At 36.2% G+C, this 121,896-nt stretch overlaps 1 protein-coding gene, 1 long non-coding RNA gene and 1 pseudogene across 5 annotated transcripts; 1 reads left to right on the top strand and 2 right to left on the bottom strand.

Annotated features, from left to right (window-relative positions):
* Positions 1-787: 787 nt before the first annotated feature.
* LOC120885708 (uncharacterized) lies at positions 788-1,302 on the bottom strand. Its single transcript, XR_013423728.1, has 2 exons — positions 1,162-1,302; positions 788-926 (listed from the first exon to the last, which is right to left on the bottom strand). It is a non-coding gene; the product is annotated as an uncharacterized LOC120885708 (long non-coding RNA).
* Nnt (nicotinamide nucleotide transhydrogenase) lies at positions 1,108-94,312 on the top strand. 4 transcript variants are annotated; one of them, XM_013356094.4, is made up of 22 exons: positions 1,108-1,245; positions 5,942-6,134; positions 10,658-10,887; positions 13,951-14,168; positions 16,927-17,014; positions 21,250-21,338; positions 26,545-26,732; positions 40,306-40,439; positions 40,826-41,017; positions 41,934-42,087; positions 44,821-44,982; positions 46,163-46,273; positions 49,181-49,326; positions 50,632-50,827; positions 53,279-53,512; positions 54,558-54,718; positions 56,656-56,835; positions 64,042-64,201; positions 66,292-66,373; positions 88,914-89,032; positions 90,421-90,536; positions 93,368-94,312. In XM_013356094.4, the coding sequence occupies exons 2-22, from the start codon at positions 5,984-5,986 to the stop codon at positions 93,515-93,517; spliced, it is 3,261 nt and encodes a 1,086-aa protein (XP_013211548.2). In that variant the 5' UTR covers positions 1,108-1,245; positions 5,942-5,983; the 3' UTR covers positions 93,518-94,312. The 4 variants fall into 4 exon arrangements, with proteins under 4 accessions (XP_013211548.2, XP_005319713.2, XP_013211547.2 ...); XM_005319656.5 differs by lacking the exon at positions 1,108-1,245 and adding an exon at positions 1,510-1,649; XM_013356093.4 differs by lacking the exon at positions 1,108-1,245 and adding an exon at positions 1,822-1,957.
* Positions 85,541-86,264, bottom strand: LOC144366053 (small ribosomal subunit protein uS3 pseudogene; annotated as a pseudogene).
* Positions 94,313-121,896: the final 27,584 nt, after the last annotated feature.

Genomic DNA, 121,896 nt, shown 5'->3' with positions numbered 1-121,896 from the left:
AATTAAATTAAATAAGATATTGAACATTAGGGGCTGATAATTCTTTTTTGTGAGGGCCTGCCCTGTGAAATATGAAATGGTTAGCAGCATCCTTCACTTCCAACCATTAGAAGCCTCCCCTCTGTATCTGCAGCAACCAAATTGTCTCCAAAAGTTGCCAAATTTTCCTTTGAACAAGATTGTCCGAACCCGTTAACTGCTACAAACTGTGTTTTATATTAAGAGGATTGATTGATTGATTGATTGTGCTGGATCAATCCCAGACCTTGTTTACGCACTCTTATTTTGACTAACATCCCCAAGGCAAGAGCTGTTTTAAATCCTTATCCACTGCACCTGTTTTATTGTAGCTGCAATATCTTGAACCTGTTCTGTGGCTGCACTTCTCATGGCTTATTATTATTTTAAAGCATAGGGCTGTGTTCTTTCCTGGCTTTGAAATCTTCCAGGACCAGGACAGTGTTTTACTTTGGATCTCAGCGGGAGTCCATTAACTGATTGACCTTTTGTGCCGGTTAAACACAAGGCACTTTCTCAAAGTAAGTGATTCTTTGTGGTTCATTTCTTTTTGAAGATATGGAATACCTGTTTTGTCTTATGACTTTTAAACACTTCAAAACAAAACAAAACAAAATAAAAACAAAAAGAAGTGACCTTTACGGTGAGACTTTATGATTCAACTTTGTGTAAGTGATCATTTTACACTCCATGTTTTGTTCTCCCACTTTTAGCCTGAATACATCTGCAGAATAAGTAACAGAATTACTCGAAAAGAATGATCAAGTCATTAGTTTTGAAGTTCTTTTATAATGTTGCCGAAGGCAGCTTAGGCCTGGTTAGTAAAGTTAATAAAAGTCCACTGAGGTTGCGTTCCGTTCCAGACGTTGGATATCTAACAGTATTGCAAGACGACTTCTAGGCTGGCTCTGATGTTGGAAGACAAACACGCAGATGTGTGTTAATTTTCGGGCCTTGACATCGTTTCTTAAGAATTTAACTCCACCTTCCCCGCCAGAATGGAAAAACAACGCCCCTATTCCCGCCTTCCACCTCCCCCCCTTTTCCCTAAGGTCTTCTCCTGTTACTGAAGTTCTGATTTTTTTTTCCTAGAGAGCTAAAAGAAAGACAAGCACCAAGAGTGGAGTTATATTATTCACTTACTTGTTCTTAGACTTTGTAACTGATTCTCTAGGGGAAGAGGACAAATGAATTCCTGAAAACTCCGGTGGCAGAGTTTGGCACCAGGTTTGATTGACAAGGACGGGCCTAGGGAAGGCGCGGAGGCGGGGCTGGGGTCTCCTGGGTCCAGCCGAGACAAAGAGGTTTGGGCTGCCTCTTGGAGTGGAGAGACCCTTTGGGGGTAACCGGCTTTTGCGCTCAAAGGGGGCATTTTCTTGAGGTTTCTTTCGCATTCCGAAAGAGGGGACCTGGCAGGAAGAAGACCAGCGCCCAGAAAGGGAGTGGGGAGGGGGCGCCGGGCCCGAGAGTGGGTAGCGCTGCAGTCACGTGGCGGTCGCCGCGGCGGCGGGGTTGGGGCTGTTCTTCCGGGTTGGAGGCACAGCTCCCGGGCCGAAGCCCGGGTCTGCCAGCGCGGCGTTCCCTCACACCCGGTGGCGTGCAGCCGGCGGCCGCCCAGGCTCCGGGCCCAGGTGAGCGTGGCAGCGCTGGCAAAAGAGAGCTGCCTGGGCGCGCGCTCAAGGCTCAGCTGGGGCGGGGGCGCGGCTGCCCAGACCACCCAGGCCCGGGCGAGGAAGGAGACCTGTCAAGGAGCAGAAGGGGGCGGGGTCGGCAGTGCCCCAGAAACAGGGTGCGCCCGCAGGCCTGGGACTTGGTGGCGGAGGAGAACCGTGCCTTGAGGGCCTCCTTTCTCGAGTCTTCCTGGAGCAACTGGAAAGGAGTGGGCGGTCGGATTCGGGTTCGGGTCCTCGAAAGGCAGGGAGCCTCGGCAGCTGTGCAGGTGCAGATCTTGGAGCTTTGGAGAACTGCGATAGTCTGAGAGGGTCATTTCGGTCCCAAGCGGCAAGGGGGATGGGTTGGGGGGTGGGGGGGTAGGTGAGAGAGAGGTCACCGAGGACTTTTGATGGGGTTGCACCCAGGCAGCTGGGAGCCCCATGATTGTGCTTGAATCTTGAGGGAGTTCAGGGAGGGTACCGGACTGGGGACATAGGAGTTACCAGCAGAAGTTGTGACAATGTCAGGGCGGATTGGTGGTGGTGGGTGCAAGCTTCTGTGAGGCCAAGAGGGACTTGGAGTGGCGAGGGGGTAGAGATGGCTGAGGGGGCAACTTGGATAAAGCTGGTTCAAACTTGAGAGCAGAATGATTGTTCTGCAGCTTGGGCCAGTGGGCTATGGGGGAGGTTATAAATAACGGTCCAGTGCAGTTGCTGGAGGGTGGCAGTTTATTGCGGAGGGAGGGGTGCACTGATGTCAGTGGCTGAGGCACTGGTGACTTTGGGCGAGGTCACGCTGCCCGTCGGGCTAAGCTTGCCTGGGTATTGTGCCCTTGCTGGTATGTCTCACTTTTAAAAGCATGACTTGTTTACAGTTGCAGGTGTCCTTTATTCGCCCTGTGGTGCCTGCAGTCTTTAAGAGGACTCTTGTCTGGAGTGTTGTAGCCTAGACTATTAAGAGAGGGGGGGATGGGGCTCATGTGCCTACTTTCTCTTATTTAAAATGTCCCCCTCTTTGCAAAGCTTGTTTTTTTTTTTTAATTTTGAAAGGATAGTTTGAGATAAAAAGTTATTGGAAGGCTGAGGGTGGCTTAAACTTTGCTGATAATATTTATTTTCTACAAAGCTACACAGACATTTAATTTTCAAAGGAAATTACTGAAACTGCTTGGAGAATGTGTTTATAGGTACCAGGCTTCATTATAACTAGCCCTAGTTATTCCATCAAAAAATAACTATCAAAAGATTAGGAATGTAGCTCAGTGGTACAGCACTTTCCCAGCATGTTCAGGAGGCCCTGGGTTCCATTCCCAATACTGCAAAAAACAAAACAACAAAAACTTATTGACTTTCACTGGGCCACAAGTAATAGCAAAGTGAATATAAGAGCTAATCAGGATATTGTGTTCCTTTAATCCTCTCCACAATCCTGTGAGGTAGGTGTTATGATTCTTCCCATTTTAAAGATGAGGAACTCGGGTACATTCAGTAAAGTGACTTGCCAATCTCATACAGTTCACCCTTAACTATGTTACCTCTGCTGGGTTGGCTGTGTACTCTCAATGATTAAAATCTTTCAGGGGAGATAGTTACCCAAATAATTTACATGAAATGACCACATGAATGCCATACAGAAAAAAAAGTTCTGTTTTTTTTTTCTTTTCAGTTTTGATTTGTGAAAGTGTAAAATTGTCTTTTTATTGCCTCAAAGCCAGAAAAACAGAGAACTTTAGAGTGCAGATGGGGGAAATGTGATCATTAAAATGGAGTGCAATGTTTGGAATAAACAGGTCCCAGCCAGTGTTGAGGCGGTTCAGATATTCTCTGAATATCTTTAAGATTTATCTGTATTTAATTTAAGTTTACTGATATGGACTGCTCTCAATAATAAAGTACTTCCTGATCTCTGCTCTGTATAGTTTTAACTTGAATTATGTGAATTTTTTTTTTTTTTTTTTTTTTTTTTTGGAGAAGTTGGCCTTCCAAGGTCTTGATTTTACTGATGTCTCATGCCGCTGCCAAAGAACTGCTCAACATCACATTGTTATTTTTCAAATAGGCAAGACAAAATTTCCAGACTCCAGGCCATGAAGTAGGATTTCCATTTTAAAATACTGAGAAATCTTATCTAATCATAAGACTTCTAGAACCTAAAAAGGCCCTAAAAACTTGAGCCTTTTATGCTTTTTTTTTCTTTTTTTTTTCTTTGTAACTAGGTAAGCAGAGGGAGGCTAAGAGAAGTTTAGATCAAATAACCAGGGAGTGGCAAACTTGGACCTTATGGGGCTCTGTTAGAGGAAGCTTCATTCATTTGTTGATGAAGTCTGGGTGAACTTTGTCAATTTGTGAGAATGGTGGTTGTTGGGGAGCTGGACTGATCCAAGAGGAGAAACTCTAAGTGGGGAGATTGGGATAGGTTGAGGTCGGTCATGCAGTAAGGATAGGAAAAAAATCTACCTCAAAACAAGAATTATCTTTCATGTCTTTGTATCTCCATCAATTCTTGGCATAGCTTTTTTGAATTTTTTTGAATGGGTGGCTGAATTTTGAATTCATTTGCTTGCATTCTCAGCCACAAATAACCCAATGTATGACCCATGAATGAATGGGGAGAATATTTATGGGAGTTGGGAATTCTTTGAGATTGAAATGAAATGACCTATGTGGGAAAACCCTGTAAATGTAAAACTATCTGTTCTCATGCAAAAGATTATTCATATACATTTTTAATTGTGTGCCTAAACATACTTTATGCTCCCTCTTTATTTGCTTTTTTCCTCTAGCTCTTTCCCTTTCTTTTCTGAGTCGTCTAAGAGGACATGATCACCTTCTTTGATCCATCAAAGAACTTTGAACATGTATTACTACTTTGCCTTGTAGTGTTATTACTTGTTGACTTTTCTTATCTCAAGTGGCTGACCCATTCCATTTTGATTCTATAAGTACTCCTAAGGGCAAAACCTCTGGAGTAACAGGTGAGGAACTAGGACTTCAACTTTAAAACATTGCAAAATCTTATCTAATCATAAAATATTTAAAGCATAAAAGGGCCCTACAAACTGCTCTCCTAAGGTTTTTTTTAATAGATAAGCAGACTGAGGCACATGTTTGTTGAATTAAAGGGCATCTTATGTATAAGCACTGGATGCACTGAGAATTTCCACTATCAATGTTTCTTTCTGGTATTTTAAAAAATACCAGGGAATTATGGCAGCAGTTTTGTAATTAAAAAAAATGAATTAAATATCTCTTCCTCTGGTCAGGAAGAGTATTCATGGAGTCTGTTGAGATCTGGTGCTTGGCCCTGTGACTGCCCATCAAATAGATCAGAACCTACAGACAGAATGAATGGATTTAGGCAAGTTTGACTGATAGAGTCCTAGGTTCTTTGCTTCTTTCCTTTCTTGAAGGAAAGAAGAGAAAGGTGGAGGAACATTAGGAGTGTCAGGATGGTATGAGTGTCCTCCATGCATCCCTGGGAATCTGTCAAGGAGGGCAACAGAGGTAGCCAAAGGAGCTTTAGTAACAGCAAAGGCCAGTGATGTTTTACTCAGCCTGGTTAGAACTGGCAAAAAGTGGCCACTTTTGACAACCACTAACAAAAATACTTTATTCCCATATCTGCAAGCATAAGTCTATGTGGTAAAGATGGCATGGAATTTTCTTTCTTTTTCCTGGAGCCATATCCCATACATGTTTAATTTTACTGAGAAGTGTGCTTGGCAAATAAGAGTTTCTTGTTGACTGTCAGTCTTAGTTCAGGGAATCTCATTGACTGTGCATCTAGCTACACTGGATGGCAGTATTTTTTTTTTTTTTTTAACAACCTGGTAGCTGAGTGTAAGTAACAACTGTACAGTATTTTAGGTAATTTGAGGGAAATTCATAGGTAACTTTGATTATATGCAATTTTTGCTGCACATTGTTGACTTAGAAGGTAACTTGCACAGAAGATATGACTTGATACAGTGTCTTTAAATTCTCTGGCTACATTAAAGATCAGATACACTTGTGTGATTGGTTTGGGATTGAATAGTGAGTTTGTAATTCCAGTTTAGTGGGAAAATGGATTTCAAATTTTAAATATCTGAATTGGAAAGACATTTTGAAACATCTTCTTGAAGTAAAAGAATTAGGCAAATAAATTCTTTAAAGATGTCTTCATATAACCATTATATTCCAAGCTCATTATATTAGTAACTTATGTTTCTTTATGTTAAAAAAAAAAGTATTGTTTTCCTTGGTACATAATCCTTTTCTTTTCCTCTTAGTGTTTGCCTTGAGGATTCAGAAAGTTGGAAGCTCCTGTCATCATGGCGAACCTTCTAAAAACAGTGGTGACTGGCTGTTCATGTCCTTTACTTAGCAATTTGGGGTCCTATAAGGTTCTACCTGGGAAGAAGGATGTTTTACGAACATTTCATACTCATCAGGCACTGTGGTGTAAATCCCCGGAGAAACCAGGTAAAATCTTACTTCAGTGTTTGCTTTAAGTCATAGATATTAATAGCTCTCCTGGTGGTAGATAAAAGGGAAAACCATACAGTTTTATAACTTGGTGCTTACAAGTGATCATTTTAAATAAAAAAAAGAGTGCTGTCTTATATTTTCCATGTATAGAAATTCCTGATTGTCACTATTAAGAGAAGAAAGGAAAGTAGAAAGCGATAAAAGATAAATCAGTTGTACCTAGGGGGCTGTTGCTGTCTTCCAGTATTGGGGGTTTATACCATGTATAGCTCATCTATGCTCAGGAATTAAGAGTTAAATGTATTAATTGACCTATGTTAGTGTTTTCCGATTTAATAAAGAGCACCTTCATCTCAGTTGCTCAGGTCAGAAACCTTGGAGTCATTCTGTACCCTCTGAATCGGTAAAGGTCAGTTCTACCTTGCGTCTACACTGACCTCTTCTCAATGGACCAGTCTTCTAAATAGTCTCTGAGCTTTGTACCTTGGCCCTCCTGCAGTTTGTTCTGCACTTGGTGGAAGAATCTTTAAAAGATATAAGATCAGGTCTCTTCTCTCAAGGTTTACCAGACTTTCCAGCGCATGCAGAGTAGGAGTGCAAGTTTTCCAGGGGCCTGAAGGAGGAGAGACTGAGAGGGGGCTGTTCTAAGTCGAGTCAGCTTCCTCTTAGCAATCTTTTCAAAGACTATCCCAGGGCCTCTGTTTAGCCCTCACTGGCCACACTTTAGGCACATGGCCATTTATAAAGGAGACTTGGACTTTTTTTTTTTTTTTTTCAGATGGCAACATACCCAGCTAAAAATGGCCTTTTGGTACTAAGATGGAGGGACAGGATGGATGTTAGGAGTCAACTTTTGATACAAAGGATAATCCTTGCTTCTTTTTAAGTTTGTAGGACTGTTTGTTCATTAAAGTACCCTACATTGCTGGGCATTTTGAATTTTTGTGTTTGCCTTGAATAGACTTCAGAACCTCTTTTCTTGTTCTCAGATAACAAGTCACTGTTGCCAGGGTACCTTTCCCTAAGAGCTCCCAAATTTACCTTCAGATGCTTTCTTTTAAACTGCTGTGGAAAGCCAGATTGCCCACTGTGATAAAATTGTGCAAAAAAAAAAGTAAATGACTGTTCTGAGGACATGAGACTTGTCCTTATGACTAATAAATTTCCACATCTCTATATTAACTACATGAAAGATTTTTGTTTAGCTTCTGGTTATTTTGGAGGGTGGTATGTACCGTGGATTGAACTCAGGGGCTCCCGACCACTGAGCCACATCCCCAGACCTATTTTGTATTTTATTTAGAGACAGGGTCACACTGAGTTGCTTAGTGGCTTGCTTTTTGCTGAGGTTGGCTTTGAACTCGTGATCCTCCTGCCTCAGCCTCCCAAGCTGCTGGGATTACAGGCGTGTGTCACCTGCCTGGCTAATTTCTGGTTCTCAATTATTTTCTGGATACTTCTTTTTTATCTCTAAAAGATAAGGATTCTATTTTTTCCTTAATATAGCTAGAATTTCATTACCACATTGAGAAGCATAGAAAACAATTCCACTCAGGTTTTCTCAATTGTTTCTTTTTTCTCTCTCTCCCTTTGTTCCTTTCCTTTTTTTCTTTTTCCTCCTCTGCCGCCTCCTCTTCATCTTCTTCTTTCATTCCCCTCCTCTCCTCCTCTTCTGCTCCTCTTCCTTCTTTTGGCTTGTTCAAAGAATGATCTTTCTTTCCATATTCTATCATTGTATCTAATATTGTATTATTCTGTCTTCATGTATTAGCTAGAATTTTTCTATCAAAAAACATTTGAAAGAAGGGAATAAATGTTTAATTCTTTCCCATTATTTATTATTTTTGCTAATAATGAGTTGTTTTCCTTATGTATTCGTTTCCTTTCCAAGCTTAGTGGCTTCATACATGACAGAGTTATTATCTTTTTTTTTTTTTTTTTAAGAGAGAGTGAGAGAGAGAGAGAGAATTTTTAATGTTTTATTGTTTAGTTCTCGGCGGACACAACATCTTTGTTGGTATGTGGTGCTGAGGATCGAACCCGGGCCGCACGCATGTCAGGCGAGCGCGCTACCGCTTGAGCCACATCCCCAGCCCGAGTTATTATCTTAAGGAAATCAAAATCAACTAGATCTCTCTGGGCCTAAGGTGTTGGCAGGTCTGCATCCCTCTCTGGAGCTCCGGGGGAGGATGTTTCTCTGCCTTTTCCAGTTTTTGGAGAGCCCCGCCTTTGTTGACTTGTGGTCCTTTGTTCCACCTGCTTTCTTCCACATTTAAGGAACCTTGTGATTACAGTAGGGCAATTAAGATAATCCAGGATATTCTTATCTGAAAGTCAGTCGATTAGCAACCTTAATCCCATCTGCTTCCTTAATTCCCCTTTGCCATGTGTTGTGATATACTCACAAGTGTTGGGTATTAGGACACTGAATATATTTGGGAGAACATTATTCTGCCTTCCACATGCTATTATTCTCATGTTGACCAATAAAGCTTTAAAACATTTTATTTGTTGAGTATCAACACGAACATATGGATTATAACATCTTTGGATGTATTTTACTCCATTGCTATTAATTATTATTTTTGATGCTTCAAATTATAGTTGGCTCATAGAAACCATTTTAAGTTAGCTTCTAAATTTTTTTGACATGACTTGAGTTATCTTTGGTAGCTTCCTTGATTTTTGACATGTAGGGCCTAGATTTGATGACAGATGATTGAACTTTAGGTCAGAGTATATGATTTAATTTTGCTCATCAATCCAAATGTTTGTGAGCTATCTCTTTTCCTCCCTCTCTTCCAAGTAAGAGTAAGCATTTATTTGCCTTTGGTTTACTGTAAATTTTTAATGCACAAGTAGTTTGGAAGTCTAAGACAATGTTCAAATTCAGATAGTTTTAGGTTGACTTAACTTCTCCAAGATATTACTTAACAACTTATTCTGAATCAATAATTTGATTCATTCTTAAAATTATGAGTTTAGATTTTAAAGAGTAGATTTCCTAAGCTTTAGTAAAACTTATAAAGAAATAGATACTCTATTTTAAAAATTGTGTTTATATCTACATATTGAATGAAACAGCAGAAGTAAGTAATATCCTTAAGCTAACACTGGCCTGAACCATATGTAAGTAATATACGTATATATCATGCAGTCTCTTTTGGTTTGCAAAGAACAGAATCTTAATGGGTTATATTTTTCGAAGAGGGTATATTGTATGATTCTTGGGAAGAATGGGAGCCCAGGAGACCCCTCATCTACTTTTGGAGAAGTGGAATGTTATTCTGGATTTTATAGCCATGACTTATCTTCCTTCTTTTAATATCCACTACTGCTGTGTCTGCCACTCCTGCTGCTGACCTTCCTATGATTGCCCATGGCTATGCTTACATATACCTTTTACACCGTTCTTTTCTCCTTGTCTTTTTTCATGAGTCTCCCATTCAGACTCCCTGGGAGAACATTATTGGGTTGGGTAGATGCTGGCCAACATGAGTGTCCCAGAGCAGAATTCCTGTATAAGTGATCTTCTGGACCATAGCTGCTGGTTTTCTGAATGTCTCCCCTAAAGATGATTATTATCTAGGACTCAATTGGTGATCTCTTATCAGTTGTTGCTAAGCTTGTAGGGTCTCAAGATTTGAAAATCTCTGAGAAATTGCCTGTGGCCAAATTGGCAGGAAGGGGACTTTCAGTGTGGCAGGACACCAAAGTATGTAACATAGGATTGTTCTTCAAAACAGTGATTTACACTAGGCATGGTGGTCCATACCTGTAATCTTAGTGACTCAGGAGGCTGAGAGAGGAGCATTTTAAGTTTGAGGCCACTCTCCGCAACTTATCGAGACCCTGAATAGCTTAGCAAGACTCTGTCTCAAAAAATAAAAAGGGCTGGGGATGTGGTTCAGCGGTTAAATGCCCCTTGGTTCAATCTCCAGTGCCAAAAATATGAAAACAAACAAACTAAAAAAACACAGCAATTTACTTTTGTCTTTGATAAAGGTTAGGACAGGGAGACCAGAATCCCCAAGTTTTAGAGTTAGCATGCTATGTAATCTCTCAACCCATTTTTTCCCTGTAAGAATGCCTTAAAGAAAGCAATTTGATTAAATAAAATACTCAAAACATTCAGGAGAGTGGGCATAAAAATTTCCTATCATCTTTCAATGAAAGTAAAAGAATTATGATTGTGAATCAAAAACATCATTTTAAATAGCAACATGTGCATGCAGTATATTTTTTCTTTTTGAGAGAGAGAGAGAGAGAGAGAGAGAGAGAGAGAGAGAGAGAGAGAATTTTTAATATTTAGTTTTGGCAGACACAACATCTTTGTTTGTATGTGGTGCTGAGGATCGAACCCGCATGCCAGGCGAGTGCGCTACCACTTGAGCCACATCCCCAGCCCCAGCATGCAGTATATTTTGAAGAACAGACTGCCCATTTCCATTTCCTGAAGTCTCTTGTTAAACATTTTTTTTTTTTTTTTTTTGCTTATTACCTTTATCTGTTTGTAGGAATTCCATATAAGCAACTGACTGTTGGAGTCCCCAAGGAGGTTTTCCAAAATGAGAAGCGAGTGGCATTGTCTCCTGCTGGTGTCCAGGCCTTGGTCAAGCAGGGTTTTAATGTTGTCGTGGAATCAGGCGCTGGCGAGGCTTCCAAGTTTTCAGATGATCACTACAGAGCAGCAGGTGCCCAAATCCAAGGGGCGAAGGAAGTTCTGGCTTCTGATTTGGTGGTCAAAGTAATTATTCCTTTTCCCTTTCCCATTGATAGCATGCTGACTTTTGGAAATTGTTTCACAGAAAAATTAAATTACTTTCTTTGGTTTCTTAGTTTTTCCAATGTTCTTTCTTTTTAATTGATACATAATAATTATACATATGGGTACATATCTGTGTACATATTTGTGGGAAATGATCAAATGAGCATAATGAAAATTTGCAGTCAGCGGTCCAGGATACCCAAAGGCAAGTATTTAATTACTGCTAGAATTGGAAAGAAGATATGAATCTCAGCCTGGGATTGAATGTACATTGTCTGCTACCTAAGGGCATGATGATTTGCACTGATATAAGTGTTATTTCTAGAGAGGGCATGACTTTTCAGAGAAAGCAACATATGGTAAGTGGCAAGTGGCCTTGCTGACTTTAAAAGAAAGTCTTAAGGAAATGTATAGTAGAAATTATATGCTAATGAACTTTAGAATTAAAATTTGAAGTAAAAAAAAGTCATATAAAAAGGGAAAGCTGGAGGGGCTGGGGTTGTGGCTCAGCAGTAGAGCACTCGCCTCCCACGTGGAGACCCTGGGTTCGATTCTTAGCACCGCATAAAAAAAAAAATAAGTGCAATAAAGGTGTTGTGTTCAACTACAACTAAAAAGTAAATATCAAAAAAAAAAAAAAGGAAAGTCTGTATCAAGAGTCTAGTGCAGATGATAAATAGAATTGGGCACTAAATTAAATCTTGCACTTTCTACAACTAATGTAAGCAAAGTATGGATTATGGATGTATGATTACCTGATTAAAATAAACTCACTTTTCAGAAAGATATGCTTTTTAACAAATATTTTTTAGTTGTCAATGGATCTTTATTTTATTTATTTATGTGTGGTGCTGAGAATTGAACCCAGCACCTCACAGAGCTACAACCCTAGCCCAGAGATATGCTTTTACATATTGATTTCTAAGAAGACTCAATCACATAGGGGTGTGTGTGTGTGTGTTTTGAACATAAAGTCCACTGAATAACTTGACAGCATCTTTTTTTTTTGGTACTGGGGATTGAACCCAGGGGTGTATAACCACTGAGCAACATCCCCAGGTCCACCCTTTTTTAAAACAAAAATTTTTTAGTTGTAGATGGACATAATATCTTTATTTTTATTTGTTTATTTTTTTGTGGTGCTGAGGATCGAATCCAGGGCCTCACATGTGTGAGGCAGTGCTCTACCACTGAGCTACAACACCAGCCCCCCCTGGCTTTTTAAAAAATTTTATTTAGAGAAAGGGTCGCGGTAAGTTTCTAAGTGCCTTGCTAAGTTGCTGAAGCTGGCTTTGAACTTGAGATCCTCTTGCCTCAGTCTCCCAAGCTATAGGGATTACAGGTGTGCACCATCATTTGCCCGGTCTTGGTAGGATCTTAAATGGTGATTTTGGCAGCAGATATATAAGACCAATTTTTATTGAAACGATTAGTGAAATGTATGTCACTAATGTATGTCTGGAGATAAGTTGTAATTCAGTTAAAGCTTTTAAAACTTTTAGGTTTATAGATATTTGGTGATATAATTTGGTATAGAGTAAAAGAATTTAGGGAAAATAGAAAAATAAGTACAATCCATTGCATCATGTTTTAGGGGACAAAACCTTTTGAAATGTCTTTCAATAAATATAAGACTATATGTAAATTTTGGAGTGGTTTGTTTTTCATTTAGGGATTCATAATGTGTACAACCATGTTAAAGGTGTGATGAGAAATTTGTAACATAGAGACTGATAGCTTTATACCAGCACTAATAAACTATTTAATCTGGGAGCTCTCTCTTGAGTCAAGCCTATTAATATCTTTTGGAACACATTGAGAGGAACATTCAGTTGGCTTGACATACTCAGATGCCAGCAGTCTCAGCTGAGAATTTCATAAAGGCCAGTAGAATCAATTTGGAGTTGTCCTTTAATTTTTACTAAAATCTGTGATATGGATTTTCATGGAGAAAAAAGCATATAGTGTCCAAGAAGTGTTTCTTTCTTTTCTGGTGTTTGGAATTGAGCCCAGGGTCTTACACATGCTATAGGCAAGTGTTCTACCGCTGAGATACACTCCTATCCCAAACTGGATTTTTTTTTTTCTGCTTAGCATGAAATCCAGGGCTTTATGCATGCTAAGCAGGTTCTCCCACTGAGCTACATGCCTGGTCCAAAGTCTTGAATCATAAGCATTACCAGGTCAATACCTGAAATAGGCAAAGGTGTCTAGAAGCTAAAGGGAGATGATATGATATGATAGAAATCACTCATCTAGCATTTGTATTTAAAACATAAGTCCCAGATGCTGAGTTTTCTGTTTTTACTTGCCTAAAAGCATTACTACAAACTGGGAGCTAATGAAATGTCTTAAACTTCTTAACAGAATATATTGTAGCTTTTTGTTTAAGTCCAATTCAGCAAAGCTACTAGTTTGATTTATGTTCATTTATAGTCATCTGGCATTTTAAGGTGACATAAATCTATACTTACTACCATGGAGTCTTTAATTTACAATGTTCCTAATGTCTGACTACTCCAGATGTTTATGCTTGTCAAAATTAACAGGTATTGAATCTTTGAATATGCAAAAAAAAATTCCCATCTATTTAATCTGTCTTTTAATTTTACCAGAGTAGTTGGTTTTGGGAGGACAGGTTTGTTGTAAAACTTCCGTATTATTTCACTGCTCTTTAGTTAATTGTCAACCCTGATCCAAACTGTGTTTTTCCTAGGTGTGTGTGCTCTTTATTCATAACAGTCCATAGGTCATTAATCAAAAAATAGCATATTTCTTTGTGTGCCTTACTTTGCTTATGAATTTGGGCAGATACTTCTTAATGAAAGAATAACTTCTAGATTATTATTTCAGTCATTTTGCATATTTTTTGAATTGTCTTGTTTGTTTAAAAGTATGATCAAGATTTTTATGTCTGTATTTTCTTTGCCATGCTGGGATTATATCCAGAGCTCTGCACATGCTAGGCCCATACTCTTACCACTGAGCTACATCGCCAGTCCAATATTCATATTTTAATCTGTGATTTGACTTTCTTTTCAGGTACGAGCCCCCATGGTTAATCCAACATTAGGTGTTCATGAAGCTGACCTTTTAAAGACATCGGGAACACTGATTAGTTTTATTTACCCAGCCCAAAATCCAGACTTGCTAAATAAACTTTCCAAAAGAAAAACTACAGTTTTGGCAATGGACCAAGTTCCAAGAGTCACAATTGCTCAGGGATATGATGCACTAAGCTCTATGGCCAACATTGCAGGGTAGGTTTATTCTTTTCCATTTCAATTAAATAAAAGCACAATGGTGATACACAGACATCCACCCTGTAGCTCTTCAATCTTCTAGTGATGTCCTTTGCAGTAATCGTTGGAAATTGCAGTCTTCTGAGACTACACTTAAATTATTTTTATGACTTATTGTTTCATTGTGATCAGATTAGAAGTGAACACTAACGCACACTCCTTTTTAGTCTTCCTGGGTGGAAGAGAAGTAGTATTTTTATCTACCAAAGGAAATAACTGTCAGATTATTTGTATGAGGATTACAAATTTTTTGTGTATATACATGTATATACTAGTTTCAAATTGCTGTTTTTGTAATTTGTCAAAAGTGGTCAAAAGTGGTTACATATTGGCAGTTTGATATGGAAAAATGAAGGTAGTTTATAAAATATTTTAAATAATTTTTTTTGCATGTAACAAAGTTTATACATTACAACTGAAGAGTCTGGGAAGGTCTTTTTTTTCTCTGGGGAAGCTGAATGAGCTATGTGTCGTGAACATGAATTTTGATTTCTCCTGTCACATGATGTCAGGTTTGAAATTTTCCACTTGTGGTGTCTGGATTTTGGAACACTTTGGTTTTCAGAGATTAGGAATGCTCTATTTGTATATACATATTAACAGATATACCATCGTAATGAGGTTTTGCTTAGGTGAATTCATAAAATATTTAATGAGTACGGAAAATGTCTGTATTAAATGAAGTTTGATCTGGAGTCAAAACCCATACTGATGACTGAGAACCATGTCATCTTATTTTCAAGGCCACCATAGTAATATGCTTCAGTTGCCTGCCAGCAGTATTTCATTCCTTGTTTTTTGCCTGATTGCTATGTAGAGAAGAATTCTAAGATCTATTTTGCTTGGAAGAATATGATTATACTGGAGTAATCCTGCCTGCTGTGGGTGAGGTAGAGTATAGTCAGAATCTTTTAAGCAAAAGAAATATTATGAGGCAATATAGGATGGGAAAAGTACTCAGAACCATGCCTATCTCCATCTCACCCACTGTGGTCCCAGTTTGTCTGAAGTTTGAACCTTTGTGGATCCATGGGACACAGCTTTGAAGACTCACTTATGTGATGTCCTGAGCTGACATATGCAAAGGTCATGCTGTGAAATGAATTACCTGGTATATATAACCACATGGTGTGGAATAAACCATTATCTAACATACACACCAGCCACATCATGGTGAAGATGAGTTGCTTCTAGTTCAACTAATATTTCTGAGCTTTTGTAAAAATACCCATTTTTTTCTATTATTAACACTTTCTTGTGTATTTTTTTTGTATAATCTCTCATTTGTGTAATTTTCAGCATAGCAACTGCATATTTTAAAACATAATTCCCAAAGTAGTTTCTTACAATGATCTTTGTATATTTATCATATTTGCTCTTTGAAAAGTTTTGAAAAGTTCTATCATTTGAATTCAGAAGACTAACAGATAATCTCTAAAATACTGTTTCCTGTTCCAGTATGATTAACCAACATTAGTAGTGACATTTTTGCATTGTTACATCAAGTACAAAATATGATCAGGGAGAGGTTTTGTTGCCAGTTAGAAGTTGGGTCTTAACGTTAAGTGGTTGTATTATTAATGAGACAGAGAATATTACTGAGCAAGAATGTATAAGTGCCTTTTTTAAAAAAATGTTGTATACTTTAAAAAAATTTTTATTTTAGTTGTCATTGGGTCTTTTCCTTATTTATATGTGATGCTGAGGATTGAGCCCAGGGCCTCACCTATGCCAGGCAAGTGCTCTATCACTGAGCCACAACTCCAGCCCTATAAGTGCCCTTTGAGTATAAAAATATATAAAATGGAGATCAGTGTAGTCTGTCCAAGTTCTCCTAGTAGAGTAAGGATGGTGCACACTGTTAGTTTTTATTTCACAGCTCGTTTCTTTAGCTGAAACACTTAAATGTTTATTGCGTGTTTACTATGTGACAGGCAGTATGCTAAGCACTTTGCCTGCATTATCTCATCTAGTCTTAACAACAGCTCTCAGAGATAGATGCTTTTTTTGTCTCCATTTTATTGATGAGGAATCCAAGAATTACATTTTCTCAAGATTATAAAGCTAATCAGTGGTAGGTCTAGGACATAAACTGAGGTTAGTTTATCTGAGAGTTTCATGCTTTCAATCGTTAGAGATCAAGAGTTGGAATCTTATTATGTACAGCATATGGTTAATCTAATTCTTTTATTTGACAGTTTCCCCCCTGTATTGTTTAAGTACTACATAATCATCGAAGAAAATTTAGACAGCATAATAAAGTATAAAGGATGTGGAGTCTCAGCATCCAAAGAAACGCATTGCTATCATTTTCTTGACTTTCCTTGTTACTTTTTCCTTCTCAACTAATCTTCTTTGGTATTCCTTATGAAGGGGCCAGGTAGCCTTAAGGATAAGAAAGTGGCTTAGAGCCAGGCTACCTGGATTAGGTCACTGGTTCTGACATTTACTGGCTGGGTGACCCTGGACAAGTCTTTTCATCTCTGTGTATCTCAGTTTCCTCTCGTAAGTAAAGGTGATGCTCCTACCTATCCAGAAGCTTGTTGTGAATATTAAAGGAGTGAGAGTATATGTGCAACACTTAGAGCTGTTCTTGACACTTAGTAAATACTAAGTATTAGCCATATTCTTGACAAGGCAAATTGATAACCTGCGATAATGTATGGGCCGAAGACCTTTTATTTCATGGGATTATCTATGTATTTACTTTTTAAAGGTATAAGGCTGTTGTCCTAGCTGCAAATCATTTTGGACGATTTTTCACTGGTCAGATCACAGCTGCTGGGAAAGTTCCTCCAGCTAAGGTAGGTACAACTTTGAATGATTCTTCATAGTACAAATTGGAAGCAAGGATATGTATAGTCTTAAAGTTAATTATTTTAAAAATTTTATGTGTATTAGTGTCACTGATAACTTCTGTGTGCTCACAAATTTAGGATGGCATCTCAAAGCTGAACGTTTAAGATTGCTTAAGAAAATGAAATTTGACTACTTTTGACTTACTAACTTGAACTCTTTTTTTAAATGTATTTTTTAAAGTTCTGGTTGGACACAATACCTGTATTTTATTTATTTATTTTTATGTGGTGCTGAGGATCAACCCAGTGCCTCACACGTGCCAGGCGAGTGCTCTCCTGCTGAGCCACAACCCCAGCCCTTAACTTGAACTCCTAAAGGGATTTTGGATAACTTGGGCTGTGGGCCTGTTTGCACGACTTTTTTTTTTAAAAAAAACTTCAATGTACTATTCAGCAAATTCTGGGTTTCCCAACATTGCAACATCTTGCAAAGATAATATTACTTTGGTTTCCTCACTCCTCAATTTTTGGGTAATGGGGACAGAGGATGGGAGGTGATGTAATCAGGGCTTTTGGCAGAGGGGAAGGGTGCTGCAGCTTTGAATCCAATTGGAAGCAGAGAGGAGCAGTTAGTGATGTGAAGCAGGGAAGGCTATATGAAAGGACAGGAGTTTTTTTTTCTTTTCTCTATTCTAATTTGTTATATATGACAGCAGAATGCATTACCATTCAGGAGGTTTTGTTTTGATCCTTCAATTCTAAGTTCTCTGAGTGTCAATATAGATCCTGAGGTAAGGTATAGGAAACAGGACTTTAAATATCTGTCTGTAAAGTACAGGTTTACCTTGTGCTTCCTCCTTTTAAATACTTCATTGTATAAACCCAGAGTGTTAAATAAAAAAATTTTCTAGGGAAGAAAGCCCCAAAGCAATAAGCATCCAATAACTGTTTTGTGAAATCTTGCTATTTATTGCTTTGAAGAATAGGCTACATGAAAAAACAGCAAGTGCTTCAGTGGAGGCCATAGTACCTAGTGAGAAACTATGAGCAAATAGCACAGATGTGATATGTAAAATGAGGACATTTTGACCTGTTCCTTAGGATTGTAAGAAAAATGTCTTGCATTCAAGGTGGCCAGAAGTTCATGCCGTTCTGAAACTGGCTGAATACTTTGATGCACAAAATCCACAATTCAGTTTTGATTAGAATCTTTCTAGAAATATATGGAAGTTGATAGGAAAGCTGTGAATATAAGGGGTTAAAAAGTGAAACAGAAGGCAAGAGGCTTAAAAGCAGGAGAGTCATTCAGTCTTTAAAAAGTGGAAAAGAGATTGTCTTTATTAAAGAGTTTAAATTGCAGCTTAAAGGATTTGGTTACATGGCAAAAATAGTTTTCTGAAACTTAGGAATTAGTCACTAGCTGGGCTCATGGAGGTAGACTACATGAAATTTTATTTGTGTTTCTTGTAAATATAGAGGTTTTTTTTGTTTTTGTTTTTGTTTTTTGGGTTCTGGGGATTGAATTCAGGAGCACTGACTCCCCAGCCCTATTTTGTATTTTATTTAGAGACAGGGTATCACTGAGTTCCTTAGCACCTCACTTTTGCTGAGGCTGGCTTTGAACTTGCAATCCTCCTGCCCTCAGACTCGTGAGCTGTGGGGCGGACTGAAATCAATCAGTTGTTGAGTCTTAATGAAATGACAGGCATTGTTGTAGGAGCTGGGGGATGGACTGAATAAGAAAAGCATCCTGGCCACGTAAAACTTACATTCTAGTGGGCTCATAGTGAGGAAACAACCCCCCAAGATATACAAGATAGTTTTAGATATAAAGGAAATGAACCAGATGAGGTGATAGTAACAAAAACATATGAGCCACTTGAGCTGGGAGATGGGGAGGCTCCTCTGACATTTGAGCTGATACCTCAAGAACGGAAAGAAAGAAACCAGGATTTCTAAGAAACTTAGGATTCTAGGCAAAGGGCCAACACGTATAGAGGACCTATTATGAGAAAGACTTAGTGTGTTCTAGGGAATAAAGAAGGCCATTGGCCTTGGAGGACGGTGAACAAGGTGGGGCCATCTGCAGTGATGTGGGAAAGGAAAGTTAGGTTGGATCACGTAGGGCCTCTCTGATAGGTCATGTTACAGAATTTGGGTTCTCTTGAAGGTGAGAGAAATGTCTCTTAGGATTTAAAAGAGTTATCTGTTGTGGGTGGGAGCTGGTACAGAAGGAACAGTAAAGATAAGATCTCTTAGGAACTGGTTGTACCTGGGAAGGTGGTAGTAACAGAAATGTAGAGAAGGGGGTGGACTGGGAGATCTTTGGGAGTCAAACCCGGTAGTACTTGTTGGTGGGTTGGAGAGAGGAATATGTGCAAAGGGAGGACTCAAGGTGACCTCCCCGGTTTGTTTCAAGGAGTTGTGCTTAGTTAGTACCCTTTACTGAGATGGGGAAGCCGAGAGGAGGAACAGGTTATCTATGACTGAACATCAGGAACAGTGCTATAATGTTCTCTTGCCCTTGCCCTTTCCTGACTGTATGTCCACACTGTGCTGGTTAGCAGTGACTGCTTTCGTTAAATTCCATCACTTAACACAACAACAAAATTTTCACTGCTGTAATGTGGATGCCAAGCAGCTTGCCCAAGGTCCTCTACAACTAGGTAGTAAGAGAGTCAGAATTTCAACCTAAGCTTTCAGTCTCTTTCCCTCCATCCCATGCTAAAGAGCAAGAGTAATTTACTATTGTAGTATCTATATTGATTTATTCATGTGCAGTTTTGTCTTTAAATTATACAGTCTTTGGCTATTTCGTTTTTTGTTAATTTTTTTAATATAGAGAATAAATGGGTGACTTTATCATATACATGTTTCAAAGTATATACACATTGTGGAATAGTTGAATCTAGCCAATTAACACACACATTACTTCAGGTAGTTGTCGTATTTGTGGCGAGAGCACTTGACATTCTGTATTTTTCAAGAGCACAGTGTATTGTCAGTAACTGAAGCAATCTAGCTGTACCATAAATCTCTGGAAATTCATTCTTCCTAACTGTAATCATGTATCCTTATTATTTCTTGTTTCAGAATAACAGGCCTAGCCCTGTGACTTTTACTTATTTCATTTATTTGTGTACGTTTGTTTGTTTATTAATTTAAAAGTGGTGGAACTTTAGTGTAGAACAGGGTTGGTGTCTCAGAGCCCTGCTTGTTCCCTCTGGTCCCCCTCCACCCCCTTTCCTATAGATTCCTCCCACTTCCTATGAGAAACTATCATCAAGATCAATTGACATGGTCTCTGGAGACACTGCCCAGGGGTCACTGGAGAAGTTTGACTGCCTAGAATTCTTAAAATTGCAAAAGCAGTTGTGGGCATGATGGGTGGGTAGGAATTTATAAGCTTGACTGTTTCTGTGGGTGGCTTGTTTTTTTTTTTTTTTTTTTTTCCCTTCAGCAGGAACAGGGAATTGCCTTCAATGGACTATTTGTAGGATGTATAGCAGAACTTTTTTTTTTGGACCTCCCCTTCTAGACTAGAGACAACATTGTTCTTGCTTTGTTTTGTGAAGGCGGGGAGACTTGCTTCTGAGGAATTCTTTAGTTCTCTTGGCTCTGATCCTTCCGTGGTTCTCTTGGCTCTGATCCTTCTGTGGTGTGGGAGATTAGTGATACTGCTTTAGATTTCAAGTATAGTTCATTCAGAATGATTCAGGATTATGTGGTTGGTCACTAGCTATTCTATTCAGAAGCTTTTGAGCTCAGTATAGATGGGGTAGATATTCACTAAAGTTGCGCCCATCTTTGGAACGTGTTTTTCATATTTTGTAACACTAGGAAAAAAACCCTTAGGATGTGAGAGGGCAGAGTAGTTTGAATGTCATCTGGGAATTTTAAAAGAAGTAGTTTTTATACAGCAACAAAGAACCTGTTCATCTTTAGCCAGGTAATGCTGATTGTGCTTACATAATTTTTACACTGAGATGCTGATAGGCTATTTTTAGTCAAGGTTATTGGTCAATTCTAGCAGTTGTTCTTTTGTTAAAATTTTAAAAACAGTGCTGATTCAGCTAAAGGATAGACTGTCTACCCAACCCAAGTATGGAGGGCTGGTCATTACCATGATCACTTATTGAAAGCTGTGTACCAGGCATAGAGAGTTGTTAGCTAGTAATTTTTCTTAATCAATTGATAATGGACTTTAATGAAAACATAAGCGTCTCTCTCTTCTTTTTCAGATTCTGATAGTTGGTGGTGGTGTTGCTGGGCTTGCGTCTGCAGGTGCAGCAAAGTCGATGGGTGCAATTGTTCGAGGATTTGATACGAGGTAAGTGCCTTACTTATGATGGAGGTTAAGCTGAAAGCATTTTGTTTCAAATAGGGCCTATTACATTTTCCTTAGAATTTGTAAATTGCAATTGTGAAACAGCTCAGTAAACTCTCTCCATTTGAAAATGGTCTATTCTATTTTTGCATGTGATAACTGAGGAAAATGCTCCACTTTTTAAAAGTTAACTTAGAGTGAAAATGTATTAGTGGAAAAAACGACAGACAGGTCCAATCTTAGTAAAGCAGAAGTAATAAACAAAAGAATTTCAAACTAACAACTCTATTCTTTCTCTGCATGGATTAACAAAGGGACTAGAGTTATCTCTGTTCTGCTTTTCAACATATTGCTTTAGTATGTCTTGCTTCTCTTCACAATGCTTTTAGACTCAGAGCATAAGCAGAGCTGCTTGTGAGCATGAAGAGGGTGGCATAGTAGACATCTTAGTGAACAGAGTAAGGAGAGTACCCTACATTAAATGGATGGAAGCAAGTAGAACCGACTGGGCAACACTCTCCAAGTGCTTTAATCTAAAGAGTAACACTACTTGAATTATTATTATTGCAGTATTTATGCTAAGGTAACTACTTTGAGCATAAAGAGAAAGTTGATTTCTCTAAAGCTGGCATAGAAGTATTTTCCTGGATTGTGTTTAAAGAGAAGTTTGATTAAATTGTTCATCACTGAAGACACTAGATACAGGATTTTTTTGGGAGGTGGTACTGGGGATTGAACTCAGGACTTTATTAAATTCTTATTGAGTATCATTATCATTTAGGTATTTTGGTGCTTTTTTGAGGTTGAAATGTGGTTATTATCAACTGAGGGCAGTAGAGGCATAATAGCACTGCCAGTCTTACTTATTTTTTCGTGCTGGGCATTGAGCCCAGGACCTTGTGCATGCCAAACACGTGCTTTACCCTTGAGCTATACTCCTCAACTGCCAATCTTGAATATACAATGATAAAAAAAAAATTCAGTTGGAAAGAATGTGACTTTTCCAAGTAAAGATTGTTCCATAGAATATTGTCAATGGTTCTGACCTGAGTTTAGAGAAGCGATGTACTGATAGAAATCAGTTGAAATGAGATAAGAAGACATTTCCAAAGTAGTCAGGTCACTAACCAAAGATAGCCAGGGTTGAGCATCCTATCCCATCCTGGTTTTTCATTTTTGATGTTTACTGATATGAAGATTTTTCTAGACCTTCAAACTTTTAAAAATAAGTTTATTTTCACCTGGTTTGGTAGTGTAAGCCTGTAATCCAGCAACTCAGAAGGCTAAGGCAGGAGGATCCCAAGTTTGAGGCCAGCTTCAGCAACTTAGTGAAATGCTGTCTAAAAACAAAACAAAAAAACAAAAAGACAAATAAAAAACAAAAAGAAAAAGGGACTGGGGATGCAGCCCCTTGGGTTCAATCCCTAGTACAAAAAACCCCCCAAAAAACCAAAAACCAAAACCAAAACAAAAAACCTGGTTGTTTATATTTTAGTGTAGTGGACAATATATTAAAGTAAAAATGCATCTATTTGACCTAGAGATGTTTTGGAACTTGGAATTGGGACAACCTTTGAGAATTTAGTATATTGATGCCATTGTTGTAGATCATATATGGAATAGACAGCTGGAATAAAGCTATTGCTTAGCTCTATTTTTATTTATAATTTATTAAGTTTAGTATACATATAACTCAAGTGTTTAATGAAGAAAGAGGTAACGGAGTGATATAATCATTATCTAAGAATTATAGCTCATTACTCTACTTTGAGACTGGGGTTTGGTTTCATATTATAAATATGAAATCCAAATATGTTTGGAAGACATACTTGATTGAAAATTTTTGTTGGAAGACTAAATCATATATATATTTTCAGTTAAACATTTTAAAAACTTAAGGACAACTCATTTACCAATGACATTAAAGAGTGTGATGTTTGAATTTTTTCAAACAATTGGACTGAGCTGTAGATTGGTAGAACATGTGATTAGCATGCACTATGTCCTGGGTTCAATGTCCAGCATCAAAAAAAAGGAAAATTACTTGGAGATTCTTCTTTTTTTAAGTATTTATTTTTTAGTTGTAGGTGGACACACAATATCTTTACCTCATTTTTATGTGGTGCTGAGGATTGAGCCCAGTGCTTCACACGTGCTAGGTGAGCGCTCTACCACTGAGCCCAACCCCAGTCCTGAGATTCCCCTCTTAATAATAGTGAAAAATAAAAAAAAGCACAAAAATGGAAGCAAAAATTCTGCCTAGAAATAAATATTAACATTTTAATATATATTCCTTTTTGTACATATTAATTTAAAATGTATTTTTACTAATGGTACTATTTAATTTATTTGTTCTAATTAGTTATACACGATAGCAGAATGCATTTTGATTCATTGTACAGAAATGGAGCACAACTTTTCATTTCTCTGATTGTATGTGATGCGGAGTCGCACCACATGTGCAGTCCACATCACGTACAGTCCACATACATGTACTTAGGGTAATGATGTTCTTCTCATTCTACCATCGTTTCTATCCCCCATGTCCCCTCCCTTTCCCTCTCTCCCCTTTGTTAGGTTCTTTTAATTGTAGAGCATGAAGATCTTTCTTTTCCTATAAATATTTTTAATGTCTGCATAGAATTCTATTGTATAGAATAGTGATTTACTTAACTAGCTCACCAAAAATACATTTTTACTATATTAAATACTATATATGTATTTAATTAAAAACTATATATAATTATATAGAGAGACATAGATGGAGATTATATATTATAATATGCATTATAAGATAACAAATATATATTTCTTGTCAAAAATTCTCAGGCCCCTTCCCAGAACCACTGAATTATAATCTCCTGCAGAGAGGCCAGAAGCTATATTTTTAGCAAGAATAGCAGATTATTCTTGCCATCAGGAAAGTTTGGGAAACCATGGTCTAAGCCAGTAAATCACTAGTATCCATCATGCTCTGGAGCGTGTGCCTAAAGAGTAGAACATGCAGTCCACACTGAGCAAGAAATTCTCTGTTAGCTTATTTAACAAAGCATGTTAATTAATGGCCCACACCTGCCCAGCCTCCCCGCAGGACACACTCTCTTTCTCTGTCTCTCTAGAGGAACATATGTGTTTGGAGATATCTCATTATTTCCTTTGGATAAATTCTTAGAAATAGAATTTTGGGGTCAAAGATACATACACTTGAAATTTTATATATTTATTTATAAATTTTGAATATCTTACATGATGAGATTAATTTGTGAGCAAAGATATAACAATAAAGATTCCAAAGTAGCACTTATATTTTTCTAGGTTTTCATTTTAAAATCAACTTTATCAAGCTATAACTTACATATAAGAAGATACACTATTTTAAATACATGGTCTCATGAATTTTGAAGAGTGTTATCGTTTGTAAAACCACCACCACTTTAAGATACAGAATATTTCTCTCATCCCAAAACATTGCTTTGTGCTCCTTCCCAGTTAGTCCTGGATCCAACCAACCATTGATATGTTTCTATCACTACAGCTTTATCTTTTTAGGGTTTCATATAAAGAAACTCATACAGTGTGTACTCCTTTCATAGTGGGACCACAAGGAACATACTTAGGATGTTATAGGTGAGAGAGATGTTAAACTCAGAAACGTGGTAAATATTAATGTCTGTATGATCATAACAATGAGTACAAGCAGTACATGTTCATCATTGAAAAATACAAAGAAACTGGAGAAGAGAATTAAAATACCTTTTATAATACTACTGGCCAGAAATATTGCTAATGATATTTTGGTATAGTTTTCTTAGAGTTTATGTATATATACCTTTTGTATGAAATTTGGATCATATAATATATGTATATCACTCAACATATATATAATTATATGTATAATTTTGAATCATCTCAATTTTTATTAATATCAGCAGACATTTAGAAACTTTTGAAAGACCTTTATTCGTGTGGCTGTAACAAATGGAAAATACCAATTCGAATTGACTTAAACCATAAGACAATGCATTCTCCTTCCTTACTGAAATTCTGTGGGAAGGACTCCCTTTTCACACTAGAGTCACCTGCTTTCTGGTGCTATCAAAGACCAGGCTCTTCTGTCTTTCTTCTCTGCTGTCCTCAACTTTGACTTCTCATAAGGCTGATTCTACTTGTGCTGGCAGCTTGACCTGCAGAGGCATTCTGGGGCTGCCCGTGCCTTGTTAATGAAGTTAGCAGAGAGAGAACGTCTTGCTCAGTGTGGACTGCATGTCCTACTCTTTATGTACACACTTCAGAGCATGATGGTTGCTAGGGATTTATTGGCATAGACCATGGTTTCCCAAACTTCCCTGATGACAAGAATGACCTTCTGTTCTTGCTAAAAATATAGCTCCTGGCCTCTCTGTGGGATATTATAATTGGTTCTGGGAAGGGACCTAGGAATTTTTAACATGTACTTCAAGTGATTATTGTCATTAGGGAGATTTGAGATTTATTGTAGTGGGATAGATATTGGTGGATACCACCACAGAGCTGAAGTCTTTGTTGGTTCCAGTTTTTCAACCAGCATACAGTGGTTAGGTAACAATTATTTATTTATTCACAAACTGAATTTATTTCTATGTAACTTAAATATGTTGACTTTTCACATTTTACAGTTTACCACCATTTATAGGTTACTTTCACAATTTAATGAGGACTGGAGGTGAAAGTCATTTTGTTAAAATATTCCTATGTAAAAGAGTCATTTATGTGGGAAAAGCCCCAGTAAGAACAAGCTCAGAACAGTTACAAATGAGAAACACAACTTGGGTGGTATGAATGATGTAAAATCTCAGTGTGGATCAGATATAACATCTTTATCAATAGTGGGGGCCACAAGGAACATAACTGATTACTGGAATTTCAGTAGAGAAAAAATATGTTCATAAAAGTATCATCTTCCTCAAGGAAAATATAATTGAGTCAGTTCAATCAGAGGCATCCAAAGAAGTTCTCAAGTTTTGACAATTGGCAGTTTGCGCTTTTTTTTTCCTTTCAAATGGCAGTTTTTAAACAATTTGTTCTAATTAGTTATATGTGACAGTAGAATTCATTTTAATATATTGTACACAGATGGAGCAGTTTGCACTTCTTAAAAATATATATGTAAGTGAAGATCTTGATTAGGAGCCTAAAATAACTATTGATTTCTCTTCAATAATCACTCTAGAGCTGCAGCTTTGGAACAGTTCAAGTCTCTTGGTGCGGAGCCCTTGGAGGTGGACTTGAAGGAATCGGGTGAGGGACAGGGAGGATATGCAAAAGAGATGTCCAAAGAGTTCATTGAAGCGGAAATGAAGCTCTTTGCCCAGCAGTGCAAGGAGGTGGACATCCTCATCAGCACAGCACTTATCCCAGGTATGACCCTGACTAAATGGTTATTTTTAAGGCACTTATATACCAATGACTTTTTAAAAGCTGATGCTGAATAAGTTTTTAACATTTGAATTTCTTTAAGTGAAGACCAATTTTTCTATTATAAAAATACTAGAAAATGAGAAAGCACATGACATTGCAGCCCCTTGAAATAACACTCATGAATAATTTGGTATGTTTTCTTCTCGTTTGTTTTATATAACCCTGTTCATAGATCATTCTCTATGTACCATATTATATTCATAACACTTCTGTTTAAATCTTGAAAAATTGTTAATACTTTTCTGTTCTCTTTTTTAAGATGCTATGTTCTTATTGTAGGAAATTCAAGTAGTACTGATATATAGATGATCAGAAGTTCTACCAGAGATGACCATTACTCACACCATTACATGTGTTTGTGTGTGTGTATTTTTTGATACTGGGTTTTGAACCTGGGATGCTTAACGACTGAGGCACATCCCCAGCCCTGCTTTTTAAAATATTTTATTTTTACTTTTCATTTTGTGACAGGTCTTGCTAACTTGCTTAGGGTCTTACTAAATTGTTGAGGCTGGCTTGGAACTTGTGATCCTCCCTCTGCCTATCCATTTCTAATATTATGATGATCATTTTTCATAGATAAGAGAGAGAGACAGACAGACAGAGGGACTTTGTGTGTATATGTGTATTGATAGAATTCCCAGTGTATATTTTTACTTAAGGATATGATACTTTGTCACTTTCTAATTATTTTTCTTTGACAGGTTTGTTCTTTCTAATCAAATTGTGAGCTTTTCAATAGCAGACCCTTCACAACATTTTCTAAATCACATTTTGTACTCAAGGAATGATGTGAAATTGATAAGCATTTATTTGTAAATAGTGCCTTGATCTGGGAAGATATTATGGCAAAGAAATTCTCCACTATTTCTTTTCTTTACTCTTTCCTTGCTCTTTCTTCCTGTTATTGAATAATAAATACCATACTGACTCTACTTTTTCCTTTCTGAAAGAAAGCAGTTCAGATAATGAGAGCTTGAAGGATTCATGGTTGCTTGTGTTTGTTCCTGCTAAGGGAGCCTCATTTTCTCCAGGGGACTGTGGAGAATTAGAAATTCTCTCTTGTCACCATCCCTCACTAAAATACGCTAGCTAATATCAACCTAAGGACCGGGAAATCAATTGGCATGAGATCTATGAGTTTATGTGGGAAAACATGTTCTCCAAATCTTTCTGTCCTCTATTTGCCCAAGTGATAGGGAAGCTGGTCCTCTCAGATGCCTCATGAAGCTGGCTAGGTGAAGCACACAGGAAAGAAGGTGATTTAGGCTTAGCTTGTGGAAGCATCTCTGAGTGTAGGAATGAGGCCTGTGGTTTAGTAGTAGAGGTGAATGCTGATCAGGAAGCATTGACCTAGGATGGTGCTTGGCAAATCTGTCAGCCAGGACAGAAGTTTCCTACAAGTAGTGGCAGGGGAGTACTTCAGGATCATTCCTTTCCTCTTGTGGCAAATGCTCCTGGTTCAGCTCTTATGCTTTCCTCCCTGGCAGTGCCCAAGTTGAGAAGGGGGAGACTACCATCCGACCACTGAGAGGTATTGTGGAGTGGGTGGAGTGACGTTGACTAGATGTAACAGTTGGCCAGCAGAGGGCACTAAAACATTTACTAATGGAGTAAAGGATGGAAGCTAGCTTTAGTTAACAGTCTTTAATAAAGAACTGGAGATAATCTGGACATAGTATACAGATTTATTATTGATTATAATGGTAGCAGTTAGTGATAGAACTTAGGACTTCCTATCTAAACACATACTGACTTTTAGGATCTACCCCCATACTAACTTATTTTTTATAAGTAATTACAATCAAGCGTGCTTTAGGGAAGAGTCACATTGTATGAGATGGTTTTGAAGAAGACTAGTTGAAGAGTTTTGTTAATCTGTTTCCCCTCAGCATTTCCTGTTTTCTGAAGCCACGATTTTTTTTTTTTTTTTATTAAACTTGCATGAAGTCTTTGGTTAGTACATTGACCCAGAACTCACTCTCAAAAGGCTTTCTGGAAAAAAAAACAAAAAGTAAAGTCAATTGGAATTTCATAAAGATAAAAGTGTCTTTTCTAAAGATCTTTTATATCCTTGGGGGAATGAACACTGAAAACATGAGCATTTAAAAACAAGAAAAGATTATGTAAAGGTCCAAACATTCCTTGGAAAACTGTCCTTGGTGTTGTACCTTTATTGGTTTATGTCCTAAACCTTTACATGGATCACCTGATGCGGGGGTGGGGGGTGGTGGTGGTCCAGCTCTTGAAATATGAGAGCAGCAGTTGTTCTCAAGTTTTCCTTGAGTGGATTCAAAGAGGATTAAGTCAGCTGTCACAAGTTTTCTAACCTGAGACTGTGGTCCAGCATCCATGGAAGGCTGGACTTTAAATCTGGCATGGATGAGAATGTTAAAGAGGGATATCGGCACATAGCAGTTTTTAGGTAGCAACTTTAAAGAATCAGTAAATTTTCATTGCTCTTGAGTAATAAGTCAGTGGGTTTAAAAAGAAAATCACCTTGTACTTATGTGTAGATTGTACATGGAACTAAATAGTTCTGCAGCCAGCTAATTGTTATGCTGCCTGAAATCTCCGACCTTCATCTAGACCCCCTGCTGAGTTGGGTGATGGGTTCAAGGTCACCTCCTTATACAGGTGACTTCAGTATAGGGCCTAGCCACTGTCTCATTTTGTGGTGCTATGCACAGAAGAGAAAGTTCTCAGTCTTCCTGTCCAGTTCTTTGACCTTTGGGGCTACCATTAAAGTCAGTCAGCCCTTCTTTTCTGGAAATGTTCAGGCTTTTCTACTAAGACTTTAAGATGCAAGAAATTTTTTTGCATCCCTATGATTTTTGCAGCCATTGTAGAGAGACTTAGAATATTAGAGAGACTTTAGAGTATTTTATCTGGAAGGGACTGAGTCAGGTTGAAAATCTGTTAGGTAGGTTAAGGGAGGGAAGTGTTGAGGTGGGGTAAAGAGGAATCATAATGATTTTGTATCGACTGTGTCCTGGGAAACTTTTACCTTAAGATGTTTTATATCTTTGCATGTATGCCCCTTCTGTTTAGAATGCCATCCCTGCCATTCCATTGGCTTTTGAAGTCCCACTCCACTCAATTATGACTTCCTCCAATGGTGTTTACTGTGCCCTACTCAGTAGTAAGATGTTCTTTTTTTCTACACTTATGTTACATTACATGTGCTCATATTATAGCAGTGCTCAATACGTCCTATGATCTGTGTCCCTGTGAGTGCAGTAGAATGTTCCATTTGTCCTTGTAGCCAGCACTTGGCATAGCACTGTGCACACCATAGCAGTTCAGCAAATGTTGCTGAGCTCTTAATTCCGAGTACCTTCCTTAGATCTTGGCTGGTACAATCTCTTTCATTTTTCCTGGTGCTAACTAAGGAAAGATAGCATACCCTGTTGGCTCACTTTTGGGTAGGAACATTGCAGAGGCTAATTTAAGACTGGAAAGTTCACTTTCTTAAATTATTCAAAACTAGGACACATGCCCAGTCTGCAATTTGAGAAGGCTAGTTAGGTCTCTCAGGAGTTCAAAGTAGGAAGTAGTGGAACAACTGGTTAGGAATTAGAAAGTGTCTTGTCAGGAAGGAAGACATCCAGTGCTTAATTATAAATTATAATTCCTTAGGCCATATATACTTGGGCCTCTTTATAGAGTCTGGATTAAGCAAGCAGAATTTTTTGTTTTTATCAATACCAGATAGGGTCTATAAAGTACACTTCTCAAAGGACACTTGTGGGGATTTTCCATGACTGGAGAATTGGGAGAGAGTTGGTTTGCTTTGATATGCAATGGCCTTACAGAAATGAGATTGAAACTAAGAGATGTTGCAGTCTCCTGGCAAGTCACAACTTGGTTCTCCTTCTGGTGTCATCTGTTTCTTTGAATCTTGTCTTTTACATGCAGTATAATTATAGTGTAAGAATGGGATTTCACAGTAATTTGCAAAATTGTACTTTTAGGCCGAAGAATAATCGATACAATAATAATTGATACTCTCCATTTATGTAGTTCTACAAATATTTTTCCAAAAGTCAGCATTTTTTTTTTTTCAGGTTGTTCTTTTTCTCTGGTCTGCGTTGCGATTTTCAAAGACAAAACTATAGACTACATATCAGGGATTTCTGACTTCTTTGGAATTATATTACTTTAAAAAAACGGATTATCTGATTTTTCCACCATCTTCCCTTAAATCTATTTTGTGACTGTATGGAATTTTGTAATATTACCTCCACAAAGTTTTCATTTGTTTTGAGAATTTTTGAAGGACAGGGAGAAATACTTCCATGTTGCAACATCTAGGGTTAGTAACCACAGGCTGTCTACACACCTCTTGGTAGCTTTCAACACAGGCAGGGCAACTTGTCATCAGGAGAAGGGTGCCAGGAGTTTGGAGTTTTCCATTGCCACTTGTCTGTCTTGATTTCTTAGGGTGTGTTTGAACAAACTTATTGAGTGACTGGGCCAAATTTAACGAATGTTCTGTTAGGAAAATTTATGGCACAGAGTATTGTTTTAGTTTGGTCCGTTATTTCTCCTGAAGTATGTTGCAATATCAAGAAGCCTTATGCTGTCCTCCCTGGCAGTGCCTGAGTTGAGAAGGATTGGGAGGTTGAGGCTGCCTCAATGGTGAAACAGCACTGATAGTTATTGCTAACTTACTGGAACTTCCCACCACGTATTATTATCCTGAATCTCTTTTCTTCCATTTTCACTGTATTTTCTTGTGCTTCAATATTATTTAGGTTGGTTGAGCTCTATCAACTGTCATAGATTAGCCCAAAAGTATGTAATAGTTCAGACATTATAGAAATTTACTTCTTGCTCATTAACATTAATAGGTAGGTTCACATAGTGGTGGGCATCTCTTCTTCCCATCGTCACCTGGAGATTCAGGGTGTGGCAGTGTTGCTGTCTTCATGATGAGGCTCTGAAGGTCACTCTGGGCACTCTCTAATTTGAGGAGTGTGTGGGGGACAGCTAGCAAATGGCACACATCACTTCTGCACATACTTCTTTTGCTAAGACTTGATCACCTAGACAAAGCTAACTGTACAGAAAGCTAAGAAATGTTGCCTGATTATGAGCCCAGGTATAAGAAAACATCATCTTAGTTTTTTAAGGTTACCATTGCAAGATACCACAGGTGGACAGCTTAAACAACAGAAATTTTATTTATTACCATCTTTGGTGTCTTCTGGAGCTTCTTTCCATGGTGAGTTGCTGTGTTCTCACCTGGTCTTTCCTGTGTGTGTGCATCCATGGTGTCTCTTTCTGTATCTAATTTCTCTCTCTCTCTCTCTCTCTCTCTCTCTCTCTCTCTCTCTCTGTATCTCTCTCTAAGAAAAAGAGACAGAGAGAGAGAGAGAGAGAGAGAATTTTTAAAATATTTTTTAGTTTTCGGTGGATACAACATCTTTATTTTTTATTTGGTGCTGAGGATAGAACCCAGCGCCCCGCGCATGCCAGGTGAGCGCGCTGCCGCTTGAGCCACATCCCCAGCCCATAATTTTCTCTTTTTTGAGGATACCAGTCAGGTTGGATTAGGGTGGACCTTACTTGCCTCAGTTTAACTTAATTACATTCTTAAAGGCCCTGTCTCCAAATACAGCCATATTCTGAGGTACTGGGGGGTTAGGCCTCAACATGTGAATCCAGGGGTGGGGGTTTGCAATTCAGCCCCAAACAAACTTTGATTTCTGTGCGTAGTTAACAGTCTATTTTCTTTTCCCCACTTTGTTATTTTATCTGTTTATGTTTAATCCGTTCTTGGAAAATCAGAGAAAAAAACATAGTTTTAGCCCCAAATCAAGTAGTTTTAAATTCTGATTTCATTACTTAACTGTTGATTTGTCTCTCTGAATATCAGAATCCTCATCTCTGAAATGAGGATAAAAATTTCTACTTGTAGAGGTGTTTTGAAGAATAAATGAAGGAAAAGCCCAGTACAGGGCACATGGAAGGTTCCTGCAATACCTTCTATGTCCATGGTGCCTTGTCTTGTCCATGGCACTCGGGGCTAAGATGCTTATTGGCATCTTGAGGATGTTCTCTTTAGGATTATGGATCCACTCCTGAAGTTATATACCAGCTTGCATTAGGTGGCAGTTTGGCATGGGTTTCCTTGGGGAGAGACATGACTTAACTGCTTTTTATATGAATTTTCTGAAGATGATCTTTTTTTAAAAATCTTTTTTTATACTAGGAATTGAACACAGGGATGCTGTACCACTGAGCTACATCCCCATCCTTTTTAAAATTTTATTTTCAGGTGGGGTCACACTTAGTTGCCCATGTTGGCCTTGAACTTGTGATCCTCCTGGATCTGCCTTCCAAATTGTTGGGATTACAATTTTGCTTCACTGTACCTATCTTGAAGATAATAATTTTTTAAGGTACCTTTGTCAATTAACTTCATTGTGACCTAAGTTGAAGGACATAGAAGGAAAAAAAACAGTTATTTCTATTTTTTTAAAAAACCTTTTAATTATTTTATATTAACAAAATAATAAAATCAGAATATGTACCACATATTCATTGCCTTAATTTTGAAGGGATATTGATAGCTCATGTACATTCATACATTAAATGCATGGAAGGAAAATAAAGAATCTTATAGTTTCTATGAGAATATTATAGTTTCTTATTCATGATGCTTTTTAAGTTTGGCAGATTATTTTCCTGTTTGGGGAATTCTTATATCTTATGAAGTCATGGTGAAATCTTGATTTATTTGGTTTTTATATGTATGGAATTTTGTAGTTTTGTGAGATTGGTTTTTAAGATAATGCTTGAAAAATCGTTATAAACATGTTTCTTAATCATGAGATAAAAGCTTGTTTATAGGTTTCTTCTTTAGATAGATATTTAGAGACCAATCCGTTAAAAGATGCTATTGATGGAGGCATATTTTGTGAGTACAGTATTACATTTAGAAACATCTCCAAGAATCCAATTTATAAAAGTCAACTATTTGCTAGCCAAACATTCCTTTGCTTTCATATACAAATAATTGATTGTGCAGAAAAAGTTGTCCTCTAGTTCTAGGGGTAGAGCTTGCATGTATAGCACTTTGCTTAGGTATTTAGGCATGGGTAGAAATCTCCTCATGTTCATGAGCACATCTATCCATAGCCTCTTCACCATGATGGGAGGTGTCACATCTGTACATGGCTTCACCATGGAGCTGGCTAAATCAGAGATTTGTTAAATAATGGATCTGTGGATCAGATGTTCAGCAATTTCTTGCTATATCCATTTATTACATAATTAATCATCTTTTTTTCTTACATGTACATATGTATGTATAAACTTTTATCTTCGTGTGTGACAGTTTTTTTTTTTTTAAGCTTAAGGCCGAATATTTTAAATTTCATCCAAGATCTTGAAATTCCAAATGAACCTTTGGCTCATATCTGTTACAATGTCTTTGGCTGCCAGAAACAAAATTCCAACATAATCTGCCTCAAGAAAGCAGATATCTTTGTTCATGTTAACAGGAAAAAGTCCAGTTGTGCCTGTGGATCAGTGTTTTGTGGTCAGGAGGACTCGGGGTGTGCTCCTTTGTGTTCTTTCAACTTTGTCCTACTCTTTGAGTTGACCTTGTCCTCAGGACTCCAGTTTGTTCCATACAATATCCAGGGAATGAGACAAGCCACTTCTTATGGCTTAAGGCCAGAAATCTATTTAGAAGCCCTTAGCAAACTTTCCCTTGTTCTTATTAGCCTTAATTGAGTTATGTACCCATTTCTGCTCCAATCCAAGTATACAGGGCTATAAGGCACTCAGCTTACACCTGGATCTCTGAGCCAGTCACCAGTAAGGTGATGTGGTTACCTTAGGCCAGCCAGGCTGCTGCTGAAGTGGTTTCTGAGGCCACCTTTCCTGAAGCTCATGGACGGTGTAGAGGAAATGGAATCAGAGTGGGGACAAAAGGAGTAAATGGGTGCGGGTAGGTACTAACATGCTCAGTGCGAAACAGTGTTGTTATAATGAAACTCTAAAATATGTAAACAGTGAAGTTCAGGTTGTTTTTCTTCACCTTCTCAATTTTACATTTGCTCAATATGTAGTAGTGCTACACTACATCAAGAACTATCCTTGTCTTTCTAGTACTTGTTCCTGAGAGATCTGTTTTGGTTTGGATGAATACATTCTGTAATTTGTCTTGTTAATCTATTTGCTAATATGAAGTAGGTATATTGTGTTCATGTTAAAGCAGAAAGTTTTTTTTGAGCCTCTGTCTAATTTGATGCTTCACAGGCCAGGAAGTGAAGAATTTCCCCATGATTACACGCCATTGAATAATTCCAGTAAATAATGCTAAATGCTCTTTGGAGTCATTATAAAATTTTGTGGTAAACCATTTCATCTTGCTGTCTTTTTGTTCTTAATATTTTTTAGTGGTTTCTTAATATTTTTTTTTCTTTTTGGGGTGATTGAAGTTGTCTGCCATGGCTTGATTCTTTTCCCAATAAGATAGAATCTGAGAATTTATTGATTTCAGATGATCATGTTAGACCTGATTTATTCAGAGAGGTATATTACAAATATTTTTTCCAGCAACTCTTTGGTCTTTGTCATTTAGTTTAAGGTATATCACTCTTTTTGAACTTAGTGTTATAGAGAAGTTGATATATTATTTTGCTACATAGCAATAAGTTGTTAAAGCTGTTTTAAGAAATTAGTCATTTTTCTAGCAGTTCCCAATTTTAATGCTTTTAAAATCATATCTTAATATAAATTTATTGATACATATGATTATGAAAATATACTCTAAATTCAATAGCACTTAATAATGAATTTATTTGTGCATATATCAAGAAACAGTACACCTGTGTGAAGCCTTTATAGGGAGTCTACAGTCAATTCTTGGTGTACACTGAGGTTCCAAGAGGTCTTCTAGTACTCTTCGTATTCATGCTCACCCCAAATAATGGCTGGCCAATTGGAAAAGTCTGTAATTAAAAATTTCAGATGACTGCTTTACATACCCAGCTTTTCTAGTAATGTTGTATAACCTTCGAGTGCAACTTTTTTTCAGCTAGGGTCATCTAAACTCTAAATCCGTGACCAAAAAAACAAACAAACAAAAAAAAAAAACCTCAGTGTTATAAGTAAAAGTTTCCTTTAGTCTACAAATGGGAGTCACTAAGTAATTACAAATTGAGTCAATGAATGAATGACTACATGAATGATGACTGTGAGTGCTTGATGTCCTGCCATTGTCTTGGCAAAAAGTATGGAAATAACTTCCAAATGGGAAGGAACTGAGTAACTTTACCAGGAGAACTTCATGTCCATGAACCAGAAAGGAGCAAGCAATATTTCATAATGTTGGACATCATGTCACATCTTTCACCCAGTTTGTATTGTGCCAGGAAATATTTAAACATTTTCTCTTTCTTAATTATTTTTATATCAAAGTGAATTTTAAAAGAGGGGTAATTTTAGGAAATGTAATAATCTTGGCCTTTTTGGATATTGTATCTTTTGCAGATAAATGATAAATTTAACAGTAATGAGCTTCAAAATGGGAAATCCCAATTGTGCCTTCATAAAAGAAAATATCTTTCATCTGTGTTCTTTGACTAAATCTTCTGCAGTTATGTCTTAAAATACCCAGGATGCTCATTTTATCTTTTATCCTTATTTCTAGGACTTCATCAGATTGTATATTGGGAAGATTTTGCAGAAAACATTGGTTGTATTTTTGTCCTATGTTATACATTGTAAACAATCTGTATACACTTCCTGTTCTCCATCTTTAGTTGTATCTCTGTCTTCCTTTATAAATATCTGTATTTTGGTGGTGCTGGGGATTAAACTCATTGCTTAGTACATGCTAGGCAAGTGCTCTACCACTGAACTACATCCCCAGCCTCTTTTATAAGTGTTTTGGTGTGCTCTTTGAAAGACTATCCTAACTACACATTTAGGATGTTGCTGTAGTTGGGAGGACAGGTAACTTTGCATGAAGCCTTTTCAGGTAGTAAGTAAAAAGGGTTGGTCTGATGCTTTTTCAAAGTTATTCTAATTTTCCCTAGTACCGAATCTTAAACCACCTTCTCTAATTAAAGGAGAACATGGTTGTGATTTTGTGGAAATACTTTTTTATTTTTTATTAAAACAATATGTGGCTTTTGTTAGAGGCAATGAAGTACAAAACAGAAAATAAATAGAAAATAACGAAATAGCTAGAAAATAGGAAATAATATAAGCGATCCCTCTACTTAGTGAATACTGTTAACATTTTACCATTTCCTTTCTATATTTTTTTTTCAGTGTGTTTTTATAATGTTTAGATCAAGGTGTACTATGTCTTTTCCCCTCATTTAGAATTGAAAGCTTTCCATGTACTGCAATAAGATATATCATTAAGAATCCTTGTAAATATATTTTGGTGGTTTTGCAGAATTTTCTTATTGGGATGTGCCATATTTTATTTAATTGCTCCCCCAAAGTTGGGCTTTTAATTTATTTCTGTCAATTAAAAAAAAGTTCTTGTAACATTTATTTCTGCATAACTTCTCTGTCTGCATTTTCACTTACTTTCCCAAGGATTAATCAGATATTAGAAGCAGTATCACTGGATATCAATGTTTTTGGCCAGTTGATATACACTTAATGAACTGATTTTTTGAAAGACTGTGTAGTTCATAATTTCATCAGTTAGTTTTTTAGTTAATTGTTTTCTCTCAACATTAGATATCATGACTTTTTGACTTTGCTAGTTTTAGAGGCCAAAAAACCAATTTCTTACTTTTTCCCCATATTTCTTTGACTGTAGTAGAACTTTTTTTCCATTAAAAAATTGACCATCTATGTTTATTGTTCATTTATCTATTAGAATCTTAGCATTTTGTTTTTATTTAAATTTCTGTGAACTTTTTAGTAGACTAATTTGTGTCATTTGTGATTTTTGAGGATTATAATATGTACATTTTTCAAATTTAAATATATTGATGCTTTTCTTTGTAATTTCCCTCATTGCTTCGAATTTAGAAAGTAGTTTCTGTATTCACAAACTAGAGAAATATTTAAGCAGTTCTCTTCTTCCACTTTTCTTTCTTTTGTTGGGTTGGTTCTCTTACAGTTAATTCTGATTTACCTAGTAAAAGGATATTATGTTTGGGTAGAGTCTTTTTTTTCTTCCAAATACCTAACTAATCATCTTATTTCTTTTGTTCTTTACATTTTATGATGCCACATTTATCAGACATTGACTTTTATCATATTAGGCTATTAGAGTAAGATAGTATTTTGAAATGTCTCCTCAGTTTTTCTCTTGACCTATTCTTTTGAGGATTTGCTCATTGGGAACTTTTATTTACTACCCTGCTTCTCTTTTGGCTCTCTTTTTCCCCCATCTGTTATTAATTTTTATTTCTGCACTTCTTCCAGAATTAAAAAAAAATTGCTTCATATGTGAGTGCTTACGGGCAGCTGCACTGTTAGATTTATCATTGTATTCCCTGTAGCCCTTATTAAGATTTCTTAATTTTAAAATTAGAACATTTGAGAGATAAGAAAAAGTGCAGAGAAGAAAATAACTTGGTCTCCCCATTCAAATATACCATAATTTTGTTAAATGTTATTTGACAGAATTTACCACAATCTATATAGTATATGTGTGTGTGTGTGTACATATATATGAGAAACGCTGAAATGTACACATTTATAAGTGTATACTACTTTGTTATGTGCTTTTTACTTATAATAATTTTATATCTTTAAATATTCCTCTCTGAGTGAAGTAGATTTTTAAATTATTCTGGTGATCTCTACCAGTCTGTACACTAAATAATCACTCATCATGAAAGAGTATGCTGTTGTTTCAAAATGATTGAGTTTTGGAGAAATAATATGGATAGAACACCTGTTATCTCTAAGATGCACATATGTATATCTATTTTTTAAGACTGTATCAGCTACTGCACAGTTGTTTTATTCAGGTTGAGTGAGTAAAATGTGAGAAGACAAATAGATTGGTGCATTTTATGTGTTTTTGAAGGATGCTAAATGGTTTGGCTATTTGAGGTCTTGCAGAGTGGTAGCATTGCATTCTAGGGACTGATCCTTGGCTATTGATGTCTCAGAAAGAAGAAGGAATCCAGAATTTCTAGGGCAAGAGAAATTACATGCCAAGAACTTGTACATTGGTAGCTGCAAAGTCTGTTCAGTCAAGTCAAAGGAGTAGACCTGAATTCAAAGGGTCATTTTAGGTACAATGACTGGAGGGCACAAGGAAGGTGGAAGGAAAATCTCTAACAAACAGGAGGTTGGGCAGTAGAGAAGTGGCTCTGGGTGAGAGGGTCGGAGTGGTGATGACAGCAATATCTGGAGAGTACAGGTGAGCACTTTAGATTGACCTCATTGTGAGGATGCAACTGCCATCTTTCACTGGGGAGCTGAGGAACATGACCTTTATTTATTGGATTCTCGTGGTCGAGTAAGATTTAGTTAAATATTTTTAAGGATCCTTTGCTAGATTATGTGGGGAGGGAAGGGGGAATACTTTCAGGGAATTTTGAGAAGTTATGAAACTATCAGGACCTTAAGGCATTGTCTTTTGGGAAAAATGTGTCTTGATGCTTACTGTCTCCATGGATACTCAGAAGAGAGAACCAGAGATTATCCAACAAATCATGTGGCAGCCAGCTGATTATGGTTGAGGCTAAAGGTCCAATGGGTAGTAATGAGAGGGCATCCTAGAAGAGCAGCTCAGCTCAGGAAGGAAGGCCTTCAGTAAGGAGAGCCTGGGGATTTGAACTTGATCTTGACAATATGAAGTTTGTAGCAAAAAGGAGTCACCACATAAACCCTCATATCTTCACAGTCTTTTATCACATGTGCTACAAAGGAGTGTTGTTTTTCTTTTTGAATCGTATGTATACCAGTCAAGTGGATTGAAAATCAGATGATTGTAACACAAATTTTATTTTTAATTGATTTCTGTTTATAAAGTTGACATGGGACTTTCTGTTCTCTCCTAGAAGTTATCCTTGTTAAGGTAGGTGAATACAATGTGTTGGGTAATCTGGTGATATTTGTTAAGATGTGTGGAAACAGTCTATTTTGTAATTTGTAAAGCAGTACCAACTATACTCTTGACGTTTATGAATTGTTTAACTTGAGTGAACAACATGATTTCTGTAATGGCTTATTATTATTCATTAAAAAAAAAACCCACCAAATTGTTTCTCTCTGGGTATATGAGCTAGTTGGGAAAAGCAGGGCTGAGATTCTCATGCTGAGCAGGTGGCAAACCTCACTCACCAGCTGAATGGCTCCATCCTGCACACTGGCCTTACGGCCTACATAATATTTTTTCCTATAGAGAAAGATCTGTCTCAACTGTGTTACCTATGGTCTTTAGTGATATCTTGGAAAGAGTTAAAATTGCAGATGTTAAATTCCTGAGTGCCCAGAGACTCCTTACCAATTAGAATATAAAGCTTTTCGGAGTGATAATTTGTATTGTTTTCTTTAATTTTATTAGGTAAAAAAGCTCCTGTTTTATTTAGTAAAGAAATGATTGAGTCAATGAAGGAAGGTTCAGTTGTTGTGGATCTAGCTGCAGAAGCTGGCGGAAACTTTGAAACCACGAAGCCAGGAGAACTTTATATTCATAAGGTATAGCAAAAAACCATTTTCTGTCTGTGAATGAATGCTGCTATTATTATTAATTTGTGAGGTATTATTATTTTTTTTTTTTGCAGTACTGGGAATAGAATTCATGGCAGATGTTCTGTCACTGAGCTACATCCCAGCTTCCTCTGAGGGGGATGTTTATTCCTTTAAATATTTGAAAAAATTGAGACCTGAAACTTTTTAAAATTAAAAACAGGCGCAGTTAAAGATCTTTTTGAAATTCGTACTTATGTTTGAGAGAATGTATGTATATATATGCAAAAGATATATACTTTTAAAACTTAGTATTGAGTATGAATGGGAATTGTCTTGGAAAGGATGTGAGCATAAGGTAATATACCTCTTTGACTGTATGCGTTTTCATTTAGGGAGTCACTCATATAGGCTACACAGACCTTCCCAGCCGGATGGCCACCCAGGCCAGTACTCTGTATTCCAACAATATTACCAAGCTCCTGAAGGCCATCAGCCCTGACAAAGATAATTTTTATTTTGAAGTGAAAGATGATTTTGACTTTGGTACAATGGGTCATGTCATTAGAGGAACTGTAGTGATGAAGGTAAGTAGAGATGTCTTCCTTCCTGTGATTTTTTTTTTTTTAAATTTTGCAGTACTAGCAATTGCACCCAGGGGGCTCTACCACTAAGCTGCATCCCAGCCCTTATTATTATTTTATTTTGAGTCAGAGTCTTTTCAAGATGCCAGGCTTGAATGCCAATTGAATGTGGTAATTCTCTTGCCTTAGCCTCCCTAGTTGCTGGGATTATGGATGTGCACTACTGCTCCTGGCCCTTCCTGTGTTTTTAATGTAAATTCATTTTAGAATTTTTGTTCAGGCAAGAATCATTTTCAAATATTAATGTGCTCTAGTGAAATACTGACATACCAGGTTTATGCCAATAAAATTATTTAAAAGTGGAGAATGATTTAAAGAAAAATATTTCAAAGTCTCAAATATATACAACTCACTGAAAATGTTCTTTGCATTTGAAAACCAGAAACAAATGGAAATTGAATAAAATAAAGCAGTGTTCTCTCCACAGGCCTGCTTTTTTGGGTTTGATCTGTATTTTCTATATACGTTCTACACACATACAAATTATAGATCTATGTATGTGTAATACAAACATTACATACTTGTGTACACGTTATAAATTTTATGAATTTATAATATACTTATGTAAAATTATATGTAGAATAGCTTTTTTTAAAAAACAGTTATTTCTATAAGTGGCTTTTGAAATATTGGTTTGACCTTTTAAAATAATACTATTTTTGGGGGCTGGGGATGTGGCTCAAGTGGTAGCGCGCTGGCCTGGCATGCGTGCGGCCTGGGTTCGATCCCCAGCACAACCATACAAAAACAAAGATGTTGTGTCCGCTGATAACTAAAAAATAAATATTAAAATTATCTCTCTCCCTCTCTCACTCTCTCTTTAAAAAAAATAATAATACTATTTTCTGATCTCTGTTAGGATGGTGAAGTGATTTTCCCTGCTCCCACACCGAAAAATATTCCTCAAGGTGCCCCAGTAAAACAGAAGACAGTGGCTGAGCTAGAAGCTGAAAAGGCAGCTACTGTTACACCGTTCAGGAGGACCATGGCCACGGCTTCTGCCTACACAGCAGGTGAGGATCCTGGCTGTGTAGCAAAGAGACCTGATTGTGTTCATTTTATATGTAATGTCGTAATTGTCAAATTAGGTAAATGCAATGGTGTTGTTGTTCTGTGGATTCCATTCATAACTGGGCCTGAAAGACTTGACTTTTTATCAACATATACTTGTCTCACTTCTTTTTCTTCTTCTTTTTTAAATATTTAGTTTTTAGTTGTAGGTGGACACAGTCCTTTATTTTTATGTGGTGCTGAGGATCGAACCCAGTGCCTCACACACGCTAGGCTAGCGCTCTACCTCTGAGCCACAACCCACCCCACTTGTCTCACTTCTTTGGGATTGATTAACCACTCCAGAGACACAAAATGTATGCTGAATACTTAAGAGAAGCCATGTGAAATGACATCCAGGCTGTGAGCATGATTCTTTTTATAGAAAAAATTTTAAATATAGTCATTGATATTTCTGTCCACACTGATTATATTGGTCGTGATGGATATCAGATTGTGTTGGTGTTAAGTTATGTGTAAGTGTAGTTAAGGGCATCTTGTACTTTGCAAAACATCAGTTGTGAGTAGTTGGCTAAGTATCTGAGTAGTTGGGTAAGACTGGGAAGCCAAATATTTGCCTTAAAGAATAAACACTGCAATTATATAGCCTTTGGATATTTGACTAACATTCTAAATTACTCACCTAGTAAAAATTTACTATTTTGATTTTGATCTCTTTACAATTTAACATAAGTTTTTTGTTGTTGTTTTTAAGTTCAACTTTGCGAAAACCTGAAAGAATTATTGTAAAATAGTGAGAAATATTCATTATGGTTATGCATTGTTAGATACTGAAATCTGGGTATTTGACTTAAAATTGATTTCTCTTTCATAGAACAAATTAAAAATATTTAGATCTACTTAGAGCCAAAATAAAAACAAAGGAAAACTTTAAAGAACGAAGAACAAGCACCAGGCACACAGAATTCTTGTAGCCTCAGCATTATCTGAATTCCCATGTGAGTCCAGATGTTCTAAAGCTAAGTGTGTAACTCCTTGAATAAAGAGCTCGATTCAGCAAAATGAGTGGAAAGCTTCTGGTGATGAACATTGCAAGTAGATAGGGCAGTGTCCCTACTTGCACTCACTTGTTTAAAAAAAAAAAAAAAAGAAACTAGATTATTGTATCACACATGGAGTTTTTTCTGAGTAGCATTATAAATTTCTATTTATCTTTGAAATTCCTAAGAAAATGATGGGAAAGTGCATGCAGTTTTATTTTTCTAGGTTTCAGTTATATTTATTGAGTCAAGGTATATTGCTTTTTGCTAGATTATTAAAGAATTGATCTTTGTATGTCTCTTTGATTATGCAAACAAATGACTATGGATTATGATAATTCAATATTTTCTGACTAATGTGGTTAGAATAAGAATTATCATTTAGTGAGTGCTAGGCATTGTGCTGAATATTTCATATGCCTTAGGCTAATTTTATTCTTTATAAGAATTCAGTAAGGTAGGCATAATATTATATTCTTTTACAGATGAAGACAGGGTTACTAATTTTATGGATAAAGACACCAAAGCACAGACAATTTAGGCAATTTGCTTTAGATCACACAGTTGGAGAGCACCAGAATGAGGATTTGAACCAGGCAGTCTGACTTAGGAAAACTTATGATTAACTACAACCCTAAACAGCTCTCTGATTTTTAACTAGAAGGCCAAATATTTTATCTGACTTTCCCTCCAGATGGTTAACAGGCCATGTGTTAGAACCTTGGAAATATTGTATGTGGGTAGAAAAACATAAACCTTCACTCTTACTGAATGACTTAAAGTAAAATTAATGTCAATTTGTAGATGTCCCAGTTATACCGTTTAGAAAATAATAGTTCCTACCAAAGAAGTGAGAGGTTCTTCCCCAGTAATGCACTGTAGTTTTATTTTCACTGACCATTAGGTAACCCTTTCTCCTGCTGCAGAGCAGCTATCCACATGTTTGCTATTAAGGAAGGCGCTAATTAAAGATGTATGTTCAGAACTGACTGTTTGTATTCTGCACATTCTTAATTTAATTTGTATTTTTTTTTTCCTTTTCTTTGTAAAATCCTGTTTGCTGACTTGGTGTTGAGGCTAGAGCTGACTGCCCTGGCCAGCAGTCCAGTCCAGATTCGGGAGCAATTGCAAAACTTCTGTCCCGGGTGGGTGGAAGCCATATGTTTTGGGGAGGTGCTGGAGTGAATGAAATCCTTCCTACTCTTTTAAAACCTCTCTTCCTCAGCCAATTCTGAGAGTGACATAAAATTGGCCTCATAAAAGTCCTGTCTTATAAAGGTTATGTCTTGCCCAAGTAGAAAATGCTTTGTAGCTCCTCTGTAGGCCTATAATTCTGGAATAAAAATGTTTGTATAAATACATGTGGCATTGTCAATGAAAGTTGAAACACAGAAGAGGACAAAGCTTTGCAAAGGAAAATGTGCAAATTATTATTAAGGTGACTCATAAATATTAGTGGATCTTTACAAAGTATTTGAGAGATGGAGTGGTCAGAAAGTTGTGTTTTGTCCATAATATCTTCCTCCTTCCCCTACTTCTCAAATGCCAAATGTGTAATTTGCTCTTTATTGGCAAAGGAGTAGAATATGAGACACAGACTCTTCATATATTTGACTGTGTGGGAGGTATGTATGTGCTCTTTTTTAATCTGAGATAATGGGAAGTCGTCTCACACTCTTTACTTTCTTTCTCTAGGTCTCACTGGGATGCTGGGTTTGGGCATTGTGGCTCCCAATCTAGCCTTTTCTCAGATGGTGACCACTTTTGGCTTGGCCGGCATCGTGGGCTACCACACCGTCTGGGGAGTGACTCCTGCTCTCCACTCACCACTGATGTCTGTGACTAATGCAATCTCAGGTTTGTTCTTCATGTGTTTGCTTCATCTTAGGTTTTCAAAGGCTTCTTAGCTTTAGGAGTACTTTCCATGAGGTTTATAAAGTCTGTGTTTTCAAATTGTTTCCCTTGGTATAAGAGGTGGTTATTAAGGTGACTCACAGCTTCCCCAAAGGTGGGGGTTGGGTTGTGAAGTAAAAGGTCATGCAGCATTAGCCCTTTGGGCTGCTTCTGTTTCAAGCAATGCAGGTCTACTGGTATTTCTTTCAATTATGATTTCCTTTAAGGAAAGGTTTTCACTGATGAAATGTGAAAACTCCTGTTTCACAGAATCAGTTTCCACATCCTATGGGTGCTCTTCTTAAGTCAAACTGACATTCAGCCTATCGAGGTTCCAGTAAGTGATACCAATACATGGTATCAGTTCACAGTAAAGCACAGGAGATAGGAACTGGCTTACTGAGACAGCATCAGGCATTTCTTTATTCTGATCCAAGCTGCCATCCACGTGGCTGCCTAGGAACTGTTCTTTGGCCCCCAGTGATGGCTCCAACATGAGGAAATGATACACACATGGGACAGGCAACAGGTCTCTTGATCATTTCTTTTTTCTTCTCTGGTGGTGCTGGGGATTAAACCCAAGGCCTCACATATACCAGGCAAGCACCCTACCACTGAGCTACATTCCCAGCCATCCATGGTCATTTCTTATAACATTGTTAGGATTTCTGCAGAGATGTCAAGTTTCAAGAGGTACTATACTCAGGAAAGCCCAAAGCTGTGACATCCCCATCGAGTATTTATAGTTCACAATTAATCCTTTCCAGTCTGTTTATAAGGTATCTATCTACCTGTAGACACTTTTCCCTATAAGCAATGTTGTTTAGTGGCATTGTTGATTTATATCAATCAGGGTCAGAGCAAAAAAGTTAAAGGAAGGTCAGATTGTAATGCAAAAGGAGGAAAGGTTTTGCTAACATTTTGCCCACCATAGTACTTTAAGTGAGAAAGGTGTGGAGGTGTGTTATCAATAGTCCTCAATAGGAAAATTGTTTATGTCTGAATGGAGGCACAGAAAGGCTGCTTTGTGTTTGGTAGTGAGAACTTTCCCCTTGTGAATCTGTGTATGACAGGTCTGTCCTTCAGCTGTGACATTTCATTTGGAGTTATCTCTATAATCACCATATTAATGTTTTCTTTCTAGGTTTGACAGCAGTTGGTGGATTGGCACTGATGGGGGGACATTTGTATCCTTCCACAACTTCTCAGGGTCTTGCTGCTCTTGCTACATTCATCTCCTCAGTCAACATTGCAGGTATGATGATCATGAAAGAACCTAGAGTGCTATTTTTTTTTTTTCCTTTTGGTACCAGGGATTGAACCCAGTGGTGCTTAACCACTGAGCACCATCCCCAGCCCTTTTTTACTTTGAGACGGTGCCTTACCAGGTTGCTGAACCTGGCCTTAAACTTGTAACTCTCCCTTTTCAGCCTCCTTATTTTGGTATTGCAACCATATATTACTGTGCTCAGCTTAGAGTACTATTTTTAATGAAGACACAGGCTGCAAATTCAAATCAGAATAAAATGAACTTTCTGACTTTAAGAAACTAACCGTACCATGAAGGAATATTTCACTCAGACCATAAATGTTCTTTGTGAAGGAAACTTGATAATTTTGTCCATTTGTAATTGTTAGAAACTCTGTTGATAAAAGAGCAACTTTCCCCATGCCCCCAAACAAACAAAATGATGTCTTGCTACAAGTTAACTAGAAAGTTATTAAGTGCATAGTTTTGGATTACAATGATTCAGTGCTATCACCTAACATCTACAAAGGCGTATAATTTTATATAACATTTTAGTCATCTGCCTTACTGCAGACAATGTTTGTTCCTAAAAACTGAAAGCTTAACACCCTATTCATGTATGAGTCTCATTTGGTGCTATTTTGTAGCTAAAATTCTTAAATGTGTCCAAGAAACATGGTGCCTGTCCATATGCTATTTTTTCTTTATCACTTAGTACAGTTTAACAAATGAAATAACCTAATATTAAGAAAAAAAGTGTGAATCGGGTGGTATAGCGATACCAGACTTCAAACTATACTACAGAGCAATAGTAACAAAAACAGCATGGTACTGGTACCAAAACAGGCGGTTGGACCAATGGTACAGAATAGAGGACACAGTAACCAGTCCACAAAACTACAACTATCTTATATTTGATAAAGGGGCTAAAAGCATGCAATGGAGGAAGGATAGCATCTTCAACAAATGGTGCTGGGAAAACTGGAAATCCATTTGCATCAAAATGAATCTGAATCCCTTTCTCTCGCCATGCACAAAAGTTAACTCAAAATGGATCAAGGAGCTTGATATTAAATCAGAGACACGGCGTCTGATAGAAGAAAAAGTTGGCTATGATCTACATACTGTGGGGTCAGGCCCCAAATTCCTCAATAGGACACCCATAGCGCAAGAGTTAACAACTAGAATCAACAAATGGGACTTACTCAAACTAAAAAGTTTTTTCTCAGCAAAAGAAACAATAAGAGAGGTAAACAGGGAGCCTACATCCTGGGAACAAATCTTTACTCCACACACTTCAGATAGAGCCCTAATATCCAGAGTATACAAAGAACTCAAAAAATTAGACAATAAGATAACAAATAACCCAATCAATAAATGGGCCAAGGACCTGAACAGACACTTCTCAGAGGAGGACATACAGTCAGTCAATAAGTACATGAAAAAATGCTCATCATTGCTAGCAGTCAGAGAAATGCAAATCAAAACCACCCTAAGATACCATCTCACTCCAGTAAGATTGGCAGCCATCATGAAGTCCAACAACAACAAGTGCTGGAGAGGATGCGGGGAAAAGGGTACACTTGTTCATTGTTGGTGGGACTGCAAATTGGTGCAGCCAATTTGGAAAGCAGTATGGAGATTTCTTGGAAAGCTGGAAATGGAACCACCATTTGACCCAGCTATTCCCCTTCTCGGTCTATTCCCTAAAGACCTAATAAGAGCATGCTACAGGGACACTGCTACATCGATGTTCATAGCAGCACAATTCACCATAGCAAGATTGTGGAACCAACCTAGATGCCCTTCAATAGATGAATGGATAAAAAAATGTGGCATTTATACACAATGGAGTATTACTCTGCATTAAAAAATGACAAAATCATAGAATTTGGAGGGAAATGGATGGAATTAGAGCAGATTATGCTAAGTGAAGCTAGCCAATCTTTAAAAAACAAATGCCAAATAACTCCTTTGATATAAAGGGAGTAATCAAGGACAGGGTAGGGACGAAGAGCTTGAGAAGAAGATTAACATTAAACAGGGATGAGAGGTGGGAGGGAAAGGGAGTGAGAAGGGAAATTGCATGGAAATGGAAGGTGATCCTCAGGGTTATACAAAATTACATATAAGAGGAAAGGAGGGATAAGACAAGATAATACAAGTGGAAGAAATGATTTACAGTAGAGGGGGTAGAGAGAGAAAAGGGGAGGGGAGGGGAGGGGGGATAGTAGAGAATAGGACAAACAGCAGAATACATCAGACACTAGAATGGCAATATGTAAATCAATGGAAGGGTAACTGATGTGATACAGCAATCTGTATACGGGGTATAATTGGGAGTTCATAACCCACTTGAATCAAACTGTGAAATATGATATATTAAGAAATATGTAATGTTTTGAACGACCAACAATAAAAAAAAAAAAGAAAAGAAAAAAAATAGGGGCTGAGGATGTGGCTAAGTAGTTAGATGCTCACCTAGCATGGGCAGGGCACTGGGTTTAATTCTCAGCACCACATAAAAATAAAATAAAGGTATTGTGTCCAACTACAACTAAAACAAAATATTTTTAAAAATAAAAAAAATACCGACCATTGATCTTTTGCATTTCTAAGCTTTTTGAAGGGCTGTTTGCTTTTAGTCATGCAGAAATAGTTGTTTTTGCATTTTGATAGCAAGTTTCCTTCCTCAATATATGTGAAAATATGTAGGGTTTTTTTCCCCACTAATTTCTGGCTTGACTAGTAGAATGATTTTTATTTTTGACATTCTAAAAATGTTACTTAAGTTATATTTATACCTAGGTGATAAAATATGTTTAAACAGAAAAATTATAACACTTTGGAAAAAAAATCACTCTACTCAATGGGACACTTCTTTTTGTTTTGTTTTCCCTTTGCTTTGATAAGGTGGCTTTCTGGTGACTCAGAGAATGCTGGACATGTTCAAGCGTCCCACGGATCCCCCGGAATATAATTACCTGTATCTGCTTCCTGCTGGCACTTTCGTGGGTGGATATTTAGCTGCCCTTTATAGTGGCTATAACATTGAACAAGTAAGAGGATTTTTGAATGGTTTTATTTTTACCACTGTGTTTTCTTCCTTATTAGATTTAACATTATTATTACCACAATTCAAACTCTCAAGAAAATACTACTCTGCCAAGCAAATTCAGTAATTACCATTCCTTAAGTATAAGGACCCTGGATTCTACAGATAGAGTTGCCTGCTAATGGGGGTTTACCTGTCCCTAAATTTTTACATGAAAAAAAAGTTGAGAAGGTATTAGTACCTTCTTTATGTACATGGCTGGGTTGTTGTAAGGTTTCAATGAAATAATCAGTGATTAATTTGACAAATTTTTGTTATTAAGAACTTAGTTGTTTTCCTGCTTTCTTTCTCCTTTTGGGGCACTTTACCACCAAGCTGTATCCCTAACCCTTTTTATTTTTCATTTTGAGACAGGTTCTTGCTAGGTTGCTTAGGGCCTTGCTGAACTTTTCCTATTTTTTTTCTACTTCTACAAATCCAGTAAGGCATGTTGTTACCAGGAAATGTCAAGCCAATTCATTTTTAAAAAGAAAATTTAAAAATTAATGTTGAATAGTAAAAGAGAAATAATCAAGTTGAACTTTGGAAGTTCCCAGTCAAAATATAATAGAGCCTCCACTTTGATCTGAACTATTTTCCATTTCTTTTCAATGACTGTCACTGATTGCAACCTCTGTAACAGAAGAATCATGTCTCTCCTGGTTTCTTCTGTGTTTCTAACATAGAGTATTTGTTGAATTAACAGAATATTTTTTTTAGGAAGAGTTGAATCAATGAGTCAGGGACATGAAAGTCTGTACTCCAGATTTGCCCTTTTCATTTGACCTTGAAGAAATCATGTAATCTTTTTAGTCTTAGATTTTCTCTTTTGTAAATTGAAGATAGTGATTCTTTCTTCATGTTGGTCTCATGAAACTAAGTCAAGTGAAGTCTATGCACATTTCCTGGCTCTTATGACATCAGGGCTTAGCTCCTTTGTAACATTTGGTCAGGTTTAGTATCATATCCAACAATAACTCCATTAAATTTAGATATTTTTATATGTATTTATGTATAACATGTGTATAACCCAGAAGAAACCAATTTACATAATGGTATAATTGCAAATACAACAAAAAGTATTTAACATGCTAATATTCCTAACAGGTAGGAAAACATACTGAAATATGAAAAGAGCTCAGATTTGTCCCTTTGTTATCCAAACTTAAATTGTCCTTAGAGAATCATGTTTCCATCAGAGAGGTCCTCTCTAATCTAATAGATGGAAGGTTTTAATAATCTCTCTCTCTTTCCCCTTTCCTATGAAAAGATCATGTACCTAGGCTCGGGCTTGTGCTGTGTTGGTGCCCTGGCTGGCCTTTCCACCCAGGGAACAGCTCGTCTTGGCAATGCATTGGGTATGATTGGGGTTGCTGGAGGCCTGGCAGCCACACTTGGAGGCTTAAAACCGGACCCAGAATTGTTAGCTCAGATGTCTGGAGCAATGGCTTTGGGCGGTACCATTGGTAAGCACTTTTAGGCTTCTGCCTTCATGGGAACCCATGTCCTTCAAATACTTGAGGGCATTCCGCTCAGGGATTTTAATGTGCTGTTCTACATTGCTTAGCGATGGGAATACATTTTGAGGAATGCGTCCTTTCATCGTGGTGCAAATATCATAGAGTGCACTTACACAAATCTAGGTGGCATAGCCTTTTATATATCTGGGCTTATGATGCAGGCTAATGCTTCTAGGCTACAAATCTGTATGTTACTGTACTGAATATGTATGCAGTTGTAATATAATGGTATGTATTTGTGTATCTAAACATAGAAAAGTTACAGTACAAATACTGAGCAATTGGAGTTTTTCATCTTTATTATGACCAATAGGACCAATATCATGTCTCTTTATCAAAGTATCTTTATATGGTGCATGCATGGCTGTACTTTGTTAAAGTAAGTCCTTTTATTAGCAGCCTGGTTTCTGAACACATATTTCTGTTTGAGGCCCATACTGATGAAGGAATTAAATTAAATTACTTTAATGGAAATTACATCAGTAAATATTATCATATTTATTAAAATTGGTATAATTTTCGTTGAAATTCCAGTATTTTAAAATATTGAGTAACTATGACGACTGGGTCAAAAGAGATGGTAAGAATTTGACTGTACTCAGTTTTTATTTTCCTTTACTATGCCTAGTTGGCTGATGGTAGAATAGGGTGCTGAAATACTTACGTTTGTACTATATATAGGCACATCTTTTGATCTGGTCGTAAATAACAGTTGAAAATTCTGCTTCTTAGACCTGTTAAAAACTTGAAAATTTTTGGGTGGGCAAAGAAACCATTGTTAATCATGTTTAGTATGTTAGTTTACTGTTGTTAAATTTTCAGGAATTTTGCAAGTTTTTAAATATAACCACCATTAAAACCTAAATTACATAAACTTAAAATAAAATATATTAGAAGCAAAGGTAATAATACTAAAAACACATACTTTTGTAACTAACCAGATTTTATCAACTGTGCTCTTGGGATTATTTATGTCTATTACGGGGTTTAATAGAAATAGTATGAGGTAGTGGGCTATTATACATTTCCTCTCAGTCCCAAATTCAGTACTATCACATCGGCAGGTAGAAATGATCCTTGGTAGAAGTATTTGTACTATTGAAATAAACATATGCTGCACATCTGGGCTTGATTTGTTATTTTATTTATTGTTCAGACATAAGAAAGTGAGGAAAAATATTAATAATACAGTTTAAGCTTAAAATATGTTGTGACTATAGCCCTTGCAGTATAAGTAACACAAAAAGTTGAACAGTCTTCCAATGTTTGAAAACTGTTATCAGATTCAGCAAAGAAGTCCCTTGCAGAGTTGGCAAATGAGTGAAGTTCTCACATACCTCTTACATATATATGCCACAAACATATGGTATTTTACTTTCATCCTACTTGTTAATGTAAGCAAAAATATTAGCCAGTGTTTAGGTAGGAAGTCTGCCTGTTCATCAGTTACAAATACTAGGTTGGCTGCAGGTACAAGAATTTAGCAATAATCAACAAAAGCATCCTAGGACAGTCATTTATCTATATGGAAGTTGGAATGTAGAGTATTGAGTATTTAATTATCATTTGAATTAACGTATACCGTTATATCATTAAAACTCATGTATTTATTTGCACATGTAAATCCCCCACCCCTGTGAATTGGTTGTTAAATATTTACCAGAGTGATGTTCGCTTTAAGCTTTTTTTTTTTTTTGTACTTCCTTAGGGAAACTTTAAGTTCTTTCTTGATAACCTCTAAAAAATAATTGAAGGAAGAAAAACCTGTGTTTATGGCAGGAAATCCTTTAGACATATCTTAGCAAATATTTTGAGTCCCACTCATTCTATTTACCTATCTAGAGCTATGAAATTCCTTCAGAGTCTCCTCATTTGGGCATTTTCTGCCCATAATCTTGCAGTTCTTTACTTTTGGATTTGGCTCCCACCTACCTACCTGAAAACCTGTCCCTGTCACTACCCCCCCAGGAATATTCCCTGTTCCCATATTCTAGCTGTTTCTTACTGCATGGGAGCAAGCACTGCCTATAAAGAAGAGGCCTGGAATAGTCATTTAGTGGGGGAGAATTTTAGGGGGCCTAATTGGAGGTTAGAGTGATCTCAAGAAGCTTTTGTTGAGGAAGAGGAGTTAGTGGGAGGAAGAAGCAGGCATTGGTGCTATGTTTGTGTTATTTGAAGTTGGGCCTTGGTTAGATGTTTGGAAAAAACCTGGTTTTGAAAGAGTATATGTGTAAAACAATGCCTGTACAGTCCCTGCAGAGGATATCAGCCCGTACTAAGGATTAGGTAATATTTATTGGTGACGGTGGTGGGAACATTTACATGTGATCTTTGGTGTGGTCATGTCTCAAAGGTCTGTCCAGTTGTAATTTCTCTTTGATCATCATTTCCCAACAGGATTGACAATTGCCAAACGCATCCAGATTTCCGATTTACCTCAGTTAGTTGCTGCTTTCCACAGTTTAGTGGGCTTGGCAGCCGTGTTGACTTGCATAGCTGAGTACGTTGTGGAATATCCACATTTTGCTATGGACGCAGCAGCAAATCTCACCAAGATCGTGGCCTACCTTGGCACTTACATTGGCGGTGTCACCTTCAGTGGGTCACTTGTGGCCTATGGGAAATTACAGGGTAAGCAATTTAGTGTGATGTGGAAGTAAATATCCATTGTTCAGGGTACGAGAGTCCATTTTAGCTTCCAAAATCACCTCCCCCAAAGAAACTGTTGAGGGAAGAGGCTTGGATAGCACTCAGAAAGATAGAAAAGATTTCACTCCATAAAGGTGGCTCCCTTTTATTGATCCATACAAATATCAAAACTTTGGAACTATTTCTTCTGCAGACAGCTAGTGGAGGAAATCAGTGCACAGAAATTTACATAGACCAACTGAGAGTTAATAACATGTATGAACAAAATAATAGCTTTGTGATCTTTTGTTAGAGATGTCTGCATGGAATTTACACAAGTGAGCTTTATACATTTCGCAGAATAGAGAACAACTTCTTGAGTGAATTCATGTGACTGGTAAACAGAACTCATTTTGAAATTGGAAGTAGAGGAAAAAAATTTCAGGGAGGCTGTTTTCAGGAAAAAAAAAGAGTCTCTAGGGAAACTAGTTTGTGATTTAAAAATCAGATTTTGCCTCTCAGTAATAAAGTCATTAAGTAGGACACTTCCATGAAACCTAAAAAATCATGAAGGAACTTCAAACCTAAAATATTCTTGTTTTAGGCTTTGTCTTTAGAAACAACTAAAAAACAAAGGTCCTTCTCCCTCGGGCTCAGTTGATAGAATCAGAAATGCTAATGTACTAGAGTCCGTATTGAGGTTTTAAATAAATAAAACCACACTTAACAACTTTTGTGTTGGTGTACGGAAAAAAAATCACTTTTTAAGATTCTATGACAAAGAGTAAAGAAATTATGTGATCAAAGTAGGAAAAAGAACAGTTAAATTGAACCATACTTTTTCTGTCTTCCGTTAGTGTTTGTTACATTTAATAATTCTAATATGCTTTTGTGTCTCGTATCTGGTGATATAAAGTGATACTTCAGATACCATGTCATTCTAATATTACATTTTGACAGTTTGGGATTAAGTGACATGCAGTTGAGTGTATGTGTAAAGGTGGTTTCTTACACATTTGAGATTTTGAAACTATGTTCATTGGTCTAGGTATCCTGAAATCAGCCCCTCTCCTTCTACCTGGAAGGCACTTACTCAATGCAGGCTTGCTGGCTGCTAGTGTCGGTGGAATAATCCCGTATATGATTGACCCCAGCTTTACCACTGGCATTACCTGTTTGGGCTCCGTGTCAGCTCTTTCTGCTATCATGGTAAGAAGTTGGAGGTGAACAAGGACATATTTTCTTTCAACTTAATAGTTCATTTAAAAGTTGTCACATGTGACACCTTTCTTGCTCTGGTGTCTCTTTGTTGGATCTATGTGTTGGTGAATAAGAGTTTTAAAAAGTCAAGGGTTTCAGTTCCGTTCATTAGGTGCTTACTATATGACAAGCACTACAAAACAGTGCTTTGAAGTTTACTCGGTAAGTTTGCCTGTTATTTGCTGTCACATTCATTGGACACTAAATCAAATAATCATATAAAAGAAAATTCAGTTAATAAACCTGTGTGCTCAGTGAGGGGGTCCAGCCTTTCATAATAGAATTGGTCTTCCTTTTTCTCCCTGCCTTTTGCATTTAGTCTATTAAGATGTAGACTATTTTTTTTTTTGGTCTATATGTTTCTGTTTGGTGGTTTATATATCAATATTTGATGATATTGCATGCAATTCTGTGTCACTCACTGATTGCTTTATGTTTCTCTAATATGGTGTATACCTTGTACATAGGGTTTATATTTTAAGTTTTTAAAAACACTAGCTACTGTGCCTAGCCCAAACTTAGATGTTTAGTAATTGCTTATCAAATACTTAGTGGCTCCTTGATTCAGAAACACAATATTTGTAGTACAAAAATGATACTTATTTTTGTGGAATCCTAAGAATTAGGTCATGATTTTAGTACAGAAAGTTTAAAGTCACTTAAAAATCTATCTTTATATGAATACCGATATTCAGTTTTCTTCTGCCTTTTGTAGTGACAATTTTGTTTTAAATGGAAGAAAATAGTTTTGATATTTTTAATCTAACAAAGTGAAAGAGGTTAAAGTCTCAAAATCAAACTAATACTATAGAAATATAAAACTTCAATGATTCTTATTTTTTTGAGATCTAAAAGATACTTATTGCCCTATGAGAATGTCTGCACAAGTGATGATTTTATGGCCTTATTTTAATTGCTTTTGGGTTAAATAAGTGATAAATGAATACACTTAGTAACAAGAAAAATGTAGGAGAATGTGGAATAAAAAGCAAAAATCTTTCTACCAGCCTTTTTATTTTCCTGGTTTAGTAATTTTGGATTGCATTGTGGACATTATTCATGATATGTTATGAGATGCTTCGGATTCTATTGTATCCATCTAAAGAGTATCAATTATCATTTTTAAATTTGTTTTTATAGGTAGGTAATTTGGTGGGATGCAAATTTCAAATTTTGGTTCCCTTATGGTGGTAGCAGCTGAGAGCTATTATTTTATCATTAACAGGATTGCTTGGAGTCTGCTCCACATAGCATAGTTATTAGAGTCAGCCGGCTTTGGGGGTCCCTCCAATTCATCTAGCCTGCTCCTTTGCAGAGTTTCCTCTGTCACTTCGTCACCACAAACGCTATCCTCATGATCTTCCAACCAGTAAAACTGTGGGCTTATAATCTTAGTTTTAGCTGCTCCACTTGCTACCAACAATGGTCTAAAACCATAAAAGCTGAAAAATTCACTTAGTGGTATTATATTTTTTTTTAGGCATAGACCTCTCTCCATTTTCCTTAAAATTTTTTTATTGGTGCATTATAATTATACATATTAGTGCAATTTAATAAATTATGTATTCATAAGGCACACAGCATAATATGTCAGTTTCATTCCCCAGTACCTCCCACGCTCCATTTTCTGCCCGCTTTTATTTAGGGATTTATTTATTTATTTGTTTATTTATTTTGAGGCCGAAGGGGTGGCTGAGTGTTCACAGCTGTTCTACCAAGTAGAGAGTTGGTCAGATGGAAGACACTTGGGCATTAGCAGAAGTGGAACTTGTATGGAACTCTTATTATAGTTGAAAAGTTGGAATGATTAGGAACCAAGATGTTAAATGGCCTAGGTTTAATTTCAGTATTCCGAAATTTGAGTTCTGCTTGGGTCTTTGTCCCAGGGTGTGACCCTGACGGCTGCCATCGGGGGTGCCGACATGCCCGTTGTCATCACTGTGCTGAACAGCTACTCGGGCTGGGCTCTCTGTGCGGAGGGATTCCTGCTCAACAATAACCTGCTCACCATCGTGGGCGCGCTCATCGGATCCTCTGGGGCTATCCTGTCCTACATCATGTGTGTGGTAAGACCATGAGTAAACAGAAGAAATGGTCTTCTGGAAATAGGAATGTGCTGGTCATTTATTTGCAGTAAAAAAAAATGTTACTTTTAATATTCAGAAATATCAAAATGTATTATTTAAATAAATTTCTAAAACTGTTTTTAAAGTACTCAACTGTAGAGAATTAGGAATATTAAATATAAAGGTAAAAATCTTCTAAGGCCTCTCTCCATTTGAAGATAAATACATAAGTTTTTTTCATCTTTTTTCTTTGTGCATTACATATTTGTGTATTACTTATCTGATCTTATTACCTTCTTCTCATTTAAATAAAAAACCTTATTATATTTTTAACTTTTTTATTTTTACCATTAAGATGCTTTTAAGGTTTCGTTTTAAGACCCTTTGTATTAGTCCATCATATGGATATACAAAGTTCATTTAACTTTTTCCATAATGCTGTACATTTTAGGTTGATTTTTAATTCTTTTTGCATTTAATTGCATCTTTGACAATTTTGGCTTTTGTCTTAGAAGAGAGAGAGTGTGTGCTCAGTTTTCAGGTTTTTTTATGTGTTTCCACAAAGCTTGCCCTCTCATTGGTCATCTATGAGAGGGCCTTCCTTGAAATTTCATGGGCAGCATGATTAAAAAAAAAAAAAAGAACAGAAAAAAGTAACAATGTGAATACTTGTTAGCTTTGTTTTAAATTTCTGATTCTCTTCTTGAGTGGCAAGCATATGTCCTGCAAATAATTTATGGTTGACTAGAAAATGTTTCCCAGTTATAGGTGTTATTCTCTACATATTAGTTTTGAATAGCTGTTAAAAGACAAGCATGAAACAAACAGAAATCAGAATATGACTTTCCACTGATAAATAATTTAGAGGGAAAAGAGCTGCTACTCCTATCATTTTTTTTCAATTAAAAAACTCCCTTATTTTGCAACTTAGAATTTTCTGAAGTTTTAATTGAAAACTCTCAGTTGTAATTTAAATCCTGATTATCTCTTTATACAATTTTTTTTTGTGTGTATTTCTTTGACTGTCCTGTAAAAGAAAGCATTAGATAGCCCAAATTCAAAAACAGCCCAGAGATTTTTAAATTAAGTTACTCAGGTTATTTAGGGAATTTGTAAAGGTTAAAACTTGCATATCCTATTTTAAAAGTGTCAAGCTTTGAAATTTTTAAGGAAAAAGATGTATTTAATTGTATTAGAAATACAGTTTAATCTAAAAATGAACTTTTAACTCTTGGTTTGAATTTTAGTCATTTGGAAAATTTGACCAGCAGAGGGCAGCAGATTTTCACTATTAATTAAAACATGTTTTCCCCGAAAACTGATTTTAAATTAAATGGGAGGATTTGAATTTTCATAAAGCCAGTGGCATACTGATATGAGGAAGAAAAGGCGAAGGACTTGTACCAAGATCTTAAAATGTTACCATGGACACCATCTTTTTTTATTAATTAATTTCTTTCAATTAGGTATATATGACAGCAGAATGTATTTTGATTCTTTGTACAGAATTGTAGCACAACTTTTCATTTCTCTGTTTGTCCACGATGTAGTGTCACACCATATATGCAACCATACATGTATCTAGGGTAATGATGTCTATCTCATTCCACCATCTTTCCTGCCCCGTGCCCCTTCCTCACCCCTCCCTTCCCTTTGCCCAAAGTTCTTCCATTTTTCTTAATGGTTTCTTTAAATAAAGTGGAGACAGATATTTTGGGAGGTGTAGTTGATCAATTTAAGAAGTTAGTTTCTTTCTTTTAAAAAAAGTATATATATATTTTAGTTGTAGATGGACACAATACCTTTATTTTATTTGTTTATTTTTATTTGTTATGAGGGATCAAACCCAGTGCCTCATGCATGCTAGGCAAGCGCTCTGCCACTGAGCCACAACCCCGTCCCAAGAAGTTAGTTTCTTTTATTATTATTAATTATAGTAACCATAGTAATTCCTATGTTAACACATCTAATAGGAATTTGAATAAGGTTGGAAGAGGCGCTTGTTGAAAATACTCTCTTCTACATGTTCTTTGGAAATTATCTTTCTTTTTAAATTCTTTCATATTTCTTTTTCTTTTTTTCATCCCAGATATTGAACTCAGGGGCACCTAACCATTGAGCCCTTATATAATTCTTTATTTTGATATACGGTCTAAGTTCCCTAGGGCCTTGCTTTTTGCTGAGGCTGGCTTTGAACTTGCAATCCTCCTGTCTCAGCTTCCTGAGCCCCTGGGATTACAGGTGTGCACCATCATGCCTGGCTGTTTCATATTTCTTGATCTATTTTCTTTAGTTATCTTGTTTCTTTCTATTTCTACTGCCACAAGTATATCATTTGCCATCATCATACTATACAGTTTTTTATTTTCTAAAATTTCTATACCACGTATATAGCTAATAGGATATTCTTATAGCTACCTGTGTTCATAAATATCATGATAGCAAGTTTATATCAATTTGGATTCGAGGAAGGCGAAGGCTTAATTAAAAAAAATCCTAATTACAAAAATGAAAGATGTATAATATAGGAAATTTAAAAGACAGAATAAATAAGAAAATAAAAATTTTTGAACTCTTATTGTTAATTAACTGTTAATAACATTTATAGTTCTAATGTTTTTCAAGTGCTGTGTTAACATTCTATTTAGTGCATTGTTGAATTTTCTAACATTTTTTTCAAGTGCTGTGTTAACATTCTATTTAGTGCATTGTTGAATTTTCTAACATTAAGTTTTTAACTAATAATTTTTAGCTTCCACACATTATTATAACACACATGTACCATAAGCTATGTTTCCAAATCTACATTATTAATTGTTTGAACAGTTTTTTTTTTTTTGGTTGTAGTATTTCTCTTTGTGCATCTTTGATTATATCCTTAAGTTAAATTTTTACAAGTGCAATTACACGTTCAAAGGGCGGAAGCTCTTTTCGTTGCCTTTTGAAATTGATAAATTGGTTGTCCACCAACGATTCCTCCTTAGTGTTCTAAACTAGCGATGGATGTCATGGCTTACTTCAGTGCATTCTCCCTACTCCCAGATGTCATTTTGAAACAAAAAGAAAACAACATAAACAAATCTGCTGTATTTTTAGACTTGGAAGATAGAAAATTTCTTTCCTTCCAAATTTCCCTGATTTCTGATTGTTTTTTCATTGACCTTCACTAATTCTTTAACTTGTGCTTCTTTATTATAAGAAATTTTTTTCATGGCTTATGCTTAGCAGCACAAGGTAGTTCATAAGATTAATAAAAATTAAACAGCTGGTTCAACTTGGGTGTTAGTACAGTACTGCAAGCATTATGCTGGATGCTTTACAAGTGTTAGCTCATTTCATCTCTACAATAGTTTCGGAGATAGAAAATGTTCTCATTTTAGAGAGAAGGTATTTTTAAGGCTTATTTCTTACCTTTGTGTTTGTGAAGCCTGGCCTAGTACCTGGTACATTCCAAATTTTGTACTGTTTGCTAAATGAACATTAGGTGGATATTTTTTTTAGCTCATTTACTGGAGTTAATATGATACAGTATGTTGACCTTCATTATTAAAGACTGAAGGAAAAATTTAAGTCTAAAGCATAGCAGGGTGGTTTTGCTGGGTTTGGTGGTGCACACCTATAATCCCAAAGGTTGAGGCAGGAAGATTGAAAGTTCAAAGCCAGCCTCACCAATTTAGGGAGGCCTTAAACAAGTTAGCAAGACCCTGTCTCAAAAATAAAAAAGGGTTGGGGATATGGCTCAGCAGTTAAGCACCTACAGGTTCAATCTCCGGTACCAAAAACAGAAACACAAACCAACACCAGAAAAAAAAAAAAATAAGAAATAGGGTGATTTTATTCTATAGGAAGAAATGGAATGTACCACAAGTGGCTAACCAGCAATCCCTAGAATTGTATTTTTGTTCTGATAATTTTTTTGGGGTGTCCTCTGAGCTATGATTACACAGTATTCATTATTATAAAAGTTGAAAAATGTTGGCAATGTCTAATCAAAAAACTCAAATTAGTGATGTCCTTTATATCCAGATATCAAATAGACATCACCTTCTTTATGATTTTATAGTCTCTCTACTTGTGATAGAATTCAAATCACCTGGGAAATAGAGGTCTTGCAAAAATGCAACAGCATTTTCAGGCAAAATTTTTTGATTTTTGTACTTTGTTATTTGTTGCCAAATGGAAATAGAAAGAAGTGTGTTGAAACAAAGAAAATTATGTTTTTTTGCTTTGTGATTAATTAACATCTACCAGGTACTGAAACGAGAGGCTGGTAAATGGTGTATATATTATTATTTTGGCTCGGTCTACTTTATGACTTTTCCTTTGTTTTCAGGTTTACTTCTCACAGTGCACTTAGAATTATATGAGTTAAGGGTCTCTTTAATGTAGAAAACAATTTTCATTTTAGGGCTTAATAGTTTGAGAGGAATAGTTTTGGACAATGTTGCAAATTTTTTTGCCTTGAAAGCTGGAAACTCTTTTTAATATGTGGATCAGTGCCCATAGGATGGACTATTAATCACTCAAGCAGAAACCCTGAACATTTGTTGAGAAAATAATGTTGCAATGGTAAATTTAGAGATGAAAATAATTTAGTTTTTAAGAGGCCACATGAAATTAGTATAATGATGATATAATTGTATATATGTGTTTAATAGGGGCTAGGCCTTGATTTTTAAACTACTATGGGGGTTCCCTGTTTTTTTCTCCCTAAGTTGCCATCTGAAGTGGGTACATTTTAAATGTCCTCAGAAATTCTTTCCTTCTCCATTCGTTTTATAGGTTCCTTTTAAGCCAAGTTGGAATAATGTGGGTATATCTCTATACATGTGTCCCTCTGCCATATATCCCTCTGTGATCTGTCCCTTTGCAAGACTGTCATAGAGCGTCTTTGTCCATTTGACATTTATTTGAAGTTATTATGACATAACTTCATAAATATCTCAATGTCTAAAATAATGTTTTGAACCGATTTTAAAGACAAAAATTTGGTAGAACATTTTTTTGGTAACCTAGTTTCAGAATCCTGTAATTTAACTCTAGAAAAGATTTATCAAAATCCTCAAAAGTGGGGCCGGGGTTGTGGTTCAGTGGTAGAGTGCTTGCCTAGCATGCATGAGGCACTGGGTTCGATCCTCAGCAACACATAAATGATCTCCACCTAAAAAATAACAGCAATAACAAAAATCCTCAAAAGTTGCAAGTTTGGGAAGTCTCAGGTATGTCTATCTGGGCTTTTATTTAAACCTTGGAAATTTTGAGAGGATATCTTAACAAGAACTTAAAACTTCAAGTTAGATTAGGTTTTTAACTTAATTAAAAACATTAATTTTCCATGACTCTCATAAGAGAGTCATTAATAATATACATAAAGATATTTCAGGTTTTGTGTGTGTTAACCTTAGATGAATTTATCAGATTTGGAGTTCCGTAAAATGTGAATGTATTTGATAGGTGAGCTTAGCATGAAAGAATATTTAAAAAAATGCTGATATTGTGATTCATCATCTTTGAACTTTGTTGTTATGAAAGCATGGCTCTTTGCTCATCTTCTGTTTTCCTCCCTGCCTTTGCCTGTGTCAAAACATAAGCAGTGAGGTAAATGTCTCCACCAAAGTGGTTGCCATCTGGGTCCTCATTCTGGGTGGTTGTGGTTTTTCCCTGATGTAGTGCTTATCGTTGGAGATTTCTAATTGTTTTTAAAAAATTTTTTAAATATTTATTTTTTAGTTGTAGTTGGACACAATACCTTTATTTTATTTATTTTATGTGGTGCTGAGGATCGAACCTAGGGCCTGGCACGAGCTAGGTGAATGCTCAACCTCTGAGCCACAACCCCAGCCCTCTAATTGCTTTTTAAATAATCAAATGTTATCTTTTCTTTTTTACACGCCTGTAATCCCAGCGGCTCAGGAGTTGGAGACAGCAGGATCGCAAGTTCTAACCCAGCCTCAGCAAAAGTGAGGTGCTAAGCAACTCAGTGATACCCTGTGTCTCTAAATAAAATACAGAATAGGGTTGGGGATGTGGCTAAGTGGTAGAGTACCCTAAGTTCAATCCCCAGTACCAAAAAAAAAAAAAAAAAAGGTAATAGATTGATCCTTGCACAGCTTTTACAGTAATCAATAATATGTTTATTATGACCCTTAAAATAGGATTTAATAATGTTTGGAATTTTTTCCAAATGGTAACATCAGTTACAGTCCTGTAGAATATTTTGTTTTGATCGTGTACAGTACTGATTTGAATTCTTAAAATGCGTTTGATTACTTAAAATGTCTTTGGGCTTTCTGCTTCCCCTTTACCATCCCACCTCAAGACAGCTATGAATGAGGTTTTCACACCAGGACAGTTATTGTTATGTATTTCAGTTGAGGTGTTTGGTACATTCTGGGGTGATTGTGAGTATGCAATGTGAAGCTCCTTTCTCCTATTTTTTTCTTCTGAGATTATTTTACAAGTTAAAAGTGTGGGTGTAAATTTAAAGAGAGGATATATCGCCTTATGCACCTGCATCTCTGGAAATGAAATATTTTAGAGTCTGATGATGGATCCATTTACTTCTGTTACAACTTAGGTGTAGGGTTTCATGGAGCTGTAATAGATTTGGATAATATGCCAGCCCCCATGTTTTCTTCTTCTTGAAGACTGAAGGCAGCAGAGTTCTAAATCAAATGTAGCCCTTATTTTGATTCCTTCTGGTTGCCTCTTGATAGCTTGTTTCTGGTAGCAGAGTTCACTGGAGAGATCTGAAGGGTCAATGTAAGAGGTTTTATTCTTGTCATTTTCTTTGGTTGTGGTTTACCCTGGTGAAATACATGTAGGTATGGAGAGAAATTGCTCAATCAGCCTTTGGACAATAATAGTGAATCTGAATTTTGCATTTTAAATTTTACTGGTAGTTTTTATTAAAATCTTTGTCTTTATTCACATTTTACTGAAAATGTATCTGTGTAATTGACTTGAAAGGAAAAAAGAACAGGTGGTTCTCGGATCTCTTTTTATTTAAATTTAATTTTTTTTTTAAATTAAAATTTAAAGTTTTGAAATAATTTTCAGAAGCCAGCTCAAATTTATCTGGTTAAAATGACCTAAATCATCAAATAAACCTTTTTAATGCTTCTGAATATCATATATGCAAAATTTATACCATTCTTCCAAAGTTATGTGGATTAAACTCTCATAGCTTATAATTTTGCTCTATAGGCAATGAATCGCTCCCTGGCTAATGTGATTCTTGGAGGCTATGGTACCACTTCAACAGCTGGTGGGAAACCCATGGAAATTTCTGGCACACATACAGAAATCAACCTTGATAATGCCATCGACATGATTCGAGAAGCTAATAGCATTATCATTACTCCAGGTAAAAAAATAAAGGCAAAATAAAAAAATAGACAACCTCTAACTGTTGTAATGGATTCAGAGATAGTTTTTTATAATGGGAAAAAAAATGGAATTGGAAATTCCTTAATTTTGAAAACACAATGGAAACTTAGTAGCAACTCTGTGATTACTACATGAGAAATATGAAAATTCTCAGTTTAGGTTAATATTTTGAGGATCACATAGATAATCTATAAGTTGATGCAGTGGGTTCTGTAGTGTCTTTTAATGTTTCTTTAAACATGTATTAATTTTTGAGTCTTAGCTATTTTTTTTTCTGGTAATTTTTTGGCCTATCATCAAGATTAAATTAGATATAGGTTATGAAAGTGTCTGGCTTAGTCAGTAGGCTTGCTTAGTCTCTTTTCAAAAATAAATATTTAAAAAATGACATCAAGAATCATGTGGTTTCAATAGCATGAGAGAGCATGACCTAGTAGACAGAGCTTGGTCTGGGAGCCACAACATCTCATTTTAAAATTTTTATTATTTTTTTTAGTTGTCAACAGACCTTTATTTTATTTATTTGTATTCGATGCTGAGAATCAAACCCAGGGCCTTATGTGTGCTAGGCAAGCGCTCTACCACTGAATCACAACCCTAGCCCTCAATGTCTCATTTTTGGTCTTAATTTTACCACTAATAGTCTGTATGACATTGACCAAGTCATTTAATCTCTCTGGGCCTCAATCCTGCACCACAGCTCCCTTTCTCTCTCTCTCTCTCTTTAATTTTAGCCCAGTTCTCTTTCACTATTATTACACAATGCTCTGGTATTATGGATAACATGTTGGTTTCAGTTCAAGATTTTAACTGCATTCAGTCTTTTTGAGTTTTCTGTAAAGAAAATCTATTGATTTGACATGTGGGTAATTAACCTATTGGTATTAAGGTAAAAATAACAAACATTATCCTAATCAAATGTTAAGGTGCAAGCCTTCTTAAGTTGGGGCAGTGTTCCTTTTTAGGGGCATTTGAAACATGTGATTTGGGGTTTTTGGTTGTCACAAAGATGGGGCTGCTATTGTCTGTTAGTGAACAGAAACAGATAAACTGAAGTGTATGGGGACATTTCTGTGTATTGAATTGTCACAGCCGGAACAGCTGTGGAATTGTCTGTAGAGAAAGTGTGCTGGAGTGTGAAGAAGTTGAGGACTGTGGTCTTTTCCTTGAGGCATTTTCCACTGGGGGAAGAAGTTGCAGATCAATGATGCAGGGGGTGGTGGCTATGATAAAGATTAAATTGAACTGCGTGAACCATTTTCCCATCATGAGGAAACTAAGAAGATTTGTAGGCAAGTGAGGATTTGTTTTTGGCCTTAGAGGAGGGATAGTGTTAGGCATGGGTGAAGGCAGAAGGAAGAGAAAAGGGTTAGAAAAGCAGTTGTTGTATAGGTAGACTGGACAGAATGTGACAGTTAAAGGAGAAGGAATATAGCTGAAGTTCTTGTTATACCCTTAGTAATAGCGAATGTGAAGATCATTTTTATTTTTCATCTAGGTGCAGGGGTGGGAATGTTAAGTTATTTTTTTTGAGATATAAAGTTTGGACAATGAGCATGCTGTTATGGGAACTCAAATGAGAGGCAGAATGGGAGTCATCAGATGGTTATTGATGCCATGGGATGAGCTGAGATTTTTGAAGAGAGGTGAGGGAGAAACTTGGTCATTTAAGAAGGCAACTAAAAAGAAAAACTATTCAAGAAATTTGAGAGAGGAGAAAGTTAGGAGGGTGCCAGGGAACAGAAGTGTTTTCAGAATCAAGTATGCACAGAGTTTAAAAACATGAGAGGTAAAGAGAGAAGAGAAGGCATGTGCAAGTGAGTCTATGGTGTGTGGATGGGGGTGCCCAGAAATTTTGTACTCTGCAGAAGATTGAGGGATCATTAGATTTTAATTTTCAAATTCAAACTTATGATTTTGAAGGTCAGATTATAAACTACTTTCATGTCTAGTCCTATTAACTGCCTATGTTGACATAAAAATATGTTTTGGGCAAGAGACAAGGTGTAGTTCATAACATTTCAAAACACAACCCACATTTTTCTATGTTCTTGATATTTCTTGCAGGATATGGTCTCTGTGCAGCCAAAGCTCAGTACCCCATTGCTGATTTGGTAAAGATGCTCACGGAGCAAGGCAAAAAAGTCAGGTAAGTGTTTGCAAGGATAGTTGTGTGATGAAAGGTTATGGACGACTTTTTTTTTATATTTATTTATTAGTTGTAGTTGGACACAATACCTTTGTTTGTTTTTATGTGGTGCTGAGGATTGAACCTAGGGCCTCACGCTTGCTAGGCAAGCGTGCTACCACTGAGCCACAACTCCAGCCCATTATGGATGACTTTTTAAAAAGGACTGTTTCTTTTTTTTTTAAATATCTTTATTTATTTTCATATGGTGCTGAGGATCGAACCCAGTGCCTTACATGTGCAAGGCAGGCACTCTGCCACTGAGTTATAATCCCAGCCCCTAAAAAGGACTGTTTCTTTAAGTGGCACTTTACACGTGTAATCCTAGGGAAAGCTGTTAAAAAAACCTCTATTCTAGTCTTAGTCTACTACCAATTTTCACTGTTTTTATCTAATATCATTGAATCTAAATATAGACTCATTTTAGAAAGGAAAGTTTGTTATTCCAAATTCCAGGGTATTTATTAATGGGGAAAAATAGAAGTTTGTGTTTCCCTGTGTTTCAATTTGGGGAAGGAGATCAAGCAAAGCTCTTTCTTTCTTTCTTAAATTAAACCATTTTAGTTATACAGAGTAGTTGGGTTCCTCTGGACAAATTGTACATTCATGAAATTAGATTTCAGATTCCCTATCCTCACTAGTCCCTTCCCTCCTTTCTCTACTGCACTGATCTTCCTTTCACTTATCTGTTGATTTATTTTTTATTGTTTTTTTTCTTATCAAGCAATGCATTTGAATTATATCAAGTTGTGTTCTCCTGTTTTTTATTCACGTTGAAAAATGAAAGACCTCCAAAGAGGTTTTCAAAGAGTCAGTCTCTGTAGGCTGGTCATTGATGGCTAATTGAACTCTCATATTCTCAGAGTGGAGAAAACTACGGAGAATGCTTTATCTAAAGCCACATGATTTTGGAATCTGAATTAGCACAACAGCTGTTTTTGCTATTGGGGCACCGGCCTCTGTTCTTGGGAGGATGTTAAGCAGAACAGAAAAGCTGAAAACTCTGTATTCCTAGATCCCCCATGACCTTGGATAAAACATTTGAAAAGTGTAAAAATGGTGCATTGGGAGTTCAACTTGGTGACCATCGCAGTCCTATCCATCTCAGGGTTTGTCCTATCCTTCTCAGGGTTCCCACTCTGGGACTACTTTTGTCATTCATGTGTCAGAGGAGAGAGCCCCTGGAGTCATCCTTAGTAGGACTACTGCTGCCCATTTCTTGGGGAAACTGGTTCACTAGCAGTTGCATTGACATGGCAAAATATCTGACAAGGATAACTTATTAAATAGAATTAGTTTGGTCATCAAGATATTAATATCTGTTGACAAAACTATTTTTGTCTGTTAACTATTCCTTTTAGATATCAACTATAGACTTTTTCTAGGGGCAAATGATAAGAAAATAAAGCAAGTCAGACATGGTTGTAAATGCCTATAATCCCAGTTATGCAGGAGGCTGAGGCAGGAGGATCAAAAGTTTGAGATCAGCCTGGGCAATTTATACTATGTCTCAAAGTAAAAAATAAAGGGGCTGGGGAGGTAGTACAAAGGTGGAGTACTTGCCTAGTATGGGTCCAATCCCTAGTACTTATTGCCAAAGGAAAAAAAAATGCCTAACAGTGTGGCCCAGAACTAGTCAGTATATCTGTGCCAGACTGGATACAGAATCCTGCTCTTTGGACTGAATGTTCCTGCTCTAAATGGTGGTAAAAGAGAGTTGAGATGATGAAATCACAGGGTTACCTAAATGGTCTTAGTGTTAGCAGCCATGTCAGCTGCATTTTACTTCTTCCTTTTTTTTTCTTTCTTGCTTTTTCTTTTTTCTCTCCCTCTCCCCCCACATCTCTTCTTGAAATCTATAGTTTGTATTTTCCACATACACAGATTCAAGATACTGCTTTGCGGTGGGCCCAAATGATTCTGTGACATGGATCATTTTCATGGTTAGTGAAAATTTAGGTGAACTGAAGGTAGAAGTTGAGAAAAGTTCTTGGCTATATTTTTAAATTGTTACATAAGAAGTCTGTCTTTCAGTTCCTTATTCCTCTTTCCATGTAGGATATTAAGCTATGCCTTATTTTAGTCATAGTCTTGCCAGTTAGAGCATTTACAGAAGTATGAGTGAAAGGATGTGTTCAAGCACCTTTCATGATTTTCCTGAAGACATTGTTTTCTTTATTCAATCCACATGTGAAAAAGTCTAATGTATTAGTAATGCCTTCTATCACCACGTAAATGTTTAGATGAATGGCAGTCATAATAAAATAGAAAAAGATGGCTTTCGTGTCTCTGTTATCCTTAGGAAGGGAAGGTTTAGTTCATCAAAACTCTTGTTACTCACTCATCAACCTAGGGAAGCAGACATCTTGGAAAATGAGGCCAGTGTGAGGTGATTGGCTGCAGAGTGGAAGAACATCATAAATAAGACCGTCCAGCAGCTTTAAGGCCGGCAGGCCAGGAGAGGAAACTAATAAGGGAGATGGAGAAAAGTTTTCTGAAAAGAAAAGGATGGGATTTTTTTGTTTCTGACCTAATTAAAATTAGGATTTTTGTCCATAAAGAAATCATAGGAACTGCTGCTGTAGGGTGATTTCTGTCACACTGAATGGGAAAATTAGTTGGCTTAAGATTTTAGAGATTTAATTATAGATTTATGAATCATTTTTCTTTTTTTCCCACAATGCCTTTATTTTTATGTGGTACTGAGGATTGAACCCGGGTCCCGCCTGTGCTAGGCCAGTGCTCTACTGCTGAGTTGCAATCCCAACCCCGACTTATGAATCATTTTTCAATTACAGATTTTTTATTGAACCAATTTTTTTGAATAAAACAAGGATTTCCATGAGGGAACTTTTCAAGTTTCAAAGAATTATTTATATAATTTTAAAAAATAATTTATTAGCAATTTATAATATAGTTCAGAATAAAATTATTGCTCAGTTTGGCTCCTCTATAAGTTAGGAAAAGTAACCTATTTATATTCACCTGTCCTTCATATAAAAGCTAAAATGATATGTTAATATATTATTTTACTAAAATATGTTGAATTTTCAACATGAGATTTGTAATAAGTTATATGGATCTTACATTTGAATTAAAAGGAAGAGGACTATTCTTGCAAACATGATGTCAGTAGAATACCATGTTTTTCCTTTCTAGCTTCTGAGTGGACTTACTTTCTTTACTTTTTTTTTTTAATGTAAAGGGAATCAGAAACTTTTTGATTTTGCTTTATGTTGGTGTCATCATCTTTTCTTGGAGAAATATAAATTTTCTTGACAAAGGTGGGGATATACACATAAATGTTAGCTTTTTAAAAGAGACGCATGTCTGAATAAGAAATGGCTGCAGCAGTTACCTCGTATTTTAATGAAATAAATCTGTATTTACAGTTTGTGGTAATTTGGTCCTTTCATCACTCTGTGGAGCTCCCACGGTGTTCATTGACTACAGCTGCTGGGCCTCTGGTTTTAGTAGGTCTTTGTGCCTCAGGACCCCAACATGCCTCGCATCCAGATGTGGTGACATATTCACACACATCCCCTGTGGAAATGTGCCAGTGTGGACATACGATTGTCATCAATTAGCTATGCCCAAGTGGTGCCAAGAAAAATTGCATCTGTCATACAGTCTGTCTGACTTCATGGCCCATGATTGATTTAGAGACACTCCTGTTTTCCCTTCCTTTGGCTACAGTCATAACATGTTCACAAAGGGCTGAGATTATATAATGAAGCACATGACATTTCATGACAAGAGCTCATTTCAGCATGTTGACGTCATGAAAGTTCACTGACTTAGACTTTGTTTAGTGGCCAAGATATTGTCACTTATCTAACTAATGCTGGATCTTCAAAAGCATTTAATGATGAATATCTATGACACAAGGACACAGACATTTTTTTTTCTCTTTACCTCCCAATCTTTGAATTGATTATACAATAAACTTTTTATTATAGAAATAACTTGCCCAATGAATAAATCTTAGAAAGGGGTTGTCAGTTTTTTTCCTCTTTTGTAATTAATAACTGCTTGATTTTCTTTCCATAAAGCATTGCTTGGATTATCACAGAAATCTTGAATTTATGGAAATGCTTTTTAACTTGCTTGACTAACTAATGTTATGTATTTTATGTTAAGATTCCATTGTCTTTCTATTGATGTTATTAGAATGGTATTAAAACTTACAAGAAATTTATTACCAGGTTCTGAGGATATAAGGATACAGGAGCTCAGTTCTTACTTATAAAATTATAATTATGAAGAAGCAAATCTATGAACAAAGGAATCTGTGAATTCCATTTAATATTATAGCATGCTAAGACAAAGAATTAACCAGCCAGGGGACATTTTCAATTTTTTATACCATTTATAACATGCAAAATTTTGAAGCCTTTTAAAAATGTGTGTATGAGTGCATATAAACACTTCATCCTGTCTTAACACATCAAGTTGCGTGTGATATTTGCAGTTTAATAGTGTTTCATAATGTTATTTTTACAAATACGTCAGTTCTTTGAATACACTTAAAGATGAAATATTTTGTTCCTGTAATGGATTTTTCTGTTTTTTTTTTTTTCATGGTTTGCATGTGATTTAAGGATGTAGAGTTCAGTATTCTAGGATTTGTTATGCTTTGGGGTCAAGGAAGAGCCAAAGCATGACATTTGTAAAGTAACAGAGGCACTTGCTTCTGAAGAAAATGGAAATTAGGCCAGCTAAAAGACTTAGTGTGTTTAGTAAATAAATAGACATCAACAATATTGAGCAGTTTCATGTCAGCTTTGTCATTTTTTTAAAGCCATAACTATTTATATCAATGCTCATCCATTGAACAAATAATAGCACAGTTCTTTGTGCCACACACTGTTCTAGGTCCTGGGGACATATCAGTTAATACAACGGAAGAAAAAGCCTGTGGAATTTACATTCATTAGGAGGTGAGGTCGTAAACTTCAAGAAATTCTAAACTGAAGATGCTTATTACCCCCTTGTGTCTTCAGTTCAGATGCCAGTTGAAAAGAACATCTGTAGGACAGGGTATTGGATCACAGTTTCAGAATCACAGCTGGCACTATTTGGTGATGAATTAGCCAGTGCTTCGGGCTCTATCATAGAATGTGGTATGTTACTTTGCATTGGGCCTGCTTTCTTGAAAAACATAATAGAAGAAGGGTGGGTGTGAGGGGGTTATTTGTGTAATTGGGCAAATGTGTGAAACTTTTCATGAAAGAGGAAAAGACCAGAGAGTGTGTGTGTTTTTGCTCACATATATGTTGATTTAGTTATATAGGATTTCCAGTAGTTCCTAGATCAAAGGTTTCTGTTGAGTTATTTAAAAAAGGCAGCTTTTGGGGCTGGGGTCATAGTTCAGTGGTAGAGTCCTTGCCTAGCATGAGTGAGACACTGGGTTTAATTTTCAGCAGTGCATATAAGTAAATAAATAAAATAAATAAAGGTCCATTGACAACAAAAAACTATTAAAAAAAAAAAGATAGCCTTCTCTCCAGATTGTTTGGCTTTATGCTATCCATAGCATTTTGGAGTGGCAAGGCCTGTGCTAAAAGCCTGTGCTTTAGATGCTTTGTAAAGCCTTTTCTAGCTCTGTCATTTAGGTACCCATTCCTTAGAAACTCCTGTCACAGGTATTGCAATGGGCTGAGGAGGAAACCCTCACTGGATAAAGCCAGTATTCCTGTCGGGGTGATATTTTGGCTTCTATTGCCAGTGTTGGTTATAGTAAACTCTTTGAATTTAGTTTCTTCAATAAGATTCCTGTGAATATAGCAGGGTATAAATAAATAAAAACCCCCTTCTCATTTCATGTTCAAATTCATCTATCTTTTTTTACAATTTTTACTTTATAGTGCTCATTAGCTATTGCATTCTAAGAGCCATTCAACAGCACCATTAAAGGTATCCAGGCAGAAAGATGAAATTATGTACGTTTGTAACTGAATCTCTGCAATATGCTAAAGTATAATATTCTAGAGCATTAGTCACAGATTGAATTTTAGTTTTTCCTTTGATACCATTCGTCATGTCTTGTTGCTTATTTTGGGAATAAGAAGAGTGTCAGTCCTGCAGTTTCTATTCTGGGTTTGGTAGCTAGATTAGGTTCAGTGGTGGAAAAATTCAGATTTGGGCACAATTTATAGTTAATCTCCTTGGAGTGGAAAAGGTAATGTTGTGACTCGGTACCGGAGAGCGCTGTGTTGGTGTTTGCAGTGGACTGTTTTACCTGATCCTCTGTAGACAACTTCTCATCTCTTTGGGTGGCCTGTGTCACAGGCCACATGGTCTGATGGAAAATGTGACTGTAGTCTGTCAAACATTTCCTCATTCACATTCAGAGAATAGGCTCTATTATTCTATATTAGAAAAATTGTGCCCCTGAGACATTTTCATAAGCTCTTTGATTTTCATAAATTTTTTTTTTTCCTGAAGAAGGGAAGGATATGGATGAATACCAGATTTCAGAACCAGAGTAGCAGTTCAGCCCGTATGTGCTTTCAAATAAATAGAGAAAGGTACAAAGTATTCTCTAGTTCTGGCTTTTGGAAAGTTCTAGGATTTTTCTTTTTTCCATTTGGAATTGTACAAGTGACTGAACTGTTTCTTCTAAGAAAGACTTTCACAATTTTAGAAAGCTGGATATCTTTCTTTCTGTCTAAGAAGCCTTGCCAGAGAGGATGATTCCATAACTTTTCTCATTAATCAGTTTCTGTGGACAGCAAGTGCCTTGTCGGGAAGTGTTTTTCACTTCTTTACATGCTTCTTTTCTGATGGACGTAGTAGCTCCACCCAGCTGGTCTTAGCCTTTTCACTACCAAGGGTAATTTAGGTTACATTTGCCATGCTGATGTTTTAGGTATATTCCAAACTGACTTATAATTGTTAATTAGAAGTTCTGATAAATGAAAGAAACTTGCCTTTTTAGTTTGTCATATTTTTCCCCCACAGGTGAAATACATCATTAAAAGTAAAATATTGAATCTAGTGACAAATTTTGGTGTTACCTCCATGGATCCTCCTCAGAGTGGAGCCTTGCCACATGCACACACAGGATATGGAAGGTCCTTGAAGGACTCTTTTTTGCATCTACAGGGGGTTCGTCAGCTGTTTTATGACAAGGCAATGTAAACACATTTGGTGTAATTCTTAATAAAGGATTAGTACCTTAGGAATTGGACTGGAGGATCGTTTAGGTCTGTTTTCACCATTAAGGTGTTTGTGGTTTTCCTCCAGTTTGGTCTTAGGGTCTCTCTTAGGAGGGTGGCTGTCCAGTCTATCCCTGTTATGACAGGGGTGCAGGGAAGGTGGTTGTGGATGTTCACATGGAACTTTTTTATCTCAGTGGATGACCTAATGCCTAAGTATTTGAGCTGTGACAAGGTACCTCTCACAGGAAACTTGTTTATACCAGTAGATGCCCTTGTGGCTCTTGTCTAACCTGCACCCAGACTCTTCCTATCAAGATGACCACTCACTAGAAGAGTCCTGACCAGGAGGAAAGTTAGGTCTGGGTGTGTTGGCCAAGGGGAGACACAGGAAGACAGCACAATTAAACACATGAATAACAGAAACACATTTGATTACTTATGGATCCCACAGAGAAGAGGGGTGCAGATGAGGGCTGATGGGAAGATTCCAAGGGGGGTGTGATGTTCAAGCAGTAGGATGGGAGCAAGAGAGGTGAGAGGTCAAAGTTGTTATTTGGACCCAGGATGGTACCCATACACTTTCTTCAATTGGTGGGTTTAGAGAAAGTAGATAGAAGTCCAAGGGACTAACCCTGTGACTTCAGAGTGGCCACCATAGCATATATGCACGATTCATGCAGGGTGTGGGGTCAATGAGGTGAGTCAGGAGAGTTGTAGCTATATGTGCCATAGGTGGGTTGTTGTGTAGGGAAGATATCAGGATGGATCATGAGGAAGAGGAGGAAGAGGAAGAAAGCTAGAAATTGTGTCAAAGGTGACAAAGCTCTGTATGAGGCAGTTAACTCTAATCAAAATGGTGCCAAGGCAACATAAAATTGCAAGTATTCACTACAGCGATTTTATTGATTTATAAATATTTGTGGTTTAAAAACAGGAGTTTTTAATACGTAGATTTAAAATAAGTAGATTTTCAACAAAAAGTCTTTTCATTTTCTCTTTGTGTCTCTTTCCTAGTTAACTGTCAGCCTCCCAAGAGGTTAGAATAACACATTTAGTGAAATTGTGGAATGATAGTATCAGGAAGGCAGAATTCCAAAGTGCTATCAACGTACATTGTTCTGTATACAGTTTCCTTTTAAATGTAAAATAGTATAATAAGGGAAATTAACCCTTTGAATATCCTGAGTGTAGAACTAAATTTTGCACAGTGATTCCCCAAACATAAAAGCATATAATCAAAGGTTGCAAAAAATTCTGGAGGGTTTTTTTTTTTTTTTTTTTTACTATTTATATTATCAAGAGACTGCAAAATGGGGAAAATGCTCTAAGTACTTTAGAAAGGGACCCAGTGGTCCCTGTGGTTTCTTTGTCTAGTTATTGAATTAGAATGCTCAATGCAATAAACCACTAAGAGTGGTTTATTGCTGACCTGGATCTGGATATTTCCATAATGCCAAAAGGAAAATGTAGTGTATTTGGACAGTTGTGGTAGGATCCATGCGGTGAATGTTTTATATTCTTTAACAGCCCCACATGCCCAAGAACAACTGCCATAATCCTCCCTGGTCAGGACATATTGTCTCCATGGCCTGTGATCATGGAAATTCATGTTGCTGTGTCCCCTTTAAAACATGTGGTATCTGAAATCTAATGTGAGGTTGCAAAAAGACTCCAGAATTGGCTTATGTCATCATGTATTACAAAAGAAGCTTTTAAAAATGTGATACTTTAAAAATTGCTCCTTTCCCAAATTTTATCCAGTTATTTGTTGTTCATGAACAGTTCTTAGAGACACTCCTTTATTTTTCTTGGTTAATTTAGAAGGCTCTGAAGAGCAGGTTGTTTCATTAGAGTAGATTATTTCACTTTTTTCAAACTGTGCCTGAGTCTTAGCTGGTGACAGAGACCTGAACTTTTTTATTCCCTGAAAGACTTTTTTCATTTTCATATTTGAAAGAAGAAAATTGCATAAAATGCTGTAGTTTTTCTTCAAGATACTGAAGGGATCACCCTAACTTAATGACATTTACTGTATTTGTCAGGGAAAGCAATTACATTATTTTACCTAATTTATGATAAAAAGTGGCTTTTTGAAATTTGACCCAATCTGCATAAATGTCTTTGTCTTTATACATTGTCTTTTTGCAGTTTGTAGCTAATGAAGAATATTAGTTATGACCAAGTTCCCAGTGAGTTCATTGTTCAAAATTGTTGACTTCAGTCTACCTTAACTATATAATTTCTTTTGTCTTTTGATGTATTACAGGTACAAAAGTCTTCTAGCTTTTATTAAACTATTTTGATATTCACTTTACAAGGTAAAATTAGAAGAACAACCCAGAAAGTATTAGTATTAAACTAACATTTGTTTAATGTAAAAATGAGTTCTTAAAGGTATTATGGGACCATAAGAAAAAGTGCATTTGTTTGATAAATATGGGTGAGCATTTATATTACAAAAATGTATTTGAATAGAATATTATAATTGCAGTATACATTTATTAAAGGCATATGTTGGTTAGGTGCTATTCTGAAGCACTCTGTATGAAAAACTCTTTATATGAGCCATCTCATTTAATTCTCATAATCATCTTTGGAAGAGGTTTCATTATCAATCCCATTGTACACATGAAACTGAGGAGCACAGAAGTAATCGGTCTAAAAGCTGTTGGCAATCTAGAATTCTTAACTAGTACCCTTCTCACTTCCTTAAATTATTTCTCTGAAATGGACGGAAAGTTGATGAGTCAGTGTACCTTACTGGGCACACTGTTGTTTAAATACCTTTCCTCCCTCTCTCCCTTTGAGTGCCAGGTATTGTGGAGACTGATGAATAAGACACAGTTTCTGTACTCTAGGAGCTCCCAGTCGTAAGAGCACAGGGTCTAGTGTTATTATGATGTGGTACGGTAAGGAAGAGAGGCATAAAGAACATGGGAGCATGGAATATCTTTCTGAGGTCACATTGTTTTCCTTCTGTCAAATTTTGTCATGGTCAGGGATAGCTGACTCTGTTTTTAAAGTATGTGCATAATAAAGTATAATTTTCATGGTCCGAAGGAAAGGACTAAAAGGGTGGTAGTGTTTGCATGCTGGGATTCTGGATGGTCTTCATGTGATGATGGAACATTGATGAGCTCTGGCCATCAGTTCTTGGAAATTGCTGGTCTTGGCCAACCTGTGTCTAATATAATTAATTTTCATACACACATTGGAGATGAGCCAGCTTACATGGGCCAGAATTGTTATAAGCGCACACTGACTCATCAGCCTGCATATATATTTCTACAAGTTTAAGTGTGTTCTGTTATTTCTCTCCACACATTGGCATTCTCTTGTAATAATTCTGCATGTTTTTTCCAACCTTAGAGCTTTGAAGTTTAGTGTAATAAATTATTATGCAAACAGATATAAAATAATCTGTCCTTTGGGATATTCAGCATAATATTATGGTTTGCTTGGTGATTACCCTTCACAATTGGCCAAACAGAAACATTGTCTTTTGGCAATCTGTAACTAATCAAGACATTAGAATACAAACCAATATATTTAGAGGTCTTTGATGACTCTGCTGTAACATAAAGATGATAGATAGATGGATTAATTTAATGATGTCAAAGGTAATATTAAAAACAAGTAAAATAATTTTATAATTTAAAAATTCTACCAACAAGGAGGATATAAAATCTAAATCCAGAGTTAAATCACAAGTGTACATTGGGTCATTCAGCTAAAATAAAATCCCTAGTTCATGGGAATTATGAACTAGAAAGGGAGATTTCTGGTAGGCTAAAGGTGACCCTCCAAAATGTACATAACCTAATCCACAAACCTGAGGTGTTATTTTACATGGCAAGAGGGATTACGTACGTAGACTTGATTAAGGTGACAATTTTGAGATAGGGAGATTACCCTGGATTATTTGAGTTGATTCAGTTTTATCACTCAGGACCTGGTTTGGGGGGTGGGCAGTAAGATTCATGTCAGAGAAGGAAATGGGACAACAGAAGCAAAGGTTGGAATGATGTGACCACAAGACAAGGGATGATATAGACTCCCAGAAGGAATATAGGCCTGCTAACACCTTGGTTTTTTAGCTCAAGGAAACCGATTTGGAACTTCTGACCTCCAGTACAGTAAGAAAACAAATCTGTATTGATTTAAGGAATACATTTGTATTATGGGAACAATATGAAATTAATACAGAACTTAAACGTCATGTAGTACATGTTCTTAGTTTTTCTTAAGTCTCACCAGTCAGATTTTGGGAACAAGAAGGGACCTGGGAGAAGCAGGAGAAACACTTTGGATGATCAGAAGGATTTGGAGATTAGGAGAAATTTTTGTTTTCCAAGATTACTATTAACATCTCAGAAGAGCATATGTGAGTAATTTGAGAGGCAGTTGGTACTATAGGATGGAGGTAAAGTAACATCAGGTAGTTGTTCTGGATCCTGGGCTCCTTTTGAGGTGCCTCTCTTTCTTTGTAGTAGTTAAGACCATTGGAGGCAATTCTTGTCCCACCTCTGGTAAGGGAAGATTTGTCTCAGCTACCATAAATCTCTTGATCATGTCTGTTATCCACCATTTTCTGCAGTTATAAAATATTCTTGAAACCACTTTGAACTGAACTGGTCGTGTACATCTGCTTTAGTTAATGAGCTTCTTTCTCTCTGATCCATATAAAAGGAACTTAAAACTACATTTGTTTTAATTCATTAGTAGAAAATCTTTTAAAAATTTAATCCCAGTTCTTTTTTTTTTTTTTTTTTACATTTGAAGATAATTTTCTTTTCATCTGTCCTACGAAAACAAGAAGTATTTGGTCAAACTTTGTTTTATTTGAAAATCACAGTTTTTCTTTTTTCTTCCTAGCCAGTTGATTTATATACATATACATATATATATTCAACAATTTATATAATCAACAATTTATATATATAAATCAACAATTTATATATATTTATAATTGCTTTTACTTTAAGTATGTTGTTTTCTAAGTTTGTAGTAGTCATCTTTCTGTCATTGTAACAAAATATCTGAGAAAATTGGCATATAAAGAGAAAAGGTTTATTTTGGTTTATAGTTTTTAGAGGTTCCAGTCCATGATCCATTAGCACATTGCTTCTGGACATGTGGCAAGGCAGCACATTGTGGTGATAGTGTCTGGTGAAGCAAAACTGCTCATCTCATGACCAGGAACCTAAAGTGAGGAAGAAGAACAGTCTGGGGTGCTACTGTCCCACTCAAGGTCATGTGTCCAATGACCTAAATATCTCCTCTACTAGGTCCTATTTCTTAAAGTTTCTATTACTTTCTAATAGTAACCCTTAGGGACAAAGACTTTAATGCATGGGCCTTTGGGGGGCATTTAAGATTCAAACTACAGCAAAATTAGTAGGTATTTTATGTTCTTCTTGAACCCCATCCAAGCATCATCTGATTCTTTTAATCTAAATCTTGTTAATTAGTTTTTTATCATTGAGTCTAGTCAGTGATAAAAGTAAGAATAACTAAGTAAATGGGAGAAAACCCCTTTAGTTAATATGGAATGTTGATTTGAAATTGGTTCAGTTGAAATACAGACTGGCATTAACTTTGAAAGCAAATCAGCTAATTTTTAATGTGTTTTGATACTTGTGTATGTTTCTAAGAACCTCTGTAAAATTAAATGACTTTTTCAAGTAAAAATGTTTTAAGGTATATTTTGAAATGATTGTTTCATCATTTTTCAAAAATAATCATAGGTCTGCGTTATAATATTAATTATAGGATCTCATCTTTCTTGGAGTGTATTCTCTGTGCTCTTATTCTCTCATACAGTATTTCTTCTTCTTTTTTTATTGTGTGTGTGAATTATACAGAATGGTGAATTTCATTGTGGCCTATTGGTACATGCATATAACATAATTTGATTAATTTTACTCCCCATTGCCTTCCCTTTAACTCTCTTCTACCCTCCTCCTGGTCCCCTTCTACCCTGTTGATCTCCTTTCATGGTGTCTTCCCCCACCTTTTTCTCTCTTCTTTTTCTATAGCTTCCCAGATATTAAAGAAAACATATGGTTCTTATCTTTTTGAGTCTGACTTATTTTGCTTAGAATGATGCTCTCCAGTTCCATCCATTTTTCTGCAAATGACCTAATTTGTTTTTCTTTGTGCCAGAATAAAATTCCATTTATCCATTCATCTGTTGACAGACACCTAGGCTGATTCCATAATGTGGCTATTGTGAACTGTGCTGCAATAAACATGGATATGCATATATCTCCAAAGTATGCTGACTTTAATTCCTTTGCATAAATATGGAGGAGTAGTATAACTGGGTCATAGAATAGATCTAATTTTAGTTTTTTTTTTTTTGTGGAATCTCCATATTGATTTCCATAGTGGCTGTGCTAATTTATATTTTCCCCACATCTTTGCCAGCATTTGTTGTTAAATTTATTCCTAAGGATAGCTTTTCTTTCTGGAGTGAGATTTGCATTTTCCCTGATGGCTAAAGTTGTTGAACATTTCTCCATTTTGTTTGGTTATTTGTACTTTTAAGAAGTGTCTGTTCAGTTTGTTTGCCCATTTATTAAATGGGTTAATATTTTTTGTTTGGTTATGAGATTTTTGAATACTTTATAATTAATTCTGCCCAAAGGGGAGCTAGCAAAGATTCTTCTTCTTCTTTTTTTTCTGTATAGGTCTTTAATTTAATGGTATTCCATTTATTAATTATTTCTATTATTTCCTGAGTTATAGGAATCCTATTCAGGTAGTAGTGGCTTATGCCTGTGTTTCTGGTCCTAGGCCTAGATCTTTTATCCATATAAGTTGATTTTTATGCAGTGATCAGGGATCTGGTTTCATTCTTCTTCATATATAGCCAGTTTTCCCAGCACTATTTGTTAAAGAGGTTGTCTTTTCTTCAATATATCTTTTTGGGATCTTTGTCAAAAATCAGGTGACTCTAACTATGTGGGGTTGTCTCTGTGTCTTATACTTCTTTCCATTGGTCTTTTTATCTGTTTTTATACCAGTACTGTGATGTTTTTATTACTATGGTTCTGTAGTATAATTTGAAATCGGGTATTGTGATGCCTCTGGCTTTTTCTCTTTATGCTCAGGATTGCTTTGGCTATCTGAGTCTTTCACATTAAATTTAGGATGTTTTTTCCTGGTTCTCTGAAGAATAATACTTGTATTTTGATGGAGATTCCACTGAATTTGTACATCACATTGGTAATATGGCCATCTTAATGTTAATTATGCCTATCTATGAACATGGGAGGTCTTCCCACTTTTTAGTGTCTTCTTCAATTTATTTTCTGTTTCATAATTTTCATTGTGGAAGTTTTTAAGCTACGTTATTAGGTTAGTTGTAGGTATTTTTCTAAAGCAATTGTGAATGGAATTCTTTTTCCTGATTTCTTTCTCAGTGGACTTATTATTGGCATGTAGAAAAACTATTGATTTTTGTGTGTTGGTTTTGTATCCTACATTGCTGAATTTGTTTATCAGCCTTAGAATTCTTCTGATGGAACATTTGGAGTCTTCTATATAGTAGGCTCATATCATTTGCAAATAGGGATAATTTGATTTCTTTCTTTCCTATTTGAATTTCTTTTATTACTTTCTCTTGCTTAAATATGCTGGCTACAGTTTCAAATATTATATTAATTAGGAGTGATGACAGTAGATATCATTGTCTCATTCTTGATTTTTGAGTGATTGCTTTCAGTTTTTCCTCATTCAGTATTATGTTGGCTTTGGGTCTGTCACATATAGGCTTTATGATGTTAAGTTAACCTATCCCTAATTTCTTCACAGTTTTTATCATGAAGGGGTATTGTATTTTTGTCAAAGACCTTTTCTACATCTATTGAGATGATTACATGATAAGGGTTCATCGTTTTATTTGTGTGTGCATTATTTTTATTGATTTATGCATGTTGAACCATCTTTGCATCTCTGGAATGAAACCAATTTGATTATAGTGTCTGATATTTTTAATATGTTGTTGAATTCAATATGCTAATATTTTATTAAGGATTTTTGTATCTAAGTTCATCAAGGATATTGATATGTTGTTTTCTTTCCTTGAAGTATCCTTATTCAATTTTGGTTTCAGGGTGATATTAGCTTCATAGAATGAGTTTGGATATGTTTCCTTTCTTCATATTTCATAGAATAATTTGGGGATCATTAATATTAGTTTTTTTAAAGATCTGATATTGTATAGCTTTGAATATGTCTAGTTTTGGGCTTTTCTTTGTGGGAAAGCCTTTTATTACTTCTTCATTCCAAATTGCTTGTTACTGGTTGGTTTAGGTTTTTTTTAAATTTTATTTTTTTAAGTTGTTGATGGACTTTATTTTAATTTATTTTTCTGTGGTGCTGAGGATCAAACCCAGTGCCTCACACATGCTAGGCGAGCACTCAACCACTGAGCCACAACCCCAGGTTTTCTACATCCTCTTAATCCAGTATTGGTAGGTTATATGTGTCTAGAAATTCATAATTTCTTCTATATTTTCCAAATTATTGGAACATAAGTTTTCAAAATAATTTCTAATTATTCCTGGATTTCAGTGGTATCTTTTCTAATAGTGTCATTTTCATCTCTTATTTTATTAATTTGAGTCTTTTCTTTTTTTCTTTTGGTTAGTTTGGCTAAGGATTTGCCAGTCCTCTTTATTTTTTCAAAGAACCAACTCATTGATTCATTAATCCTTTGTAGTATTCTCTTCATTCCTATTTCATTGATTGCAACTCTTACCTTTATTTTTTTCCCCCTTCTACTAGTTTTGGAATTGGTTTGTTGTTTTTCTATGACCTTTGGATGCATCATTGGGTTGTCTTGAGATATGTCTCTTTCTCTCTCCCTTGTATGTGTTTATAGCTATAAACTTCCCTCTTAGAACTACCTTAGCTGTCTCTCACAGATTTTGGTATGCCAGCTTTCCATTTTCATTTGATTTTAAGAATGTTTTAACTCACCCCACTCCCTGCCAATTTCTTCAGTGACCCATTCGTCATTCAAAAGTGTATTGTTTTATCTCCATGTATTTGATTAGTTTCTGTAGTTTTTCTTGCTGTTGATTTCTAATTTCATTCTATTTTGATGCAAAAGGATACAAGAGATTATTTTAGTTTATTTAGATTTGCTAAGACTAATATATTTTTCTAATTTTTGAGAAAGTTACATGAGCAGTTGAAAAGAGTATATCTAGCTGGTTTTGGATAAAATAATCTGTAGATGTCTTTAGAGTACATTTGATCTATGATATAGTTTGTGTCTTTTGTGCCTTTGTCAGTTTCTATCTGGATGACCTGTCTGCTGTGAGAGTGATGTGTTGAAATCCCCACAACTATTGTATTGGAGCCTAGAAATCACTTTATATTGAGCAAAGTTTGTTTTATGAAATTGGTTGCATATTCAAGGAACATTTATGCACATTCAGGGCATAAATATTTATAAGTGTTATATGTTCTTATTGTATGTTCCCTTTACCAGCACAGAATGACCTTCTTTGTCTCTTATTTTGTTAGGAGTCAACTTTGAGAGTTGTCACTCCTGCTTATTTTCAGATTCTGTTTGCATGGAATCTCATTTTCCATTCTTTCAGTCTGTGAATGTCTTTGTCTGTGAGGTGTGTTTCTTGGAGGCAATATACAGTTTGGTCCTGTTTTTTAAAATTCAGTGTGCCACTCTGTGTCTTTTAATTGGAGAATAAAGACCATTTATATTCAATGTTGTTATACAGAGGCATGTATTACTTTCCTATCATTTTGTTTTTTCCTAATGTTAGATCACTGCTAATTCTCATTTGCTTATCTATTTTTTTTAAAACAAGATTTATTCTTTCCTATGCTTTCTTGGTTATTTTTATTTTCTTCTCTGTGGAGGATTTCTTTAAGTATCTTCTGCAATGTTGGCTTAGTGGTCAGAATTCCATTTGCTTATGTATATTCCCAACTTATGTCCTGTATAATAATTTGGTAAACATAAGAGTTAGATGACTTTTGTGAGCTCTAGCAAATTATCAAAACTAGGGAGAGTCTGATTGGTCAGAAGTATAGGAGAAAGCTGGACTTATGATGGGCACTTGAAGTGGCAGCAGTCTTGTGAGATGGACACAAAAGTGTGGAGTCTAATACTCACTTTAAATAGTTAGTGTCACAATTGAATTAGATGATAGGACATCCAGCTTATGTCTGAGGAGTAGAAAATTGGTTTTTGGTATGCAGAAAGCCCACACATTTGGTATTAGATATATTGTGAGTAGAAACACTATTGGACCATCCATGTATTTTTTTGGAATTAAATTCCTCAGAGTTTAAGGGATGCTTGTAAACGTTTTGCTTTGTAACGGAAAGGGTCAGATGAAGAGGCATTTTTCTTTTAAGAATATTCATCTATTCAAATATTTAATGATTTTTAAAATTGTATAGCTTGTAGAATTATTGAAACTATGGAGCACTGTTGTTTTCAAAAAACATTAAACATTGTATTGAAACAGAAAACCCTTCCCGTAACATTATTTAACCCATTCCAGCACACATAAATTCGCCTTTCTCAAATCTTGTCTAAAAAGAGTTCCATAGCCTTTGGCATGATGTGGACTCATAGTAATAGCTATTTAATATTCTTCAGGAAAATTGAGATAAAGTAGCTTGCCTAGTAACACAGTAGTTAATCTGAACTATTAACAAAAGTATCTCTTAAATTGAAGGATTGTGCTGACTATAATTTTATAGTAGTAAAGAGTTCAGACCCTTGATACTGAAAGACCCAAGTTTGTACTGTACTCATAAACGTGAACTGTTACATATCAATTAAACAAACAAACACCCCTAACTTTGAATCCCATCTTCACTATTTACTAAAAATGGTCATATAGCCATATAGCACATTTTAAAAAGTATTAGCTATTATTATAAAGCATATGCCAGTAATCTTTTTCATTTACATTCTTTTTTCTCTTTTTGGACACAAGGGAACACAGCTCCAAAGCCAGTTTATTTAACTGAGTTTGAGTCATATGCCTAAATTCCAATTCTAGATGGAGATTGTCAAAGATTATTAGAGATGGGATAAAATAATATGTGAGAAATCACGTTATAAACTGTATCATAATATAAAAGTGTCAAGTGTTAATTTATTTCAAATGATAAGTTGTTTTTTTTCCTACTATAAAAACTACACAACTTTGGGTTGTTGATGTGGCTCAGAGTGTTAGTGTAACATGTCTCTGGATGCGATCTCTAGTACTGCAAAAAGAAAAAAAACTATACATCCTCGTACAATATTTGAAAAAAACATATAAAAGGAGAACAAAAAAGTGATTACTTATTATACCTCTGCCTAGAGATAATTGTTTCATTTCATTATAGCACTAGTTTCCATTTTTCTTAAAACATAAATTGCTAATTTTGGAACATTCAGTGATCACAGGTAGAAAATTATATAGATAGGAGTTTGATAAGAGGGAATGTCTTTTTTTTTAATATGAAAAAACTGTGTATTTGCATTTACTTTCTATTTACAATATGGATTTCCTTAAACATCAGAAAAAAACAATTTTGACTCCCACAGCTCAGTGGTGGAGTGCATGCCTAGTATATGTAAGGCCTAGGTTCAGTCCCCACCATCCAAACCAAATTCTTCTTCTAAACGTATAATCTTGAACTTTAGGATAATTAATCCAGGTGCTGTCTTGCCAGCGTCCAGTCTTCACAGTCTCACAGGATATTTTTCTGGTTAGCTCTGCTTGGTTCCTCCAGTCTTGGCTCTTGCAAATACTGCAAATATGGCTTAAACCAAAAGCATAAGTAATGTTCTACAGGCCAACATAACTTAGCTTGAATACTGGACAGAAAGTCTAGTCAGGCCTTATGTCTTTGTACAAGATTTTATTAAATGTCTTTAAAGAGCAACATCCATATTCCAGATGTAGCTGCCAAGGAGACCCTGTTATGCAGTAGGGACTAGCTGGGGCATGGCAGTGGCTCTGGCTTCCTACCCTTCTGTTCTGATATGGGGGTGATGGACAGCATCTAATCTTTGGGTTCCATGATGCTCATATGGTCAAGCAGAGGCTTCTTAGGGACAATCTTACCTCTTGAGTCCCCAGGCAGCATGATTTTTACTTTGATGCCCAGCACACCCTGTCTGAGCAGCACATGATGCACAGCAGTGTCAACGTAGTAGGTAACAGGATCCCCACTGTAGATCATCAGCCCATCCATGAACTTCATGGATTTAGCTCTCTGTCCTTGGAGTTTCCCAGACACTGTGGCTTCATAGCCCCATAGCCCTTGGCCCCACTCTCCATGATGAATGGCAGCACACCATAGCAGGCCCTCCATACAGCAAGCCCTCCTAGGAGTTTGTATTACAGTGATTCTGTCTGGGCAATGGCACACAGACCTCTTGTGGCCACCTTTTCAGCATAAATCTCTACATGCCCTCAGGGAAGCCAAATTTTTTCTGAACTACTGTAGTCAATTCCTGGTTCTGCCACCCCTTCTAAGAACATTCTGTGTGTCTTGGTGGCTAAATTAATGATTTCTGTCCTGGTTGGTATAACTTGGACCTCAACTCCAGAGTAGCCATCTTCAGCCAGCTCTAGAGTGAGAAACTCATTTAATTCAGCTTTGAAGACGCCATCAGCGAAAAACTTCTTGGAAGTTTGCATTCAAGAGGGCATGTCTTGATGTCTATTTCCCATCAATTACAAATTCCCCAATAATTCAAACTCGTTGTCACTGATTTTTAAGATGTGGAAAACCATTTGTTATTTATCTGCACAAAATAAGTGGCCATCTTCTAGCTCTTTTTAGGTTTTATTTTTGGGAATGAGTCAGTACCCATGCTATTTAATTTCTTTCCAACAGGCCACCCCTGTTTTAAGAGCAGGAAGGCCTGGTTTGGTAGAAGTTTGTGTGAAAAATGACAGAGGATCTTAAATGACCATAAGTTTTGTGTGAACCAGCAATGTATTGTGGTAGCCATAAATGATAATGAAGACTTAGGCTTCACCAATGGAAGATTTTTGGATGTGATTTTCTTGTTGTACCTTGATGCATCTAGATTATGTCCAGCATATTATATGTACTTTGGTGTTCAGAAGTTTCAGGTAGACATCGACAATGTCAAACAGGCGACTCAGATAGCCTGTTATTCATTGAGCTGTTGAAAGAACTGAGGCTGTTGTGCTTATTTGGCTTCCGAAGACAGTTGAAGGAATCTTCATGTAAAGGTGGGAATAGATTCATTATAGTTCCAGATGGAAAAAAATGAGACAGAGTTTCTCTTTGGCTTAATATGTTTATGTGCACACATACACATAATTTATTTTTCTTTGGTTTAATATAAATGAATACCTATGTATGAATGAATATACACACATACACATACACACACACACATATTCGTATAGTCTAGTATTGGAATAGACCTTAGAAGGGAGTTTCTAGTCACCAAAGGGAATACATTTCTAATCATTGTATTTAAGTTGAGTTGGATGGATCCCAACTAAGTAATACTATAAAATGTGTTTATTCATTGAATTTAATCATTCATTCACTTCTTTAATGTTGAAAAACATGTATACTTAGAGTTAGCCAACTGGACTCTGTTTAGATCATTCTAATTTTGTTAGCAATGTCCAAAGCATCATAATCATCATAACCAGTCAAACATATGCCGTCTTCTCTCCATGAGGCCCATTCACTTTGGCTCCATCAATGTCATAGAGCTTCTTCATAGCCTTTTTGTCCTGGTGCTTGCTGACCTGGACATCTACAATCAGCATGAATGTGTTGTTGTCTTCTGTCTTCTTCATGGTCCACTCAGTGGTCAGGGGGATCTTGATGAAGGGGTAGTGGTCAAGCTTGTTTTTCCTATGGGTGTTTTCCCAAGGGTATTTGAGCTGCCTCTGGAGCCTCAGTGTCTTGGGATGCCAGAAGTGGGTGACATGTGAATCTGCTTTTCTTCTGGCTGTGGACACCTTTCAACACTAACTTCTTGGCCTTCAGAGACTTTGCTTTGGTTTTGGCTTTGGGATGGATGTGAACTTCCTCTTTCACTTTCAGCATCATCTTGGTGAAAAGATAATTCATTTGATTTTTATGGAGTCCTTCCTATGTGCCAGGCACCATGCCCTGTGCTGACAGGGTAAAGGTTAAATTAAGAAACTTTTAAAAATCCCATTATATCTGTGGTTGAAAGAAATTGCTTGATGTTCTTATTTCCTTTGCCTTAAATGTGGAGATCTGATTGTGTATTATTCATTGTCTTTAAAAATTTTTTAATTAATTTTTTATATATGACAGTGGAATGCATTACAATTCATATTATATATATAGAACACAATTTTTCATATCTCTGATTGTATACAAAGTATATTTACACCAATTCGTGCTTTCATACATATACTTTGGATAATGATGTCCATCACATTTCACCATCATTTCTAACCCCATGCCCCCTCTCTTCCCCTCCCACCCCTCTGCTCTATCTAGAGTTCATCTATTCCTCCCATGCTCCCCCTGACTACCCCACTATGAATCAGCCTCGTCTGTTAAACATTCCATTGTATTACTATCATATTTCCTCTGTGATACAGAGTAATGCTCTATACTATTCTCTGAAGGATTGTGGACCTTTATGTGCAATATTTTATTTTCCTACCTTTGAGCTTAAGGGTTAAAGTTGAATGTGGAGTCAGTTTTTGATGGAATAATGTTGATTTTTCATTGGAAAAATTTAATTCCAGGTTGGCTTAATATGTTTTTAAAGATTTAGGATTTATTGCAGGGTGTAGTGGTGCATGCCTGTCATCCCACTACTTCAGAGACTGAGACAAGAGGATTGAAAGTTTATGGTCAGCCTGGGCAACTTAGGGAGACTATCTCAAAATAAAAAGACTGGGGATGTTGCTCAGTGGTAGAATACCCCTGGCTTCAATCCCAAAAAGATTCAGGATTTATCTGAAAGTATCATAAGAGAACATAATGTTTTTAAATGTGACAGGATATTATTTATTAATATTGTTTGAGGTTCATTGCACTTAAAACATATATGAAGGAGTCAGATTCCAGTTACACCCTTAGTTTTATGAGGGAAGTTATAGTTTGTGTATACTATGACCATGAATCTTTAACGTCAGTTTTGTAGATTGACCATCTATCTGAACAAATTCTACTTTTGCTTGAAGAGATCAGATAGTACCAGGAGAAAGCAGAGGTGCCAAGAACAAAGTGTACAGATTTGGAGGTGATACTGGTCTCTGTACATTTTGGCCTATCAAGTAAGGCCAGCTGTTCATTTGTTTCTTGTCTAGGTTTGGAATTCACCCAGTTGCAGGCCGAATGCCTGGCCAGCTTAATGTGCTGCTGGCTGAGGCTGGGGTGCCATATGATATTGTGTTGGAAATGGATGAGATCAACCATGATTTCCCAGGTAAGTGACAGGGATGGTAAGGATGTTTAAATATTCAAAGTGTGAATAAAATGATGTCAGGCTTAGAAAATCAGTTGTGAAATCACTGAAGACTGCCTAGTTGATTAAGCATAATCTCCACAGAGCAGATAGGCAGTCAAAATTAAAGTATTGAATAAGGCACAAAAGATTTGTAAGCAGCATGGTTTAATTTTGTTCCTCTGTGAAGAGCTGAAGGTGGGTGCAAATCCTGAGGTGTAGTACACAGGTGAATCTGAGGTCTGGGCAGACCTGTCTTTTGAATCCAGGTCCTGACTCAGTAGCTATGGCCTTGAACTAGCTAGCTATAGGCTCCTCCGTTACAGAAGTGCTTCTGTTAATGATTTAGTGTCTGATTCTTTCCAGTATCTGAGGTTATACTAGTTTTCAATTGAACCAATTCATGATCAGTGAAGTAGTCTTCTTTTTTTTGAAGTATTAGGACTTCATGAGATAAGGTGCTATACTTCATAGCTGTCATTGGTAGATGTTGAATGGTGATGATATTTGACCCAGGATCATGTTTGTTAAAATTAGACCAGTTCTTTCTGGCAAGTATCCACTGTAAACTTAAAAAAAACAAAACAAAGCTGTTATTTGAAAAAAAATAATAATGAAATTGTATGTACATCTAGATGCACATGGCATTTTTGGCAACATCATAAGATATAGTCTAAAGAGAGAATTCAGTCCACTTTAATTTTATGCCCCTTTTAAAATTTCCCTGTTGCTAAATTATATGTAAAGCCAGCCAGTTCCAGGAATTATGGACACAGCTTTATATAGTACAGACTTTTAGACCATTGTCTTTCAGACAGTAGATTGCATCTTAATTGGTCATTTTAAAAGTTGAAAATGGATGCAGATCTTATAAAATCTTATTACTAGCAAGATCCTTTTGGGATGAAAAAAAAATTATAAAGTGGGCTGGGGATGTGGCTCAAGCGGTAGAGCTCTTGCCTGGCATGCGCGGGGCGCTGGTTTTGATCCTCAGCACCACATAAAAATAAAATAAAGATGTTGTGTCCACCGAAAACTAAAAAATAAATATTAAAAAAATCTCTCTCTCTCTGTCTCTCTCAAAAAAATTATAAAGTCAGACTAGGTAAATCCATTGGATATGGGTAAGTATAATAAAACAGGCTGTAGTCAATAGGCAAGGTTCAATGCAGAACCTACTACTACTTTTTAGCTGTATGACATTGTCTCAGTTGGCTAATCTCTCTGATAAAGCCATTTGTGTAGTGCCTAGCACAAGTGAGCCTCCTAAAAATACTAGCTTTTGCTATTGTTATTATGAAGTCAGATCACTATAATTTGCCTGACCTCCTTTGGTTTTTATATTTTTTGTTTTTTCTCTTTTCACATAGACACTGATTTGGTCCTTGTAATTGGAGCTAATGACACTGTTAATTCAGCAGCTCAGGAAGATCCCAACTCTATTATTGCAGGCATGCCAGTCCTTGAGGTCTGGAAATCAAAGCAGGTAAAGTTTCAGACTTGTATTTCATTCTGATGATCAAAGGTCACTTAAAATATGCACATAGAACTTTCTTTAGTCACTTGATGAGAAATAATGATGCCTTTTAGGAGGCCCAGAATTAAGTATGTGTTTATAGCCTGGTTCTGTGTATCCAGCTTCTGTCTATGCTCTGGCCACCAGAGAACCTGAGAGAAAGCTTCATCATGAGTAGAACCAGATGAGATTATGTGGATGGACTAACAAAATCCGTAACCACAGCTGAAAAAAGAGCTGTGAGCTTTTGGAATGAGTCTGGCCAGGTTCCAGATGGAGTCCAGTGAAGCAGATGGTTTCCCTCTGGGACAGTGAGTCAGCATCATCGCCTTCATATACCAAGACAAGCACATTTTTTTAATTTAATTTTTTTGAAAGGGAATTTGTATGTTGTTATGGAGTGTCTAGCAGAAAGGTGATTTAGAAATCCAAACAATAACATGGCATAAGGAAGCAAGCTCTGCACATGCACATTATTTTGAAAAAAGCTAGTTGCTCGATTTTGGAGAACTTAAAGGCTTATAAATTTTCTTCTGTCCCAGCAGAGGGTATACCTCTTTATTACTCCTGAATCACATCTGCATTTTAATATATATAGCATAATGCACATTTTTCTTTTAATTTTGTTTCATTTTTTTGTAAATATATGAGCTTAAAACAGTATTTGAGATTAGTGTGGGATACAAAATACACTTGTTCATGTTCATATAAAATATTAGTGCCTCAGTAATTGATATTTGAATTTGCAGAATGCATTACTTCACTATTCATGCCGTGCATGAATATATTTTCACTGTTCACATTTCATTAATAACTGACTAGACATTCATCAGGACAGTATCCATAACACATGTCATTAGAAATGTCTATAGTAATCAATACGGATTGACTTACCCCTTTTATTGTGCTTTGTAGGAGCATTCTGTTAGTGATTAGTTCTGTCCTTGAGAGAAGCTGGATTGTTTTTTGAGATTTTTGTCCCAGAACTGTCTGACATTTTTTTTAAACAGTTATCTTATTTATTTATTTTTATGTAGTGCTGAGGATCGAACCCAGGGTCTTGGACGTGACAGGCGAGCCTTTATTGCTGAGCCACAACCCCAGCCCTCTGATATTCTTTAATAGAATATCATTTCCCCACTCAACCTCATTTATTTTAGGATTTGTAGTAGGAATTTATGAATATGGTCACACATTAAAAATCAACATTGATATAAGTAAAAATGCAGTTAAAGGGGCTAGGGTTTTAGCTCAGGGGTAGAGCACTTGCCTAGTACATATGAGGCACTGGGTTTGATCCCCAGCACCACATGAAAATAAAGAAACAAAATAAAGGTATTGTATCTTTCTATAACTAAAAGAAAAATATATTTTTTTATTATGTAAATTTTTAAATTTATATATGATAGCAGAATGCATTACAATTCTTCTTACATATATAGGGCACAATTTTTCCTATCTCTGGTTGTATACATAGTATATTCACACCAATTGTGTCTTTGTACATGTACTTTGGATAGTAATGATCATCACATTCCACCATCATTAATTACCCCATGCCTCTTCTCTTCTCCTCCAACCCCTCTGCCCTTTCTAGAGCCACCTGTGTCCAGAAGGTTCCAATGGGCTCCTTCCTCCCTTTTCCACCTTTGCAGCTGTGACGGGAGGCCTGGTCTCTCCTGGATGGGGAGGGGTCCTGAGCCGACATCTACCCTAAGCAGCTCTGGGGGTCGAGTTTTCAGTCCCTGCCACCTTCTGGGCTTTTGTCCCTGCAGTGGCATGTGGGCAAATGGTGGTCACTTTCCAGACTTGCCGAGTAGTCCCTGGAGGGACCAGTGTGGGGAGGGGCCAAGTGGGATGGTCACCTGGCCCCTGGGTCTGACCTGCATGGGGTGAGGAGCTGAAATTCCCTGGGGTGAGAGGAAGGAAAGCATCCCTTGCACATTGGTCAAGCTGTGGCTATTGGCTCCCATGTGTGTCCTGGGGACTGCAAGACAGGGTGAAAGTAGAGTTGGGGGGACAGGGCAGCTGCAGACAGGAGGCGCTTCAAGGCCCTGAGGACCTGGAAGCAGCTGCAGCTTCCTCAGGTGTGTGACCCTGGCCGTCTCATACCCCAGGCCCTGGTGGACACAGGCTCCTGCAGGGCCTCTGCTCTGTTGGTATTTCATGATTGTTCTGGGGCCTTAGTTGGTCAACCGTAAATGGCGCCCATGCATGCCAGCATGGAGCAAGTGGGTACCTGGGGCTTGCTGAGCCCCGGGGGATGGAGGGTCCTTCTCAGGCTCTGGGTAGCCTTGTTAATGCCACTTGGTGCCAGGCAGCACCAAACCACCTCTGGAGCAGTGGCCGCGTCTCCTTGGACAAAAAAAAAAAAAAAAAAAAAATACATTTAAAACCACTCCTGATATATTTAAAAAATCCCTATACTGAAGACTTAGTAGTGAAGACCTGGTATGCTGTTGCATAGTTTGGTAACTTTCAGTAATATACTATATATTTCAAAAAACTTGAAGGAAGGAATTTGGTTGTGTTCACCAAAAATAAGTAGCATTGAAGAATATAGATATGTTTAGACTGACTTAAACATTATACAGCGTATGCATGTATTAAAATTCACTTAATACCCTACAAATATGTGTAATTATAACATTTTTATATAGCATATAAATAAAAAAGAGAAGTGGACAAGTTATAAAAAATAACAACAAAAAGTAAAGTTAGGGAAGGGCACTGTTTGTGTGTCCAGCAGTCCCTAACCAGGTCTGTTAAAGACACTCTCTCATTTAACCCTTGTTTCTTAGGTCATTGTCATGAAGAGGTCTCTGGGTGTTGGCTACGCTGCAGTGGACAATCCAATCTTCTACAAACCCAACACAGCCATGCTTCTAGGTGATGCCAAGAAGACATGTGATGCGCTGCAGGCAAAAGTTAGAGAATCCTACCAGAAGTAAATATCAAAGCCCAAGTCAGTATCTGATGAGGTTGCTGCTTCGAGCTATAGGAACAGGCAGAAAGCATCAGTGTTTGTGGCTGATCCACATCTGTAGCAAAGCTCTTGGAAGAAAAGGAAGACTGAAGAAAGCCAAGAAGATAGAGGGATATTTTTCAAGAGCAGTGATCCTTCCATTTTATAAAAAAGATTGAAAATTTTGAATGTTTATCTGTGCATAATTTTTTTGGGGCAAAAGAATTTTATAAAAGGAGAAAGAATAACCTCATTTTCGATATAATTCCGCTGGATTTTTAAATTCCCCTTCTGTAACCAAGAATGTTTTCAGAAGTTGAATGTTTAGGATTTCAGGACCTAAAATTTGTTTGGGTCTAAAAAATACAACACAATGTAAACATTGCAAATACCTGCATTTTTGTTTTCTCAGCAGATGTGACTAATTTGAAACTTTTGTCAGTTCCTAAGCTGTCCCATTGCATTTTAACCATAGTTTGAATTGATCTCATTAAATCTGTCTTAAGTTTTCAAACTGTACTTCAGATTCCAGATTTTAGCAGTATATTTTCTCACTTCTATTTTGATACATTAAAGGACTATATAATCTTTTTGAGATGCTGGAAACAAATTATGTGCTTTCTATGTTCAATGAAACCACTTGAAATTAACATTAGTATTTTTGAAAACCCCATTTCCAATTGGAAATCTCTTTAATTTCAATCAATTTAGTACTGTATTAAGTGCACTTGAGTGGAATTCAGCTATTTGACAAATAAAATGAATTTATCATGTTTGCAAAGTGATGCAGCAATTGTTTCTCATGACAAAAGGCTAACATTAAATAGCTCTGTTTTACTAACTTTGGGGGGAAGTCTTACTACTAGGAAATAGATGAAATTAATCTGTCTTAACTGTTTATAAGAATGTTTTTTTTTTCAAACCAGTGTGTCTTGAGGTCTCATATAGTTGATGATATTTGAGATGAATGGTGATACTTTTTTTTTTAAAGCTACTTCTTTGTTTTTTTGAACGCCAGTAAAGATCATGACTTTTATAGAAGTTTAGTTTTTCTTTGTGACTTTAATAATGTGCCCAAAGTTCTCAATATAGGTGAATATGTGGATCATAATTAGAATATCTATTTCTTTATATAATCAAGTTGGTACTGAGTTTCTCAAAACAATTATTAACCTATAAAACCTATCTCTGAGCTAGAAAATGAAATAACTGGTGCAAAATTTTTAATTGTGTTGCTCACATTTACTGATGTACAGTATAGGTTGGTTTGGTATTCAGTTTGTTTTGCTGTGCCTGAGATTAATGGTGGGGTGTGTGTGTGTCAGTCAAAGCAGGAAAGACTCCTTTAAAATTTGTAAGTAATAAACACAATTTGTTGATGGATTTGAGGTCCTTAGTAACCTCAGGACTGATGTTTAACATGAAATTTCTATTAGAAGACATTAAACAGTATATATTCATGTCTTTTTTTCTTCTCTTAAAGTAGTTGTAGGTATAGCGGGAAAATAGTATGTTAGAGTTTTTACAAAAGAGTTCTTGCATTCAATTTAAATTGAAAATAGTGATGCTTGGATTTATTAACTTATTTTTGTCATTTATAGTAAACTTAGATTTATATCATTTTATATTGTATTAACTAATTCTTTGATACCTGCCAAGCCTTAGTCATCCAGTTTTACTAATTGAATTGAAAATTTATGTTCCAGTTGGTTTATTTAATTTTATTGGTGAGGATATTTTAAGGATTTTCAGGTATACAATTCTGAAAAATTTTCAAGTATTAAATTAGTTCTCTGAAAGGTTGTCTTATTAATTATGTCGAAGTCTAAAAACAAAATTCACACACACACATCTACCTACCTGCCTACCTGCTTACCTACCTACCTACCTACTTACCTGGCAAGTTTTCTTTTATATAGAATCTCTTTATCATTCTATAAACTCTTTTTTTTCCCCCCCCTGGGGGTTAGAATCAGAAGGACAGACCTCATTATGCAGTAGGCTTTCTTTACTTAAGTATTTGTTCATGAATCTGGAAAGTGGGCTTTGGCTTTTCTGATTCTACCTGTCATGACCCTAACTTAAATTTTCCATATTCTCTCATCTGATGCAAATATGGAACATATTATTTATTAGTTTTAGGGTTTAGTTTAATTTTTTGATCCCAGAGCCTTATTCTGTATAATTAATAATTCATAACCCATATGTTTACTCTAAGAAGCAAATTTTTTAGTTTCCTAAGGTATAAGTCTTGAGAGTTAGGGCATCTTAGTGCTGGAAGGTTGGATTACTCTTATATAGCTAGGGAGAATGGTTCAAATGTCTAAATTATAGCTCTTGCCAGTTTTTGAGAGTCTTTGCCAACAAATATTATCTGGTCAGAATAGTAAAAAACAAAACAAAAAACAAAACAACAACAACACGCCACTCCACCCCCTATAAAAGCCCTAAACCAAATCCTTTCACTCCAGTGGCAGCAGCTTGCATAATCCAGCTGCTCTTTAGATTCTCAAAGGAAAAAAATAATTAAGCTAATTAACAGGGAGTAAACGAAACTTTTCAAAGTGAAGCTTTTAAAGTGTTTGTTCAATAAAGCAGCAGAAATGGTCACATATGAATTTCAAAGTACTCAAGATTCCTCTTAGAAGTTACAAGTTGGACAAAGGAACTTTTTTTTTTTAAAACTAATAAGTGGTTATGGACATTTGACATGCTGCACATCCTAATTCCAAATGAAGATCTACATGCTAGCAGCATAGTAATATATATGATAAGATAGTAATTAAAGCAGCCAGTATTTGAAACCCTTAAATATAATGATTATGATAATGTTAGGGATAATTCATTGGAAGGAAACGTGGGAAGTCATATTGTATAGGTAGAGAAAGCTCCTTTAATGATTACAGAGGACTTTAAAAGTTGGACTCTTAAGAGGAGGGCCATCTCATTGTCAAAACTTATGTCTGCCTCATTCTTTTAAAAATGTTTGTACTTCATATGTTGCCCACCACCTTGAGCTTGCTTTTCAGTTCCTGAAAAAGCATATTTGTGAAGAAGAATACTCACAGAAAGATTGCCTAAAGGATGTGGAGTCCAGTTTGCCCCTGGATATTTTGTATTTTACCCACAGACCCAACCACCCCTTCAGAGAGCTCTTCAGAAAGCTGTGTACTTGGGCTGTGCTGTTTTGGGGTCCTTGTGAAAAACAAATATACAAAGGCATTGGAATGGAAAGAATAAAGGTGATCCCATTTGCCTGTGAATAAGGGGACTGTGAATTCAGGGAAGGATGGCAGCTACAGAATGGTGGGGAGTGGACATGACTGTTTTGGACTTGGAGAAAAATTGAGCTGTGGATTTGGGGAATGCACAGGACACTCAGGATGATGGCAGTTAGTCCCACAATGAGATCAGTGGACAGGGCAGTGAATTTTTGCTTAAATTTCCACTATGTAGAAGATCTAATAAACTTTCATATGAGAAGATGAAAAACATGCAGTAGATATGTGATAGGTTGTAGGAAATAATAAAAACCCTTGAAAACCCATTTAGAAATTGAAATCAGGTCATTTTTTTTTCCTTTCTGTTTTTCTACTTCATTTTTCATTTCCTATAGAAAAAAGGAGAATGTAGAAATGTCTACTGCAAAATATGGATCTAGATTCAGCTAGTGAACTTTTATCTAAACCAAGTTCTTTTTTGGAAGTGTATTTGCAAAAACAAATGAGTTGTTATCAGCAGCCTTATCTTTTTGTTTTCCCAGTTAGGAACTGCACTTTTCATAATACCACAGCGCTTAATGCTAACATAGCAGGACACTGCCTGGTTAATTCTTTTGGGATCTTGTGTTTCTAATCCCTCAGACACTCAGGAGGCAGCAGCCTCACCCCGTTAGGGTTGAAAGGTCATGTCTAAAACTCTCCAGAGAAATGGGAGAATGTGGGGCTAAATATTCTCTTTGTGCTATGTCAGGAGGAAAATGATTTACTCCCCAGAGGGGTGAAACAGAGTATCATGTCTTTATCTTTAAAATGTTTTGTCACTAGCGTCCAAGTTTACTGGAGCACTATTTTTCAGCAATCACTCCTTCTAGAAAGGGCCTTTTAAAGTTTTCAGGGCTTTATTGATTCATAGAAAATTTTGTGCTTGTACATTATAACTAGCTCTGTGGTTTTGTACTATTGGGATGTATATATGGGAATAGCCACCTAGACTTTTAGTCCATACCCAGAAATCTGGATATAAGTCTGCTTTATTAATGTTGGGTATCATTATAGTATCTTGGAAACATGATCTTGTCAAGATGAAAATCATCATAAATGAGAGCAATAGAACATTCAAAGATTATAGCAGAACAGTTTATGGGGACACTGAACAGGTAAAGATTTTAGAATACTTGTACTGTCTTTTTCATCCTTGCCATAGTGCATCTGACCCAGGATACTGTCTGTACAGTGGTGGACCTGGCATGGGTATTTGGGTAGTGGCATCACTATGAGAGGTGCTATTTTCTATTTTTGGTCATTCTTGTATTTCTAGAACGTGTCACCCTTCCATAAAGTAAGCACAGAGTTAGGTGCGTGTGAGTGTATTCATTACCATGACAAAAAGAGGCTCATGTATGTTTATGCATCACATTGACCTCTGTTCAGGACTCATTATCTAGAGGTTCATCTTAGCTCAGTCACTTTATTTTACTCTTTTATTCTTAGTTAGACCCTGCTCCCTCAATCTTTTCCAGTGGATATCCTCAGTTGGATAACTGTAACAGTGGTTGCTAGTTAATAATTAGTCATTTAGTGCTAGTCAACATCTTGTCAGCATTCTTTGGGTTACAGTATGTCCTGCAACAGAAAATGGCAGTGAGATTTTTGTTAAAAGTAAAGAAAACGACAACATTCATGATTGGGAATAATCATTAGAGCAAAACCATGCTTTTTTCCACAAACCCCAGTTGTATCTCCAGAAGATGCCATCTGTTTACAAAATGACAGGAGGAAATGTTAATGACATTGAGAAAATAAGTGACTGGTGCTTTTACATAATGTTATGAAAGTTGCTGGTTATATGGTCATGATTTGTGGTTCCTCCCATTCTTCCTTCAAGTAGCTGCTGAGGTTTATGCCTGAATCCTGACAATGTTTCTTCCTTAGATGCAGAAGGCAACTTAGGAGCAGAACCTGCACCTCTCTAGGATTTTCTTTCCATGACGATGCCTGCTGCAGATCATTGCTTCAGTTAACCTGCACTTTCCTCCATCCCAGCTGGTGAAGGAAAAGCTCATTGCTGTAGATTTCCATCTCTCACAGGCCATAAACTCAGATGAGCCAAAATATAGCTTTTTTTTTCCCCTACTGAATTTAATTTCTCTCTTGAGTCCCTATTTTCTCTGATAATGGAAATTTGAAATTAATTCAAGGGTGATTCCTTGTTTTCCTCCTAGGGATACACAACTTCCCTCAGAGGCAAAGGGATAAGGAGCAAGGACAATGATATAGGTCAATGACATAATGTCATAGTTTGGGAGGAGTGAGCTGGGTCCTTGGTCTTCGTGTGCCTAGTCTGAGATGTTGATTGTTCTATCTTTCTGGGTTACTGATATATTTGCATATGGACCCCCTCTATTTTTCTTTGTTTTAAATAAAAGAAATTATAAGATGGGTGAGTCAATATGGAATGGAAAGAAAGAAGTACACAAGGTGTGGGGTATGATAATCTCAATATATTTTGCAAATTTATTACTGTAATTTACATTTCTGTATAATTTGAAGAAGCCTTTTAAATTATGAGAATGGAATATTAGTGCCATTTCCACAAGGAAAATAGTTGGTTCTCTATTTAAATAATTTGGAATGGGATTCTCCCAAATATTTTACATAAAGAAAATATTTTAAGGAAGAGCCATTTAATTCATCTCCTGATATTAACTTAATTGTTTCAGAAATCTGACCTTTTAGAATTTTAATGAGACATTAAGTTGTTTTGGGGGAATTTTTTTTCCTTCTGTCCTATGAGAAATAAAATGTGCTCTATCATCTAATTTTTATTAGTTTATCAGCAAAGCTTTGGTATTAAATCTATAGCCAAATGTTGAAAAGAGCCATTAATTCAGAGCTGGAACACGTCTGAAACAAAGACAGGAAGTTCAAAACACAGCCCTTTTGATAATTATTCTCAAGAATACAAGTTAGAATTTCTAGGCCATCTAACTTTTTTTGTATTGTTGTATTATTCATGAAATAGTTTTTAAAAAGTGATTTCAGTGCATGTTATTAATTGTACTTTTCACTGGAGAAATCAGAGCACAAAGCATTACAACCTTTCTATGATTACTCTGTGGCTGATGAAATAGCAAGAGTCATCTTCAGCCAATTAACTACATTTCTTTTTCTTCAATTAGAAGTGATCGGTCATTTCAGTAAATGTCACTGTTTCTATTTTATGCATAAGATTTTTGCTCCTTTGGAATAACATTTCTTCTCTGTAGAAATAAAAAAAGTCAGGTAAAATGGGGCAAAGACAAACATGTTTAAAATCACCATGATCGAATACTTTCATACCACTGTCTGAACATGGATTTAGAAGAGACTGTAGGGATACTATGGAGAAATAGCATAATAGGTGTTGTTGATATAGAAAGCTGGTGGCATGAGGTGGGCTCAGCAAGGTGGAACACAGGTTAAGAAGCGAAGTGACTTTGCTAAGTGCAAGGGACCTTTTGTATTCTATGAGAAGGAAAAGTCCCTGGAAAAAAGACCACAGGATTATTTATGTGACAGTAAAACCAAACTAACCTGGTTCTTTTAGGTTCAAAATAGAGGTAGGGGAGATCAAAGTGGAGAAGAATCAGAAACCTTTGATCTGTGAGTTTTGAAAAAAAAAAAAGTGAATGGTGGTAGTAAATGGCACTTTCTAGATTCTTAAGGTGATGTGAGAAATTGCTTATACTTGAAATGCTTTGACTTATGCTCCTGTCATTGTTGACTTGATTTGCTCTACAAAATACATGACCAAGTGAAGAGGACAAGTGTGTCATTTATTATATGCTATGTGTGACATGGCCCCTACTCTCAAGAAGCTTGGGGTGTGGCATGGGACTCATATAAGGACAATTAAATTATAATTTGATACAAAATTAGATATTTCATATATTATAGAAGTATCTCATAGAAGATAATGGGATAAGGGGTACTGTCTGAGTTGGGGATTCTGGGGAACTACTACAGAGGAAAGGTTCTAGAAGATAAAGAAGAGATCGTTAGATAGAGGAGGAAGACACAGGCAATCTTTTTTTACATGGGCTGAAAGTTGTTATTTTAAATTAAAAAAAAAATCCACAGGCTACAGGTCCATGCCACTCTACTCAGCTTCACTATTTTTTTCTAATAGTGATTTTCAGTAGATATTAACTCATCTCCCTCTCTTTATGCTGTTTCTCAGGCAAAAGCAAAATAAAAAATAACATTCCCAGTATTTCAAAATCTTTGCCTTACTCCACTTACTTTTGTCAGAGCATGAGTGAGGGAAGAACACTATGTTCTTTGCCTTATAGAAGGCTCAGTTTACTGAGAAAATATCAAGTCAATTGAAATCAGGCATCAGTAACAGTTGTACCAGTTTCTCTGTCTTCTGGGGTCTTGTTTGCCTTCTAGCTCTCCAAAGATAACTGTACTAGGCAAGAAGTAGCCCTGTTTCTAATGAGTGGTGGGTCAATTTAGCAAAACTCGAAAGTATATTTTCCAGAATGTCCATCCTTGTCTGATTTTAGGTTAGCTCCAACAATTGTATGAATTTGGAAGATGAGGTGAAGCAGCTGCCATTTTTCTCTGAAGATTTGTTCCAAATACTGCTGTAGTTCTGTGCACACTGTCACTGACCTCCAGGTTGATGGTGGCTAGAACCACTGCTCCCTTTGCTCCTGCTGAATCTTTTTTCTTCATCTTCTCTACATTCTGGCAAAAGCTTATAGACAGCTGCATGGGGAAGGGCACCAGCTTCTGCAGCACCCTGTGCTATTGGGTATCAGTGTGGTCAGAGACAAAGGTTCTAGTTTGTTCTTGTTTCTTCCACTTCATCACTAGTTGGTAGCCCTGCTCACATATGGTCCACAGGCACAACCACAAAATGGAACCAAGAGCTCTCCATAGACTTCATCACCAACATGCACAATTGTGGTGAAGTCTAATTCCCAGCAAACCTCTTTTTTTTCCCATCACTCATAGTAGTTCTGCTTCTCTTATCCTTAACTGGTACAGTTCCTTTACAACACATCAGGAATGGTAATAGAGATAAATAGTGGTTATTAATAGTGATGAGAGATTGGGATAGCATGAGTCATTGAAATTATACGTGATCAAACCATCTCATTTAATCATTTCAGCCACTTCTAACATAAAAATTAGGTGACTCATATTCCACTGCCTTTTACAATTGGACTGAATGATGAATTTAGTTAATGGTTCTCCCATACAGTTTTTTTTTCCAGAGGGCAATTTAATATGATGAGAACTTCAACACTCATAAAAATCTGTCTTTTTTTGTGACAGAGGATGGGTGTGGGTGTGGAGAATGACTATAGATATGAGAAAAGGAGGTGGCTAAATATTTTTCGTGACATTTTGGTGATAATGTGTACATACATAAGGATAAAAAGTAAAATCATTTTTAAAAATATCAAGAGCACTTGTTCCTGCAAATGTGAGTCAGTTCTGTTTGGACTCTGGGATTGACCATTAGTCTTGCTTTGGTCCCTGGGACATTGGCATGTAACATACAAAATGATTTTTGCTAGTGCACTGGGGCTTAGCTTTTGGGATAGTTCTCTCTTGGGAGCCAGATGCCATGTTGTAAAAACGCTTTGGCTGAAGCATGAGAGGTAATATGGAGAGGTTCTTGGAGAATGAGGGGTCATCCTGAGTATACCACCAGAAGGCAGCTGCGTGAGACAACATCACATGGAACAGGAGAACCACTAGGAGGACCTTGCCAGAGTTCCTGAAAACAGAATTCTGGGAAATAACAAATTGTTGTTCCAGGATGGTTTGTTACACAGCAATGGAAACAAGCTATGACAGAGCCCTACCAACGAATGTTGTTCTTTCTTAAAAACAAACCAAAAATCATCAATTAACTTGATTCTGATTAGTTTCCTTTTATCTCTCTTTATTTCTTCCTCGTCTCAGCTTTCCTTTTCCTATGGAAGTATGATGGTGGATCCCATAGTCGGTATGAGCTGAGAGACACTGGCAAACCCTTCTTATCCCGGAGTAATATTCATAGCCTGTCCCAGTACTTGGAGACTTCAACGTTATGTAAATAATATTTTTTCCCTTTGTTTAAGAATTTCCATCTTTAAGAATAAATATGCAACTATCTCTGTAACAAGAATACTTTGTAATTCACCACTGATCCAGAATTAGTTTGTCATTTTGCTTTCCTAGGAAAATGCTGAGTGGGATCACATGCCAGCACATCTCTTGACAGAGGCCATGGCCATGTATTGGCTTCAGACTGTTCTCCTTCTACTTTTCCATCCAACTTAAATCCTGATCTTCCTTCAGCTCTTGATCCCATTGACCTATAGTGGCAAGAATTTTCTCTTTAGGACACTTATCATAATTACAATTAAAACTGTATATGCATTATATTATATTTATGCCCTTGGGACTACAAGCTCCAAGGGGACAAAGATCTTATATACTTGTCCCACTGTCTATAGTAGTTATGCCTTATCTGTGGGAGATATGGTCCCAAGAGACCCTGTGGATATCTATTAGTAACTGCAGAGAGTACCCAATCCTTTATCTGTAATATGTATATATATAAATTATATATATACTTATGATGAAGTTTAATTCATAAATATACATGTATATTTATAATTTATATAACTTAAATACATACTATATATACTTATATATATATACTTATGATGAAGTTTAATTTATAAATTAGGCACAGCAAGAGATTAACAATAATTAATTATAAAATAAAACAACCATAAAGATATTATAATAAAAATTATGTGGAATGTGATCTCTCTGTCTGGAAAGTCAAGACATTTCTGGAGGATGGCTGCCTGTGGGTAACTGAAACCATGTTAAGTGAAACCAGTAGTAGGAGGAACTTCTGTCTCCCAATACCTCATACATTCTGACTATGGAACATTGTCAGTATTAGACTAAGGGATGAATGAATGGATGAATGAACTGAGATTCTGAATCACTAGATTCTTTTTATCTTCTTACTTTACTTGGTGTTTTATTGGGGGCAAGAAAGCAAGCGCTTGGCATTATAAAAGTTCTATGAGATGTTTAAAGAGCAGAAATGAAAGCTAAGAGTGCTTCTATAAACAAAGACTTACTAGACCAACGTGGGCTTCCTTACAATGCCTCATCCATTTAAATTCTAGCCCATGAACAGAGTCATTCCCAGAAACAGGAAAACTAATAAGAGCTAACATACATTATACTAGCATGCTTTGTAAGAACATCACTGGGATGCCATAAATATGATTCCCATTTTTTCCATGCAATAATAGTTAAAAGCTTCCCTTTCTTTTATAATTAAGTAATTTCAGATTTGTTAAGGAAGAACTAAAAAGCTTTAATATACTTTGCCGTTCTCAGATTTAATATTCATTAAAGCCTGTAAATAATTAAATACAAAAATTATTTATAGTGGGTTTACTAATATGAGCAGAAAAAAGGAAGTGATGGGGTTTTAGATTTTATTTTAACATCGCTATTCTGACTTTGAATGGGTTGAGCAAGAATAGCAATCATGGCTTAGTCAACATTCAACTTATGAATAGTATTTTTATAATCTCTAAGGGATGTTCAAAAGCCTCTACTTTTATTTCCCTAGGGATAACTGCTGTTTGTTCTTCAATCAGTGTATCTGGGAAGTAATTGACCTGGAGAAGCATTTCCTAAAGTGTATTAATGGTAGTTGAGAAAAAAAAAAAAAGGTTCTGTGGTCACACATATGTAGAAAATGCTAAAAAAGCGCATTTTTTCCTTTAAAAAAATCTTGTGATTGATAATGCACTATAAATCTCCAAGAAGAAATGCTACAATATACATATTTCCCATTGTCATCTGATCACTGAAATTTTTAATTTTTTTCTTCTGTTTTATTGAGTTCTTTGGAATTTAAATGATCTCTGCTAAGTATTTTGGGAGCTGTAACATAGAGAAACCTTCTATTATGCATAAGAGAGAGATATGTGTGATCAGATCCCTGGTGGGACATGGCATTTCTATCTCTCTTGTTCCCACAGCCACAGCCCTATGATTCTCTGGCTCTAGAAACTACTTTCTGACCGCCTGTTTCTATAAAGATGCTGATGATCATAATAGCTACTATTATGTGTACCAAGCACAGTTCTAAAGACTTTCTGTGTTATAACTTTGTACCCACAACGGAACAATCCTTGAAGTAAGTGTCCTATTTTACATATGTGGGTCCAATTAAGTACGTGGTGGAGTCAGGATTTGAACCCACAGAGTCTGGCTTCACTGGGAACTATAGTACTATGTTGTCAAAGACCCGATTTGCCAACTAAGTGAGAAAACAACTTCTTGGCAATTTGGGAACTACTTGTAATTTGTGAACTCTTTGGGATACTAAACAAAGAAGCAAAAGAGTACAGTTTCATGTACCAGTTTGACATTTGCTTAACTTCATTCATATGTTTGGCAGAGACAATTTTTACAAAAGATTTTTTTTTTTTTTTTGCCTTATAGAAATACAGAATCTGTCTTTTTGGTGTGGCACTGTGAGAAGAATCCCATGCCTTACTCATCGGATCTTAATTCTTCCTTTTGAAAAGCTGCTGTTGAGTTCTTGTTCTCTCCCTCTTCTCTGCCCTGCCCTTTGAGCTTTCTCTTCTTTCTGTAGATCTTATTGTATTTTTAAGCACATATATCCACAAAACAGGTAACAAATAATTCAATGATAAAACACATTGTGGGTCAGGTGTTAACTCCTTTGCTTACCGAAAAATTATGAAGTCTTTAGTAGCCTGGTTTGGGTAGGATCTCCATCCTATTTATGACCTCCTCTTTTTATTCTCTGGGTTCTTCATCATCTTCTGATCATCTTCTTTGTCCCATGTTGGTTTGTTTCCTGCAGAGGTTGTTTCTTTATGGCAGAGCTGAAAGAGTTTTTGCACAAAATTGTCCTTCATATGCTGCTACTCATTGTTTAGACTCTCGTCTCCTTTTTAAACCAGTCCATTGATTCTGCTAACCCATATTGTAGTTTCTCTATATCACTATAACTAGCTTTCCTGATATAAATGTGCAAAAAATGTAAAATTAAAATAAAACACAGATTATTGATTCTTCTAGGCAGAGCACAGCCAAAGCTGGATAATAATCTAGAAATAGTAAGCATATAGCTTCTGAGTTTAATTATAAAGATTTTCCCCTCTAAATTGCATAAAATTACCTGTTTTCTTAAACCAGGAGAACTTAACATTAATCCAATGTAAGTTTATCTTCTCTACTTAAAATTTATTTTCTTTCTTTTATTAACCAAAATGCTGCAAATGGATGATTTGCTGTGGCTCACACCTTCCTCATGCTTCCAACATGTTGATCCTAATTATTTAAGGAAATCCCTCTTGAAAGTGACAGTGACCTCCTCATCAACAATATAAATCTCAGGATGCATGTTCTTAGATATTTCTATAACATTTGTCACCACGCAGCAGCCACTATGGAAAACATCTCTAGGTACCATGATGTTACCTGATAGATATATATATATATATATATATATATATATATATATATATATATATATATATATATATATATAGTCTTGGCCTGTTAACACTTTTTTTTAACTGAATTCTTTTATAAACTTTAATTAATTAATTAATTAATCAATTTTATGTGGTGCTGAAGATTGAACCCAATGCCTCACACATGCTAGGTAAGTACTCTACCACTGAGCCACAACCCCAGCCCCCTGTTAATTTTTAAAAAAATTATTATTATTTATTTATTTTTAATATCTTTATTTTATTTTTATGTGGTGCGAGGATCGAACCCAGGGCCTTGCATATGCTAGGCAAGCGCTCTACCGCTGAACCACAACCCCAGCCCCCGCCCCCCGTTAACTTTTTATAATTATTTTTCTCTAATATTGGACTTATCTAAAACCCTAACTTTTCCCACACATGCTGCTGATAATTTACTTTTCTCCCCTTTATACTTCTATTTTTTTTTTAAACTTGACTCATTTTGTGCATTTTCTAATTTTTGAGAGCAAGTTCCTGAGTTTGCTATACAGTGAGTTGACTGTTCCTTTTAATTTTGTCACTTGCAAGTACAGCAGCAGTATTCTCATTGAATTCATTGAGGAGGGATAAAAGCTTTCCTCATTTTGTAGAGTGTAGGGCAAAAGTGAACTCACTACATGTGCACAGACTATTCTCTGAGGCTGATTTTTATCTGTTAATCAAGACAATTTAGGTACAAACAGCAATAAATGTAGTATATGGAACTCGCATTTCTTCACTTTTTGTCCAGATGGATATCTTTAGAAGCTTTGTCAAATGTCTTCTAAAAATACACAAATAGGAAACTGACTAACCAAATAAACATAAAAACAGAAATGTGTTAGTTCTAGTAGGACTTGTTTCCTGTAAACTAATTTTGATTCACACTCAACACGGTTCTCTTTAAAATCTCACAGTGAGAGATTTTAATTTTTTTCTAGAATGTAGCTGAGGACGACTGGTATTTTTTTCAGCCCATTGTTTGCATTATGTACCTCTTGCAATTTTTGGTCAGGAATATATTTACCTGTGATCAATCTTGCAGCACTTTTTCTGTTTATCTCCATTCCTTGAAGATGGATGACCATGGATTCAGTAATCTCAAGGCACAGTTTGGAGCAGTTAGGGCATCTTTTATGAAGTTCTCTCTTTTACCTTTTCCAGCTACAGTTCACTTCACTTTTACAGTAAACAAAGGAAAACAGAATCAAGAACAGCTTTCTTCGCTGCTTATTTTTATGGCATTGTCTACCATCATGCAAAGATGTGTATTTTCTCATGCTCTAATTTTTCTCTAAATGCAGTTTAAAGAGCCAAACTTATTGTTATTATTTTTCCAATCATGAGCTCATTTTGTGTTTTTTGCTTTCTTTGACACTGTTATACTTCTGTGCCACTTTTCATATTATTCTTATGAATCCTTTTATTATCTTTTGTTCATGCATTCTCTCTTTTGCATAAAACATTCATAACTATCAGCTAAGATTTCCAGTTTTAAAAAATAAAAGCAGAACCTGAACATCTTTGAGTGCAGAAATTTTTCAGATTGTTATGATTTCTTCCATCTGTTACAGTTGTTTTGCTTCCATTTGATTTGATGCAATTTCTTGAACTTATATTTTATTGGCTGATACACTGTTTATTCAAATTGTGTAATTAATATTTTACACCTACAAGTAAAACTGGCATGGATGTAGTAGGAAATAAAATCCAGTTGTCTTTTGTTAAGCATACAACTCAGATGACAGGGACAATAGTCCATGAGTATCCTGCTGATCCAAAGCATTCAGTGTGAAGAGGGCCTGAGTCAATGCACTTCACAGATATGAAGAACTTCAGTTAATATGGCGAGTTGGCTAAATGGAGATTGGCTAAGAGACCATATCCTCCAATGAAATTGCGAAATGGTAGTCAATTCTATCTGACTTTTCTGATGAGAACAGATTAATTCAGCTCTATATCATAATACCTATGAAAATTTATTTTCCTAAAGTCGTAATATACTGGACTTTGAGGTTCTTGAGAGCAGAGATTGTCTTCAATATATGGTTAGATGAATATATTAAAACATTTACCACGTGATAATGGAAATTAAGAGGGAGAGAATAGTGTGAGCTGATATAAAATAAAACAATTCAAAAACTATTCTGGGATATTGGTACAATATCTGAGAATCCATAGTCATCGGTGATAGAAAAACCAATAGGGTTGAAGGTAGAGAGCAGGCTAATTCTTGATTTCTAAATTCTGAATAATAACAAAATATGAGCATACTATTTTTAGTATTAGCCACAATGTTTTCATTTAACAAATCTCTTCTTATTTTAGAACAGTTGATAAAACATTAGGCTTTATTGACACAGACTAAGCAGGAACTCAGGCACTACACTGTAATTATTCTGTTTCTTCACTAGATGGTGCTTATGAGCCAAAGAGAAGAAAAATGGAGTTTATGGTTTATTCACGTAAGGGGAAACAAGAAATTTGTGAATTAAATGGAACAAGGCAATAAAAATTAGAACAATTTAAGAAAGCCCTTTATAGTTAAGTTAAACTATTTGGAGAAATCTTCATCTTCCTTTCTGGTAAAAAAATGTTTAACTCTGGAAGAAAAAAATTACTCATTAAGGCCATTACAATCATCTACTTATGAATGTTTTGTGGGTTGTCTAAGCATAGTGAATTAAAAGTTTCTCTTTACTCTCAAAATACAATGTTAATCTTTAGCTGGAAGAAGAATTGTTTCTAGCATGAGAATATAGCTTCTTTTTCCTAAGTTATTTTGTGAAATGAGTTATTGACAGATTTTCAGTGCTGTCTGATATACAACCTTCCTTTACCTTTATTCAGGACCATTGACGTACATACACAGAATAAAAAGAAAAGTCTCTGGACCCATGACCCATGATATTTCAGTTTAAACACTAGATCTGCCTCTGGCTAGCTGTGGAACGTGGTTGTGTAGTCTTGGTACTTCTCTAGCCTTCCTTTCATCTTACAAAATGAAGGTGGCTTAGTTTCTACCTGAAGAGATTATTGTGAATTAATGTATGTAGAAGACTTAGAGCAGCGTCTGGCACTCAGTGTAGGCACTCAGAAAATGTTAACCATCATGAAAAGTTTCATTATGTTTCATTTACTAAGGATGATTGACATATCCCTAGTTATAAAACAATTGGGAGAAATACCAATTTAAGTTCATGTTTCTTTCTTTCCTTTCTCTCATTCTAATTTTCAAACCTATTGTTACTTTGCCTGTAAAACTGACTTGTGTTTTACTCAGTATTGCTTTCATGAGATGCAGTTACATTCTTTTTCTTTTTTAAAATATTTTCTTTAGTTGTACATAGAAATAACATTTTAATTTTATTTATTTATTTTTATGTGGTGCTAAGGATTGAACCCAGTGCCTCACACATGTGTGGCAAGCACTCTGCCTCTGAGCTACAACCCCAGCCTGAGACAGTTACATTCTAATGGTGGATTTTGGGATAGCTACAAGCCCAGCCTGAGACAATTACATTCTAATGGTGGATTTTGGGATAGCTTAGCTTCTGAACTGGAAGAAATGGATTTGGTTTTACATTATAGTTCCTGGGACTTATATAACTGCAGTGACTGATAGGAAACTTCTGTCAGTGGAATTTCTGTTATTGTCAGGTTTCTGTGAATGGTTGACTGGTATCACTGCAGAAAAAAAAATGTACAAGGGAGAAATTATTCAAAAGAAATAGCTTCTCAAAATAGTGATAATATGGATGTAAAAAAACATAGAAGAAAGACAAATATTTCAATAGATATATCAAAACTAAAGAAAGGTTATATTCACAACTAAGAAGAATCACGTACAAATTCACAAGTCACAGTTTTTGTTTCTAGTTCTATTTTTATTGTACACGGACCTCCTACCCCCAAGAGGATGAGTGGGACCTTTGTCCTTTACTTTTGAATATAGGCAATGACATGAGAAAATAAAATAAATATTATCTTTTTTGAATACCAAGGACCACAAGGCAGCCAGTATTTACCCGTAGCCAACTCTTGTCAGGCTGTGGTGGTAGGAATTCTACCTGAACCATCACATTTAATCCTTACTGAACTCTCCAAAGTATCCATTATTATCATCATCCTCATTCTAAATATGAGGAAATTGGGGTTGTCCTAGATGAGTCAGTGAATGGTGGAGCTAGTACTGAAACCCAATTCTTTCTAACTCTAGGGCCTCAGCCTTTGGTTGTTGTCTTGAGATGTTAGTTCAAGGGAAGACATTGCTTGATTCTGGAAGTACAGGCAGAGCCTGTATTTTATGTTAACATCAACTTGTTAACATAAAATATCCTTCTTTGGTTCCCTGCTTGCCTGGGTAGTTAAAGAATCAAACTGTCCTTCATAATTTAGAGCTGATATGAGCCTGTGGCTGAGAAAACCAGCATCTGACAAGCAGTTCTTTCCACATCGTATATACATTCAGATTGTTCTTTGGTTTGTGGTTCCAGCATGTGTTGGCAGCTTCTTGCTTCTGTGTTTTGTTTTGCCACAATGTGGTTAGCTGAAGCTTACTTTGAAGAAGGCTACACTATCATTGATCCTCTACACTCACTGGGGCCTCCTCTGTTCTGGTCCCCAGCCATTCCGAGCTTTGTCATGCCATTCTTTGGACTGCAGGAACTTCAGAGGCTTTTTGACCTTCCAGGTTGTATATGTGAGACATGTTTAGCATATGACAGTCCACTTCAAATATGCCCAGTTCACTAGACCCGAGCTGTGTGATACACTCTTTCTAGTGATTGACAGGTTGTTGGGTCTTGCTATTTACTGTTCTCAGGCCTGAGATAACTGTGGAGCAGTAGATGGTGGCCATGTCAAAATTACAGGAGGATTTGGTCACTCATCCTCCCTATTTGATAAAACTTGATTTTGTTCATATACTTGACTCCCTTTCCAGGGCCTATCAGTTTGTAATTCTTATCAAGTCATTTTATGACCAATTTGCATGAGAAGGACAGTTGGGGACTGGGATTCAGAGTCAATGGCAGCAGGTCAGGATGTCTTAGCATTTACCAGTACAGAAAGCAGCTGTAGGGAATCCATCTCCACAAATGTTGGTCCTCCTCCTCTCCCTCTCCCTTTTTCTTCTCCTCTTTTCCCCTCCTCTTTCTGGATAAGATTTTTTTGACTGCATGCTGCAGTCGAGGCTTTTGTCTAAGTCAGGGTTTCACAACCACAGGACCCTTAATATATTGGTCCAAATTATCTTGGCTTTGGAGGGCTTTCCTATGCACATCAGGAAAACCATCCCTGATTTTTACCTATACTAGTCTCCCCACCTCCCTAGTCAAGGCAATCAAAAATGTCTCTACACACCACTAAATATGTCTTGAGGGCAAAATTACCTGCAGTTGAGAACTACTGACCTAAAAGTATTGTACTTATAATGACTCAGTGAAATAAGAATAATTTTCATTTCCCATTTTAGAGGTGGAAAAATGTAGGCTTATTATGTTAGGTAATTTGCCCAGGGTCATAGGATAAGTGATTTCTGAATCAAAGATAATAGTACAAATCTAACTCTAGAACCAGATGTCATCCATATGCCAGTTTTACTACCACTATGTATTTGCATTCTTTGATTTATCCAGGAACTGTTTCTTTTTATAATCTACTGTTCAAATTGAAGTGATCACCTTTCAGAATTCAATTACTTTTAATACCTGAATATGCTGCATTTTTTTTGGTGATCCTGTGCCTTTGCCCAGGGTATTCCTTCTGCCAAGATTAACTTTGCTTCCCCTCTCCATCTAGGGAAAGAAAATTGATCCTCACAGCCTGAGCAATATTGTTGCCTTTCTATGGCACTAGACTTGATCACTGCTCATGTGCCTACCACTTCTTTTCCAACTAGGTGCCACAGTATTTTAAACTTGTAAGTGGAACATGGATGTAGCATTAAGTGACCTTGAAAAATATGCAAAAAGAAAAACACAAGATTATATTTTTGAGGGTTAAAATATATAAGAAACATATATTATATCAAGTTAGACATTTACAAAGTACTTTAAAGTGACAGACTAGTTCCCTGGATGAAAAGTTAGGTCTTGACCTCACTCACTGTATGAATATATAGTAGAATCTGGATAGTAGTGGTGTTACTAAGGACATTCTGTTTGCCTCACTTGGGCTGGGCTGTGATACTCTGTGGCTGGTTACAGTCCCTTGTCGAGGTTCTCCTCTCTGTGTTTGGGCTCTTGCGCCTCGTGGCCCATTTCCCTTACCCAAGTGGATTCACCTTGTACAAGACACTCTCTTAGATCTCCCTCATTAGACTACCCTATTGCAAGGATATCCTTTTAAACATGTTTAGGCTTTGACAGATCATGTTGAATTTCCCTTCCATCTTGGTCCTCTCTTTGGGTTATTATTCTTATTTTGATGCCCTCCTTATCACACTCCTTCCTAACAAATCTCTGAATCCCATGTTATATTTGAGAGACAGAACCCAGAGTAGGAATTGGGATTAGGGGTCAAGAAAGTATCGGTGGAATTTATAGATCAGAGCTCACTTAGAAGAGTGTAGATAGAGAACAGAAGAGGTCTTGGTCCCTCTATATTTCAAGTTTTGGAAAATAAAGAAAAACCAGCAAAGGATTCTTGAGAAGATCAGCATCTGAGGTAGAACAAATAGAGAGCGATGCCTCTTAAGCCAAGGAAAGTTAGTCTTTCAAGAAGAAGAATGCTATTGATTTATTAGAGAGGAAAATTGGCAATACAGAGGAGAGAATGAGCAATTGAAAAACAATGTCCTTGGTTAAATGACATCAGATGGGAACCTGTACCAATGGAGAAGTAGGCCCTGGACAGGACCATGGGCAGTTCACCATTTATAACAGGCAGAAGGGTAGAGCAGTAGATGGGATGTGCAGAACATGCAGAAGTTACTTTTATTTTTTAAACATCTGCAATTTTTATTTACAGGTTTAGATTTAAGCTTCACCCTTCAATGAAAATATGCATAATATGGAAACACTGGGCCCACATTCTTCTAGATCTGAACGTAAGCAGTGGTTACCCTCTTACAGTATAGTCCTATGCTCTTCTGTTCACCATAGACCCTGCCAGGATCATTTCATTGCTTATGTCACTTTATAGAAAAGCAATATAGCCTCATTCTTAGGAGTACAGACACTCAGACTGCCTGGCTGCAAAACCTGGTTCTATCTTCTTGCTAGCTCTACTACCGCAGCAAGTTCTTATTCCTTCATATGCCTCAACGTTCTATCTGCAAAGTAAGGTTTAAGAATGCCCATCTTATAAGGTTGTCACTAGAGTTAAACTTATAAATATAAAGTGTGTAGACTGGTGCTTGCATATAATCTGTGTTCAATAAATATTGGGTGTTATGGTTAACCATCTGGATCTTGTTCACAGTTATTTGTAGCCTTTGTTTTAAGATTTGCCAATGTGACTTGAGAATCCCCCATAAATGCTGTGCTGGCAAATGTATCAGGTTTTCTTGTGAGAATTGTCACTTTCTTCTCAGTGAGAAACTCATGGTGAAGGATGGCCTCCTCCACCGGCCTCTCCTCCCCCAGGTGTCAGGATGGGTGGTACTAGAATGCCAGGGAGGTTTGGGGATCTTGAAGTAATGTCTCCTCAGCCAGAGCCCAGCTGCTGCCCCCAGACTGTGAGCAACTCAAGGGGAGCATAGTTGTTCTGTATGTCTTCCTTCCCATGTCAGTTGAAGAGTGATGGTATCAAGATGGAAAGTTCATCCCTTTCAGTTTTCCAGATTCTATTTCACATCCTCCTTAGCCAGTTCTCTTGTTCACTGCCACTCTTCTGAATCTTTGCCTTTCACCTCCTATCATCTCATTGCTTTCAGGAAAATCGTCTCCAAATGGCACTGTGTTTTCTTCCCTTTACAGCTACACCTTCTGAACGAGTAGTCTACACATACTGTCTTCAATGGCAGAGAAGCAGCAGAAGTTACTTTTCTGATGGATTTTATTTTCTTAGTGACATTGGAACTAGAGCCAGAACTAAAAGGGGGGAGGAAGACAGAAGGTATTTGTACTTTGAAGTGCAAAGTATGGGATAGATTCCTAGGAACACAGGATAGTGATTGAAGTAGGAAATGTGAATTGCCAGACAGTATCAAGAGCCTTTTATGTCTGCTTGGAAATAAGTATAAAGTGAAATTCATCGCATGGTGGTTTACTTTTCTTTAGCCATACTGAACTGCTCAGGCTATGTACAGAGTAGTTATAGAGTTGCTTTAAGATACAATCAGAGTTTCACCTGGAACCTATGAGAAGAGCAAAGGAATTGAGAGTATATGGAAAGGAGAAGCAAGGGAATTGAGAGTCTATGTGAGGCAGTGAATTTAATAATGGCCTTGAAATTGAAGGTGGATACTGAAAAAATAGAGGGCAGGAGGAGGGTGGACAGACAGTAAAAAAGTCAATGGATTAGAAGTCCTGAATTGGTCAAAAAAAAGTTGATAAGGGTATTGATTGCAGTGAATTAGAATCACATGATATGTTGATTGGAGAAGAAAATGTTAGGAAATTAAGATTGTGGAGATGTGGGAGTAGTTGGTAATATCATTCCTGTGGCTTGGAAAGCTTTCTTATTATCTTCAATCTGGTAACTCCTAGTTGTCTTTTTGGATATTGCCTTTCCTGCCATCTCCTAACTTGGCTTACTTTCTCCTTCTACATGCTCCTATTACTTTTAATATGTATTTTTAATAGCAACATTAACATTTTCTTGTAAAGTTTTAATTTAATTGTTTTCCCAGTTCATATGTTTTTACTTATTTATTATTTTTTTGAGATTTTGTTCTGAGTCATTTTTAGATTCCCAATTATTAGCCACATATTAGATACTTAATAACTTTGTGTGTGTTTGAATATATGAATAACAACTACCTAACTGAGTAGACGGCAACCCAAATCTGGGGAGTTGGGGACTATGGATTGTGAGGTTCATTCCTTTTATCCACCCACTGTGGGGATCTTTCCAGTTCAGACATATTTAAAACATGTTCTTGGGTGCCTGTTTGTAGAAATAAGCAGGACTTGTTTCCTCTCTTTTTTCTAAGACACATCTTTACTTAACCTTAAGATTCCTATTAGGCTAGCTTATTACTCAGTCATCTGACCCTCCAGCAAAGAGCCAAACAAGGTATCAGAGCTCCCTAAAGTTTTGGACTTCTTGATTTGAGGCCATGCCTCTCCTCCTGTATTATTCTTCTCGCTTGCTTCATGTGAATTTTGTTGTTGTTGTTGATGTGAGTTTGATATGATATCTAGGGTAAATACATCTTGAATTTATGCAGAGTTTTGAGAACCTTCTCATTTTAATATTGTTACATCTCACATATTTATGAAGTATGAGAAAAACATAAATGAACATGCCCTACAGGTAGAGAGATGATTGCACAAAGCTGTTGATATGCCAAAACAGAAACACAGTGTGAGTTCATATTCTCTGGTGACTACTCTCTGCTTTGGCTATAAGTACTGTGTCTTAACACATAGGAGGCACTCAATAAGTGTTTCTTTTTGATCATGATGCTTAATGATGATGAGAACCCAAATAAAAGGATTTTTAGCTCTGAGCTATTTTCTGTTTTTTTTTCCAATGTCTTTTTTTCTTTGTGCTCATTATTGGTATGAAAAAAAAATTGCTAGCTGCCTAAATGCAGAAGTCATTCCCAAATTCTTGACAGTATTAATGTTATTGAGTTGAAACAGAGACTATATTGGCATTCATGTATACTTTCATTATATATATGGATGTACAAACACGAGGCCCATATACACTGAACAGTGGAACAAAAATATAAAACTGACACAATAGATCCTCATTAATTTGGTCTAAGTTAAGTGGTAGGTTCTGTTGTATAAATAAATTAGACTAATAAAAAACATACCAAGGATATTTTGGAAAAAAATATAATCTTGGTTTTGTGACTTTGAAGTACCTAAAATTACTAGGTTACTAAACTCAGCTACCAAAATACTGCTTGTAAAAGACTCTTATGAGTTTTCATGAAATTAATATATTAAAATATTTTTAAGAATGTTAGTCTATTAGTAAATGGAAAATAGTTTTTTAAATGTGGTTAAAAGCCAAATAAAATTTAACACCTTTGAAAACTTTTACACTTGTCGTAAAACATCAATTTATTTATTCATTGATCATCTGTATGTGTTCCAGGATCTAGGTTAAAGTACTATGAATTCACAAATGAGTAAGATATAATCTTTACTGATTTTGAGCTTGTATTTTTATTATTTAGTTAATAATATTATCAGCTTATATGGTAATTCTAATACAGAATCCTAAATAAAAACAGGTGATAGAGAATATTGGTTAAGAGTAAGGATTCTGGGCTGGGGATATGGCTGAGTTGGTAGAGTGCTTGCCTTGCATGCATCAAGACCTTGGGTTCGATCCCCAGCACCACACACACAAACAAACAAGAGTAAGGATTCTGGGCTAGGGAAGTAGCTCAGTGGTAAATCACTTGTAGCCCTGGGTTTTATCCCCAATACCACAAAAAAGAGGAGGTTTTTGGAAGAGGAGGTGGTTTGGGGAGGGGGCTGGGGAGGAGAGAGAGAGAGAGAGAGAGAGAGAGAGAGAGAGAGAGAGAGAGAGAGAGAGAGAGAGAGATCCCTAGATTTCTGATTGATTAAACTTTCTGACTGAGCTCTTATTCCAATTCCCCATGTATCATAGCTGTGTGAATACCAGGAAGAACTTTTCTAAGCCTCAATTTCTATGTATACAATGGAGACATTAATAGTACCTTCTTAAGAGTACTGTTATTAGGATTATACTACTTGGTGCATTTTAGCACTTAGAGCTAATAGTGCATGATGAGTGTTCAATGAACCAGAATTATTATTGTAATTATCAATTTTAACTCATATAAAGTGTTTTGGGAATGACAAAGAAGCGACAACCAACTGAAGGCAGGTCTACACTATTAGTTTGCTATGTAAATGGTAAGTTTGTAGAGCAATAGGTAAAAGTCAGCCTATGTAAATTATCATATATTAGAAATGACCATTAAGTGAACTTGTGCAACTATACTATGAAAAATGGAATCCTTACATGCTGTTGGTGCAAATGCAAATCAGTAAATCTATTATGGAGAACAGATGGAGATTTCTCACAAAATTAAAATGGAACTACCATATGACACACAATCCAATTCCTGGATAAATATACAAAGGAAATGAAATTATTATGTAAAAGAAATATCTGCACTCCTATGTTTATTGCAGCACTGATTCACAATAGATAAGAAAAGGAAACCACCTAAGTCTCTATCAACTGATAAATGGATAAAGAAAATGTACAGAAATATGTAAGATGGAATACTATTCAGTCATAAAAAGAACGAAATCCTGTCATTTGCAACAACATGGATGGAACTGGAGATTATTATGTTAAGTAAAATAAACCAGGCAGAGAAAGGCAAGTACTAAAAAAAAGTTGATATTGTAGTTGAGAGTGATGGTTCCCAAAGACTGGAGAGAGTAGGAGGGAGGAAAGGACAAGGAGAGGTTGATCAATTTGCACTAAGTTACAATTAGACAGGAGGAGTAAGAAGCTCTGGTGTGCTAGTGCACAATATGATGACTATGGATAACAATTATGACTTGTGTATTAAAAAAAACTGGAAGGAAGTATTCTGAATGTTTTCAACATCAAAATGTTTGAGGAAATAGATATATTTAACCTGGTTGGAACATTGCACAATGCACATGTGTATTGAAACATCACATGATACCCCATTAATAGGGATCATTGTAAAGATTTTATAAATAGCTAAAAAACAAATTTAAAAAATGAAGCTTTTTTTCATAAAGCTCTCTGTCCATTTGTTAAGAGCAGTTTTAGAGTTTCATAAATAATATTGGAATAGAAAAAATGTTTAAAGTTCTATCTCAATGACAGTAAAATAGTTTGAAATTTGAATATTCTAATTTTGCGTTTCAACCTGTGCAGAAAAGAAATGGTTTGTTTCTTTATAGTCACTTAAAAAGGGACTATTAAAATCACAATGCTCAGGGTTTACATGACACACAAAAAAAGGTAAATGCACTTTAGAAGTGAGGAAATGGATGGGATGGGCTGGTGTTGCCATGGGAACTGCACATCAGGCTGGGGAGGCATTGATGGGAAGCCATCAAGTGATGTGGCAAGTGGACCAGTGGAAATTTCATGAAGTGGGGGTAGTAAATGGCTGAAATTTCCACTGACTAACCTATTGTTCTCTACACCCAAGGCATTTTCAGTAATGCATCATGCCTTTTGTTTGTAGGATTAGGTATCTGTTCCCACCACATCAAAAAGACATGTATTCAACATTGATAAATGATCCACAAAGAGTTCATGTTTTGTTATACATCTGAAATAGTCTTAAAAATGGTTCATTGAATTCCATTTCTTCTAGTTTTGTAACAAGTCGTTTTAGAGCTTCTCATTTTAGTTGGATAGAACATTTCGTCACTCTAATTCATATAACCATAATAGCTACTGGTTTTTTAGTGTTTCTGTGTTTTACTGAGCACTTAATATGTGTGGTGTGTGTGTGAAAATTTTTCCTTAACAATCGTCTTTTTAAATAATCTCCTTCATATTCACTTGGTACACAAAGAAAGTGAAACTTAGAGAAGTTGAAGAGGCTGTCCATGGGATACAAACCTGGGCAAGGGATGGAAGGAGGATTTGAGGGCAGGTTTGCTGGATTCAAAAAATGTGACTCTATGGCATTTTTTCAGAAGTTAATATTTATCATTCAAAGTGGCATAATAGTACTTAAATAGCTGATCTCTATGTTACAATTTTTAAAATAGCACCAAATATTACTTAAAGGAACTAAAACTATTGTTTGGGGGCTCATTTGGTAGTGTTGTTGTTTGCATGTCAAGCTTAGCAGGCCCGAAGAACCAGAAGACAGCAAAACCCTCATATGCCCTGTCTATTATATTTCTAATGGGATCATTTTGTGATTGGTCCTTAGAGAAACCAGTAGCTTCAGTAAGGGGTTGTAAACCCAGTTTATGAATCTTGGAAAATCTCCTTTTTCATTTAGCTTTGTCATCTCAATATTGTCATTGTTTTGGAACACCTGCATTAAGGGTCCTGACAAACACACTTCTCATCCAACATAAGTAAACCCGATATTGCCTTCAACTAGGTCATCCTTCACATCAAGAGTTTTCATGATGTCACTTGCCCTTGGAGCCAGCTGACGCATACAGAGTCTATTATTTTTTAGGACTTATTCAATCCCTTATTTCCTTGGCCTGAGGGGAATGTGAAATTGGGACACTCAGTGAGTAAAGAGGACAGAAGATGAACAGAACGTTATGTAATTGCATCAAGTGTGTGAGACATACCCTGCTTAGACACTTAGATGTAGCAGGGAATACAAATTAGCACAGATCCTCGGGAGGTGTTGACAATTAACATGTCACAATGGTATGCAACCAAGAGTTGAAAATTTTTTTAATGATGGTACTTTTCAAATGTCTACCCATGCTAGTAGAGAGAATGGGTATACTAAACTCCAATATATCTATCACTCAGCTTCAATAATTTTCAGCAGGTTGTTAATTTTATTTGATCTCTTTTCTTATCCATTTAATTGCTCTTCTTCCCTCAATAACTGGGAACAAATCCCAGATTTTATATTATTTTATTTATAAATACTTCAGTAGGTATTATTAACAGTCCAAACTGTTATAATAATATAATATATTATATTAATATAATAACAATCTTATTGTTCTACCTAACAAACATAACACCAATTCCTTAATACCATTTAAAATCTAGGGTCACTCTGGAAAGCAGTATAGAAATTCCTTACAAAACTAGCAATGGAACCACCATATGACCTAGCTATTCCACTCCTTGGTATATATCCAAAAAAATTAAGACCAGTGTACTACAGTGATGCATTCTTATCAATGTTTTTAGCAGCACAATTTAGAATAGTTAAGCTACGGAGCAAACCTTAGCGCCCTTCAACAGATAAATGGATAAAGGAAATGTGGTGTACATACACAGTGGAGTATTATTCAGCTATAAAGGCAAATGGCATTAGGGTTTTTGGCAGTAAATGGATAGGACTATTATGCTAAGTGAAATAAACCAGTCCCTAAAAGTCAAAGTTTGAAGGTTTTCTCTGATATGCAGAAGCTAATCCAAAATAGGGGGGCAAGGGATAAAAAAAACAGAAGAAATTTCAGTGGAGTAGACAAAGAGGATTGAAGGGGAGAGAGGAAAGATGGGATAAGGAAAGAACAGTGGAATGAATCTGACCTAATTTTCCTATGTACGTATATTAATATACCACAGAGAATCTCACCATCATGCATATCTGTAGAACTCTAATTAAAAAAGAAACTATAATAGCAGAAAGATTAGTAGAATAGACAGAAGGCTTAATTTTAAGTTTAAGTTGACCCCTGAGTGTGGTTTATTTCACTTTGTATGAGGGAGGAGAGGAGGGAAAGGGGAAGTACTGGGACTGAATTAGAACAAATGCTTTTATAATTTTGTCAAAATGAATCCTAATGGCATGTATAACTAAAAAAACCAATAAAAAGAAAAAGAATATGAAAATAAATAAAAATAAAAGAATCTAAAAATTAAAAAAATAAATCTAAAGCCACTTAAGAAATTTCCAAAATATTCTCACAATTGTCTTTTCCAGTTTTTTTTTAATTAAAGGCAGGATTTAAATAAGGACTATATTTGTATTGATATGTCTCTTAATTTTTCTTCAATTTTAACTTCTGTTTCCTTCCACACTGCTTTGTTGAAGAAACCAGGTCATTGGTACCATCATTATACAACCCTCCCTCTGTGTTTGGCTGCTTTAAGATGCACAATGTTATTTAGTTATTTAGTTTCTTTATTCCATATGTTTCCTGAAAATAGGTTGTTGATTATATTCAAGTTCAGTTTATTTTTTTTTTTGGGGGGGAAACTAGTATGCTTCTTAGTTATCACATCATAAGGTAAATGATATCAAGTTGTCTTGCTCATTTTTATTTTATTTAGTTATTTTTATTCATACATTATGTTATACATAATAGTGGGAATCATATGCCATATTCATACATGCACATAACATGATTTGATCAATCTTCTTTCTTAGTACCTTCCCTTTCTCTTCCTTTCTCTATTCCCTGTTCCACCTGCTCTACTCTACCAATCTCCCTTCCATTGCTATTATTATTTCAATTAGTGCTATGTGTGTGTTTGTATGTATGTGTGCTTGTGCATGTGTGTATTTATTGTGTTGTATTCTTCATGGACATAATAATTTGTTCTCACTCTTAATGATGGTATTATGGGTTAATGTCTTTGAGTGTTTTCAGCTTGATCCCTATTTAAAAAAAATTCAAATGAACTTTTTATTTGAGCATTATAGTCATACATACTAGTTGGGTTCATTTTGACAAAAATCATACATGCATGGAGTTTCATTTCAATCCCTGTTCCCTGTCCCCTCTCTCTCCCTTCTTTTCTCCCCTTATTCTTCT

This window comes from Ictidomys tridecemlineatus, chromosome 1 (genome assembly GCF_052094955.1).
Source record: "Ictidomys tridecemlineatus isolate mIctTri1 chromosome 1, mIctTri1.hap1, whole genome shotgun sequence".
Classification (NCBI taxonomy): Eukaryota; Metazoa; Chordata; class Mammalia; order Rodentia; family Sciuridae; genus Ictidomys; species Ictidomys tridecemlineatus.
Note: the sequence above shows the minus strand (reverse complement) of the source record. Positions and strands in the feature narration are given on the sequence as shown.

Excerpts from the sequence above, each read along its gene's own strand:
- Nnt (XM_013356094.4), top strand. The coding sequence starts at position 5,984 with ATGGCGAACCTTCTAAAAACAGTGGTGACTGGCTGTTCATGTCCTTTA. Across the intron at positions 54,719-56,655 it reads CAGCTCTTTCTGCTATCATG|GGTGTGACCCTGACGGCTGC; the intron begins GTAAGAAGTTGG and ends TCTTTGTCCCAG. Across the intron at positions 90,537-93,367 it reads AGGTCTGGAAATCAAAGCAG|GTCATTGTCATGAAGAGGTC; the intron begins GTAAAGTTTCAG and ends CTTGTTTCTTAG.